This window comes from Ixodes scapularis, unplaced genomic scaffold (genome assembly GCF_016920785.2).
Source record: "Ixodes scapularis isolate PalLabHiFi unplaced genomic scaffold, ASM1692078v2 PGA_scaffold6__148_contigs__length_123643588, whole genome shotgun sequence".
NCBI lineage: Eukaryota > Metazoa > Arthropoda > Arachnida > Ixodida > Ixodidae > Ixodes > Ixodes scapularis.
Genome location: NW_024609881.1, coordinates 107,743,448 through 107,864,617, shown reverse-complemented (window position 1 = coordinate 107,864,617; position 121,170 = coordinate 107,743,448). Strand labels below are relative to the sequence as shown.

At 47.1% G+C, this 121,170-nt stretch overlaps 6 protein-coding genes and 1 long non-coding RNA gene across 8 annotated transcripts; 4 read left to right on the top strand and 3 right to left on the bottom strand.

Moving 5' to 3' along the window:
* Positions 1-2,385: 2,385 nt before the first annotated feature.
* On the bottom strand, positions 2,386-14,944 carry LOC8050880 (pseudouridine-5'-phosphatase). The gene is made up of 4 exons (XM_029987412.4): positions 14,871-14,944; positions 12,099-12,317; positions 10,605-10,837; positions 2,386-4,973 (listed from the first exon to the last, which is right to left on the bottom strand). Exons 1-4 carry the CDS (start codon positions 14,929-14,931, stop codon positions 4,794-4,796), a joined length of 693 nt encoding a protein of 230 aa, XP_029843272.2. The 5' UTR covers positions 14,932-14,944; the 3' UTR covers positions 2,386-4,793.
* Positions 14,945-16,034: 1,090 nt separating this feature from the next.
* On the bottom strand, positions 16,035-19,955 carry LOC8050881 (pleckstrin homology domain-containing family A member 8). 2 transcript variants are annotated; one of them, XM_042294451.1, is made up of 2 exons: positions 19,845-19,955; positions 16,035-19,719 (listed from the first exon to the last, which is right to left on the bottom strand). In XM_042294451.1, exon 2 carries the CDS (start codon positions 19,460-19,462, stop codon positions 18,056-18,058), a length of 1,407 nt encoding a protein of 468 aa, XP_042150385.1. In that variant the 5' UTR covers positions 19,463-19,719; positions 19,845-19,955; the 3' UTR covers positions 16,035-18,055. The 2 variants fall into 2 exon arrangements, with proteins under 2 accessions (XP_042150385.1, XP_029843270.3); XM_029987410.4 differs by having other exon boundaries at positions 19,813-19,875.
* Positions 19,956-20,225: 270 nt separating this feature from the next.
* LOC8050882 lies at positions 20,226-29,236 on the top strand. Its single transcript, XM_042286044.1, has 4 exons — positions 20,226-20,373; positions 24,847-25,122; positions 27,571-27,736; positions 29,026-29,236. Exons 1-4 carry the CDS (start codon positions 20,244-20,246, stop codon positions 29,234-29,236), a joined length of 783 nt encoding a protein of 260 aa, XP_042141978.1. The 5' UTR covers positions 20,226-20,243.
* Positions 29,237-30,119: 883 nt separating this feature from the next.
* On the top strand, positions 30,120-34,278 carry LOC121838357. The gene is made up of 3 exons (XR_006078472.1): positions 30,120-30,206; positions 32,160-32,289; positions 34,158-34,278. It is a non-coding gene; the product is annotated as an uncharacterized LOC121838357 (long non-coding RNA).
* A 4,215-nt stretch (positions 34,279-38,493) lies between these two features.
* On the top strand, positions 38,494-42,606 carry LOC121833009. Its single transcript, XM_042286043.1, has 4 exons — positions 38,494-38,642; positions 40,489-40,679; positions 42,025-42,466; positions 42,584-42,606. Exons 1-4 carry the CDS (start codon positions 38,573-38,575, stop codon positions 42,604-42,606), a joined length of 726 nt encoding a protein of 241 aa, XP_042141977.1. The 5' UTR covers positions 38,494-38,572.
* Positions 42,607-47,946: 5,340 nt separating this feature from the next.
* LOC121833008 (piggyBac transposable element-derived protein 2-like) lies at positions 47,947-49,722 on the bottom strand. The gene has a single exon (XM_042286042.1). The coding sequence runs from the start codon at positions 49,720-49,722 to the stop codon at positions 47,947-47,949; it is 1,776 nt and encodes a 591-aa protein (XP_042141976.1).
* A 57,866-nt stretch (positions 49,723-107,588) lies between these two features.
* LOC115326460 lies at positions 107,589-108,659 on the top strand. The gene has a single exon (XM_029987339.3). The coding sequence runs from the start codon at positions 107,589-107,591 to the stop codon at positions 108,657-108,659; it is 1,071 nt and encodes a 356-aa protein (XP_029843199.3).
* Positions 108,660-121,170: the final 12,511 nt, after the last annotated feature.

Genomic DNA, 121,170 nt, shown 5'->3' with positions numbered 1-121,170 from the left:
CCAAACAATTATAAAGAGGGGGAAAAAAAATCTCCCCCTCAAGGTGCTTGAAGATAACGTAAGAAGGCAGGCGACCTGGTTAATGTTAAACATTTTTAAAACCCAAGACGGAGGCTACAAAAAGGGGAAAAGCACGAGACATCTTGTGTTTGTCCCCCCTTTGTAGCCTCCGTCTTGGGTTAGAGAAATGTTTAATATCTCAAGCAGCTTGTTCAAAACTTCAACATTTCCAGCAATAATTAGGTTCCACAAGGCCTTGAAGACAAACAACTGTTTCGCTGAAAAAGAACAAGCACACATACCGACGACTGCTCCGAACAGCTTCAGCTTGAATGCCTGGCATAATAACCTTTCAGCAGCTGTGTTATCACCAACCTCGTTGGTTATCACGATCAATATGAGTGCGAACACCGCTCCGAGTGGCCCGCGTAAAGACCCATCCAGGCGGCGCTACGGCGCTACCGTCAATGCGCGAAAGTGCAAAAAAGCACACACACACACAAAAAAAAAAAAAATAAATAAAAGATTAAGGAGCGTGCATGTCCCCTTCAATCAATAATAATAATAATAATAACGCTGAAAGTGTAACGTCACGGCTTCCATCGTCTTTCTTCGAGCATATTCTTCGCGGTTCATCTACTTGAACGCAGAGGGTGTACCGTGACAGTGCTCTTTAGTCCGCGCATATGTTTTTATTAGCACTGGCCGCCCGCTATCTTGAAGCGATGCAAACGGCGCTACCGTCCATACGTGAGTGCGAACGTAAACAAAATTGTGCAAGTCAGAGGAGGAGGGTGATGATGTCGCTACCTTCTTTATAAGGGCCTTAGGCCCGTGAAGAGTTCCTGTATAGACCGTTTTATCGTGGGTAGTGCCATTTTGAGCGAGAGAAGAAGGGAAAGGGCCACCTGCGCTTTCCTCTTGCTGGTACGTTAGAAAGAGTGAAAGTCCCGGATAAGAGGCTTTCAGTAAAACGGTCCATAGGTTCCCTATGGGAGCCAGAGTTGCGTGTTCATCCCCATAGCACCGTCTTTCCTGCACGGCATACCTGCTCTTCACGTGACTGAATTCGGCGAATAGCGGTGCACTCAAAAGTAGGGGAACGTACGCTGGGGCGTGCGCAACATCTACTTTTCTGCACGGCATTTGAGCCTGCTCCTCACGTGATCGGATCTCTGCGAATAGTGGCGCGGCGGCACGCGGAGAACAGACGCGCAACCCTGGCTCCCACAGATTACTGACGGCAAAACCCACAGCCCAGTCGCTCAGTGGTTGCGCAACACTGACACACACTTTCAAAACCAGGGACGCGTACTGTAAATCGCTTCATTTGAGACCGCCGCTGGAAAGGTCTGTAGACTTTTCCAAAAAAAGGGGTGTGGCCAGTGCCATTTTGAGTGTTCGTGCGTATGGCACATGCTTTGCCAGCTTTCCAAAGCGACGAAAACGCATGTGCTGGGTTGTAAAGATCGTACGCTGGACCGTGAACTTGTAAACACCGGAAAGATGTATTAACTTTGTGTGAATTTTGCGAGAGCAAAGGACCACCAATGTGCACAGGCAAAAAGCTAGCGCGGTGCGAATATGGGCGATACCCTTCATCATAGAAAACAGCATGAAAAAAACTACGAGGACGTAGAGGAAACATACGGGATGTCCTTGTCATTTTTTTCGCGCTGTTTTCCATGAGGAAGGGTATCACCCACGCTCGCACCGTGCCAACTTCTTGCCTGTGCGCATTGGCGGTCTTTTTCACCCGCAAAATTCGCGCAAAGTAAAAAATACACAGTCGTAGTTGAATGTTCTGATGCCTTCGAGAACAATATGATGCATGCTTAAAGGCGTCGGCGAAGTATCGGGTATTGCTATCGGAGTCATTGGAATAATCTACTAAAACTTCCTCATCAGAATGATGACCCTAAAAATATTTATGCGAGTTATTTTTGCTGGCGCACATTGCTAGCAAAACATGCTCTTCGTCACTGGCGAACAGTTTCGTGGTTTCGTCAACCGTTTTTCGCTAGCAGACGACCCGGAAGTGCGGAGTGGTGCAGCGATCGATGGACACAATATGTCTCGACCGCAAGATGCACTTAGACTTCAGACAGCAATCGCCAGGGGGCACAGATAGTACCGCAGGTCACGCGGAGCGGTGTTCGCACTCATATTGATTGTGATAGTACCTAACTCCATAATACAGGAAATGCATTGGTGTACTCAGCTGACGAGACTCTTGGATAGGAGACGATTTCAGTAACTGTAGTCGTCATCTTTGATCCAAGCTCGTGCTTTATGTAGCATGTTTTCATGCTTAAGCACAGATGGCAACATGAAGTTGCCGGCCTTTCCAACCAGTGCAAATAAAGGAACGATTGCACACAAGCATACTGCCCATCCAATTGCACCTTTACTGTTGCAAGACAGCCATAGCTGATGTAAGACAAGGTATACAGACTGTTGCAAGGCAAAGCTGTAGACAGGTTGCACATGGTTGCACACAACTTAGCTGCCCACACGCAGCGTGTCCTGGCAACCTTTAATCAACGCAAAATTTCCGCCTTGGAACATCACTGGTTTGTTGCCTGTCGTGTGCGGTTGACGTGCACCACTCCCCCAAAAAAACTACAGGGTTGAAAACAAGATATTGTTCTATTTCCAATTGCTAAGGGCAGCCTGTGGCATTCCCAGTGGGGACAACCATTGCACTACACTCGCACATTAACAGAAACTTCAGAGTTGCCAAAAAAAACAAAAAAACAATAAAAACATGCATAGTCCAAAATTTTGCACGTCTTCAGCATCTAGGTAGGAAAATACTTTCCGGGCACAAAGCCGGACTGTACAAATTCACATTTCTCAACAAGCATACTCGACTAAAGAAGTCGGAGAGCCACAAGTAACCCAAAATCGCCTAAAGCAGTCGCAAAGTCGGTTCCTAAAATCATTGCAATTTACCTATACACAATGAGGATTTCGCAGCTTACCTACATACAACAGGCAAGGGCACGGGCGTGAAAGCGTGGCTCCACTAAACGCTTCGTCCGCACTAGCATTCAAGCGTAGAAAGCGCTTCTGCTAGCCGTGCACTCGCGCCTGTGCCCGCACTGAAGTTAACTCGCAAGATGGAGAAATACAGCTGACAAGACACTGAGGCGAAGGTCCTTCGGCGGCATAAAACTGACTGGCACAAAGGACAATTAATACCAACCTTAACGAGCCTATGAGAAAACACCGGTACATTGAGTGTAATAGAGACGACCAGTACAGGGACACCGTTGGCATGTCAGTGGTTGACTCCCAATGGTGAAGCGAAGAGTAAGAACAGGGAGTGCACACCAGAGCTGCCCTCGCCTAGCCAGGCACTTGGGAGGGGAGAAAAGGCCGGCAGGGAACAATTCGCCAAACAACTGGCCCCTTCCGATTTCCAACCTCTTACCTATTCTTTACATACATACATCCAGTATACACGCATATATTAAATTTATTATTACCACAACGGCTACCGGCAGGTAGCCATAAAATACTTTGACAGCCCGATGCGAGCTCTGCGGAAAGCTCGTAGAATATCCGGGCGACTATTGTCGTTCGTACACAAATAGTGCCTGTGCGTCTATAAGCAGTTTTATTGCTCGTGTACTTTTTAAAAATAGTCCTCCTTACTGCACTATCTAGAGGAAAAACAATCAGCCGAGTTTTTTGTGCACTTGAAGGTTTCTGCGAGCCACAAAGACCGCCTTACCGCCGGCAAAATGAAGCAAAAACAGGCGGGGGAATTAAGACGAAAGTGTCTCCTACAATCCCTGCCAAAAGGCTCCAATTTTAGCGAGTCTACAAGTAGCACCTGGGGCCCGAGTGTCGTCTCGGAACTCGGCCAAGATGGCTGAATGCAGTAAGGTGGCTTGTCATCCCCATTCAAGCGTGCAGCTTGCCGCGGCTAAATCGGGACACGAGAATCAGCAACGCCCCGTTGACCACAAAGATACTAAATGCTTCCGACCGCGTTGTTCAAGCAAGGAACTGTCGACGCCGGTCCGATATCACGGTCAATGCTGGCCCGATATTGCGGGCAACGCCGGTGGCCTAGACGTATCTCTGCGTGTCCAATGTCGAGCGCTCACTTCTCCCGAGACGGCCTCTGGGTGCTGAAGTTGCTTTGGTCACTCCCGCCACAGTCCGCACCTTCCCACTTCGGGCCACGACAAACGTGAACAGCGTCGGCTGTGCAACGGCGTCCCGCGGCATCTGCCGAGCTAGCCAATGAAACGGAAACTTTCTTGGAACGCGGAAAATTTCGAGACGAATTTGGCCCTTTGTACTCCACTACACTAGGTGATCCCAAAGGCAGAGATTGTCGCTCCAAACAAAGAAAAAAGCCTAGAGGTGCACCAAGGAGCTGAAAGCTCAGCCAAGAGGCGGGAGACCCTGTCATGGATCCCTGCATGGCCTGGACACTACCTCGAAAAAGGCCAACTAGGGCTGCTAACCCCTCAGACCAAATGTCCATGGGGTTCAGCAGGTATCTCATGGCTCCGTAGTCGTCCGAAGTGGGCTACAGAAGAACTGTTGCTTGCCTGCCACTGCGCCGGACTTCACTGTGGCGTGGAGTCTAGTTGGTCTATGTTCTTGGGAAGCTGGGGAGGGAATCACAAAACAACCATCGCAAGTCCCGCCATTTACGCCACTACCGTGCCGACCTGTCGCCGGCTTCCGGGCCGCAGCCGACCGCTGGGGCTCCCCGGCTGATACCCGTGTGAATAGTTTTTGTGGCCAGGGGTCTCTGCGGCTGCGGTTCTTCACCGGCTGTAGGGTGGCAGGCCGAACGCCTGCGGCTCAAAGTCGAGCAGGGAGGGCAGGCACAGGGTGGCCCGCTTGCGCGACGCCTCGTCTAGGCGGGGATCGGGCACCAGCACCACCTGCATGCCTGCGGCCAGGGCAGCCGCCACGCCGTTGGGGGAGTCCTCGAACACGAGCACCTGTGAACGGGTGGGGGAGGGGGGTGATTTGTTTGCAACCCTGCTTCGTACAAACTCACGAGCTTTTACACGCGTGTTGCAACTGACGGGGTAAGAACAACAGGGAGGAGCTTTTGTAGGCCCCACCCTTTGCTTGACAATAGGCTCAAAGCCTGTTTACTTACTGTGCCCGGAGCACCACTTGGTCCGATAAATAGCCTCCATGAAATTTACCACAATATGAAATTCAGAAATGTAATGAAGGCAAAATAATTAGATATGAGAACGCGGCATTCATGCGATTGTCGAATACGGAGCCTGTAGCATGCTGTGCCACCGATTGCTCGTTGCAAATGCAACAATGAACGCACCACTGATCTCCCTGATCTTTATAAAATGAATGAAGCATTGTGTTACCCGCTAGTCAGCTATGTGAAGAGCGAAATGTGGTGAAGCATGTTTCTGTCTTGTCTGTATTATTTATATCATTAATATTTATCAAAACCTAACAGATATTCATATATTTGTCACTATGTTTTTCTCTCATACTGTAGTGGTGTAGATTGTTTGTAGTGTGCCTTAGACTATTTTAGGTGACAACACGGGGCTCAACTCTACCAGTCGGGGGCATAAGCAACCGAAATCCAAGTGTGCTGGGCACAGCAAGTGGAGCTTCTAGCTTTGTTTTAATGCAATAGCACTTTTTAGCTGCCACCCCCTCAGAGTTTTTAAACTTCCTCGCCTTCTAATGCACAGTAGGTATGCGCAGTAGGCCATTTAAGCTCACATTCCTTCACATTCACACCTTCTTAAGGGGACACACCCCCTAGGGGGGTCAACTTTGGAACCCTTGTCTTAAAATTAATGAAATTTACAGGGTAGGCTGGTGGTCATGCTAGAGGGTGTACAAAAAAACAAAAAAATTCAGGTCTGTCGGTTAAATCAGAAGGAAATTAGAATAACTTCTATCAGCACACGCCTACATTCTTTAGTTAATCTATCGTCAGAAAACTATCACGATATTCAAGATTTTTATTTGCTAGGTATGTAGCAGAATGCCTAGTGGGTGCGGCTATGGAACGTTTTTTCTAGAAAGTAATTTATTTCTATAAATTTTCTCTTCTGCAAAATTGGTCAACTTTTTGGTCTTCTGCGTCTTTGGCAAAATGTCAACATTTTTTATAAAAGACATCCATAAAGTGACAAAAAAGTTCCATAGCCGCATTCCTTATTAAACTCCAGTCAGGATAAGGAAAGAATGAGCCTTCCCTGCATTGCCACTATCAAACGATAGATTGACTAAAATGGAATTTATGCCAAAAAGTGGAACGGAGAAAAATGCATTCAAAGTGCTCCAAACCCTACCTTTTCTTTAGCTTTGGTGGACAGAGAATAATTTATAAAAAAAGTAACTGTGCAGTGAAAATTAAACTTTTCGGGAATACTCTCTAGATGTTAGTGGATGCGAATATGTTTGTCATTTTTGAAAATCAACTTTTTTAGCAGAAAATATTTTCTCTGGGCAGTGTCTTCCCTTAAAAAAAAAAAAAACCTGACGACCTTGACGTTATCCTAGAGGTCGTCCTAAATGTAGCCTCTAGGTCATTGTCCTTGAGGTCATCCTAGACGTCATCTTGAGGTCATCCTTAAGATAACCCTAGAGGTTGCTCTTGACATTGTCCTAAAGGTTGTCCTTGAAATCGCCTTAGAGGTCGTCCTAGACTTAGAGGTTGTCCCAGACGAATGCCATCGCAATTTATAGACAACCAACAATAGTGGTTTCTGCAGCCAATTTTTACTTTTTATAGACCTTTCCCGTGGCAGTCTCGAACACAGTGATTTACAGTGCACGTCCCCGGTTTTGAGGGTGCGCGTCAGCGTTGCCCAAATACGCTGGGCTGTGGGTTTTCTCGTCAGTGGGCTGTGGCAGCCTGCGTAGGCGCAATTCCGGACGCTGGTGGCGGCTAAATTGATGCGTTTTATTTTTTCTTTGTGTTCTATGGCGAATAGAATTTCTTGAGGTTTCTAAGAAAGCATTGTACTATTTTTAGGAACAAAAACAAACAAATGACAGCTATTTTTGGTGAGTCCGTACAAATTCAACTGGAATGTTTGTTTCATTTTATGTTGATTTTGTAACGATGCCATACACTCAGGTTGTGTCAATCTTCAAAGGTCTTAACTGTCAAAACTATTCGACCATACAGGATAGCATGCGTATTCCCCGCTCACACATGAAATTCAATTAGTCTCACCAATCGAACAACATATTGTACAAACCCACTGTGCCGTGTTACCCAAAGAGGATTTATTTGAGAAAGGTTCAAATAACACAGTACGTCCAATCTACAGTCAAACCCGTTTATAACGAAGAGCTGAAAACACTACAATCAGTTCGATATAGCAAGTAGTTTGATATAGTGAAAACCATTTACAGCGAACTTCCACGATGCGTGCGTTGTAAGGCGAGAGCTTCTCTTTCTTTCTCATCTCTTCACTTCCGCCTTGTGACAAGGCACTAAAAAGTTTTTTTTTTTTTTTTGCATGCTTGCAGATTTTTTTTTTAGCTTTCTCCCCTTCTGAATCGCTTGTCTTCGCTCAATTTTAATAATAATAATAATAATCCTTTATTCCTTTAGTGCCCCAGAACAACCGTGAGGTTTTGATGTGGTGGCACATCAAAACCTTTGTTCGCGACCTGCAGTTTTTTTAATTTTCTTTCTTTCCTACTTGTTTGGGGGAAAGGACAGGCTAGAAGACGATTGTTTGCGTGTTTTTGGAAGTCTTCCAGGTGGAAAAAATTTGATACAGCCAATATGTTGTTTGCTATAAAAAGTACTTTTTACATGAATTTTTATTTAAATTTTCTGTGAATTCGATATCGACAATAATTCGCTGTACGTGGGTTTGTTCTAAACGGGTTTCACTGTACAGTGTCGGCGATATTGCTTCACGACGATCAGACAGAAACAGGCTTATTTTGGGACACAATCTGAAGAGAGGTACTTTTTTGGGCAGTTTGATACTTTAGACCCATGTTACAGATAAAAAAAACAGGAAGCGGGATGGCCAAAGAAACATGCTTCTCATTTAAGGCCGAAACGCACCTGGTGTCGCTGCAGCGCAGCGACACCAGGTGCATTCTAAGGCCCTTCCCGCATGCTTTTCAATGGGCGGAAGGCAAACAAAAAGAGTTCCAAATAAGGAATTAACGCAGAATGCTGCCTTTCTCCAGCGCCTCATAATTTGATGAGGCTTACACAAAAAGCGTGTTTTTTTGGCCATCCCACGTCCTGTTTTTTTTATCCGTAACATGGGTTCAAAGTATCAAACTGCCCTTTTTTGTACAGCACCAAAGCAAATGAATGAACGTGTCTATTCCGTCCTCACACCCTGGACCTGACCCTACTCGCTATTTTTGCGAAGACCGAGAACATAGCAGGGAAGGCTTTTCGGAGATTATCTCAAAGGAAATAATCCTCGAAGAATGTCGAACCGCTTGTGTCGCGGGCTGCTTGACATTCGCTCTCTTCATTCATTTCCCGCGAAGGCCGAGCATGCTACGAGCCCTGGTATTCCCTTGTTCTCACAGCGGAACATAACACAAAAACGGTAAGCATCTTGAACAAGTAAATAAAGTAAAAACTTTCAACAAAATCCAGCGAACTCCAAGTGCACAATGCAAGTGGGGAGTCGCACTAAACGGGTTTCCACAGCTCAGGAGGGTGGCAGAAATTTCTGGCCGATAGGGGTTGCTCAAGTCGCAAAATTGCGGCGGCCAGAAAGCGCTTTCTGCAAAGGTCTATCGGAGGCTATAGGGTTTGAAGAGCAAGACAATCAAGCTCGATAAAGAGTGGTGGTACGCATATCAGGCCACGCCCTGCCCTTCTCGCGCAGTCAGTGACTATAGAAGACAAATCACACAACGTTGTGCCACTGGCTGCTCGAGATGTCAAACAAACAACCCAAGTTTCGTTCAAGTTTGCTCGAGACGACAAATGTCACAAACTCTGAACTGAAGCAGCACTTGTCACTGGACAAGTCGGTACAAGACAGGACAATAAAACAGTGCAAAAATAGACAGCGGCAAGTAGAAGGCCAGTCAGAGCTGTGTATGTATGTATTCCTTGTCCCCGTCTTGTTTTAACTTTTTTATTTTCCTTGTAAAGGAGCACTGACATCTTGTCCGTTCTGACCACCTTCTCCCTGCCACAGTACTTTAAGAAAGATGTGGGTGTAGGAAATGAATTGCAAAACATTTCACTTGTATATTACCGACAGTGATTAGGAGCCTACCAGAAGAAATGCCTACTGTTTATACTACCATCAATAAAATAATAACTACTGGAGTTTTTATTGCGTGGCTGCTGGCCCAGCCACGCAAACGGCTGGGTCGCCACTGGCGAGTGCTCCACACAGAATGCTTCCTTTCACTGTCAATGCTAATTGGTAGCACTTGCTATCCCCATCCCCAGACAGATGGTAACGTAAACAAATGAGCACCAAAGGACACCCGGCCCAGTCATTGCGTGCTTATGTGTGCAAGACATGCGTGCATCCATTCAACCCAAGGATACTAAAGATTTCAGAAATTAATTTGTAGTGGAACACAGGAATCCAGACAAATGCCACCATGTATGGGATGCAAAACACACCAGTCGAAGATGCGTTTTAGGCACTGTAGTACAACGGCAACCCTGAGCAAAAAATCCTAAAAGGCCGGCAGACGTGAGTGTCAGCGAAAGCAGACGGAATAACAGGAATTGCAGATGAAGGCACTGTTTGAAGGAACAGAATCCCTCTAGTCCCCTATGCAGATTGAAATCTGCCAACTGCTCCCCCTTAAAATGCTGCCAAGACAATGCCTATTCTGACAGAAGAGTGGCCGGTGCTTGTGACAACCCCAGCACTCGAGCTTGCGCCAAGTGAGCCTGGGGAGGCCCACTTCCCAGAATTGCTATTATGCTAATTAGATATACAATTAACACCAGTTAGCTGATAACAACACCTCACCAGCATTATTAAAAATACTCATCATGCTCGTTTTCACCACAAGAAACATAGTAAAAAAAATTCCGGCTCCTCATAGAGCATTACTAATTCCCCCTTTTACACAAAGAATTAATATATATGCAGGTTTACTTTAGATATATGTCATCTTATCAAGACGTACATGTTTCAAACGCCAAAAACATTGCTCCTTCCTCCGACAACCAAATCTCATAAGAACTATTTCGCGTGGCGTATGAACAGTGCGAAAAAATGAAAGACGTTTACAACTGCCTGTAATGCCGAATTAGAGCGCAGCTCTTGAGGAGGAGGGGAGGGTACAGCATGCCTCTCCTCCTCATCCGTACCCTCTCTTCTTCCTTCCTCATCTACTTCTCCCAGGCTCCTCACCTCCGCCTCTTCCCTCCTCCCTCCCGTGCGGTGCATTATGGAAAACGTCCCATAATGCAACCCGCGCGTCACCGCGGAGCATTATGAGACGTTTCCCATAATGCACCGCGCAATGACGGCGACGGCGCTCAAGCCGGAAACGGGTGCCTAAAGGCTGCGCTTTAAAACTTTCCTTCCTTCTTGAAGTGAAAACAAATGTCACGATATACCACTTGATCAAAGGGTCTAGCCACGTGCATGCATCCATCTAACCTGAGAGGGTTCGGGGGCCGGTTCAAACTTGGAGGCTGCGACGAGGAAGATGTCCGGGAAGGGCTTGCCCCTCTGCACGTCCGGGTGGTTGCTGGCGCACACCACGTGATGGAACAAGCCGAAGAGCTCTCGATGGAGGCTCGTCTTGAGCATGTACGACTCCTGTTTGGAGCTGGTCGCTATAGCTATCGGGACGCCGTGCCGGTGCAAGTGTCGCACCAACTTCTCCGCTCCTGCAGAGTCGGCATTGTCAACCATCAGGGGACGGTGCATTTTCCCCCGTAGAGGTAGTGTAACGAATGTAGGGAAAACATTCTGCCGCCATTTCGTCCATTCACCTTTAAAGGGGCCATGAAATTATTTTCCAGCTCTTTACTAATGAAGACCCCGATTGATCGACAATGTTCATGAAGCCCACCAGGGCAGGAATCCGTCTTTGTTTTACTGCCTCCAGTTTTGCAGACAAAAAAAAGATGAAAACTCATGTCTGCTTTCCTCCCCGACCCGACCGGACTCGGCCACCAAAATGTGAAATAACGTGGCCGTGACGTAAAGTATGGCCTTCTACCGGAAATGAAAGTTGTTCCGGCCAAGCCAGGGAGCTGTGTCAGTCAAGTGTCGCGTTGCATCTAAACTATGCTTTTGCGTCGACGGTTTGACGCAAGGACGTTGAAATGACGTCACCTATCGAGGTTTCCATGAACGCTGATAGCTTTTTAGGACTCGCTGGTCCGCGGGGCTTGTGCGATCAACGCCACGGCTACGGATACGTTGCAGGTCAGTGAGCTTAAAATGTTTCGGTACGGTGAAAGTATGGGCCCTGTTCTTTTTGGAGGAGTGGCGATTACTCAGTACAGAATGGTAGGTTCATGTTGCGGCTGCGAACACAGAACGCTAGAAACAAAGTTATATAAATTCCTCGTGAAATTCCTCGTGGACAAACCTCTCGCGCTCTTGTTGACGCTGCGGCTTATGCAACCGGTTATTGAGCTCGACCACTCTCGTCGAGGGTATTCATTGACAATTTCATCGTTTGTGAGCACAGTTTGAGTGATACACTACTCGTATCCAATACGAAAGCTAAATTCAGCTGACGTGCTCGGAAATAAGGGGAAAAAATACTCGGACACTTTGGATGTTGCGGTTACTTTGCTGGTGGCTCAAGCTGCCGCCCATTACAGTTTTGACGCAACTCAATTATTAATCCATCCATACATGCACTCAGCTTCATTGTGAGCATTTGAGGAAGAGAGTGTAAGATATAGTCAGCTTTTAGTTGCCAAAAATCAGAATTTAGCCTTCCTAATGTCGCATGCTAGTTTTTTTTAAACTCTTATCCCATAAACAATATGCAGTCAGTAAAATTCTGTCTAAAATCATTTCATAGTCCTATTAAGGTTCTGCACATGTTGCCCAGCATTCGCCGTTAAGGGCGGACGCGCCTCCCGAGAGGTGGACACCGTCCAGCCCCAGAGGAACTCGCACGAGGCCGACCTGGCATCAACTGTGCAGTGGGGAACAGCCGGGCGTACAGGACATCGATCTCGTCCAGGTACTGCTCCGTGGTGAGAGGCAGCTGGAGCAGGTCGATGACCATGCGGGCAGAGTCCTTCCCCGTGGCACCCATCACGCGGACCTTCACGTCCCAGGTGTAGTCCTTGCCGAAGCGCTGGGCAATCGTCTGCGTCGCCTCCGTGTACAGCCTCTCCGTGTCTGGAGGAAGACACGCCGGGCTCGGTCACTGAGCCGTTGCAGCACAACATACCCTTAATAAAGCCGCGGTCGCCCTGCTTAGACATCATACAAAGGACAGCCTGCAGATAATGCCCGAGGCATGTTTGTTCCTTGTTTGTTGGTCATGTTGGTCACACGAAAACTGACTGCAGACGTGTTTGAGGCAAGCATATTTCGAAAGTGCTCCAAGCGTGTCCATAGAGAATTCTGTGGTGATGTCCGACGCGAACGCGGCGTCTTCCGTGCGACCGTACCTTGACACACGGTCAACGCAGTGGCCCCGAGCTCGACGCGTTCTCAGTCAACCTTTTTCCAAATAGGTGCTGTAACTTGGGTGTGGGACTGGGTTCGAGATCGACTGAGTAAAAAACAACGCGCTCGTAAAGTTTCTCCGACCCGTTCGACCAAGCCGATTTGGGAATGTTCGTACGTAAAATAGTTGGCTACGTCCTGTTTGCTCGTCGAGACAAACCGACCTAGATACGGCTCCCCTCAACGTCGCATTTCTTTTCCTATTGTGGGTTGTCTTTCTCACCCAAAGTTTATACAAAAAAAAAAACAAAAAAAACTTCCTTCTCGGCTTCGAGGGAGGGTACCAAATTCATTTATTCTCAAACCTATATTTCTGGAAAGGGTGGATTCGCCAAAATGGGCCTCTTCCGGGGTTGCCCATTTGCACGCGTAGTGGTAGCAGACAAGGCCATCTGCTATTTTTGGTGGCGCTCACGGGACGGAGTAGGTAGTGAGTAACGGCATGCCACCCGGCGTTTTAATTGCAACACTTCGCAAATTTGTCCCAGCCTCGTACGCAACATTACTAGAGGTGCAATAGTTTGCTAGATTTTTAAGGCCCTCAAACACGCTCTCTAATCTGCCAACAGATAGCACCAAACATTTTTATAAAAGGCCCGTTATGAATAATAAGTGTCCATACATAAAAAATCAGAAAGCCACTTCACTGTGAGCAATATCTACTATAGTTCGTTTCATTCAATCAGTGAAAACCACAGCCCCAGAGCCAATTAGAACGAGGCATGCGAAATTCTTTTGTTGAAATGCATCCATCTGGAGAGCTGTTGCATGCATTGCCCTTTGCCAAGTTATGCTGTGGAGCAGTGGTTCTCAACCATCGATGTTTCGCGGACCCCTTGTGGATCGGCGGAGATGATGGAGGACCCCGTTCGGGGGTGACGGGAGGGGGAAGGTATAGGGTAAATATAACAATAATTGAATAAATAGATTTAAGTAAGGGCTACTGTGAAGTAGACCTTTCTTATTGACATGCATACGAGGAAACTCGCCCAAAAACTGGAACATTTCTTCTCAACCTGGAAAAAAAAAAACTTTTATTGCCGGGCTTGACTAATGAACGCGGACCCCCATTTGAGAACCACTGCTATGGACTATAAAACGTAGTATGTGCAGTGTACACTTCAAAGCCTCTAATTACATATTTAGTAGATTAGGATCAGTCGTAGTCAATTGCAAAATACTTGACAAGGATTTTGTTGCTGATAAGCCACCGTCACACTTTTGCATTGGAGAGTGTGAGCTAAAGCAATGGCCACAAGGCAGCCTTCTCGCACACCACTGCTTCCTACTCCCTGAGAAAACTCCGAAACCTGAACAGTGGCTTGCACAATGCACCTGCCTAGATTAGTTTCGTTCGTGGTCCAGTAATGCGGTAATAGCACTACACAGTGGCATACCAACTTGTTTTAGTGGGGGGGGGGGGGGGGGGGGGGGGGCAAACCACACACCCCACCCTCGCCGGAGGGCGGCAGGGGCGGTCCCTTGGCATCCCTTGGGCGCCGCTGGCCAGTGTTTGCCCTGCCCAGTGGCGTCTGTTGCGGGGGAGGGGGGGGGGGAACACATGCCTTGCCCCCCCCCTCCCCCTTACACACACACACCGAGACCTTCCCGGGGGGGGGGGGGGGGGGAAGGAGCGCCCCCCTTACTCCCCCGGTTGGTACGCCCATGGCACTACAACACATAAATAGCAGCAGGTCCGTCGTTTTGAATGAACGTTAACTGTAAGGCCCCTCCACGTGATTACTGACGCGACACCACTACTTTTAAGTATCCAAAAGTTTTGAATTGTCTACCTTGAATATCGGAGCCTTTCGGTTCCATTTACATCAGGCAATAATTTTACCGACGAGTATTTTCCGGATTTTACAATGAAAAGAAGCTGAAAAGTTGCAGGTCAACGAGGGCATGTGTTGAGGTCCTGTGCCCGTAGTTCAAGAGACCCGTTTGGTATTAGGCCAGGGGACTGAACGTCACCCTGACAGGACTCGAGACGAAGGGTCCAGCCCCTCTACAGTCCCTTGACAGTCACTTGCAGTTTACAGACAGAAGGCCCGATCCTTTCCTTTCGGGGGGGCATTCGGCCCCAAACGTGAAAGCGGCTTGGAGACCACTTGAGGCCGAGAGTCGGTTCGCAGGGCCACTGAAGTAAGCTGGCCAACGAGTCCGGCTGACCCGCGGTTAGAGCGCAAGGCGCTCTACAAAGATCAAAGGCCAGTTTACCTAGGAGAAGGCCATCCATGTCGAAAAGCACATGGGTGACCGGCTTCAAGGTCGCCGCCATCGCTGCCTCTACGTCGACTGCTAGGTATAGATACACGCGGTTATTATACGGTTAAATCCATTGAATTGAGCGGCGTCTTACGCCACCTATCGAGGTGTGTTCCTTTTATCGTGATTTTTCGCGCTAGGATGGTGCTGGATGGTGGACTTTTCTTTCTGTACCAAGTTCATTAATCCCTGCAAGTCCGTACTCTTACCAGCCTTTTAGTGAATAGTCGTCTTGATCAAAACCAAGACCACTTTTCTTGTAAACATTATGCTGCTGACTTTCTTGTCAATCAAGAGAAACTAATATCTCAACCAGTCGTTTATAGTTATAATCAACAGTACAACTAAGAAACAACACATTAGTGTTGTCAGCTTTATCTCCATTCCCCTTAAATATTAATATTCTTGTATATTTCTTCTTTCGATGTCCCCTTCTGGATCTGACGTCACCCCCCATCACCCATACGCAGAGTGCAAGTTCATCTGCTTCTTTTGCAGTGGTTGTGGTGACGTCAGAACGCCGAGCTCCGATTGGTTCTGAATGGATAGTAGGTAGACCTCAAGGCAGCTTGCTCTGAAATCTACCCACTATCCTTCAGTCAGAGCCAATCAGAGCTCGGCCTCCTTCTGACGTCACTGCAACTCCTGCGCAAGAAGCAGACGACTTGCTCTCCGCATTGGAAAGCTGCTTTTGTATGAATTTTGAATGAAGGATTAATCTTCTAGAGGGAGAATAACGACGTCTGGGTAAATCTGGAACACAAAAAAGCGAGTCCTGGTGAGAGGCAAGTTCCTCCTTCCCCTCTTGTCAGGTGGTGGCCGGAGAGCTTACGAGATGACGGCAGGTGCAAGGCATGTATACCACCTCTCCATAGATGTTGTCTGCTATAATATTTTTCGATATGCCCAATTCCCTCATTTCCTTTCAAAACAAATCTCCAAAACATTTGTTCACCTACCAGTCACTTGCCCCTTAGGCCATAAATGGCCCATGCATTACTGCCTGGTCCCTTGCCAACTAGTACCAGTCAGAAAATTTCGGCACACACCTTTCCCGAACCTTGACCGATTCGGCCCATCACCAGTTCAAACTGTAAAAGAGATGACCATGCAAACGACTGTTGATCTGCTTTATTGGAAAGCACTCTCCCACGGAGAACCGAGCTGGCAGGGACAGACGCGACTTAACACACTGCATCTTGCCCGTCTTTTGGCTGTTTACGTGAGGCTAGACTAATCTCTCGGCAAGCAGAACCTTGAGGAGCTCACTGACAGCACCTCAAGAGTGGCCCACTAAGGTGAGTAGAGGTGCAGCGGTGCATTCCAAGATGCACCACTAGTCCCCAAAATATATCCTTCGAGCTATAAAATTCTTATCATACAAACAGTGCAGCCTGTCTACTGGACCAGGCACCGACAAAGTGTGTGTTCCATTTGCGGCATTCAAACCATTCAGACACCTTCCACTTTTGTCCCATCAGGGTTTCTACGGCCTCACAGAGCACACTAGACGTGTCAATCGGCTGTTTTAGGACTCAACTCCACAACTTGCCTAGCCCAAGGCTAAATTTAGTACAAGGTTCTAGAACAAAGCTGGAAGTTCTTGTGGTGACCACGGATGAACCGCTTAATATGCGCACTAAAAAAAAAAAAAATTAAAATATGAAAGATGGCGATCATAACTTGCTTTATCAAAATACTGGCACTTAAAATCATGCATTTATCAAAATAAAAAGAGAGGTTTGCTGTGCAGTTCTGCTGCATGAAGCATACTGAGCTGATGGTAATGAAACGAACAGCAACTGGATTGCAGTGGTTTGCACAGTACAAAGAAGGCACAGGTAATGTAAAAATTAAAATCGGTTTGAACTGGACTCTAATCAGCTCCTCTTAGTTGTGCCTATTTTCCCCAATGCTGCAAACCCAAATTGTCAAGAATAAAAGCAATGCGAAATTGGACGGATGAGCACCATTGCAATGACGTTATCTGGACCAGAGCAATGAACGCATCGTAGTGTAAAGCCGGCTTCAAGCTGAGCAACTTTTCCCAGCGTCTTGTCTAATGTGCAAAAAAAAACTTTTCGTTTTCATTTTATTTTTCTAGCATTGATAATACTATCTGATCTCCCTGATGCCTTTAGCCATAAAAGAATCCATAGCAAGCTAGAACTAAGCGAAACCTTGTCTTCACTTATCATCATTACCACCAGAGGGAGCCACTGGGAAGTATCACGCCACTGATTGACTGGTACTGCTTCAAACTTCTCAGAAAAGTTGTTTGCCAATTTGAATCAGGACCCAATCCCAGTAATTCGTGATGTGGCACAAGGATTTAGGCAACAGCTCGTTGGCAAGCACGGAATTGCTCAAAAAGTTATCCAGTCTGAAGCGGGCCTAAGGAATGTGTGGGACAGATGGATGCACAATTTGTAGAGGAGCATTGCAAAAACACCTAGAGTAATTAGCGCTCGCTACACAATAAATCAATCATTTATAATTCTTTAGGTGTGCTAGTCCATCCAACCTTGTTCTAGAAGCTCGGATTGCTCGTCCTCAGAGTGCAACAAGCGGTGCTCGGCCAATCGGTCAGGACAAAACGGCTCTTTCCAAGGGAACATACACACATGGACTATCATGCACACCGACAAAATAAATTACCCCCGGCCCCCGGCTCGGAAACTGCAATCATCTCTGGCGGTTATTGACATGCGGGCCCAGCCCTCCATTTGCTCTTACCAGAATACATTTTTGTAAAGTGACTGAGAACCGCTTGTTCACAACGAGCAACTTCCTGAATCCAACAATGTCCTGATCGGTTGAACTCAACTTGTCGTGACAACCTGCGAAACCTTGACTAGGAAAACAAGCAAATTCCACCTCCTTCTGCCTCACTACGATGCTTTAGCCATAAAAAAATGTTTGAGTGCACAGCAGGAAGGTTTCTGGCTCTCACATTTCGAGCGCGCCTGGAATGTCGTCAACTGCAATGTGACCCTTTCCTCGCACTGGCACCGGGTTTCATCAAAGAGCCTCGTCGGATGCGACGTCTAAAGGTTGTGTTTTCGTCACCGACTACGGAAGCTGTGTGTTGCTTATGGGGAGGGGCGTTTCCCAGGATGTCCCAGTTGACCGCGTCCCTAGGGTACCTCGAGCCCATGCCCCAGATAGAACGCGTCCAGGGCAATGAGGACGGCACGCAGCGCTTGCACGTACGTCGCACAGTCATCCATGAGCTGCCTACGGTACTCAGGATGGCAGGCGTCCTCGGGCGACGGTGCCAGGGCACGCACGAATGCATCCAGCTCGGGCAGAGCCCTGAGTGCAACGGCAAAGACGCTCCGCACCACCCAGCCGTGGTGGCACCGGAGCGTGTTCCCATACGCCACGCTGGCGCAGTCGGCAAGGTCCCCGTTGCCCGCCTGCACCTGTCCCAAGAAGGCGGCGATGAAGGCGAGGGCGCGCTTGAGCCACAGCAGGGCGTCGGTCGCCGAGCCGGCGGCCCCCGTCGTCCCGGCATCCACCTCCCGCTGGACGAGGGCCAGCAGACGATGCAGGCCCCCGGGGTCCGCCTGCCAGTGGGCATGCAGCTTGCCGATGTTCCCCTGGATATCCATCTTGACTGGCGCAAAGGCTGTAGAGCCGAGGACGTCGAAGACGGGCAGTACGGAGCGGCAGCAGCCCAGGAATTGCTCGGTTGGCGGGTCAGACGCCTCCAGGTCCGTGAAGCTGCGCTCCATGGTCGAGAAAAAGGTCCGCACTGACCGCGCCGGAGGCGCCGGTGGGGCCGGAGGCGCCAGTACTGCCGGTGGGGCTGGAGGCGCCAGTGCTGCCGGTGGGGCTGGAGGCGCCAGTGCTGCCGGTGGGACCGGTGGGGCCGGTGGCACCGGCGCTGCCAGCGGGTCGGTCCGGTAGTCCAGTGGCTGCTCGGGATGTGGCGTCACCACCGCGCCGGTGGCGCCGGTTGTCCGGCGCCGGCGTTCCGGCGCAGCGCGCGGGGGGCTCTCGTGCGGCAGCGCCGAGTCCCTGACCTGCTGGTGAGGCAGCTCGAAGGTGAAGTTGGCGTCGGCCAGCCGCATGCAGTCCTCCAGGGTGGCGATGAAGGTGTCGCACGTGGCGCTGAGCAGGTCGTTTGCTGCCTGCGCGTCCGGCGCGTTCTTGATGGTGTGCACCTGCTGCATAAGCAGGTCACAGTACAACCGCAGCTCGGACTTCTTCGCGCGGACGCTGGACTCGACACCCGCGGCGGCCGGTTCCGCCCGCTGGGCCGCCTTGGAGCTTCCCAGGGCCACGAGCCACTGCTGGCGTTCCTGCGCCGACGGGGCGCGGAGGTAGAAGTGCTGTTCGGACGGGATGACCAGGTCCATGCGTCTCGAGTCAGTCTGGTGTACCACGATCTCGCAGGCGGACACCTTGACGGAGCCCTTGCAACCCTGGTTCACCTCCTCCTGCGACTTGTAGTAGGTGAGGATGCCCTTGTCCAAGATGAACCAGCGCTGCTGCCAGCCGTTCCAGTAGTTGGTCCACTTCCAGAGGACCCCCTCCATGGTGCCACTCAAGCTCCGGTCGCCATGGTGTTGGAGTACACGGGACGACGCCGACGACGTTCGGGCCGCTCGGGAGCCGACAACGACGTCGGCCGTCTTGGCGACAACGTCCAGTTACGCACGCAGCCGGTTCGCACCGTGTCGGCTCTAACCGGATAAACTTGTAACGCTTGAATCCTAACCGCCCACCTCCGTGTCATCGAATGAAACACCTGTCCCAGATGGGTCTTGGAGATCTCGACATCTTCTCGGTTGGGCTGTGCGATCGGAACACAGAATAGAAGAAAAAGGCGTTGGTGCTACTGATATCTTATGCTGTCCAAGTTCAAAAAAGAAAAGGGTGCATAAACCTGTAAATTGAATCAAGTCCTCAGGTGCTCACCTGCTCACCACTCGACAGCCTGATTGCTCCTGTGGATTGCTCGTCTTGGAGAAACGATTTGTCCAGAGCCGTATATCGTTTGTCGTTTCGAGTAATTGAAATCAGGCAAACACTAGCGCCATCTATTTAATATGGTTTTTAATCTATTCGCCACGCCAGCTTGAGTTCAAAGTTAAATGCTTGGAAACTTAAAACGTGATCTTAAATTGTTACAAATACAAATTTATTAAAATAAAACGGTCTTAATTAAAACTGGATTGCCTCACGTGATCCTTTCTGACCAACCGTGGGCATGCAAGCCGTCGGCGGCTAGCATGGAGGGCCAGCGCTTGCTTCAAAAAAAAAGTCCGTCCTAGGATTTATAGGATATCGCGAATATCGTCGAATATCGTCGAAAAGATGCCGCCAGAGATAGGGCAGAAGTGGAGTTCGGTGATTGATGTGTTACTCTTCCAAAAGCTGAGAGACGACGTGGACGATACGCTCGTTCAGAAGCTCATCACTTTTCTCGATGCGACTGACGACCAAGGTACGAATTTTTCGTTTCATGCTTTGTGCTATTTATACCGCCCTCGTGCCTGCCTTTCTTCACCGTCGACTGTACAAAGACGGCCCTTTCTGGGACATCGAGTTAAGCCGGCTTTTAATAAAGTCATTGCAGGCATGCTGACCTAGAAGGTAAGTCTTCCCGTTGCTGTGGTGTGCGCAGCTGCAGCGAGAGGCGTTTGGAACGCGTCTTCGAGTGGTATGTTTTCCTACCTTGTTCACACATAAAAAAGACCCCGAGGTAGCCACAAATGACGTCACAGAAGCAGGTATGTCGTGCTGTTGGATGTCGCAATCCTGGCGATAGGCCCTGGGCAGGTTCCAGAGAGCGCCACCGTCGGTTGATCATCAGCGCCACCGTAGCAAAATGAGGCAACGCTGGGACGGCTAAAATCGGCAGTGCCGCAGCATACCCTTGCGAAATTACTTTATTACCATCTTTGAGCATTGTGCTATCGTGTGCTACACTACCGACTGTTTTAAGAATCTGGGCTGACAGGTGCTCCACGTAAGGGTTCTCACCTATTTGTTCAGCCCCGCACACCACCACCTGTGCCCTTGGAAGTGCAAATAAAATTCTTCTTCTTATTATTATTATATAAGAAAATATATAAATGTGCATTCGTGTGTGGTTGGGTCCAGTGGCGTAGCCAGGATTTTATTTCGGGAGGGGTTCAACGGCATCTCCCCCCCCCCCCCCCCCCCCCCGGTCAATGACGGAGGGTGAGCTCGCCGACACGGACGCTCAGGCAAAGATTAGGGAGACGCTGTTAAGATAATACGGGTAGCGCTGCATTGTCATTTTTAAAAACGGAGCAGGCTTCATTTACAGGAATACGGGCGGGGTGGCTCACTGTTCTATACTGTCGTCGTACTTGCGGCCCACCAACTTTAAACGCTTCCTCACAACACAAAACTCCCTTCGCTTTTTGAAGTAGCACCGCAATACCAACGCATAAAGGCCAGAGAAAACACAAAAATAGCTATACTTTCACACACATACAAAAAAAAAAATAAACAGCAAAAAAAAAAAAAGAAAAAAAATCTCGACACTGAAAAATGGGAGCAACCGACCACGCACAAACACTTTAATCTTTAGGGGCCCATATTTAGGCCGAATGTAATTCTGAACAATCACAAAACCAAAATCTATTATCTATTAAATGTTTAACGAATTCGTGCTACAGAACCAGATGCCGAAGGAAAGATAGTGTTATCTTTGCTAGGTCGTTTTATCTTGCAGCGTGATCCAAAGGCAGCAGCAGCATATCCTCGGGGTAAGAAGAAGTCATCAGTCCGAACTCGTCGTTCCGTCACTCGGAGAAATGACATGACGCACCACAAAGAAACTACACGCCGAACGTGGAAAGGAACTTGACTAGCCTTGCGCCTGTGCGTAGTGAGAATATGAAGGCTTGTCTCTTCAAGTTTCTGATGTTCCGTGCAGCGGAGAGATTAACCTAATAGTAATAAGGAATTGCATCGCATGCCACCTTGACATACAAAGCAGAAAGCAAGACGGACTTCATCGCATCCGTGAGCGACGACTTTCGCAATGTGAGGGAAACTTCGCCAAAAATAGGGGAAATTTTAGGCGTCCAATGCAAGAGGGAGAAATGTGAAGCGCCCGTCACATCTGCGGTATACAGGTGGTTGCCCTCTGTCCGGAGGCCCTTTTTCAGAACGTCCATCGTCTCCTCAAGATTCTAGTTGCTTTGCCCTTAACAACGGCGGAAGCTGAGCGCTCGTTCTCTTCACTACGACGGTTGGAAACATAGCTGAGAGCGTCCACTTCGAGTGAGCGACTGCTCGGTCTATGCTTCGTTTCAGCTTCAGTTCAAACGCAGTCGATGCTACAGGCGTGAACATGTGGCCCTGAACAATGCTTGCGCTGCACGAATGCGCGTGCTTGGCAGGGACGCTGAAAGCCCTGAACTCGTGCTTGTGGCATCGGCTGCACCTGGATTTAAGCTGAAACGAAGTATAGCGTTTTTTAATGTTCACCGCGACATTAAAGTTCAAGCTGAGGACGTCCGGGATATTTTTTTTCCGTCAACGCAAGCGGCTTCATTTTAATGTGTAGGCGCTTGGCATATATGAGATGATAAAGAGAACCTGTAAATTGCATTCTAATATCACTAGTCAGAGTTACCTATTTATTCGTAGTAATTTCTAGTCGAAAGCACGTAATTCTGATCACAAAAGGTGTGCGTGAGCGCAGCGCCACCCGTTGCTTTTTTTACAATTCATTTATTATTCCTTACATTACTGACATTGTTTTATATTATCACCGTGTGTTCGTTGTATTATGTTCACATTGGTTTGATTGCACTGTGTATTTAAGTGAGTATAGTTTGTCATATTTTGCGTTGAAATTGCCATCCTTCACCCGACAAATATCTTGAAATATCCATTCTCTATATATCTGAGACCAAGTTCTGCATCCCATCGAATTAACATGAATTAAGCAATATTGCATATTTTATTAATCTGAGCATTTTCTACCCCACCAAAAATTTTTCCGGAAGCCTGTAAGTTGGAGATGGTCCGTGCTCCCCCGTTGCTCCGTGCCTCGTGCAAAACCGGCTGCGTGAGCAGGGCAGCCAGCGGGCCCCGTTGGGGAGGGAAGGGGGGGGGGGGGGAGGGTAGCTTTGGTATTTCGGGAGGGGTTTCGACCCCCCAAACCCCCCCTCTGCCTACGCCACTGGTTGGGTCGTTCTAGCATTAGGGAGTTTTAGTAGGTGCCTTTCTCGATAGGTAGAGAACCCAAACGGGAGCTAGCAGAACAAAATTGAATGTCCTGATATTACGGCAAAATATAAGTGAAAACAAGTAGACAAAAACAGTTTTTATTTTTTCATTTTTTTTACGTTGCTTGCACTCGTTTTAAGATAACGATAACAAAAGCGAAGAATGTCGAGCTTCCCTCCTCTTCGTAAGCTAAACTAAAAGTGCCCCCCCGTCCCTCTTACCCTCACCCACCCTTTTTTGCCAAGTGAACTCTTCCAGCATGAATAGCTGACCTCGTTTTGGTGATCAGCTTGTTTGAAGTTGTTTCCAGTCCCCTCGTTGCCGTGTTGAAGACGATTATGGTGTCCGAGGAATGTGTTTCTCGTGCAAACTGGCTGTAGTTTGGATGGTGTCGTACGCAGTTGCTTGTCGCAAGCTGATACAAATAAACGCCGCAGGGATAACCTTTCCTCGTGCGGTAAATACATTTTTTTATTGTTATTTCTTGAGTAGACTGTTTACTCACAACGTGGACGAAGTTAGAATCTCATAGATACGAGTCGAAATGGAGCAACCATCTTGGGCAGCTACGCGATCTTGCTAAAGGCGCAAACGACATTCCGTTCTGCAATCGGGAAGCAGAGAAAATGCTCACTTTGGTTTTCGGTAACTACGATCAAACATCCACAAAATGTCGTTTGATCAAGATGTTTTCGCGGAGCAGAGAGCATTGAGAGTGTCAAGGGACTGATGTGACTCTATAGTCATTGCATTGAATCCAAAGACAATGCCGGGCTTCGAGTGCATTAATTCCAAATTTCGAGTCAAATAGCGCATTTAAAAATCCATCTCAAGTCAGCCAATATGAACGGAATGCTTATTTGACACGTTTTGCGGCATTTGATCCTCTCCGACGGCATTGTATTTTCACGGCCTCGGCGGAAACCTGCGGAGCTTCACGCCTGTTAAGCTTCCGGGGTTGCAAACTGTCCGGTACACAACAGTGCCCACAGCTTCGACGTTTGCTTTCCTGCGACATCCGACAGCAATGTTAAGAATAAAAGACCAAAAATGCACAAATCAACACCTTCATATTGATGTGTGAACAGCCCCACGAGCAAGCAGGCTGGCAAAAGGGCCTTCCCAGTGTTGCAAAGTTCTTGAGCTAGATGGCGCAACGTGTCACACCAGACTTGACTGCCCTGAGGATATTGGTGCTAGAAGTCCTGGTAAAAAGCATGAACAAACGCAAGTGTCGCTGTCTTCGCGGCCGGTGACAAGAAGACACTTCGGGGACGGCATTGGGCAAAAATCAGGGAACCCCTTTCTAGGATGCAGTAGACACATGAGTCGGAGGCACGTTCTAGGCACCATGTTTGACAGGCGATGCGGAGGCATGTTGACACGGGACACAGAAGCATTGTCTTGAAAAGACACACCTGGTGTTGGGCAGCGAATTTAACTTGGGAGCTGCCGTTTTGAGAGCGCTTTTGCTGAGACGACTACAAAAAGAAAGCACTTCGTGCTTTAAACATATTCACCGGTCTATTCATCTGCCGTCTTGGAACTCCGAGTGATCTTGACTTGCACGCGGTCTAGGCAAAGATCGCAGCGGCGTACCAGGTGCTTCGACACCCTTGATCGGTTCAAAACAACCTAAAATGAATGTCTTTTCGTCCATTTGTCATTATCTTGTCGCATAATGTGCCGGCCTCTCTGCCTTCAGAGTTCCTTGGATGCCTGTTAAACATCAGCAGCGAGAAGCTGGCCGCGACGCTGGAGAGTGCCAAGACGCCGTCGTCGCTAGCGTTTGGTCTGCACCTGACTGCTGCCCTGGGCAGGCGGGAAAAGCTCTTTGTGTCCCTGGGACAGAACGGCGTCCTTGCGGCCCTGGAGAAGCTGGAGATCTCCGGACAAGAGGCCAGCGTCCGGTCGGCCCTCCTGCACGCACTCACCGCCTTTCTGCAGCACGGGTCTGGAGTGGCGTGGGCTGCCCGCCAAGGTTTGTCAGTCGGATGCTTTCGGTGGAGCTCTTTGAATCGGGCGGCGGCTTGCGCCACCTAGTGGGCGTTCTTAATATTTGCAGCTGACCTCCACTAAGAGGCCGACCTACAGAATCGTCTTCTGCCGTGAAGAACACCGGTTCCCAGTTTCCTTCTCTCTATTCCCCTTCCCCACAGGAATGGGTATCTGAGCTACTCTCAGCAAGAAGGGAGGGTTTCCCTCTTTCTCGAATGTAAAGGATAAATTGAGGGAGCGTTTTTTTCTTTCTGGTTGCTCTCGTCAGCCTTTAACCACCTGCTATGCTGGCAACTGGGGAGAAGGGACACAATCTGCAAAAGCTTTCGTTGCTCTACATGCATTTGTGCATCTCAGTGATGCTGTACTTCGTTTTCTATATAGCAAACAACAATATCAGAGTTTCTGGCATGTGCCCAGGACTCGATCTAGCTTCTCATTTGCACTCGTGTAACTCTGACATTCGGGCGAGCCAGGCGCTCGTGTCAGGAGCTTTGACAATGTTTGCTACGTGTGAAACAAAATTTGCAAATGTGGCCACACCGTGCGTCCTCTGGGTTAGTCCTGCACCCCGAAGTCCTCGAATTTACTATTCGCTGAATGCCGACAAATGGTAAGCTCAAGGACGACGCTCCACACCAGACGAGACAGTCGTGCAGGAAGTGGTGGATCTCCCGTTGCCGCGAGATCCCTGTTGGGTTTGTTGCAGATCGTTTGCGGTACCATGTTTAAGAAGTTGTCGCGAGGGAAGCTCAGATGCGCCCACCGATGCCGAGGGGATCTGGGTGGTCAAGGACGAACGAGATGTTAGATGAGTTTAAGCTCTCTATGCTCCAGACTAGTCTGCCCCGTTTTTTTTTCTTTTTGTGCGAGACAAAACCTTTTATTTGGGCGTAGGAATAGTTTTGAAAATGTGCGAATGATAGGAAATGTAACCCAAACTTTTCGACTGTCTGGAAAGTTTTGTGAAAGGCGTTGCCTCGTCACATGCTTTTTAGAGTTTGTTTTGGTACGACTGGAAGAAAAAAAAAATTTAATGGGTCAGTAGTCGCACCAACTGGGCAAATTGTAGAAATATCAATGGAGGTGCCCAGTAGGAGCCTCGTCATTTCTGTGCGAACATGTGGGAGCCCATCACCTGCGACGGTGCAGCACCGTTTCTAGCACTGACGCTCCTATACAGTAAAACCTCGTTATAACAAAACGGGATATAACAAACTAATGGATAACAAAGCAATCATAATTCCCCTTGCTTGCTAATAGTGGGAAGAAATGGACATTGGCTATAACAAACTAATGGTTATAACGAAATAATTACGACCGCTCCTTCAACTTTGTTATAACGAGGCTTTACTGTGCATCGTTCTACCCAACGTTATTAGAACCAACTCACTTCTGGAACTCCACTTTGGAGGGGGGTCCCTTTGCATGGCACCTGTTAGAAGGCACGCGCTCCGTATTAATACTCGCTATCATCATCATTGACGGCGCGCTTGTGGCCGTTGCATCTGGCCTACTGAGCTTACGGATGTTCGTGGCGCTTTTTCTGACAGTAGCAGGCTACGAAAAAGCTCCAGGTAGGCAGAGAATCAGGCGTGCTGAACTTAGCTCGTCCATCAAATCAGCGTGCCCAAGATAATAACGGCGACAGAACGAAAGCAATGCCCCCAACGCAATCGAAGCGTTCGGACACTTACGCTCGTATTGGTGTGCTGCGATCACGGCCAGGAATGGAATTGCCTTGGTAAGACAGCACATCTACTATTACAGTATGTACAAACTTGCCCTGATTGTAGCCACCGGATTGTGGCTCCGACGAATTTGGGTTGTTCGAAATGCTTCGCGCTGTCAGCACAGCTAAGGCGGCGGAATTTTGAAATAATACAAAGCGTATGCCATCATGGTCCTACCGCTTATCATGCTCAAGTTGTATTTTTACTGGCGAAAGGGCAAAAACCAACCCTAAACCATGCTGGTCGCCGAGGAGGCGGGTTGGGACTTGCAAATCGTTGCAGCGGTTGGCAGCCGCGGAGCAGTAGCAGACGAAAATGCGCGGATTAATGTGCCGGCAGCACCACCTCGGCGCAAAAGAATCGGACACGGTTTCGGACTCCCTTCAATGTATGGCGTCTATGGAAAGTTCCACAACTGAGTTGATATAGTAACGTTGGTTCTACCAAGTTAGCCTTGGAACTTTAGCAGATGGCCGTAAAGGGCATCCCTTCCACGCAGTACTGAACCGAACGTTTCATCCAAGCTTTCCGCCCACAAGGATGGACGGGCAAATGGATGGACGAGGCCGAAGCCCTCATGTCGGGCGGCAGCTTGCACCACCTGGCCAGCGTTTTTTATTGGCGAGAGTTATCTCTGAAATTATGATCTGCGCGACGTGGGTTCGTGAATGCAATTGCCGCCCGTGTCTGCCCTCCAGGTGCCTTGGACAGGGTGTTGCCCAGCCTGCTGGATCCAAGCGTGTTTGTGCAGAACAAGGCGGAAGCCTTCTGCGTTGCCTACCTCTCTGGGAACATTGAAGCTCCAAAGGTTGGGCAGTTCCTGGACACGGCCCTGGGGGAAGCCCACCTCAAGCGGCGTAAGAGGTCGGTCGCCCGTTTGTTGACCGTCTCTCGTGTTGACCTGCACGGGTCAGGGCCCGTGCAGGGATGCTCAAGATGATTCGAGAAATTTATTTGAGATGTTCATTTTTGCTTCCTATTTTTCGCTTTCCTCAAATTCGGCGAGGAACGTCCTTTTGCGACGTACAGGATGCGAGAAACTAGTGGTAGCCCCAAAGGCTTGGATCGAAACCTACGTTGAAGATCCGAGAGACAGGAGGTGTGGCGTCATTATGGCCTTTCTTGCGTGACGCGACAATTAGTGAACGCAGTGCCACCGTCGAGGGCCCGTCATTAGTTTGCCGCACGGGGGCAAAGAATCGTCTGTTTAGTACGGAACTCAATCTGCCGTGGCTGCCCCTGGCGCACATACCAGAAGCGAGTGCTCAGTGTGCTCGACCCGCTCGCTTTCTCCGGGTCGGTCCACGCATTCGAGTGTGTTCGACTGCATTTGAAGTGCACCAGAACGAGAGAGCACGCCGGTGCCATTTTTTTTGGTAGCCCTAAAACTATTTCAATCTGCCTATGTACCGTATTTTCCGGATTATAGTCCGCACTTGGTGTATAGTCCGCAGAGGCAAATTTCGGGTCAAAAATGGAAAGTTTTTGCTTAGATAGTCCGCACCCGCTGCGTAGTCCGCACCCAGTGCATAGTCCGTACCTGGTGCTTAGTCGACACAAAATTCTTCTCATACGCGGCACACCTTGACATAGGTATGTTTTCTTAGCTCACAAAAAAAGCCTATAATATGCATAAATTATCAATAACATACTCTTTTATTCACTAAATCCGTCCCGTCTCGTCATAATCAACGATATTGAACAACATATTTCCTGTATAGTCCGCACGCGTAGATAGTCCGCACAGCCAGAAATGTCAACTTTTAAACATGTATAGTCCGCGGACTATAGCCCGGAAAATACTGTACATATTTCCTAACTTTTTACTCATCATTTTCTCATTGTGGGGCTCGGATGATCCCGAAAACATTACATAAGTGACCATTCCCCGTAGAAAGTGCATAGATCTGATCTTGCGCATACCGCAAAGATTTCGGCCCAGTTTAGCGCGGATCGGAAGCGTTTCCAGGGCAGCCCGGCAGACGGCGTTAGTGTGCCAGTATGTCTTGTCGTCATAACCGGCCAAAGGCCGTCGTAACGCCATCAGCCACACTCGGACGCAAATGTGCAAACCAACCCTTACGAGCAAGTGTGACAGATTTTTTTGATACGGCATTTACGCGGGTTTCCACGACGTTCCTCCTGCGACGCAGGTGCCTTCGGATCCTCTTGGCGGTGATGAAGCGGAGCAAGGAGGCCGTCTCTGCGCTGTGCCGCGACCACTCCCTGGACACCCGCCTGGCGTCCCTGGTGGGGCAGGCGAGCACGACCGAGGAGGAGCTGTGCCTGGCGGCCCAGTTGGCGGCGCTCCTCGGCCACGCAGGCAGGTGCGTTCGCGTGCTCGGGCCATCTCGATGCCCTTAGCGCGATGGGTTTCCAGACTTGGTTCCTGGTAGCCCGGGGGTTTCTCATAGAAACACTGAACCTAGGAAAAAAGAAATTTTTGTTTCTTGTATTTGGTTAAAATTTTAAAAATAAAAATTTGTTGAAAAAAAGAGAGTTTTTTGTTGCGCAATATTTAAAGGTACGGTAAGAATATTTTTATATGTGGGCGAAACCGAAACTGTACCCCTGTGGTGTGATGATGATAGCGTTTGTACCCGACTACTGTGCGCTCCAAGTTCGCTGGACCTCAGAGCGCACACTAATTGGGTACATACGCTATCATCATCATCCCACGGGGGTACAATTTCAGTTTTGCCCGTAAATCGAAAAATTCGCATTGTAGCATAAATATTGGGCAAAAAAGTTTTTTCTTTCGACAAACATTCGTTTTGAGACATCCTTGTCCTAACCAGTTAGAAAAGATATTTTTCCCCTTGGCTTAGTGTTTTTTTAAGGTAGCCTCAAGAGCCCTTTGATCTACCAAATTTTCTCGGTGTCCCCTGCACAGATATCCTAAAGTAGAGCTTAAACTTAAAAGACGGCGACGATCAAGAAGATTTGAGAGCTCTGGGGAATCCAAGAGTGTATACTCCGGGGAAGACCTGAATTCATACGAACTCAGCTTGGGGACCCATGGTATAAACTACATCTTCTATTTCAAATTTTGGAAAATATATCCCTGCTAAGGCGTGCTTACGGCGTCCGGGCTCTTGAACCCAACGCAGCGTGTTCCATCCACAGGCCAGACTAGGCCCTTAAGCCCAACTGTTTGCAAATGTATATAGGGTAGCTACGAGTACAAGTTAGCCTTAATAGTAAATGGCCCTCTAATTTGAACAGCATCTTCGTGTTCTTCTTTGATCAGGGGCCCAACGTTGACTGATTCACTGGCTCTGTTCAAGAGGAGCCCGTCTGCACGCGTGAAGTTTGCCGCCGCTTTTATAGAGAGGTGAGTGAATATCGTGACATTGTAGTCTCGTGACCAGACCTCATCGCCCTCGAAATACCGAGCATGTGCCCACGTTGCAAGAAGCACCCTCCCCTACCTTTGAAACGTCTGAAACTTAAGCATAGGCCATGTCGAGTGCCCACCCCGGTGAACTTCCGAGCCAACCAAAGTGTTTCTCCGCGTCGGCTGCTTCTCGGAAAAGCCGGTATAAGGCAGTGGAGCTTGATGCAAGAATGCCGGTGCGAAGCAGGCTCGACGAGACTGCCGTGGCCTCTTTAAAATTTAAAGGTTTCGCCGGACTCCAGTACTCCCATGCCCTTCCGTCGGATCAAACGAGGATCAAGACCTAACGTGCTTTTCTTTTTTTGGATCTAACAAGCGCTCTTCTCCGTTTCTTCGTGGTTATCACCGACTTCTGGGTGGGCGCTCACTCTGTATTTCACTGCAGTTGCAACGAGGTGCGTCGAAAAGGCGACAAGAAAATGGCTGGCAGTAGATTGAAAAAAAAATTTAGAGTTACTCGCTGAACTGCTTTAAAATTTATTTTCCCAGAAATATCAGATTCCCTCTTCTTTTTAAGAGCATGCGGCTGGTTTTTTTCAAGAGACCTAGGAGTAATGCACATTCACAGGGGCCATGGGATGTTGCGTCGGTTGTTACCGCAATTCATCATAGGCAGATGTCAGTCTTGGCGCTCGCACCTCAATTGCAGAAATGCAAAAAAAGAAAGGAGTGTGAATAGGCCTCCTGCGTTGCCCAGAAGGTGCTGCAAAAAGGGACTTGTTAGGACTTGTCTTGGGTAGTACAAACTTGAGCGTCTTAAACTGTTGCACTGTAAAAGCACGCCTGCTCCGGTGCACAACGCGAGCACGAGGAAAGTACAAAGAAACTACAAGAATTCGAAGGCCGTTGAAGCACAGGTCAAAGCTAGAATGCTAAAAGCATGAGCCAGAAGACGCTGTTTTACGCGTTCTGAGAAAAAAGAAGAATGCGGGTGGACGTCAGGTATTTCGACGTCACCACCCAGAAATAAGAGACGTGTACCTTAGCGGTGGTGGCATGAATTCGGCACTTTCGATTGTCTTGTGGTGTTGAATCTAGCCGAATTGCGAAGTCGAAGCGTGTTTTTCCGTTCTTCACCACTACACAGAAAGGAAAAAGCTCAGTGATGGCACCACAACTAGTGCGAGGTCCAATTGGGTGAGCTTGTACAACCCAAAATGAGGGCGCCACAGTTTGTTCATTGATTCAGCGCAGGAGGTGTTTACGGGCCACGTGTATATGCTGTGTTCACAGTTTCTGTCGTCTTGTAATCAGGGTTCTGTGTTTTGGGTACATGCTACCTATAAAGTCAAAGAAAAAACATACAACCTACTTTTATCAAAATGGGAGGAAAACCAAGAAACCCCGAATCGAAAGTGTCCCTGAGGAAGCAGATCAAAGCTTTTTGGGAAGGAATTTTTAAGTAAGGCTTTATTTTGTGTTGACCCAAATTACAACCCCCCTAAACTGTCCATAAGGCTTCCTTGAGAAACCAGACACCTTGTTTTTTTTTTTTCTTATCGGTACTGGGATGTTTTCCAAGTGTTCGGGCTATGCGCTTGTTTCCTCTGCGTTGGGTAGTCCCGTGCCAGTCCCCTGTTTTCTTCGACACAAACCCTGACGATTGCAGATCATTTTGTCCGACACCGAAAATCAACGCATAAAGACACAGAATCTGCTGAAAAAAATAACCCCCGAAAAGCATACCCGAATTCAAACAAAAGTAAATGCTGGAAACAGGAAACCCTACTTGTAATGTAGGAGATGCAGGCATTGAAGGGTTTAGTGTGCTAGAGCTACCAGTGTAATAGAAATTTCGTAGTGTAAATTAATGTGTAAACTGCGCGCGTTCAAGTTCCTTTCGGTACCGAGCGAAGGGCGTCTTGTCTGACACCCCACTTCGCGCGACAGCGGCGCAGACGTCGAGGAAGAGAAGCGATGCGCCGAGCTGCTTGTGAGCGGACTGGACGACCCCTCGAGGTCCGTGGTTTCCAGCTCCCTGGGCGAGCTCAGGCAGGTGATGCCACGTCTGGCACACCCGGTAAGCACCCCGTACCGTGCTGCACGCATGCATGTACTCTCCTGCGGTCTGCAGAAAGGTGCGACGGGGGAAACCGGAGAGGAGGACTGACTTGTACGTATAGTGCCCAGCAAAACGAATGGACCAGTAGAGTACGTAGCCCTGCTTAGATAGTGACTCTAGCGATCACCCCATCAACCAAATGGCCGAGCCATTACGTTATGCAAGTCTAGAGTAGCTTTATATCTTGGCTGCGTATATCGGAGTGACTGTACACACTTCTCGAGCGAGTTATATGCGGTTACTTGAATGAGGTCCCATGCTGCGCTAGTCCATTTCGTTTTGTCGAGCACCGTACGTTTTGTTTCGTGGTCCCTCGTGTGCTGCTTTGTCCGAGACGGGTTCGATGGCCTGGCTAGTTGTGGGAAAGTCTGGTTACGAATTGGGCGTCTGAGGAGAAAGGATTTAGATATCGCACTGGGTTGTGCTACGCTGCATGTAATGCATCTCTGACTGCTGTGTTTACTGCTTCTTCGTCTTTTGTCCCTCGACTTCCGCCCGACTTTTGTTGGCCGCAATAATCGCGTGGGCATAGCAGCGGATGTGGACGCGGGAGATGCCCGTTCCACTACAATCGGCTAGTTGACTGAAATTCGAGTAGCCATGGGTTGCGATGCTGCGACGACGGCGACCATTGCGTTCATTCGCCGTCTTTATCGGAACCCCCTTGATTAACTGCCAATGTCACACGAACAAGATACCGCCAATTGCAAAGAGATTCCACACCAAGGTTTGTGCAGCCCGAGCAGAAGCTTCCCCATCACCCAGGGATGTCTACATCAGCGCGGCTCCGCGCAAAAGCGTGACATTGTTGCCACGTGATGCACGTCTCGGGAAGCAAAGGAAGGGATTTTTCCCCCGTGCGAATACCCCCTAAAAAGTGCACTCAACGGAGTCATCCGCTCCTATCAACACTTGGAAAAGTATGACTATTGCAATTGCATGCTTGGGAGAAAAGCGCACTTTAAAAGTGGGATGACGCACGTGCCCGCCTGGTGTATTTAAAAAGAAACAGAAACTTTGTGAATGTTGATCTCTACGTTGCAGTAAAATTTTCAAGATTAAACTGGCTGCTATGCACGAGTACATGTTAGGCAGAGATGCCGTGACAACCTACGCTAAACCTTCTTGACTGAAGAAAAGATATTTGCAAATTGCTACAATATTTATAAATTCCCACTAGTAGGTACAGCTGGGCATCTCATAGGCTTAATTTTATGTCAAATGTATTGTTCACTTACCATCCCAATGTTGGCATTTAACTTTCTGATGCCGCATTTCATAAATATAGTTCCATTAAAAGCAACCTTGCTTAAAAATGTAAAAGTGGAAGCTTGGGGAGAACCTTCACGAGTCCAGCTGGATCTTCGTTCAAGCGTGGTGCGGTAGTGAAAGGCTTAGAGAAACGATTTGATATTCCGTTATAAATATCCGACCAAAATCAGTATTTGCTTCGAACTCAAAACCTACTCTCTGCGCATGTCTGTGGATGTCGCAGTCCTGCCGGTTGGTTGTGAAAACACCGCCTGTTACGCTGCATCACCGCGTCCTGACTCTCAACTGCGGAAGCCTCCATGAACTGTCAGGCTGAGGAACGACTTGCAGCGTAACAGGCGTCCGTCGCATTCATTCTCGCCGCCGTGCTGCCACCAGGATCGAGGCGCGCAACAGCCCCACGCTCCTGCGACGTCGTCGGGCGGAAATCGAGAGATCGGTCGCATTTGAGGACGCGATAAACGCGCCAGCCGAGAGCACGTTCGGGGCACCTTTGTCGCGCAAGAGTAAAGCGTCCCGGACGTGGGGCTCCGTTGACGTGGCTTTGCATGCAGGCAACGCTGGAGTGCGTGGCCGAGGGAACGTTCCGGTTCCTCTGTCACTCCCGGTGGGTCAGGCAGAGCCGGCTCCTCGCTGTCGCGCTGGAGTGCTTTGGGATGGCCCTGGCGGGAACAGGCAAGTGTGGCCTCTTAGGGCATCCCTGAGTTGCACGTGTGCTGCGTCATACTTGAGAGAATGGAAAGTTGGACACATTATTAAAAATCGTGGTGAGCCAGCGAAAACAGGTTTAGCATGCCCGCAAACCGCACAGACGTGGGGTTTGCGGGCATACTAAATCTATTTTCCATTTTTTGTCGTGCCTGAATGAGAAACAAAATACATGCCCCATGGGTTAAAGTTTTTTTATTTTTTTTATTTATTGGGATAGTACAAAGGAAAGGTCAATGCACAGGCTTGGAGCACGAAGATGCATAGAATGGAAATTTTGCGGGCGAAAGTTGTCGCCTTTCTTCCATTCGGTTTAATTTTGGCGCATCTCCTTTCCCAACATTCCGGCGATCTTGACTCTGAACCACAGGCACTTTACAGAACGTCGCCCTCGGATGATGAACTCTCGTCCTCTGGATTGGAAGATAAAAGCTGTCGCTTAAATTGCCACTACTGTCGAAGAAGCCGACATATGAAGGGCATGTAGCATCCAATTCCCGAACTATGAATATGGTCCCTCCAAAGTGAAACACCGTGTGAATAAAACGACTCCAGTTCTCTCACGATACAATGGTGGCAGCACCCCCTAGGGGTTCATGCAGTTTCCTGTTTAAATTGGAAGTTTCAAAAGCACTTGCAGTCGTACGTGCACAGCAACACCCCCGCTGGATGCTCTCGCGTTTGTACTTGACAAATGAGAGCTCAACTACCCAGAACACAATTTGCGGCTCGAAGTTAGTTTTCCTTCTACCCGAAAACTGCCGATGGAGAACTGGCCGGTTTAAGTCGCGCTCACTCTCTTCTCCGTGGTCACATGCCGTTTTCTGTGGTTTAGACACAACCACCTAAGACAGTCAAACTCGGGGGTCATCGAAGGCACACACTCAATACTAAAAATGAACAAAAAATATGATACCCATTTTTTGTGGCTTTTAAAAATTTGCAAATACGTTCATCAAAAAAAAAAAAAGAAAGTTGCACAGCCACGCGGCTTCCAGTGTCTTTCTCCCCCTTTATATTTCTTCTTCCTCCCCAGCCCAGTTTCGGTTTCGGTTTCAAGCATTTGATTTTTCAACTTTATTAAAAATATACGTGACACTGTAGCAAAATATTGATTGGGTAGTCTTCTGACAACCATAATAAATCGCCTGACAAAAAATCAAAAAAATTTTTTGGGGTGTATCAATGACTTTTTAAAGGGTCAAAGCATAGAGACCAGCTATTGGGGGAGAGATAGCTGAGGTGCACCGCACGGAAAATGAGGGATCCACCCGTGTAAGCCATCCTTCTCTAGCTCTGTTAGATGGCAAGGTGGCATTTTTCAATTTGGGCTACCAGCTTTCGTTCACTTCAACCGACGTTCGTTTTGCTTAGCGGGGGCCTTTGCTAGGAGACAAGAATTAAGGGTGTTAGTGTCGCTGTACCGTGTACTGGGCCTGCGCACACTCACCCAGCGTAGAAGTGCAGCTCCTGTTTCTGAACGAGCTTTCGGTCGCTAGTCGGCGCCCGGTCCTGTCTCTCCTCTCGTTTGGTCCTCGTCTGCCGTCTGCGTCGTTTTACGACGTTATCCTATAAGCCCAAACGAGCCTACGGACCAGGTGTGGTCGTGACATGCTGGGGGAGGCTCGTGAAGAACCTACAAGGTTTTATTGTTCGCAGCAGTTCTAATATAATTCCCTTTCTATCATTTTAAACGATGGAATGGGAATGTGTGTAACCTAGTTTGGTACAGCATGACCGAATGAAGCTTCTGTGCCACGAAACCCGTGGTCATCCTCGTCGTCGTGACAGAGGCTGGCGACGGCTGCCTCCGCTGCACCCTAATCCGTTGCCGGTCCACAGATCTGGCGGCAGCCGGATCCGAGAGGCTGGAAGCCTACCTGGTCGGGCTCATGTCCGTCCCCAGTGACGACAACCTCACCACTCACGTAAGTGGTGCCGTTGCAGCCGGATGCGCTCAGTCCGGTTTCGAATTACCGCTCAAATTAGGCGGTCTGCGGGAACGGCGGTGATGCATTTCGAAGTTTGCTGCGCATTGGGAAATAACAACTACCGTAATATACCGAGTCATCGCCCACCCCCCAACCGCCTGAAATACGTTAAAAAAGTGGGGTGGGCCATGTCTCGGTGGGTGAGCACAAACACTTGAAAAAAAGCGGAAAAAACCGCCTATTTTTCTCTGCGTATCTAGCGCTGATGCACAAGAGATACATCAAACTCAAAACTCGATTTAGTTTCATTGTTTTATAGAAAAAAATGCTCACGAAAGAATATTTTACTATAGCGAAGTCCGTTGCTCGCATACGCGCTAGAAACACCGCCGATCTGCATATAGCACAAACGTTTGTTCCGTGAAAGAATGTCACCATTATGTTCTCCCAGTTAGTAAAAAAAAAAAAAGTAAGAAAAGTCTACAAGAAAATAGAAAAAGCGACCAGGCGCAACGAGCGAGCGAGCGGACCAAGGAAGCGACCAAGAGCAATGCTGGGAAAGCGGGAACGCCGATGGTCGCGTTGGCAAATGCTTTGGCGTCGGGCCAAGTCGGGCGCCTTGTCAATTGCAAGCTCTTGCGCAACTTTCTTGTTTGGTGCGTACATACGTGCGTCCGTGCACGGCGGGCTATCAATGCACGGTTGGGACGCTCTGTAAACGTCTGTATAGGACGTTCCAGCAAAGCTTTATTTACGCTTTGGCTTTGCCTAAAATATTGCACAACAGCGGTCGCGACGGGCGGGAAGAAGGAGCGGGTTCGCGGTGACCTTACTTCGGCGGAGACAGACTTTGACCTAACACTCCGCGGTTACGTTAACAAACTTATTTTGTTATCTCCATCGTTTTCTTTTCGCACGGATACACGACCACTTTGGGGTCGCTCACGGAGGAAATGCGTATACAAAAAAAAGTGTCTTTCCCTCCTTCGTTTTACTTTGTCACGGACGTCCTCCAACTGTAAGGTCCGCGGCCGCGTCATTCGGGTAGGATGAGTGTTCGCGGATCCCAGAGTCCGCGCTGGGGTATTTGAAGGGGTGGGCGATGACTCGGTGTTTTTCCGGAAATCGATATTGGCCCAAAAAATGGGGTGGGCGATGGCTCGGGGATGGGCGATGACTCGGGATATTACGGTACCGTGTTTTTTGGACTCCGCGGACTATACATGTTTAAAAGTTGAAAGTTTGCCCAGATTATCTACAGGTACATGCACTATACAAGGATTTGTTTTTTTCTAGATCGTTCACTGTGATAAGACATGAGAGATTTTGTGAATAGCAGAGTATAATAATGTTGATTTATGTTTAATACAAGCTTTGTTCTGAGCCACTACAGCAGGCTTTTCTCAGGGTATGCCGTGCACAATAATTTTTACGTTCGGACTAGACGCCGAGTGCGAACTCTACGACAGGTGCAAACTAAAGTCAGGAAATTATGGTAATTCTTCTTAATAGTTTGCCCCTTTTCCACGCTCGTGGCAAAGGCAAATATTAAATGCACAATGTATTGCAACGTTGTGCAGAGAAACCCGGCAAGCACATTGTGCCTCGGAGATGCGAACGTCGCCACGTGCCAAAGCTAGCGCTCGAGCGGGAGTGAAGCGTGAAATTCGCATCTCTTGCTGTCGCACAGCCCTGTTTTGGCCCTGGTATTATTGGTCTCCCTGTTTTCCCCCGGAGCACTTGTTTTTCTTCCTCCTTACCTGTTGCTTACTCTCCCACCATATATGTAAGTGCACTTGCTCGACACCTAGATAACAAGGTCGCCGACGTCCCGTGTCATCATGATTTTACTTGACGTCGCATGACGCTATAGTGCCGTGGGACATGACGTTAGTGTTTGGTTCCAGGTTCAAGTAGTGTCAAAAGCGCAAGCCACTGAGCCTCGCCTGTACATGATTGGTTCAGCGATGATAGAACACGTACAGGAACGTGACTATAACATCATGTCGGTCGCTTTTATTGTTTACGATTGGTCCGATCAGTCGTAGTGTCAGCTGCGTCCGGACTTCAGGTGAAACAAAGCGTAACGGAGAAATTTCCCAGCCATCACCCACACGAAACAGTTTTCGAAATCCGTTGTGAAATCTCGCCGATTGTGGCTGTTGTTGTAAGACGTTGTGGGGGGGGCGTCACGTCTTGGACAGGCCCTGCAGGAGGTTCTCCGCTCTGGCGTGAGCCTTGCTGTGGCACTGGCTGGATGTGTAGCCTCGGACACGGAGTGGTCTTCGTCTGCCGGGCTGACCCGGCTGGGGGAGGCCCTGCGGCGCCACATGGTGTCGACGGAGCCACTTGCTACGGAGGCCGCGCTCGAGGCACTGGCCAGGCTGGCCAATGTCCAGGGTTGGTACCGTCATTGTTTTTTTGCCTAGTAGTGGCCAGGGTGTGCTCCTTTTGTACCTGGTAGAGGCTATAGTATGGCTTTTTGTACGCAGTAGTTATTAGAGTAAACCCTTTTGTACACTTTACTGTGGCAAGAGTATCATTATCTGCCTAATAGCTAGTGGCCAGAGTGTGTGCTCTTTTATTTAGGAGTGATCAGAGCATGCTCTTTTTTATATAGAAATGGCCGTGGTGTACCCCTCTTGTACCTGGTAGTGGCTGTAGTGTGTCTTTTTGTACCCAGTAGTTCCTGGAGTATAGCCTTTTGTACCCTTTTCCATGGCAAGAGTGTACCGTTTTGTGCCTAAAAGTGACCAGATTGTGTGCTTTTTTATCTAGGAATGACCAAGTCATGCTCTTTTGTACCTAGAAGTGGCCATTCCATGCCCCTTTCGTACCTGCTAGTGGCTATAGTGCCTTTTCCTACCCAGTATAGTTACCGAAGTGCACCCTTTTTTGTACCCTTTACTATGGCAAGAGTACCATTTTGTGCCTAATAGTGGCCAGAGTATGTGCTCTTTTATCTAAGAATGGCCAGAGCATGCTCTTTTGTACCTAGAAGTGGCCGGTGTGTGTCCCTTCGAGCGGCAGCTTTGAGATTCCCGACTGACACTGGTCACACGTGCCTCGTGTTTGGGGTCACGCAGTCGCCGCGCACGGTTTCATTGCAGTCAGAGCTTGGCTATCTTTTAATGCAGATTGTGCCAAGACTCCTAGCCACTTTAGGTGATTTGCCATTGTAACGGAAGAGTGGCGCACGTGTGCCGTGTCAGCGTTTGTCTGGAACTTTTGTCCTCACCAGCTGAACGAGAGTTTTAGTTAAGCGCTGACACGGCACTGCTGTCCATTCTGCGCCACGTGTTGGTCTAGGGTAGGTGGCATGTAAAATACAGCACTACGGCGTCGTTATCCATGATGGCGTTGGCTAGTTCAAAGACCTCGCCCCCCAGCTCTTTTGTTTGTCTCGTGCAGTGCTGGGTGAAGTATGTCTAAAAAGCACCTGAAGTATAAACTAAATGGAAGGTTGTGTACTTTGAGCAAAGTAGTAAGTAGATCGGGCGCAACGTACTTGAAGCAAAGTACTATAAATAGCACAGTGTACTTCCAAAGTACACTGTGCTACTTCAGCCCCATCAATCCTGACATGGCTACAACTGGGCTGCTGACCTCCAGCATTGTAGGGACCTCTCGCTGTTCCCAAGTGACCTAGATAATACAGTTAAGGGTTCCCCCTGCCCAAGAACTCTTTCCCTTTCCATCACAAGGAAGCGGGTATCTCCGTCATCCCCGCTGGTGTTCTCGTAGCTGCCACAGTGTGGTGAATATTTGCGGTGCTTTGGAGGGGGCGGGTGCTTAACATATGATCAGAATTCCAAAGTTTTGGAAATGTTAATAGTAGGTGCTTGTCTGAAAAGGGGCACTTCCCCAATATTCTACGGTATACAGTGTTTTTTTTTAAAGTTGTACATATTGCGTTTGGGGTAATCGGGGGTGCCTGGCTCATTTTTGGAAATGGCGGCAAATATTGGGATAATGTCAAGTGGCCACAGGGTAGTCGTTTTACTCTCGCCGACAAACTATTTAACGCAACACACTAAATATCCACTTATTTGTTGAAAAATTTTGTGATACAAATTTAATGACACCAAATTTTGGGATTGTGCCTCGAGGTCGGGAGTTGTACTTTCCTCGAAAAGTACCAGAAGTGCTTTAATTAAGTAAAGTACAAGTACATACTTGGAGAATGTACTTTAAGTAAATTAGTACAAGTTTTCTAATAGTACTTCCCAACGCCGGTCTCGTGCAGGCGAGCTGGGAGCGGTGCAGGCGGGCCGCGTGTGCCAGTGGCTGGAGCTCCACGCCCTCCCCCGCTTCCTCTGGGGCTGCCTGGACTGCACCGACGGAGGGGTGCGGGCAGCCGCCCTCTCGGCCCTGGCCAGGCTCTGCCTGCAGCCACAGCTCTGCCAGCTCCTGCTGTCTACCCTGCAGCTCAGCCAGGTGCCTGCTCTGGACTTCTCTGAACCCAACTGACCTCGCAGGGCGACGTTCATACTTTTTTTCATTGTACGACGGACTGCAGATGACGCTACGTTCGCAGCGCCGATCCGGCGCTGCGAACGCGTCACGTGACTACGTGACCCTCGTGTCACAGTGCCCCTCTGGAATGTCACGTGACACTCGCACGGAGCTGGAGTGGGTTCGATGGCTCTTGGACTCCTTGCAGTTCATTGCAGAATGAAGTGGATTACAACATTGGCCTCATTTTTCTTTATTATGTAGGGTGTTAGGAATGCAGGGGCCCGCCGTAAAACGATCCGGAAGAATTGGTACTTGCGAGTAATGTGCTGAAATGTTCACCGAAGGTGTATTTCCGTGGTGGAGTTTATCTTGGGAAATTTGAAGGAATAGCTTTGTTCCTGTGAGAATTTAGAACAGCACCCTTTATTAATGTCCAGTAAAAGGACACTTTTTTTTTCGAGACTTCTAAAGAAAAACTGGTTTACCGTGTGAGCCAGTTTTTTTTTGGTAAAAATGCAGCATAAACAGGCTTAAAAACGGTGGGCTTATAATTTGTAAAAGGGGACGTAAATGTTTTGCCTCTATTCCCTTTTTTTTTGTCATTTAAGCCTTCTCGGTGGCTTCTAGTCAAAGCGCCGGCTTCAAGTTCCCAGGTGGCGGGTTAGAATCCTGGCCAATGGGCCTGCAATCTGGTGGAGGCTCCTTGCGGAGAAGGCGCCGTGTAACTGCGCTTTTCGTTGCGCGTCAGAAGGTCCCCAGGGGGTCTAAATTAATACTCGGTCCTTCCGTAGGGCATGCCAGATGTCGTTTGTTGGTTGGGCACGTTAAAATTCCCAAATTTGACTCCTCTATTGCAGATTGGGTTTGATTGGTCGTTTTCTAAGAAAATTGTCATGAAGGAGCTTCCGGCTGGGAGCATTACGGAATCCAGTTTCCCCGATAAATTTATTGGACAAAGTGACGTCGTGACTCGACATAACGTGACTTATATCCCAACCAATTTTCCGACCTCATGTAATCTAATATCATGTGACCAATAAAATAATCCAGTTTCCCAGGTAAATTTAGTGGGAAAATTGTCACGTGACCTAAGCACCAATCCCATTGTTTCACTATAATAATCAAGGGAAATGGAAGTCACATGACCTGCCGGAGACCAGCACGGAGATGTCGGATGACCAATAAAAGAATTTAGTTTCTTTAGTAGGGTAAACAAGAAATATAAACAAGTAAGTCTGTGTGGGTTGTGCAGGACACATTCTGCGATCTCTGGTCTTTGTCAGCACGATGAAGCTTGGATACTTTTTTTTGTCGTTTGTCGCAGTCCGAAGTGGTGGAGCGCGTTGCCCAGACAGCCCACAACGACGCGGATGTGTTCGCGCGCCGCGCGGCGATGGCAGCACTCTCCTTGTGGGTCGGGTGGGACCGCCTCGCGCCAGACTGCTGCTCCGCCGCTCGACGGTCCGCCTCCCGAGCTCTGGCCCGGGACCTCGACTCGGAAGTCCAGCTGTCCGGATTGGCGACCTGGCGGACTTGCCTCGACACAAATCTCGACGGCCTAGCGGAGCGCACCGAGGCATCCGCGAGGCAGGTGCTGGGCAAAGCCGACGCCGACGGACTCGGGAGCGCCGTGGAGAGTGTGTTGTGCACCGACTCTGACGCCCGCGTCAGGAGCGAAACGGAACGTCTGCTGCGCGACCTGCACGACAGGCTGACCCGGGAGTTTGCTTTCACTGCTTCTGGAGCATTTCCCTATCGGAAGCGAGGTGAGTCGTCGTATTGTGGCAGCGCATTTCTTTTTTTTCATGGCAGTCATTATGACAGCGAGCATATCGTTGCGGATGAAAAGGCTGGACCAGTGAAAGTTAAGCCTTCACTTTCAGTGAAACTGAAAGTGAAGGCTTAATAGACAAACTTACGCCTGAAACGAAAGGATAGTGATAGTGATAGTAGTACTTTATTGCACTTAAAAGTTTGTGGTGCCGTTCGGTGTGCAGGTGAGGAGGGAAAGGCGTGCGCCCATACATATATTGTGCCCCTTTCACCAACCGGACGGCGCTATGAGGACTATTTTAGTTCTTATAAAAACTAGTCTAGACAAAAAAAAAAAACACGTTATTTTTACGCACACGCGCGCGCACACACACACACACACACACACACGCACACGCACACGCACACACACACACACACACAAACACCCACCCACCCACCCACCGGTGATTATGCTATTGTCCGAGTAACTGTTCTACACAACTCGCGGATGTCGTCTCGGTTGCAGGGGATTGACTCCGTGAGGTGGTGTGGGAGTGACCTCCAAATTTCTGCAGCACGCATTAGGCACGATGTCTTGTGGCGCAAAGTTCGCGACAGTGGAGGTTGTAGTCGGCCAGTTCGCTTGTTGAGGCGAGGTGGGGAAGGCACGTCAGGGTGGCCAGCACCCATCATTAGGCAGAAGAGCCTGATCGAGGCTACGTCTCTGCGGTGTTGCAGAGTCCGCCACTGGGCGTACTGCAGGAGTCTGGTAGTGGAAATATCTCTGGCGGCAGTGTGGTGCGACGAGGGCGAATCTCGTCGGTACAGCGTAAGGGCTGCCCTCCGCTGTATGGACTCGAGAGATTTCTTATGCTTTGTTGAGGGGGGGTCCCAGATAGCAGAACAGAATTCCAGCTGCGGGAGTACCAGCGACGTGTATAGGTGCCTGAGTGGTGCGGCTGGCATGCCGCGCGTAATTTGGGTGACGAAACCCAGTGTCCGCCTCGCACGTGAAGCAGTTCCCTGGATGTGGCGACTAAAATCGAGGCGCTCATCGAATGCGACTCCGAGCAGTTTTGTGTGAGTGACACGAGAGAGTTCGGTGCCACCTATTGCAAGGGGTGGGGAGTGTGAGGGCTTAGCCAAGGACAGGCTGACTGTCACGCTGAGGCATTTTGTAGGGTTTAGTGGGAGGCTGTGTGTTACGGACCACCTGTAACAGGTATCGAGGTCGTTTTGAAGGGAGGTGACTGCGTCCTTAGAGATTCCTGGTTGTATCAGAGAGAGGTCGTCTGCGTACAGTATTGCCTTAGATTTCAGTCCATCGGTGATGTCGTTTATGTACAGCGAGAACTGTACTGTGCTCGTCACCTTGTACTGTGCTCGCCGGTGTGCCTGCGGCACACCGGCGAGCACAGTACAGGGTGACGAGAGATGACCGTGGAAGGCAACTCGCTGGGTTCGATTCCTGACAAAGTCCATTAGCCAGTTGGCCAAGGAACCCTCAATCCCCACTTTCTGGAGTTTTTCAGGGAGAAGTGCGTGGTCGATACGATCGAATGCTTTTGAAAAATCCAATTGTACTAGTTGGCAAGGGATGTGCTGGTCTAGGTGTGAGCTGAGCATGTGAACTGCTACTGCCAAGGCAGTGTCGCAGCTGCGTCCCCTTCGAAATCCGTGTTGTGCCTGATTTAGCAGGCCATTGTCCTCCAGGTGGTTCAGGATTTTTGTATTTACTATTCTTTCCAGTGTGCGGCTCACAACTGAAGTGGAGGCGATGGGGCGATACGAATGAGCGTCGAAACAGCAGCGGCAAGCGTAGTGGCGTCGGCATGACGGCTGACTGGAGCGAGACTGCGAGAGAGAGTAGATAAGATGCTTGTCTTACCTACAACGCTCGTCTTATCTACTACTTTCTGCTCCTTATATACAAGCTAGAATGTACGAGAGTAAGCTAGGGCGAGACCGACTCGGCAAGGTCACGTTGGCCGCCTCGTCTTTTACACTCAGGGTAAGAGTAGACTCGAATCTTCTAGAAGTATGGAGAAGCATTTCTTCTCGGTCATGCATGGGGCAATATCCACGATCCAGCCACAGGTCATGTAGGGCAGTTCCACGTGTACTTCCGGCTCGAAATCTTGCCACGTCGATAGACTTTCGCTGTATGTCTTTTTACACGCGGAAGCATTTTTTTCCAGCTCGGTCGAGTTTTTCTCTGTCACGATCGACGGAGTCTGCCGGAGTAGTCGGCGACACGAAGGAGTGCCATCTGGTACTCATTGTGTATACGTACCGGTCTTTACTCAAACTTCAGACGAACCAGAGATTGGGAAGTCGTCCCGTCGGTGGCCATAAAGGCCCCAGAAGATGCCGCCTTGACCGCGAATGAAAAAACAAATCAAAATAAGATTGGGTTTATCTGTCCCAAATATGTCCCTGATCGTGCTTACCGAGTTGTGTCATCGACTGAGCCACTCTCCATGCTTCAGCGGTGACGGAACGCGACTTACCTGAAGGGAAAAAGACGCCTTATAGAACCGCCCTTTTGGTTGCATGCATGTTTGGGTGGCCGAAAATTTCTCTGCCCTGTATTTTTACAGAATGCCAGCGTTCGTTCAGGGTTGGCTCTTGGAAAGTTGCTGTCAGTTAAAGATAGGAATATTTTTTTCAAGTACAATCGGCACGGAATGAAACCCGAACGCCAGAACGCGTGGCCGTTGATACAGGCTGCTCCACCTGGAGGGCCCATGAGAACTAATGAAAATGCGCCGGGGTGCGAGGGTGCGGGTCCTACTAAGGTGAGCTCGACCCTCGCGCGGCGCGTCTGGGAGTTCCGTGTTTCGCCGGTGGCGCGCTGTAAGCGCCGTCACATCCGATACAAAAAGCACTGTCACTCGCTTTGTGTATTGAATGCCCAGCGATATCCCTTCAGAGCTGTCACTCATTACCGCTTTGTGTATCGCAAGGGCGAAATGAAAGGTGAAACATTTCGTGCACGGAAGACCCGTAGTGCTTGATGACGTGTCACCGGAACATCGGGCCACGCGCGGTTTCTGAGAAATAGTGAAACGTCATAAACGCGAAATAAAAATTCGTTTGTTCGCATGACCATACTCTTTATGAAAAAAATACTACAACAGACTGACGTGGATGCCTCGGTTTTTATGAGCAATGCGCATGTTTTCGTGCGAGGTTATCAGTCGATTCTTAAAAAGCGAGGAATTGCTTGTTGACGCTCTCTTCGGTAACCACCGATATGCCAGGCGTATCCATTCCAGAGCGGAATAACTTCACCACCCTGTCTGGGCAAAACCTATCGCAAAGAGCTATAGCCAGGTTAAGCGGCCGCCCAGTGTCGAACGGGCGACATGAGGCGACAGTGCGGCGACACGAAAACACCCTGAGTGACGGCGCTCACAGCGCGCCACCGGCGAAACGCGGAAGTCCCAGACGCGCCGCGCGAAGGTCGAGCACATCTTAGCAGGACCCGCACCCTCGAACCCCGGGCGCATTTTCATTAGTTCTCAGGGGCCCACCAGGTGGAGCAGCCTGTGTCGATGGCGACGTGTTCCGGCGTTCGGGTTTCATTCCGTGCCGATTGTACATTAGAAATTAATTTTTCACATTGCCATTAAAAAAAAAAAAAGTGAGGGAAGAAATTGAAGTTTGCAATCTGCTCAAGGATTGCAGCATCCTGATTTTTCTTACATCCTACAGAAGTGTTTTGTTCCCTCCCTCCGTCTTTTTCTTCTTTTGTTTTAGCCCCTGTGGATTACCAAGGTTTTTACAGTTTTAGAAGAAGAGGGGTATATATTTCTTTCAAGGTTTTTGAAACTTTTTTTTCAGAAAGCAAGCAAATTTTTGCAGGCTTTTTTAAAGGAAGAAACTTCTCTGTGGGCATTCTCCTTTTAGTGCTGGGACTAGTAGTCTGTGCCCTAGCAGCAGTAATTGCCCTTTCATATTAGTGGCTCTGCTTTTGAAAGCCTATGCTTTGACTATCACTAGACAGTAGTTACAAGTCTCTTTCTGCTGTTCACCGATTGGCTGCTGAAATATAAGTTATAAGGGACTGAATATTTCAATCTATTTTCCAAATGTATTTTCGTCTTTGAGGATCCGGTTGAGGAAGAGAATGACAGTAGATAAGAGGCAGTGTTTGACAGGAGGTAAGGTCTTGCTCGTTGAAACTGGTTTATGCATATGAGAACACACTTCTATACCTGAGACAAACTGTAAATTTTTGTGCCAGTTTTTTTTTTATGCACTATTGCAGCGGTTTTTTAATGGGGTTCCGCGGAGCTGTTGGGGTTCGCCAAGCCATTGCCTTAACCTTCAAACCTTTGAACCTTAACCTTCGAGCCTTAACCCTGGCTAAGGTTAGCTACCGCTTGTCATACAGGGTACAGCCGTTACCCTATCCATTCATTTATTCTTTTACTTGATGATTCTCACTTCTGTCTATAACAGTGAAGGATGCCCTTTTTACACTGCAATTGGTTGTCTTATTTTATAACCCCCCCCTCCCCCCTTCCCTTTCCCCCGCTGGCATAGGGTCCCTCATCACTTTGGCAGTTTCCCAACACCTCCATGCTTGAGAACCACTGCACCATTGTATAGTTTTTCTCCTTGGTATTCCAATCTGCATATAGCTAAACTGAAGGTTTTTCACTATTTACCAGGTCACGTTTATGCACTATCTATACATCCACTTGTAACGTTGTCAGGATTAGTTTTAACCCACAGTAAAAGAATGACGCTTAAAAAGTTATACAAATATACATACTGTAAAACTTTATTTTCGCGGCCCCCATTTTTCGCGAACTGGACACAGAGGTCATAATCGCAGCCACTGAATATCGCGAATTCCAGACGCCCGCATTGAAACTCTTAAAGATCAAAATTTTCGCGTGCCCTTACATTTCGCGAATTTCGGAATACGCAAAAATTAAGGGCTTGCAAACTTATAGGGTTTTGCAGTATATGCAGTTTGGAAGTGTTCCAAGGCTATCGGATGCATGGTGCAAGTGTGCCAGTGTGCACGGTTGCCAGGTTGGGCTATAAATAGCCCAGTTGGGCTACTTTTTTTGTTGTTTGTGGTAAAATCTGCAGGTTGGCTATCTGGCTATTTGGCTATTATTGGGCTATTTCATACTCGAGATTCAAGCAATCTTAACCCTTTAACGCCGACTTTATTTTTCAGTCGACTAAAAAAATATGTTTTTGCGGGAATGTGGTGCTTAAGGTGCTCTTAAAAAGATACAAACATTGTGAATTGTGACGGGTACCCTATTTGGCTAAAAGAGGTATGTCGCGAATTCGCGACAGCAGGCCACGAAGTCAATAATTTCACCACGCCATCTGAATAAAATTTATTTTTTTTCACCGATAATATTAGCGTAGTAAAAAAAAAGTCTCGAAAGGAGTGGAACAAAATTTTGCTTATTGCGTTCCCAGAACAAACAAGCCGCGCAGAAAGCACCTGGCTTTTACTTTATGGCTGATGGAAATCAAAGAAGCAGTTAGTGTTCTTGTTGAGGCAAAGATGTGCGTTGCATTTGCTGCACATTACGTTGGTATGTCCCCTGCAACCAGGTTTCTTGCACTGCTGTCTCGTGTCTTTGACAACCGGCCAATGTCCTGTGCTGTCCGTGCGGACGTCCTCGTTGGGGATGTGGCTCGTGGGTCCTCGTCGCTTCTTCATTTCGAGTTGAGCTTGAAGAGAGCCGGACGGTCGTCCCCGCTTCCTTGAGGAGAGGTCCTTTCCTTGTTTGCAGAGGGCTTCCGCAATTCCAAGCCGGAATTTCAGCAGGTCTCTCTGCTTATTCTTTGGAACGCCCAGTGACTGACAGTCTCGTCGGTAGAGGAGCCAGCTCACAACAATCACCATGTCCAAAAAGTGAAAAAAAAGCTTGAGGTAAAATTTTTTTGACCTCAACTGGATCCGATAATATGCTATCAGTGCATCAAGGAGATCAACACCTCCCATGTACTTGTTGTACGTAACCACTGCGCTAGGACACTCAACCTGGACAGACTTCTTTTCACGCCTATCCCACCTCATGACAGTGGAGACGGGCTGTGCACCGGCAAAGGTACTTGCGGTGGTCACCGATCGGTTGTTGTACCACTTGACAACGATCACCTTCTGGTTATCCACCACTGCCTCGTACTCTTCTGCACTTCCTTGTCCTCTCTTGCGGAGTTCTGTGTCCGAGGCCATTTTGCAACCCTGTAGTCGATTTGCACGCACAGTACCAAGGGCATATATGCCTCTTTGTGCCAAAGTCACGAGAAGCTTCAGAGACGTGAACCAGTTGTCAAAGTACAGAAGGTGGCCCAGTTGAGGCTGCACGCACTGAGCCAGTTTTATGACGATGTTACCACTTGCCCCGATGTCAGGAAAACCCGGCACTTGATCAATGTGGCCAGTGTACACGTCAAAAGAGTGTACAACACCCCTGGAGTCACAAAGAATGAATATTTTGTAACCCCACTTGTGAGGCTTCTTGGGGAGGTATTGCTTTATGCTGGAGTGCCCTTTGAAGGGAACCATCTGTTCGTCCACACAGAGGCATTGTTCCTGAGGAATCTCCTCGAATTTCGGGAGCAGCATCTCGAGAAGCGGGCGAATCTTGAACAGTCTATCCTTCGGGGAGCTGTCGGCTGGTGGCATGCTGAGGTTGTCGTTGAAGTGCAGCGATGATTTGATCTCCTCCCACCTGTCGCGCGTCATAATATCGGCCACAACTGGTAGTCTGCATTCAGCTGACCAGTACAAACGAGATCGTGGTAGCTGGAAGATCGACATGTAGACAGTGCAGCCTAGAAACTGCTCAAGTTCCACCCGGGACAAGGCTAGAGGCTTATTCGGGTTTTGCTGTACGGCATAAAGATTGCTCTGCTGCACAATTAGATTGAACACGTTGTCGTCGAAGAATCCCTGGAAGTACTCGATTGGGGACCTGACGGCCTCGCTCTCATGCGCAGCGCCTTTCCACTGAGGAACATCATTACTCAGAGATGAAGATGTTTTTGACCAGTGCACTGGCCGATTCACTCCTTTCGAGGAAGCTGGCACCGATTCTTCTTCTTCTTCACTTTCTTCGCTTGTGTCATGATCGGGGGGTGCGTTGAACTGTTGGGGAGGGTTGTAGTCCGCATCCTCATTGTCAGTGTCACTTAGGCAGCTGTCGTCGCTTCCGTCTTCGGGTGGTAAACGCGTCCTACACGGAATTTTCTTCTTCCCATAGAAGAAGCGAGCTTCCATGACCTACAATATACAAAGTATGGCTCATTGAAACTAAGTGGTAAGCCAGAAATATTTTTTTGTTTTAGATTAGCCAAACTGCGAATTGCAAATCACTGAATGCCGAGTGTCGCGAATTCGCGACAAAGCGAACAGAACATCTTATTTTCTGAAAGACCTCAGTATTAAAAGGATGCGTGCTTTGTACAGTTAGTTGGGACCACATTTAAGCTAGAAACAATTTTAAAACGACAACTTACCTCTCGATTACGCTAGAAGGACAGCTGGGAATTCGAAAACCACGTGCTCTGAAATCTTGTCCACCGGCAAAAGTTGTTTACGGCGCAAAGTACACCGGGCGGCCGACAGATGGCGCAAGCATACCATGGCGCTTCGGTAGGTACGTCGCGATTTCGCGACAGTCGGCGCGGGGCTCATAGATGACGGAAAGATTTTATACAGTGGACTAAGTGGTATGTCGCGAATTCGCGACATACGTCCTTAAAGGGTTAAAGCAGTTGGTTTCAAAGTCGCATTAAACAGGATTTTTTCAAGCCAGGTAGAAAACGGAGATCAACTCAAAAGGGCAGGAAAAGAGGCCATCCAAATCACAAGCGTGAAAACACAAGAGGTAGGACCCCAGTGGTGTCGGTCGCGGAGACATAATGACTTTTACCTAAAATAAAATGTCCCCCCCCCCAAAAAAAAAAAAAAAAATTACTAGGTTTTTTTTATTGCAAAAATAAACAATGCATTGCCAAATGCTCATTTCTGCCAAATAACTAGGGTTCCGTGTTTTCGAATAAATCCGAAAAAATCGGAAAAACACTCGCCGGTAAATTTTCCGTCAATATGGATTCTTCCAAAAAAAAAACTCGAAATTCTGAGGTCACAACGACAAAATGGAAAGCAAAAAATTCGGTGTTTTACAGCTAGGCTTTGAAAGAGCATAGGGTCAGTGGCCCTGAGGAGATCCGACTTGGATTTCCTTTGAAATCTAGAACTGCTGACAAGAGCGGTTTGCCTTTTAGCACGTCGAGGTTCCGTCAGGACAAGGGGTCGTGATACCCGGACTTGATCATTTTGTTTTTGAATTCTTAATATATAAGAGCTCTGTATCATAAACTCAGAATTTGAAAGAATTGGGAATCTAGCAAAAATAAAAACTCGGATAAACACCTTCCGAATTTCACGACAAATAGGTAAACTCGGAAAACACAAATTCCAAGTTATAAGTGATTTTCTATAAAATTTAATGGGAAAATGGCGGCAGGTTTTTGAATACATGTAGATCTATGGCGTTAGAAATTGAGAACGGGTGAAAATGGGCCCCATTTTTCTATTGAAATTTTCAGAGTGTCACTTAAAAGTTTTGAATACAATATCGGTTTGTGCTGAAACTTTGGCACCTGGTTCGGACCTTTAGCGCTAGCTTTGGGCGGAGAATCAGTGTTCAGCGATGCATAGCTTTTTTCGCAATGAAAAACACCCTGTAAACATTTCTTAGGGGACATGCTGTACCACCCTCTGGGTGCGTTTTAATTCTGCAGTGTTGTACCCATGCCCCGCCATTGGTCCTGGAAACTAGCAATGTTTGGTATTTTTGCATACTTCGGTAAATACCTGTATTATGTCATGTATTCTATGTCATCAGTGTTCCAAGGGGGTGTTTCTAATACCATGTATGAAGTTGTATATTTTGGGCTATTTGTATAGCCCGGATTAAGCTATTTATGAACTATATTTCACAAAAATTTGCCGGGTAAATCTGCGAGCACCTGGCAACCCTGCCAGCGTCTTCTTTCCCTGTAAGGGGCTATGTACAAGCGGTGGCGAAACAGCCGATCACGAAGGTGAATGTGTGATCCAGCCTTTATGGTCAGAGTTTATCCTTCCCGTCATAGTTTTATTAGTGAAAATAATTACCTTTAAAGTAGGCCCTCTTAATTTTGCTTTTACAGGTAACGGAGAGAGCAGAACGTACGGTGGCTCCGGAGATGAACCTGCGTTGGATCGCGGCAAGGTCATGGACCAAGTCTTGGACCTCGGACTGTCAGAGTGCCTGCTGAGGAAACTGAGGCCTTCTGAGGACATTCTCACTTCCGAAGAAACTCCTGGTTGTGGTCTGACTCCCGCAACGCTCGTGACAACAGAGTCGATGCTTGGATACGTGTCCGAAAGGCTGCCTCGCGAACCCTGCGGGGCCATCCTTTTTGACGAGACGCAATCCCTTTTAGACGATTTACTCGCTGCAGCTGATTCCACGCATCGTGACATGGACTGTTACTAAATACATCTTTCTCCCGTCGTCTTTTAATCGGGTTTTTTTTTTTTTTTTTTTTACCAAAAGATGTTTCCCCATGGTCAGGTTTTGTTTTCGAAGGAGTAGTATGAAGGAAGGGTCACTGTACGGGTGTTTTCTTAAATACCTTGCTAGCCCGTGGAGTGCTCGCAAACTATTCAGGTTTCGAAGCATCAAACAGAAACATTGAAGAGGAAAGGCGATCCCATTTCTTTCATTTGATTTCGTTTTAGCACGTCCGCTTCCACAATGTTCCAGCGGTTTCGGATTCCGAACCGAAGGTATTTTACAGAGCTTCCCCATTGAATTGTAAGCTCTCACGTTCTGAATGCAATTTTGATAGTTCCAGTTGCTACTACCGTCAAGGCGGCCGACCTGTGAATTGACCATCTCGCATGCATCACGTGCACGGGGGGTCTTAATTTCAATGCCATAAATAGCCCGAGCAAAGTGAAACACCTTGCAAATGTAACGCCTGTGCTTTGCCACAGAGATAACAAATAGCAACAGCTCCCGTGGTACGTGCGGTTTCGAGTCTAGGCGGGCACCTCCAAATCTATAATCGCTGCCACACAACTTGCCCTTTGCTGGGACAAAATATACACCAGGACACACAAGGGAACAACCAGAAAAGGATGAAGGGATTCCCTTTTCAACAAACGAAAAAGGTAACAGCTTGTATCTGTAGCTGCTATCTTTTCTTGTTGGTTGGGGGGGGGGCGTCCTTTTTTTTCCTGGTTGTTCCTTTGTGTCCTGGTGTATTGTGTTCTACCTAAGGACAAGTTGTCTGGTTGACAGTGATAACCCCCACACTCCCCTTGTTTTTTTTTTTAAGGCACCCCCTTAATTCGCAATGACCACGCTATTCTCAATCCCCCCCCCCTAAAAATTTAGACACCCCACCCCTAATTTAAATTCCTGGGGAAACGCCTGGTGGTTGGTGACCTTGTGGCTTTGTGTATATAAGGAGGTGGGACTGAATAAATCTTTCAGCTGCGTTTGAGACGTCTCTTCCCTGTTTTTATCACTTTCATGTTTAAGTTTTTATTTCATACTTCAGTCTCGGGTTAAGTCACAACATGGTAAACATCTACTAGCTCTCCTGTCTTTAGCCATTTTTTCAATACTGTAATATTCTGAGTCATTGCCCGCCCCCCTGACGCCTGAAATTCATAAAAAAAAAAAAAAAAAGTAGGGTGGGTCATGTTTCGGTGGGTAAAAGACACATACACGACTTGATTATTTAATTGTCTTCATTTAATTCTTAGTGACTGAAGTGATCGTTGCCCTATGGTCACTTATGGGCAAGTTTTAAACCCAATTTTTTGCGGCATACCTCGAGGACAGTTTATTTCGACTGAGTCCAGTATCCTTATCCGCATCGCGGAAGCGAAAGAAGGTTAGATCGGCGCGTTCTGCCCTCAGCCTCGTCATAGCGCACTCATAGCTAAGTCGGTGACCGTAGATAAGAAGGCATCAGGACCTCACTATCTAATAATGCCAAGAAAGACTGCTTACGCGGATGAGCAGAAGGGCCAATCAAACAGCGCAAAAAGCGAAACGTCATGGCGTGCTCTCTGCAGTTGATAGGACCATAGAGTTATTATAATGTACGCTAGAGGTTCAACTGGCGCTAGTGTCTATGCGACTTCCGTGACGCAAATTGAAGCAGACAGCAACCAGTCTACTTTTCCAGTCTTCCCGTGTATTCCTATGGGAAAGCGCGCGTGCATTTTGTCTCCGCCAGAAAATAACACGGAACACTTTGGTTATTTGGGTCGTACCGAATAGCATGTACCTTGATTAACACTGTAAAAGTGTAATTGCTTTAGTTAGCGCATTTTTCTTCATCAGTGACCGATGTTTAACTTCGCTACATTTCAGTCCCAAACGTGTGTTCCGCAGCAGGCGTGTAAAAACAAGCGACGATTCGAAGCAAAATTACAATCGAAAGGAATGTAGAGTGTGTTCAAGGCTCGCCAGCAATCCGGTGACGCTTATATATTGATAATATGCCAGTCCTGTCACTATATAAAAATGACCCCGTCGTGCATGAGCGGATAAAAACGTTCAAAACGTAGAGAATAAAGTCCGTGGACTATAAAAGTTGTCTCTTCGTATTGTTTTCTCTGCCGGGCAGCTTTTATCGGGCAATTGTTCTCAAAGATTTCGAGCGTGCGAGTGATATTTTGAACGTAGAAAAAGCAGCTTCGCTCAGAGCAGAAAGAATAAAACGGTACTTACTTATTTAAAATAGGAATATATTACGTGGCCTTCAATTAATTGTGATCGTATATGCACGTGTAGTATACTGATCCGGTGTTACTGCGTAGTTCTTGCCGTCTTTCTTAAGTTCCAGATGTTCTTCGTTCGTTTGGCACGTATGTCCCCCACGCTGAAAAGCGCCGACGTCGTGTTCGCGCTAACAGTGTCCGACAGTGCACATAAATACACGTACGAAGCTGTTTTAGCACCGTTTTTAATGCGATGAATTTGAAAGAAAAACACCGTAACTGACCAATTATTTCGTCGGCCTGACTGAGAAATGTTCCAAGCTACCTAGTACGTACGAATTATTCGGGATATTTGCTTTTATGATCGAGCGCAGAGAGAAAATGCACTCACTTTTTCCCATAGAAATGCATTACCGGAAGTCAATTTTAGACTGGTTGCTGTCTGCTTCAATTTGCGTCAGCACACTAGCGCCACTTGAACCTCTAGCGTACATTATAATAACTCTATGGATAGGACCAGCCGGTATTAGCAGTGTCTCTGTGCGCTCCTCCGGCGGCGGAAACATGTAGGCACCCTAGTCCTATCAAGAGCAGAGAGCACGCCATGACGCTGCGCTTTTTGCGCTTTTCGATTCGGCCGCGCTCGGACCGAAGCTGAAGCGAAGTATAGAGAAACGAGAAAATAGAAAAACCATGCAAGCGGAACGAGCGGGTGAGCCTGCGAAAGAAGCGACGAAGAGCGATGCAGGGAAATCGGGAAAGGCCCGGCCAAAATATTTGGCCCGACGCCAAATACTTTGGCGTCGGGCCAAGTTGAGCGCCTTGTCAATCACAAGGAGCAGGCAGGCTCTTGCGCAACTTTCTTGTTTTGTGCATACATGCGTGCGTTTGTGCGCGACGTGCTATCAATGCGGGTTGAGGCGTGTGTGTTGCTGCGTGACGTGGGACGGCACCACGCACACGGAGCTCGAAATGGGACGTTTTATAAACGTCTATGTGCGGCGTTCCAGCAAATCTTTATTTACACGTTGGCTTTGTCTCAAACATGCACCTTACCACACGCGGTCGCTGTGTTTTCGGGAGAATGAGCGAGTTCGCGGCGATTTCGGTGGAGTCGGAATTTGACCTTGCACGCCGCGGTTACATTCCAGGATATGGAACGTTCGCTGACCTCGCGATATTCATCGTATTCATCGTATTCACGCTCGCCGAGGTTTTTAGTTGTACATGACATACGAGAGTCCAACCACCTAGAACACAGTTTGAGGATCGAAATTCGATTTCTTTCCCCCCGAAAACCGCCGATCGAGAGCTGGCCCGCTGGCCGGTTTGAGTCGCGCTCACTCTCTTCGTGGTCAACCAAATTTAATCAAAGTCATCGGTCATCGAAGGCACACACACAATATTAGAAATAGAAAAGAAATACAATACTCATTTTTTTTTTTTTTTTTTTTTGTGGCTTCTAAAAAACTGCACATGTGTTGTTTGGGAAGAAAAAAAGTATCCCAGGCCACGTGACTTCCGCCACGACGTTGCAAAGGAGCAGACCACTGTGGAGCAGACGACGCTCAGATAGGGGGTCGCGATCAGCCAATCAGTGCTCGGTGTTCTGACGTCACCGCTACTTCCTTTCTCATGCGCAGAACACGATAATGAGCCCACTTGCGAGGCGTATATTTCTTCTTCCTCCCCAGTCCAGTTTCGGTTTCGAGCTGTTGTGTTTTTTGACTTTATTAAAAATATACATGACGCTGTGGCAAAATATTGATTGGGTAGCCTTCTGACACTTTAATGAATCGCCTGGCAAAGAATAAAAAATAAATTTTGGGGGTGTGTCGGTGTTCCTTCCCGATCTTTTTTTAATGCGAAAGCATTAACTGTTCCCTGGAGGAGCGAACCGGCGTTTTCAGCTCTTGAAGCAGCGCCAAACTGCACCTAAAGTACAGAGGCTAGAAAGGGTTTCCTAGTGTCGTCAACGCGGCCGAGGAGCGGCAATATTTTGCGATGACGCGGGCAGGTGGCGCTGCTGCCTGCAGGCGCGCTGTCGCTTGGCGGTAGACGCGCAATTTTCAACGGGAGACGCGTCTCCGGATGTAAATGTGTGGCTGTTGTAGCGCTCGCTGTCGTTTAATCTTCACGCACGCATATATACATATATATATATATATAGAGAGAGAGATATATAAAGACCACATCTCTACGAGTCTTGCAAAACCTCTCTGCTTCGGCGGGCGTTCTCCGCAGCGCGCTTGAGACAGACCGCGCGGAGCGGTACGGTCAAAAGAGAAGCGCTTGAGTGGTTTCATCTGCTGCACGCGCTCGCCTTTTATGTAAGAAAGGTTGGAAGTAAATCGCTAAAATGAGATGATGACGAGAGTGTGTGCAACATGACATTTATTTTACTAATCGACCGTTGCAGACGCCAGCAAGCGCAGCGCGTGTAACAAACAACCCCTTCATCTCCTCATTGCTCGGGAAACGAATTAAAGGTATATTCTCGCAAGCAAAGGAAAAGAGCATACAAACTTGCGAATTATCCACAAAAAACATCACAAAGCTAAATGTCTATTCCAGGTCTTTGTTCGCAAAAAATTTATTTGGTGTGCTCTGCCTCTCCAGTACCGCAGTCCGATCCTCACCGGCATCACCTCATTTTGAGCAATTTTTGCTTCTCCCTTTGGGAATCTCGATCCTTGTTAACAGCCTTAGCAAAGAAATGCATCCTGGTCAGAGCATAGAATTTGATGACATTTGCTGTGACCAAGCGCCCATGCTCACTGCAGCCAACCTCCTGCAGTGCATGCCCCTGAAGGAAGCGCAGGAAACAGATCATGCTCTTAGCATGGAGCTTGTTTCTGGTAAAGAAAACAGTGAAGGCGTTTTCCAGTCTGGTTACCAGTGCCTCCAGTGGTTTCGAAGGGTACAGCAAACCCCCATGATCGAATTCTCTCGTCAATGAGGCGTTGCCATTGCACTCAGCCTGCAGGGGCAGGACACTCAAGCAAGATGCACATTCTGGGCACGGGAATTTTTTGAGAAACTTGCGGACAACGTAACCCGCTACGTAATATATCAGCCGACTGTCACTTCTTTTCTCGACACAGACGTGGTGGTCAATCAGGCTACTGTGCACTTTTAGCACAACTGCGGCATGAGCCAGACTTCCCTCGTCCAACAGTTCATCGACGAGTGCTGTTACACGAGCAGCCTTTTCTTTTCCAGCATCAGATGGCTGCAAAAGTGCAGTTACAAGCTCAGCTGGCGAGTTTCCATTCTTTGGTGGTCTTGCAAGGCTGTAGAAAGTTAGGTTGTTAATAATGACCAAAAACTGCTCAGGGGAGGGGTGGTCATTACATCCAAAGGATTGTCGCACAATCCCAAAGATGTTTTCTAGTTTATCTTGACTAAGGTTTGCAGTCAACAAGTACTTGTAGTGCACTGAGGTAATCAGATAGTCCAGAAGTGACAGTGTGCTCTGTAGAGTCACACGGAGTCCAAGGGCAGTCCCTGCGCTTAGGAATCCACCACCGTGTTGGGCAGCATACTCTTCCCATTCACTTAAGAAGGCAATGAACTTTTTCAAAAACTGGGCACTTCCTGACTGGGCTCGAAGGCCCTTAGACGGGACCCTGGATGACATCACGAAAATCAACATCTCCATCAGCTTCACAAACTGCTCTGTTGGCTCCGTTGTTCTGAACCTTCTTTCCAAGTCACCTCTATAAAAGAAAAGCCCTTTCAACACCTCTTGACTGAACAGTTGAAAAGCCAAATTCACACGCATTTTTTCAAACGCGTTCGGTTGTACATGTGCCTGTGTTATGTGTGGCATCACTTTCAGTGTCAATGCTTCCTTGTCCCTTTTCCATGCCTCTTTGATGACATCAACATGAGCATGACCACATGGAATCTGTACGCCTTTTGAGACAAAAGTATTCCGCACGCATTTGATCAGATGAGGAAAATCAGATGAGGAAAATCAGAGATGAAGTGTAGGCTCCTTGCTGTGTCGACAGGATGGGGAACCTTGCAGGTGATTTCCTTAGACGAAGCTGCACAAGTAAGGAATATCTGTGAATAACAGGAGATAAGCAAGAAAAGCCTTTCACTGTGATTCTGGGATGGAAATTATCCACCTTTGATGCCGAGCAGCTTCCAGAGACAGCGATTCCAGGGAGCACCATCACTTGTCCAGAAATCGACGAAGAGGCCGGAATTTTCAGCCAGTATCGTAGCCTCCAGGAGAATCTTCGAGAGGACAGGCGCCTTTACATTGCCTCTGGAAGCAAAGACTCCGAGGATTTGTGTCCACTTTCCTGCAAAAATAAGATGTTTCACTGTGAGAAATATAAAAATGTAAATCACGGCTTAGGCATCACTGAAGTAAATATGTTGTAAATGACATCACAAACTTCACTAGGTGGACTAGGCTCTAGGATGTACAACAACCAAAAAAGGCGTACAATTGTATTGCCGTCACGACATACTTATTTAAATTAACTTGCCTTTAAAGGGTTGAAATACTACGACGAGGCCGTGGTCACTCAGTGCTGTCTCGTTGCTATCCTCCATGAAAGGACCGAGGTCAACGAAGCCACTCAGTTCGCCAGATGCCGTCACATTGATGTTCTCGGAGAGCTTAATCTCGTCATACACAAGACCACCATGGCGGCTGAACTCGTCCATGTCTCGTGTTTTCTTTTCCAAAGCTGAAAACACACTAGTGTTGAAACCAAACGCGCTTTTAAATCCCTGCATGTGTTTGTCCAGGCATGATTTGCTCGGCAAGGCAAGAATCTTGTGTCTTCTAACATACTCGTAGAGTTGGGGGCTTCTCATGCGCATCAAAATGCACTCCAGGACCCACTGCATGTCGTACGCCATGCCTCGGCTTGATTTTCTGGATGCCGCATCAAAACAGGTTCTTACAGCAAGACGCTGCTTTGGTGGGAGGCTCCTGATTTTCTCCTCCAAAACTGAGCTGGAAATTGTTTCTGTGACTGTTCGAAGCTTTGCAACACTTTCTTGGGCTTTTTCTAGCCTTTTTTTCGCCCGGAACAGCTGAAGGGACTTCCTGGCAATCCGTTGCTGAAATGTCGTTCGACGTTTCTTCTTGAGCCTGTACGTCTGGTTTTGGATGAGCTTTTTTGTGTATTTGCATCGTAAACAAGCTCTCCCGTCAGGTGTTGTCACACAGCAGTTTTTTGCGAAGTGCATGGAACCAAACTGGACACACTGACCAGCTGCCACTGGCTCAAGTTCACAGCCTGGGCAAAGAAGCAATTGTTCGGCCTTTTTCAATGCCCCAAGGGCGTCATCTCGTCTACTTACACAAATTTCTTCGACTTTGATGCCTCGGCAATATATGGCGCAAAGGTATGCGCTCCCCTGTGCAGCGGTGGCTTCGGCACATGCCGAGAACGTAACGTGCTTTATGACACGCACATCGTCTGATTCCATCCTGGCGTGCCATCCAAAGCACAGTGCCGTTGGATCGTTCGATAAAATGATTCTGCTGCAATACATCGAGGGTGGCAGAATGTCGCTGAACGGGTGCGTCTCCGGCGCTGGTTCTGTACAGGCATTTCCAGGATCACAGTCATGCGTGGATCCGCTTGCAGCCCTGCGTTTCACTGGTGGGGTACCACGGTCAGCGAGGTTCCTTTCTTTCCTCTTTTTGGGGACAGGCCTTGTCAGATACGAGGGGGCGTCGGGGAATATCGTAGGGACGGCGTCGTCGGTGAGCACTGGCCGTTCGCGGTCCAGCTCGACGAGCTCGCCATTGATGACGTGCTTGAAAGTTTTTTCTATGTAGCGTTCATCAAAGTGACGGGAACACACGACACAGGTTTCGTCGAGAACTTTGTCTTCTCGCTTGATGTTCCTCGCCCATTCTTGCCGACGAAGGGGGTCGACTGGAGCCCGGAACAACGATACTTTTTCTGCAGCCGATTTGTAGCCGCCTTTGCACAACGGCACGAAGCAGGTCCTACCTTTCTTCGCCGGCATGATCAGATGCATCCAACACACTGACGCATGACACACCGTTGGTCTTTCGTTGTGCACCGCGATGTAATCCACAGATCCGCACAAACAACAAAGGAAGACCCTCGGACGGCTCGGTTCAGTCACACGGAAAAATGTGCTTCCGCCATTTTCGCCCGGGCCGCCTACGGGGAGAATAGCGCGCCTGCTGGACGCAGCGCCACCTGCGCGCGTCATCCAAACCGGTTTCTCCGTGGCCGCTTGAAAGAGCGTACGCTCGGGACACTAGGAAACCCTTTCTAGCAGTGCTTTCTAGCCTCTGTACCTAAAGTCCTTGGAGCGAAGCCTGCAGTCTGTGCTAGCGAAAGGAAGAATAAACCCCCCCGAGCCGTATGAACCCCCCCAGAGCTCTGAACCCCCCCAGAGCCGTGAACCCCCCTTGCTTGGCGCGCACCCTAGTTTTAAAGGACACATGCAAAGGAAAAAAAAAAAAAAACATTTTTTTTAAACAGCTTGGATGGAAAAAGGATATCATAAAACAATTTTACAACCAAACAAAAATTTTTAGAACTATATTTACGGCGCTATACGAAGTTGTAGTTGGCGCCGGCGGGCGCCGCGGAAAAGTGGCCCTTGTTGCCCTTGACGGCCTTGACGGGCCCATATTTCTCACGTGGTGCGTGCGCTCTTCTAGAAGCTTCCTATGGCCTCTGAAAGTAACTTATTCATCTTTGTTTGAAGTATAACAAAAAAACTAAAATGAATAAGTAACTTTTAGAGCCCAAAGGCAACTCCTGAAAAACCGCAAGCAGACGTGATAGACCTGTATGCCGGTCAGACGACGGCGGCGGCGCCCCGAAGCAGACGAATTTGTGCGGCGGCGGCGACGGCGGCGTAGAGAAACGCGTTGAAGTGGCGTTCGCACAACACTCAGCGTGCGGCGGCGGCGCAGCGCGGCGGCGCGCGGACCTACCACGTGACCAGCGGCGGCTCCCGCGAGCGCCAACTACAAATTCGTATAGCACCGTAAATATAGCTCTAAAATTTTTTTTCATCGTTGTATAATCGTTTTATGACATCCTTTTTCCATCTAAGCTGTCTAAAAAAATGTTTTTTTCTTAAGGCACGCCACTCCATGGCGCCGCCTCATGCATCTACCTCGTCGGCGGCTGCAAAAACCCGCGGAACACTGCGACGTTCAATTGGACATTGAGGCTTTCGCATTCACAGCTAATACGAAGTGCTAGGGTGTCCTCAGACTTTTTAGGGACGAAGCTCCTTAGGGTCTAGCCTTGTCCGTCCGTCCGTCCGGCCGGCCGGCGGGACTCACAAGAAAGAAAAAAAAAAAAATGTTTGCGCAGTCGACAGGGTTCAAACCTGTGCGGGGAGACCCCATTGGATTTCTAGTCCATCGCCTTAACCACTCGGCCACAACCGCGGGACCAGTAGGGAGCTTTGAGATGTGGTAGTAACTCAAGAGCTGGGGTTTCTGTCATGGATGAAACGTTGCATGTAGCCGCTCAACGTCTATACATGAGAGGGCGCTGCGGTCAAATGCGTATATAATCGCGTTAAACCTTGCATGCATTGGCTCAACGTTTATAGACGAAAGGGCGCTGCGGTCAAATGCTCAAGTGCGTATATAACCACATTCCATACCACACATTCATACCAACGCAACCCGGAACTCAGCACTACCTATGAACAAAAAAAAAAAAAAAAACGGTTTTATTAGCATTATTTATGAACAATAAATTCAGTATCATCAGCACCACCAGAGCTTCGCCCCAATCAACATCATTCACCACGTGGAGATGCGGTCATTTTTATTCAGCGTTCGAACGAGCATTCAATATAAGCAAAACAAAGTTTCATTTTGTTACCTCCATCGTTTTCCTTTCGCACGCATGTACACCGACTTCGGGGTCGCGGAAACCAGGGTGGAAATGCATGAACAAAGTAGTGTCTTTTCCTCCTTCGTTTTACTTTGTCACGGACCAGGGCCGTACCCAGAAAAAATTTCGGGGGGGGGGGGGTCAGAACCCCCTAACCTCCCCCCCCCCCCCCCCCCCTGGTTACGGCCCTGTCACGGACTTCCTGCAACCGCAAGGTCCGCGGCCGCGTCATTCGGGTAGGATGAATTTTCGCGGATCGCAAGGTCCGCTTTGGGGTGTTTGTAGGGGTGGGCGATCTCTCGGTGTTATTTTGGAAATCGATATTCGCCGAAAAAGTGGGTTGGGCGATGTCTCAAAATATTACGGTAAAGGTTTTGCTTTTTTTTTTTCTGTTTTGCTGGCGTGAGTTTTTCTAGCATTCATTTCACACCATCAAATTCCTTGTACCCAGCTTGTGTTCCGTCTTGTCCATAGTGACCAGCCGAATACTTTCGTTGCCGTGGAAAATGTGGCACTGCCAATGAACAAACCTCACTGCAACTTGTTTATAAAGACTTAGATTTGTCTATAGTGTTTTTTAGTGGAACCAAAACTGGTTAATTAGTTGGCTAATGAACTAAACAATTTCACTTCAGTTTTATTTTTGGTCTTTGGGGGCATAATGCAGTTGGAAAATTAACGCTCAACGGCAATACAGTCTAGCCGTAATGTGATATCTTGATTAAAAAGATTTGTAGTGGGCGCTGTGGGGAGAGAAACATATGCCCTTCACGTACACGACTGCAAGCCGAAACCCCTCCGCTCTGCGCTTGCGCCGGACTGGTAATGTTACTGGCGGCTTGGACATGCGAGTTCCACAGCCGGCGCAGAACGCGACGCGGGGGTGCGTTTTTACATTGCAAGCCTTGCGGCCGTCGCATGAGGGGAAGCTTTAGCGCACCACTGCTCCATGTGCGGCCAAACCTTTCTGAAATGTACTTATTTAGTGGTTTTTGATAACACTCAGGAAAGTTATCATCGGAACCATATCTTTATCCACTAATTCAAATGCTAATGAACAAATCTTAGTTAATTAGCCGACTTATTGGGACGATTATCCTCGTGTATATTACATCCCCTCGGTTGAATCTCGCATGCACAGACCACGACAAAAAAAATGACGTGGGCGCCTGCAGCATCTATTTCAGGGAAATTTGTCAACAAGAAAACATTTTTCTCTTTTTTTTTTTTTGCTTACACGTGTCTCTTCCGTTCACAATATCATTTCTTGTTTTGGCGATATTAGGCTAAGGTGGATGTCGGCTCATAGTGAAATTTTGTTTTTTCTCGATTATCTTTTAATCCAGGCAACGTCACCTTCTCAAGCTTTCGCCGTCTATCCCAATTGATAGCTTCACACTCTCACGGAGTTCGAGCTTTCTGCAATACATGTATCGGGACAACCTAGGTTTCTGCGATATATGCGTTTCGCTATCGGAGGTCCCATTTTGTTGATATTACATATGTAAAATTTTCTGTTTCTTTCTTCTTTTTCAATGCATGTTTTTGTTTTTGCATCCTGTATTTTGTATTGCTTGAACCCTTGCATCTGTGCACTGGTGCACCCTCCTGTAGGACCACGTGATGTTTAGGGGCACCGCAAAAGTACCAAATAAATAAAATAAAAAATAGTTTATTTATACGGGTGGCAAAACACAGGAAACCTCGGAAACTCCCTGTACATTATAAACTAAAAACAGACAGCCCCGCCGTTTATTTTAACCAAAATCAATGAAAAGGAGAAAGGCATTTTTCTTGAATAATAAAATTTTCAAAATACACGTGAATATATTTTTCATCTACAGCTTCTTTTTGTGCCGACCCGGTACACAACGGTCCCATCGTTTTGCGATACTGTTTCCTTTTTTCTGTTTTCTTTGTTCCTTCGGGACTTGCGTTATCTTTCTTGTCCGCATCGGGAAAGGTTTTCATTTATTCGGGTTACGCCTGCCTTTCCGGAGATTAGAGGATCCCGCTGTGGTAACTCGGACAAAGAGGCAGAAGACGAGATCTCGCGAAAAGACCGCGAGCGAGCTCGAGACAGAACACTGAGCGCGATTGACTGGACTGAGCCGACATGAAGCAAGCCCTAGGTTAGCCAGCGGCATACGTTTTTTTAATCATGTAAATAAAACCCCAGTTACTACAATTGGCGACGAGGGTGTTCCAGCCATCATCCGTGTGCATCAACGGCATAGGTAAAGCCCCTTCAACCCGAACGTCCACTGCTCTAGCACCCTGGCGGAAGCTACGACTGCTAGGACTTCAGGAAGGGACCCCGCCGACGCTGACACAAACCGGGTGAGGATGACCTACATCGGTAACGTTCCTGATTTCAACAAGTCAGAGCGATTCGATCTTTACATTGAGAGATTCGAACGCTGGCTCGCGGCTAATGAGGTTCCGGAAGGCAAGAAGGCAGACATTTTGCTTGCAACACTTCCTGCATTGACTTATGAGCTGCTTCGAGACCTCGTATCTCCAAGAACAACAACTGAATGTTCTTACGAGGACCTCAAACAAGTACTCATTCAACATTTTATGCCCAACCCCATCACGATTGCAGAACGATTTCGCTTCTACCGACGCAGTCAAGAGGAGGGCGAAACTCTCGCTGAGTTCATAGCCGCGCTAAAGAAGCTTGCTCATACTTGCGATTTCAAGGACTTCCTGAATGATGCCTTGAGAGACCGGTTCGTTTGTGGGCTGAGAGACGAGTATTACATCAACTGCCTGCTCATCGAGAGGACGCTGACTTTCAAGTCAGCATGCGATATCGCCTTAGGGTTAGAGCTCGCCAGAAGAGACGCTCGTCAGCTCACCCAGACGGCAGTTCCTCAAATTCAAGGAATTCAAAAAGTTCAAGTTCAAACGCGTTCAACAAAAAAAAAAAAAAGCTGGCGGCGCCAGGAGCGTCAAGTGCCTCTACGTCTAGCACCTGCTACCGTTGTGGCTACCATCACCTTCATCAGGACTGTCCTTTTAAGAAGGAAGTGTGCCATAACTGCGGGAAGAAGGGACACATTGCGCGAGTTTGCAAAAGCAAGACACGTGCGCAACACCAGATATCCAGCCAAGAAAGTCCCCAAGACGACTACGTCACACTGTATCCAGTTGATGGAGACACCAACAGTGTCGGCGACGGCATCGAAGTCCTGCTGCAAATTGCAGGAAATGCTGTAAAAATGCTGCTTGACACTGGGGCGGCTCTAACCATCATCTCCGAGAGGCAATACAACGAGTCGCTGCGCGGTTTGCCACTAGAACCCTCGACTCTTCGCCTCCGCTCGTACACCGGTGACGCCATTCCTGTCCTTGGAGAGGCACAAGTCCCGGTAACCTACGAAGATCAGACATTGACGCTTCCATTGGTGGTCGTCCACGGAGATCGACCACCTTTGCTGGGAAGAAACTGGCTGCGGCACATCCGCATCAACTGGTCCAACATCTTCTCACTGACAGAGTCTGCTGCTCGGAACGGACTAGACAGTCTGCTAGCCAAGCACAAGATGCTTTTCAGCGACCAACTGGGAACGGTGAAAGGAATCAAAGTAGCGATTCACGTCAAGCCCGAATGTGCCCCGATTTTCTTCAAACCTCGCCCCCTCCCATACGCCCTGCGTGAGGTGGTGGAGAAAGAGTTGGAGGCCCTTGAAAAACGCGGCACAATCACCAAAGTTGATAGAAGCAGCTGGGCGGCACCGATCGTGGTGGTCCCAAAAAAGGACAAGTCCGTTCGACTTTGTGGAGATTACAAGGTCACCGTGAACCGTTGCATTCAGCCGGAGACCTATCCACTACCAAGTGCGGAAGACTTGTTCGCGACGCTTGCGGGTGGCAAGTACTTCAGCAAGATAGACTTGACCAGTGCCTACCAACAGTTGGAACTAGAACCCAACTCGAAGGTTACACTACCATCACCACACACAAGGGTCTTTACCGGTACAATCGCCTACCTTTCGGAATATCCACAGCGCCGTCGATTTTCCAACGGTCCATGGATCAGATCCTGCAAGGACTGGAGCACGTAGTTTGCTATCTTGACGACATCTTGGTCACGTCAAGTACTCTGGAGGATCATCTTCAATTGTTGGACCGAGTTCTGGCTCGACTGACAGCAAACGGAATTCGGGCCAATCTTCGAAAATGCGAGTTCCTCAAGAGCAGCGTGGAATATCTCGGCTACAGAATCGACGCCCAAGGATTGCACCCAACCGAAAGTAAGGTGCAAGCCATCCAGAACGCGCCGTCGCCTTCCAACGTGATGGAACTGCGTTCATTTTTAGGCCTGTTAAACTATTACGGACGATTTTTGACGGGCCTTTCCACGATTTTGAAACCACTACGCCAACTTCTAGAGAAGGACAGCCGCTGGAAGTGGACGTCAGAATGTGAAAAAGCCTTCAAAGAGGCAAAAGAGAGCTTGCTGCGAAGCAAGTGGCTCATACATTACGACCCTAGCAAGCCGCTTTGCCTCGCCTGCGATGCATCTCCAAGCGGAGTGGGAGCAGTCATATCTCACATCATGCCAAACGGTGACGAAGTGCCAATTGCTTGCGCCTCTAGGACGCTCTCACCGAGTGAGCGCAACTACCCACAGATCGAACGAGAAGCACTTGGTATTGTGTTCGGTGTGAAGAAGTTCCATATGTACCTATACGGTCGGAAATTCACCCTTATTACAGATCATAAGCCTTTGACTGCGATCTTCAACACACAAACAGCAATTCCAAGCTTAGCCGCTCTACGAATGCAACGTTGGGCACTTACTCTCCTATCATACAACTATGACATCGTGTACCGGAAGTCCAAAGAACACGGCAATGCAGATGCACTGTCACGTTTGCCTTTAGACCTTGCTTCCAGTGACCCGGACGAAGACACGTCGGTACTTCAGGTCTCCAATGTGGAACTTCTCCCAGTCACGAGGCATCAAATCGCGGTGGAAACAAGGAGAGACCCGATCTTATCCAAAGTCCTGAACTTTACCCTAAATGGTTGGCCCACCTCCCTTCAAGATAAAAACCTGCGTACTTCGAAAAACGGGAGCAGCTCTCTACGGACCAAGGCTGTCTTCTATGGGGAAGCCGAGTCGTCGTACCATCGAATCTTAGAAAACGACTACTACATGAGCTGCACGAGAATCACCCAGGCGTCAGTCGCATGAAGGCCAAGGCACGAAACTATCTCTGGTGGCCAATTTTGGACCAAGACATTGAAGATTTCATTAAGCAGTGCTACGCCTGTGCATCCATGCAGAACCAACCAGCTGCTGCACCTCTACACCCGTGGTCTTGGGCGAGAAATCCGTGGGAGAGGATACATATAGATTACGCCGAGCTCGACAAGCAGCACTACCTGGTAGTAATGGACAGCTCCTCCAAGTGAATCGAAGTCCTGCCCACAAAAACGACTACAGCAGCACGCACCATTGAATTGTTGCGGAACCTCTTCGCGTCATATGGAGTGCCCTCTGAAGTTGTCTCGGATAACGGACCGCAGTTCATTTCTGCAGACTTCGGGAACTTCTTGCGAATGAACGGCGTGAAGCACATCCGTACACCCTTATACCATCCCGCTTCAAACGGCGCGGCTGAGCGAGCGGTGCAGACATTTAAGCGAGCATGGAAGAAAGACGCAGCTGCTGGAAACACACTCACAGAAACAGAGCACCAAAGGCTGGCCAGGTTTCTCCTGAACTATCGGAGCACTCCTCATAAAATCACAGAGAGAACACCGGCGGAACTGTTCCTCAAGCGGCCGCTTCGTACTCGCCTGGATTTAATCAAGCCAAGTGTGGAGCGGACTGTGACCAAGCACCAACGCCAGCAACAGTTGGCACACGACAAGTCACGACGATCACTTCGTTATTTTGATGTAGGAGATAAGGTCCTCGTGCGAGACGTGAGAGGGAACCAACCCTCTTGGTCTCCTGGAGTTATTGTTTCCCGAAGAGGGCCACTATGGTATCTAGTGGAGGTACGGGAACGTACAGTCTCCGTTCACTTGGACCATCTTTTGCGACTGGATGCTCAGTTACCAAGTCGTGAAACAACCTGCCCACCACCATAGATGCTCTTAGGCCCGGCTGCCACTCCTAGAGTGTCGACGGACTCAGCTGGAGACTTGCAGAGTTCATCGGGAAGAGCCCCACCTACAGTGGTACAGCCAGGCCCGGCAGGAGACGCAGCCACGCCTCCGACTGAACACTCAAACCGTTACCCTCAACGGATCCGGCGTCCCCCAGACAGACTTGGCGTGCCACCGAGCCTACCTGATGCTGGAGCTCCCGCTGGCACCTAAACGATTAAAGCGGGAGGAGTGTGGTAACCCGGACAAAGAGGTAGAAGACGAGATCTCGCGAAAAGACCGCGAGCGAGCTCGAGACAGAACACTGAGCGCGATTGACTGGACTGAGCCGACATGAAGCAAGCCCTAGGTTAGCCAGCGGCATACGTTTTTTTAATCATGTAAATAAAACCCCAGTTACTACACCCGCGACCACGTACCCTGTTTTCCTTCAACATAATCCCCCCCCCCCCCCCCTTTTTTTGTGTGTGTGATTTTGGTAAATACCGATTAACCCCGAAAACTGACCCCCGAACCCGTCTTATTCATTTCCGGGAAAACCTACAACACCCCGAACTGGAGCTGTCCTCGAATAACAAAAGAACCAAACTTCGCAGAAGAAAGTCTTCATCTGCAGAGCTTTTTTTTGTTCTGATCCAAAACACAGACCCATTGAACTGCCCACGAGTCTGCTTCAAATTTCACGGGAACCACGTCTCCATTGTCCTATTTCCTTCTGGGAACGTTTTTCGGGTGTTAGGGTCACGCACATGTTGTCTGGAAGTTGGAGGAATCCCATGTGCTCGTGAAAAGCCTAAAATTGGCACCAAAAATCACTCTATCCGTAGAAAAAAATACCCCCCCTCTCAAAATTGCACTTCCGAATTAAAAAAAAATAAATAAATAAAAAGCCTTTAAACCCAAAATTTTACCCATAAAACACAAACCTTTTTTGATCAACATTAAAATTAGAAAAAGAGACAGAAAAAAAAAAAAACCCGAATAGGTAAGCAGTAAATCCCGCAAAAAAACATAAACAAGAAGAACTGAACTTTTGAAGTCTAGAATTTATAGCCAAATTATTGGAATATATAGATTCCGGGAGTTCAAAAGTAGGGGAAAACATTGACCGCTCCATTGCACCGTAAGGTCAAAAGATGTTGGAAATCGATTTATGAGTGGTTTGGATTACTTTTTCACAATGACTCGTCCACCTCGAACTCGGAATGACGTGGGCTCGTAGCCATGAACTGCTGGCATAGCAGAATAAATCATTAATTGTTTACATGAAGCCGAACTTGGGGCCCTAAGAAGGTTTTGCTCGAAGGCGTTCGTGCCAGTGCACTTTTCTTCGGCGAACCACATAACTGTCAAAGTGCCAGACGTGAACCAAAGATGCTACGTATGAACCAACGAACCAACAGTGAAGCGTAAATCTGGCACTGGTTTGGCAATCTATAGGCCCAAAGTGGCCAGATGAAATCTGAGCAACCAGACCTGAACTCTCGGCACTGGTTCGGTCATATAGGTCCAGAGCAGACTTGTGCCTATCTCAAATATTCTACTCAAAATACTGTATTTCAAATACTTTTTGAAGTATCTCGGTATCTTGCAAGTATTTCTGATTGAGACTATTTGATACTGTATTTTAATTACATTTCAGAGTATCTTGTACTCATTATCTCAAATACATTTTTGACATTCCGCCATTTCTCGAGTTTTTCGCTATATGAAGTGACGTGGGCGTGGCACGAGCAAACTTGAACGTTCTTTCGAGCAACTAAATCCTGCTGCTAGCTTCGATAAGCTACGATGACTTAGATTAAGCTCGTGAAAACATTGCTTTTGTGCCGAGTGTGACTCACATTTCACCCCAAGTTCGTACGACGAAGGTTTTTCCTCTCGCCTTCCCATAGGCGCCTTTTCTTCCCAGGAGTTTCCCCCCGAAAATTCTCACACAAAAGGGGTGGTTTTACGGAATGATTGCCACACTGAGGCGCAAAGCAGAACGGGAAACGATCCAAGACAACAAGGCAGACTTCAGCGTCAAGAAAATAACAAATAGAAGAAAATTTAGGAGTGGACACAAAAAGAAGACTCCTTATTTGCTTGTTGTATATTTGACCCCGCTACGGCAAAACATCGAGGTTTCTTTTCTTTTTGTCGGCAGTCCGGCACTTACTGCACTCGCGAACACAGTCTGTAAGCGAACATCGATAACCATAGGACAGAACAGGAAACCAACTACGAGCTGGATGACCTCTCAAAATGCCAACAAAGCATCTCCCAACGTTGAGTGCCTTTCTGAACGCCAAATACTTAAAGAAGGCGCGACGAGTGCCGTGGCTATCAATGTGGACTCTCTTTGTTATCCATTCACTCATTTCCGTATCCCCAGCTCGTTTATAGATAGTGAACTCCCCTAATAGGGAATATGAATTGTAGTTAAACGATGCGTCTAAGGTCCGCCGCAGGACCTAATATTCAATGATGTCACTATTTGTAACTTTCAGCGATGGTGGTGGCGCGGTGTGAGAATCACGCTCCCTAGCTCCTGGATGATCGGCTTCCCAAGAAAGGTGCTTGCCTACACCTTCCTGGCGGGAGAAAAATGAAGTAAGGCTCTAATACTGCTCGTATAAAGGAAAACTAGAATTGATTACGCGTTGCAGACCCGCCTCTTCCTGCTGCTCTACGACGATAATTTTTTTTTTAGGCACCAGAGCTCCCCTTATAGGTAGAGTGTCTACTTTCCGGTGTTTATTTGTGAGAAAAATCGGCGGATGTTTTTCGGTGTTTATTTATTTTCGAAACACCGGTGCATTTCGGTGGAACGTCTCACGACGAGGCTAAAATCGGTGATTATTGGTGAAAAAAACATGCGATTGATCACAGACAGAGAGTTCCAATTTTATTCACATATTTCATACACTTCTTCTCGAGGAAGCATCTATTTCTCACACTTGGTCATTATAGTAGATGCAAGCATACTTCGAGAGGCTTGCATCCCTTCATCGCGGCACGTTCCTTGTGGTTCACAATCCGCAATTTTGAAAACGCACGCTCCACATTTGCGCTGGACACGGGAAATCCCAAAATGTCCAGCGAGGCTTGGGACAATAGTCGCCAGCCATGTAAATGAAGTTTCCAAAATAACACTGGATGAACGGTGCTAGTCACAGCATACTGGCAATAACAAAGAAACTCTGATTCTAGGTCACTCAGCTTGCGCTCGTCTCGGAGGACCAGCCGATAGATACTTCCATAAGGCACAAATCCCACTGGCAGCTCCAATTTTATGCACGGATTAACAATTTGCACGCGGAACCAGAACGATGATTAATCCATGAAATCTGTAGCGTAGTCATCCGGAGCTTTCCGCTTGCTTCCCATTCTGGTGGCCTTCTACTCCGCGTGACGACGATACTTGAGGTGTTCGACGAAGGGAAGCAAGTCTCACGTTGAGAAAACCCGCAGACGCGGGACAGACGCGCCTTCTCAAACACGTCTGCATATTTTTTTTACAGAACGGTCCTTTTATATACAGCGAAAAACCCCCACGCCAACAAAACCCTTTTTCCTTTTCCCCAAAAGCCCATGGAAACTAAACGGATAACAAGGAACGCATCTCGATTTTGAAAGGTCAGTAGCCCTGTACGACACGGATGCTGGTAGTGTCTTCCAGGAACCACAGCAACCTCTGAATACATGGCTTACACCGACATTACTCGGCCAGACACAATGGGGAAAGGGCACGTGAGAGCGTACCCTCCACTGCGCTAATTTTTCCGCAAAAGGGGGCCATGGGAGACACAATGGGGAAAGGCGTGTGCGAGATTAGCTTTCACTGCGTTAACTAGACGCTTTTGACCCCCAGAAAGGAGGGCGGCCTAACGCCACGTGCAAGCCATGTATAGACACTGGAATAACGCAGGATCCACGAGATAACGGGTTTGACGAGCCTCTACGGGAAAGGGTTTTTCTAGGTCGGAAACGTGCAACGACCGGTGTTTTTCGGTTTTAACCAGGGGGAAAATATCCAACCACCGGTGTTTTTCGGTTTTAACCGATTTTTTATTTTCGTCACCGACGGATGTTTATCGGTGTTTTTCGGTTAAAACCGGAAAATACACACCCTACTTATAGGTTGTGAAAATTGCAAATAGCTAAAGCGACCTCTTTTTTTTTTGCCCACAAATGTTTTGTAACGTGTATTAGTGATATTTTGCTTCTTATGGTTGGACTGCATAAAATAGCCCTACGATTTTTTCTCGTTTCCTGCTGTTGCGTGCTAATATACCATTCTGGTAACCCAATTTGCGCAACAGTACAATTGTGTTTGTCAGTGACGTCGATGCAAATTACGAAATGCGGCGGAAGTATCTTCAAAAGTAATTGAATTACATTTCCAAGTATTTCTACTCTACTCAAGATACTTCACACTTGAGTAGTATTTTAAATACTTTGTGAGGCAGGTATTTAGTAACTTAACTTAAATACTTTTGTCGAGTATTTTGTCCAATACTGGTCCAGAGATGCCAGGTAGCAGCCAAACCATCAGCAGTGAAGCCTAACCTTAGCACTTTTTCAGCGAATTATAGCCAAGGTACACGAACTCTGGCCAAATTGAAAGGTCAAGTTTGACTCTATATACTTGGCTGCTTGCCCTAAATTCCCAGAGAAAACATAAATTTTCATCCGAAGAAGGGTTCTATTTAATTGACTGCGCGCGCGGCTCAACATCTAGACGGGATGGAGAGTCGCATTGTTCATATAGTCGAGCAGCTGTGTATCCTGTAGCATTCCGACATGCAATTTTGTTGAAACCAGGGTTTTTACACCACCTGGCAATGTTTTTTTTTAATTTTAACTCTAATTTCAAAGTAGCAGGTGCAGTGTGATCGGTCTTTGTTTTTGTATTGTTGAGGAGTGACACGTGGTGGCAAAGGGGCCAAGCTTTCGACGCGTTCAGTTAAATCACAATAATCAACAGCTCGGTCATGATGCATTTCGCGTCTTTAGTCATCGGCGCGGTTTTCTTCCTGACCGCTCGTGCGTCACCGATAGACAGTGAGCCATTTCTAACTCTTTACACCATTCGCACATTTTCTTTTTTGCCTCGATTAGGAACATTTGAGACTCTGCATTTTGCGTGTTCTTGGCGTTGTATCTAAAGTTCCGCGTTTTCGGTGAATACCGATAAACACCAGAATAATAACCCCGGAATCAGTTTTAACAAAATCAGGGAAACCGAAGAAAAGCAACAATGAATTTAAAGGGAATATGAGAGGATTTTTAGACAAATCACGTCGTCGTGACGTAGGAGTCTACCGGATGCGATGACTCCAAGCTTTCACCGTGCTGTTTAAGCACACCGTAGAAGTTGTCATCCGCCGAGTGATGGTGTTTGTCGTCACGGCACTCCTTGGCCAAGAACACGAATCCAAGTATTCGTCGACGGATGTATTGTTGACGAGCGCATACGTCCGAGTGACGCGGTGCTTGTGTCCATAGCGGGAGCTGGGTTCGGCTGACGTACTTGGGAACGTCAGCCGAAAAGGCGGAGGGCTTTCGAAGGAAAGGAGGCAAGAAAGAGTCCACTACAAATTGTCAAATATTCGTACCGAACATCGGGCTTTTGGATCTCTAACCCTCGTGCACCAGTTCTCTTTTGGCCCACGAAACGATACGCGACTATAGTGTGGTGCAGGTTAAGAGGGTAGTTCGAGGGAAAGGAAGGTGGGGAGAGGAGGAAGCGGACGCAACGCTGGCGAGTGGAGGGGGTTTGCTCCTCCCCTCGCCAGCGTTGTGTCCATTTCCTCTTCTCCCGCCTTCCCTTCCTGAGTTGTCACCAACTATAATAAAATCCCAGTCTAAAAGCATTTATCCCAGCTCAAAATTAATTTCATGGTCCCTTTACGTTCCTAAATGAGAAAATTCCAATGTATGCGTGCCTTGCACGTGACGTCACGGACGGCAAGGTCGGGGCCTTGCACCATGCTGTTGCTTGACTTCATTCACACCGCGCGGATGCGCAATTGCTAAGGTGTATAGGATGCCGCTAACGGCGCGGGAATACGCTGACATGCACCATATTTGCAGCAAAAGTAGACCTAGTTTTTTACGTGTGAACTTGGAAAAAACGTGCCGAGCTTTCGATGATGACGTTCAGCCAGTATACGTGCGGAATTTTACGGTGTTGGTACGATTGCGTTCCAAGCAGAACGTTTAGATATGCAGCCGACGAAGTTTTGACGCGTGCACGAATTCGTAAACAACGATAGAAACGTGCCGTCACTGGACGCTATAACATGCGTCCTGCAAACTAATGCCCGGCAGCATCCCTTCGCTGCCACTATAATACTTTCATTAACTTGACGGCTACTCTGTCGCGGGACATGCCGACGAAAGGGATCGTGTGTGTGTAAATGTTGCTTTTATTATAAATTAAAGAATAAATAACATAGAAAGAGGGATGCAAGACGCATTGTTAGTCACCCATGGAGGGGTCTGGTTCGTCGTCTTGCGGGGATCGGGAGAAAAAGAGGATAGGGTAGGAGGTGACAATGGGGATGGGCGTATTTACAAAAATGAGGGGTATAGCCGCTGATGCGATGGAAGGACAGGTCGCATCCCACCGCCGCCCCAAACGCAGCCGGAGCACGCGCTTCCCTGCTGGGCGCTGACTTCAAGAAGCCGAAGCGCCACAGGGGCACGAGCGCCCCCGCCACGATCAGGGCGACGGAACGAAGCACCCGCCGCTTCGACCCATCGGCGACCATAGGATGAAGGCATGTTGTATGCTAGTTCACAGTCTGGATGACAGGTTTGTTGTTTCTGAAAAGTCAATAAGGGCTTTCAGTATATTTGTTCTTCTCGTCCGGGATCCTGATGGGAAGAGGAGAGCGTTGGAATCCCCCGGCGAAACATGGAGAGCCTTCAGTGTTGGCGTTAGTATGGTTCGCTCTGTCTCTAGCGACTGACACTCCCAAATAATCTGGCTTCTGTCTTCGATGATGTTGTATGTGGTGCAGTTGGGAGACTTAATGCGCTTGATGAGATGAAGTCTCTTGTTGGTTGAAGCGCAGTCGGCTCGCAACCTGTATAGGAGTGATTGTTGAGGCCTAGAGAACGTTTTCCGCGGAATCAAAGCTGGGATGGGTGTTGAATTGGTTTCAATGTACGGGTGCATGCTTTCTATTGCCGTTGTTATAACAGATTTTGCTGCGTTGTACGGGTGGACAAAGATAGTGGGACTTTGGTCTGAGTGGGCCTCTGCTGCCAGCGAATCTGCTCTTTCATTTCCCGGTATACCTACATGTGATGGGATGCATTGAAACCAGATAATTGTTTCCTGTTTTGCAGCGCGCCTGGTCAAATTTGCGATGGATCTGGCTAGTGGGCACGCTTTTTCCAGGCATGTTAGTTGTTGTAAGGCGCCTCGAGAGTCTGAGAAGATGGCGATGTTGGATAGGTTGGTGTGTAGTAGGGTTTGGGTAATTGCTAACCAAATGGCAGCAAGCTCTGCAGTGGTGGAATCAACGCAGATATCTATTCGTCCTTTACCGTGGTGTCCATCTTCAGGCGAGACATAGGCTGCAGTGCACGAGCTGTCTTTTATGCTTCCATCGGTATAAATGTGCGTCATGCCGGAGTAGGTATGTTGTATTGTCTCAACGGCGATGCTCCGCGCTACCACCTCAGAAACGTGCTTGCGTCGGGGGAGGTCGGCTATCTCTGTTGAGACGTGGAGTTGACAGTCGTCCCGATAAGGGGAAGGTATCGGGCATACATCCGTTGGGTAGCCGATAGTCTCGCGGAATGTTTTTACAGCCTTTCCAACCTGAGAGTGGTGTCGTGTCATGAGGCGTTGAAGAAGTGGGTCCGAGGATGAAGCATCTGATAGAAGGCTGACATATCTTTATCCTTTCTCCTGTGCTTGGAGCTGCAGCGGAGAATCTCCCGCCTCGGTCAAAGTTGGAGTGTTCTGTGCGGATTTAGGTAGCCCAAGGCAGAAACGGAGGGCCTTCCTGTGAAAGGTTTCTAAATATTTCCATTGCGTATGATTTATATTTAAGAACGGCAAGGCGTAGAGTATACGACTTATTATTAGTCCTCGGTAGAGTATCGTCATTGTTATCTGTCTGGCACCCAGTTTTTTCCAGATATTTGATGGAGAGCGCCGAGGAGCTTATGGGACTCATTGAGGACACCTTTTACCGCGGGGCGCCAAGTGACGCGGTCGTAATGATTACGCCTAAGTATCGAACTTGTGGTTCACGTCGAATGACCTTGCCTCCAATTTTAAGTGCAGAGTATTTTCCTTTCATTCTGCCTTTAGGGCGATAGATGAGAGCTTGTGTCTTAGATGTAGAAAGTGTTAGACCGGCAGGGTGGAGGAAGGAGGCCGTGCGATCTAGAGCTCTTTGTAGCACTGCGCGGACGGTAGTGGACAGTCGGGTAGGCCCAGCGCACCATAGCGCTACGTCATCCGCGTATATGGCACAGTGTATGGGATAAGGTCCACCCACAGGAAGAGCAGTCGGTAGTCCAGCCATTACGATGTTAAACAGCAGAGGACTCAAAACGCTGCCCTGTGGTACCCCCTGAGTGCTGCTTCGTATCGTGCTCAGGTGGCCAGCCAGTCGGACAGCGAATGTTCTGTTGTAAAGAAAAGAAGTAATGAAGTGAAGGGCGCGCCCTTCTATTTCTATGTTTTGTAGTCGTTCTAGGATTACAGAGTGTGGCAGAGCATGAAATGCTCGATGGATGTCGAGAAAAACGGTGTGGATAACCCTTCCTTCTGCCTTTGCTTGCTCTAACGACGATACGATGTCGCCGATGGCATCTGGTGTTGACCGGCCTCTTCGGAATCCTGACAGCTGAGAAGAAAAGGCTTGAGCTCGTTCCAATCGCCAATTTAAACGGCTGTGGATCAGGCGCTCAGTCAGTTTGCATAAGCACGAAGTCAAAGAAATCGGACGGTACGAAGATATGTCAGCTGCAGGCTTGTTAGTTTTTTTTTTATTGGTAATATTATTGAGTGTCGCCAGGTGTCAGGGACATCCCCAGATTGCCAAATATTGTTTATAAGCTGTAACAGTCCGGGTAGGAATGACTCGTCTAGGTTTTTTAGAGCCTGGTTTGTGATGCGGTCAGGACCCGGAGCTCCACGTCGAGGGCATCGGGATAGGGCATATCGGAGCTCGGACAAGGTAAAGTCATCGTCTATGTTGATTGTTGAATAGGTTGGAAGGCGGAGCCTTTTGGAAGGCGGATTTCCTTGGGGAGGGCTTATGGGGCATGAGAACTCGTCTGCAAAGTGTTCAGCCAGTTCTTGGAGCGATGTTTGATTTCCCATTGCAATTGCTGCATAGGGGCATTGGGGAGTCACTGGTTCTAAGAGGCATTGCACAGTGGTCCAAGGCCGCCTTGACCCAGTATCTGTCGATAGACTTTCACTGCGTTGGTCCCATTGTAGTCTCCCCAGCCTTATGGTATATCAACGAAGTGCTGCGTCGATGAGTCGAGATTTTATCAAGTCTTCATCTTGGTGTGTGCGTCGGGCGATTCGATGTGCTTGTGTGGCATTGGCGCGTATTTGAAGATACGTAAGATCGGGTACGGGCTTGCTTATCGGGAGGGTGATTTTTGTTGTAGCTATATTTAAGGACGTTAGTATAGCTTCTTCTAAGCAAGGGGCCTTTGCGCTTTTCATCAAATTTGAGAATACTTCTCTGTACCTGTCCCAGTTGGTAACGTTGTGAACCCTGGTTTTTGGTTGGGTGCCATAACGTGGGGTGAGTCGGATTGGTAGGTGGTCGCTCCCCCAGGTGTCTGGTTCGATGTCCCATAGGAAGCTTATTTCTTTTGATACAAAAGTGAGGTCAAGAAGAGTGGTTGTTTGGGCGAGTTGGTTTGACATCTTATACAATCTTGTGCGCAACAAAGACGAGGACAAAAGCAGAGAAGAGGACACAACAAGGCGCAACTTTCAACTGAATTTTATTGAAAACGTGTTCCGGTATATATATATCTCAACCATCATTACAATGACAACAAAAAGACAAAAGTAAAGGAAAAAAAAAACACCATGACAGAGCATAACTGGAAAACAACACTATCTCGTTCTCAGGAAAAAGAATTCCTTCTCCGATAATGCAATCGACGGCATAGCAACACACATGTCTCCTAAATAATCAATGTGCTCGGCTTCTATGATTTCGCGTGTTACCGCTGACTTGCATTTCCCAATTTTTACGCATTCATCCAACAGTGGGGTACAACCGTATGTCCTGCTATGCAAGTCAAGAAAGCCACCGTTCTTTTTTTGCACGTTGTTATTGTGCTCGCGAAGCCGATCATTTAGGCAGCGCCCCGTCTGCCCGAAGTAGTGGCTGCCACAGGACAACGGAATGCGATAAACCACGCCATCTGTACAGTCGACAAATTGCGTTCTGTGCTTCTTTTCACATCCGTGTTTGGCAAGCACGCCAGGCTTTGATATTTTGCACAGGTCCATGAGCTTATTGGGCGCAGAAAACACTACCTTTACTTTTGATCGCATTTCTATTTTCTTTAGATTGTGCGACACTCGGTGTATATACGGAATCACAACAACTTTTCCTTTTTGTCTTACCGGCTGGCTCCCATTGTTTTCTACGAGACAGCGCTTTTTTAGAAGGCCTTTCGCGACCGCAACAAGAATGTGTTTTGGATACCCAGCTGCGAGCAAGCGCAAAACTTGCTGATTAAAACCTTGGGGGATCAATTGCTCACAGGACTTTTTTAGTACATTGGTGAAACACAGGTTAACAATACTCCTTTTGACTAGCTTGGAGTGGGCTGAATGAAAGGGAAGTAACGGCTTATTCGCACGTGGCTCATAGCGCCAACAGATGTGGTCGTTGAGAAGTAAAAATCTGATGTCAAGGAAGCGAATAGTGTTGTCCACAGGTATCTCATGCGTGACCTCGAGTGGGCCAAAACATTCCTTAAAAGTGGTCAGGGTTTTGACAGCCTCTGCTTCAAAAGCGTTTGTGTCAGATGCGATGAAAACTAAGAAATCATCTACGTACCTAAAAACTGTTTACCTTTGATCCCTGAAGCCGGCTGTTAAGAGTACTGTCAAGTTGTGCTAAATCTATATCGCTTAGAACAGGCGCGATACACGAGCCGATGCATATGCCCTGTTTTTGCAAGTAAGGCTTGCCTCCCCACTGAATAAAAGTTGTTCGAAGATAAAAAAACTAAGTAATTCTAAAAAACCGCTGCTTGACATCCCTAGCTCATTTTGAAAGGCTACCACTCCAAACTTGTCGATGCACTCCTCTACACACGACAGCAAGCCGGAATATGGGAGGGAGTAATAAAGATCTTTTACATCGACCGAAAACGCCCTCAGAGCGTTTCCTTCTTGAGTTCTTACGAAGTCTAGGACTTCTGAGCTTCTGACGAGAAAAGGGTCGTCAACGTGTAGCATGTTAAGTTTCTCTTGAAGATATAGTGCAATTGATTTTTGCCACGTGCCTCTTTCGGAAATTATTACGCGTAAGGGCATTTCTAGTTTGTGGGTTTTGGCACTGAAGAAAACATCTTAACACTCGCGCGTACTTTTTTCGATGCTCCTTACAACACTACTGAGTTCAAGTTTTTTGCACAGATTTTTGGCTTCTGACTTTAGTTTTGGCAGCGACACACTTTTATGACAATTAAACACCTTCTCAACAGCTTCCAGGGCTTTCTCATTGTATATACCATGTGAAAGAACCGCAAAGCCTCCCTCCTTTTCAGCAGGTAAGACGCAAAGGGAATTGTCTTTCAGGTATGTCAACACTCGCTTTACGGGAACCTTGGTAGCAGCCGGCTTGCAGGAACGGACGACGTCAACACCCTCAGACACGCAGCGGGCAGAGTCCCGTTCAGGGACGCGCCTCGACACCTCTCGAACCAGAAACAGCAGCTAGGGTGGAGACTTTTTTGGCTCCACAGCAAACTTGGGTCCAAGACGTAGAGCTTGCTGGACGTCTTCTGGTAGATGGAGTCCTTTGGGCATGTGAAGCGCAGTCGACTGTGCAGGAGGCTTTTTCGGCAGGCGCTCACGGAGCTGACGTAGTTGCAACTGCCAGATGAACTCTGTGGTTTGATCCGCAAGTGTGAGGTACTCACGGAGCTGACGCCTCGCTGTCGAAGGATCCGCCCTGCTTTGAAGTTGCATGGGCAGGTACTGCCTCAAGATGCGGGCTTGCCGAAACCATTCGGCTTTTAGAATTTTGCACACCCTGGTCCCATGTCCCAAGGAAGGTAGAAGACCGCCAAATAGCGTACGTACGTCGTCAGGTAGAACAGGTAGAATGCCCGAGGGACTCCATCTACCAGAAGACGTCCAGCAAGTTCTACGTCTTGGACCCAAGTTTGCTGTGGAGCCAAAAAAGTCGCCACCCGAGCTGCTGTCTATGGTTCGAGAGGCGTCGAGGCGTGTCTCTGAACAGGACTCTGCCCGCTGCGTGTCTGAGGGTGTTGACGTCGTCCGTTCCTGCAAGCCGGCTGCTACCAAGGTACCCGTAAAGCGAGTGTTGACATACCTGAAAGACAATTCCCTTTGCGTCTTACCTGCTGATAAGGAGGGAGGCTTTGCGGTTCTTTCATATGGTATGTACAATGAGAAAGCCCTGGAAGCTGTTGAGAAGGTGTTTAATTGTCATAGGAGTGTGGCGCTGCCAAAACTAAAGTCAGAAGCCAAAAATCTGTGCAAAAAACTTGAACTCAGTAGTGTTGTAAGGAGCATTGAAAAAAGTACGCGCGAGTGTTTAGATGTTTTCTTCAGTGCCAAAACCCACAAACTAGAAATGCCCTTACGCGTAATAATTTCCGAAAGAGGCACGTGGCAAAAATCAATTGCACTATATCTTCAAGAGAAACTTAACATGCTACACGTTGACGACCCTTTTCTCGTCAGAAGCTCAGAAATAGTCCTGACCTCGTAAGAACTCAAGAAGGAAACGCTCTGAGGGCGTTTTCGGTCGATGTGAAATATCTTTATTACTCCCTCCCACATTCCGGCTTGCTGTCATGTGTAGAGGAGTGCATCGACAAGTTTGGAGTGGTAGCCTTTCAAAATGAGCTAGGGATGTCAAGCAGCGGTTTTTTAGAATTACTTAGTTTCTATCTTCGAACAACTTTTATTCAGTGGGGAGGCAAGCCTTACTTGCAAAAACAGGGCATATGCATCGGCTCGTGTATCGCGCCTGTTCTAAGCGATATATATTTAGCACAACTTGATAGTACTCTTAACAGCCGGCTTCAGGGATCAAAGGTAAAAAAAGTTTTTAGGTACGTAGATGATTTCTTAGTTTTCATCGCATCTGACACAAACGCTTTTGAAGCAGAGGCTGTCAAAACCCTGACCACTTTTAAGGAATGTTTTGGCCCACTCGAGGTCACGCATGAGATACCTGTAGACAACACTATTCGCTTCCTTGACATCAGATTTTTATTTCTCAACGACCACATCTGTTGGCGCTATGAGCCACGTTCGAATAAGCCGTTACTTCCCTTTCATTCAGCCCACTCCAAGCTAGTCAAAAGGAGTATTGTTAACCTGTGTTTCACCAATGTACTAAAAAAGTCCTGTGAGCATTTGATCCCCCAGGGTTTTAATCAGCAAGTTTTGCGCTTGCTCGCAGCTGGGTATCCAAAACACATTCTTGTTGCGGTCGCGGAAGGCCTTCTAAGAAAGCGCTGTCTCGTAGAAAACAATGGGAGCCAGCCGGTAAGACAAAAAGGAAAAGTTGTTGTGATTTCGTATATACACAGAGTGTCGCACAATCTAAAGAAAATATAAATGCGATCAAATGTAAAGGTAGTGTTTTCTGCGCCCAATAAGCTCATGGACATGTGAAAAATAACAAAGCCTGGCGTGCTTGCCAAACACGGATGTGAAAAGAAGCACAGAACGCAATTTGTCGACTGTACGGATGGCGTGGTTTATCGCATTCCGTTGTCCTGTGGCAGCCACTACGTCGGGCAGACGGGGCGCTGCCTAAATGATCGGCTTCGCGAGCACAATAACAACGTGCAAAAAAAGAACGGTGGCTTTCTTGACTTGCATTGCAGGACATGCGGTTGTACCCCACTGTTGAATGCTTAAAAATTGGGAAATGCAAGTCAGCGGTAACACGCGAAATCATAGAAGCCGAGCACATTGATTATTTAGGAGACATGTGTGTTGCTATGCCGTCGATTGCATTATCGGAGAAGGAATTGTTTTTCCTGAGAACGAGATAGTGTTGTTTCCCAGTTATGCTCTGTCATGGTGTTTTTTTTCCCTTTACTTTTGTCTTTTTGTTGTCATTGTAACGATGGTTGAGATATATATATATATACCGGAACACGTTTTCAATAAAATTCAGTTGAAAGTTGCGCCTTGTTGTGTCCTCTTCTCTGCTTTTGTCCTCGTCTTTGTTGCGCACAAGATGGTATAAGAGGTCAAGAACACTTGCCTTTTGTAGATTCGCGCGAACGAATGTTGGAGCTCCGGATTTGAGACAACGCAGTCCAAGGTCTCTGGTGACTTCAAGCAGTGCGGCTCCTCGTTCCGTCGTTGTGTCACTTCCCCAGGCGTAATGATTGGCATTAAAATCTCCGCACCAGACTATAGGCCCTGGTCATCGGTCTCGTATTACTCTCAGCAGGTCATGGGTCCCACGATTGGGCTGGTCGGATGTAGGATGATATAATTACAATTGTTTGATCAGCAATCTATAATTTGACGGCAACATGTTCGGCAACAGTGGTGTTCAGGTCAGACAGATATATTTCTCCATGCAGGAAGAGTCGCTTGACTAAAAGGGAAACCCTTGATTTTCCATCGGGGTGAGCAGTGACGCTGTGGTACTCCACGTAAGGGGAGATTCGCTGGGAACCCTTCTGGGTGTATGTCTCCTGCAGAGCAAGCACGTCTGTTTTAAGTTCAATGAGTCTGCGACGAAGCTCTGGCAGGCGACGGTGTAACGAATTGGTATTTCATTGGATGATAGATGGAAGTTTTTTAAGGCGTTTTGAGGTTTGTGATTGTTGTTTGGGGATCGTTCGTGTATCAAGCGTGGTGTTGGTATTAATATCTGTTAAGGCTCTGGCAGTTGCCCGAGTCTACTTGATCCAAGAGTGGACGAGAGGTAATGTGAAGTCAATTAGGGTAATGCCTGCTCGTGCGAGCGGGTGCTCCAGTGTGGCCAGAAAGGTACGAAGTAGCGTCGCAAGGGTGTACACCGCGGATCCTTGAGATTCAGTTTTGTTGTCGGAGCCTTGGGTACGAGATCGGTACGTTGTGTCGCTAGCCCTTTGAGCAGACGTGTTTATCACCCTTGTGAAGTTGTCCTGGCGTTGCCGCGGTGATGTTTCGGGTCCAACGCTAGCTGATGCGGATGTGGACGCAGCTGGCTGACGTGGAAGAGCAGGAAAGTGATCGTCGTCTAGTGGCGGCATCATAGCATCCTCCACTTTCTCGTTTTGGCTGTTCCTGGAAGATGGATTCAGAGTTCCAGCAGTTTTGTTCTTGTTGTCGGAGAGGACAGCTGATTTCGCTAGTGGGTAGCTGACCTTGTGGGTTTGACGATAGCTCGACACAGCTGCTTCTATTTTATAAAAGGGACAGCTTCGAGAGGTCGCCTCATGCTTTCTTTTGCAGTTAACGCACCTAGGTTGGTCGGCTTGGCAGTCGATGCGGTCGTGAGTGCCGCCACAGCGGCTGCAACGTTGCACATGGGGGCATGCGGTCTGAATGTGCCCGAACCGCCGACATTTGTGGCACTGTCGTGGTTTGTCGGTGTACTGCAGTACTCTGAAGCGTATATGCCCCACAACGACGTGTTCTGGCAGGGTCTCGGTTGCAAAGACAAGTTTCAACGTTTCTGAAGCGCCTAGCCTTTTGACTAAAATGACTGGCGTAGTTGCGCTTATAGCCTTTTTGAGGTCGCTTTCTGTAGTGTCCTTGTCTACGTCACGAATGATTCCTACGGCCGAAGATCGTCGGTGAGCTTCGTAGGTCTGGACTTTGATCCCTAATAGGATTGTTAAAGTAAGGATCGTTTGCATGGAGCTGTTGTCCCGCATGTCAATTGCAAGAAGGTTCAGTCTGTAGTTCGGTCGAATTTGAATCACTGCATGGGGTGTGATGGAATCCAGCTCTTGAGATAGGGTTAGGGGGTTAAGCTTCGCGATGAGCTTTGTCGGGTCTTGGGGTTTGACGATGACCGTCCGGTTCTCGCGATGGGCATCAATGATAGTGGCTTGACTTGAAGCAGAGCCCCCGGAGAGGTGGCGTCGCTTCCTACAGTTGAGGGTCCAGCCGGAACCCTCTTTTTCTGCGTTCTCTATATCGTTGTCATCGAAGCTCTCAGAGCCGGGGGTGGATTCGCTCATGGTTGCGTCGCTCGGAGTACGGGCTTCGTTCAGGGTGACTGCCCAAGAGGTTTTGCGAACGCTCCCAGGGGGGTTGTAGTTTAAATTACCAAAATAATAGTAAAAAATTGATTTACTTGCAGAGGTGAGGAATCAAGCATCCGTTTAGGTGCGTCGTCGTCGTCGTCTCAAAAGGGATCGTTGGAATACGTAGCAATTGCTACAACCTAGCGCGGGGCAGTTTGCCGTGGTTCTGGCTGCGAATGGTCGTCGACTCAACCACCAGCATGGTACAGGTTACCGGTGTTCGACGTCAACATATGTGACGTACGTGTAATGCATGTATACGGAAAGAACTCTTTATATCTGCAGCTTTATTTGGGGTTCACCATTGGAAACCACGCCCGAGGGTGAACTGATATTTGGGAAATTTTTGTTACAGCTGGACTGTTTTTTTTTTCTTCGAAACCCTCCTCTTTTAGACGAACTTTTAGTTTTTTGTGAGATTGTCTTCACCGATAATCACCGTTTTTAGCGTCCGTCCGATTCAGATCACGAATATTTAGAAATAATAAACAAATAAACTGATCAAAATCCAAATTCGACGATTTCCCCTTTAAATAAACACCGAAAAATCTACGGTCTAGTCATATAAAAATAAATCGTCCAAAAAAACACATACGGATTAAAAAAAAAAAAAAAAGAAGCCCCGAAAACGTCCCGGAACTTTATACTTCGTCTCACCTTAGTATGGACTATTGTTAGCCGCGCGAGCTAATTACTTCGAATGAAGCCTCGGCGGCTGCATAAGCGCTCGTGCAGCGAGTGCTCTAGCCAAAGCTGTTAAGTCTAGCCGCTCGCGCTAGCACAGCATTCGAGGTTAGTCCATGCTAAGGTGAGACGAAGTATAGTTATATTTTTTCCAGAAATAAAAAGCTTTTGGGAAGTCAGGAATGTGATAAAGGGTATCAAAGGGTTAGAGTGCAACATTCGAGAAAAACTTTCCTCCCGATGCGCAAATTCGAAATTTCGATGCCTCACTTAGCGGCCTTTTGTTTTCCACTCTAAAATAATTGGCCAGTGAAAACAAAGACACAAAGGAAACGCTACGGCCTATGCAAAGGTGTGAATTTAATCGGTGAAGGCGCTTCTACGAGTAAGTTATTTTTGAAAAATGAGAACGTTATTTATGAACTCCCAAAACTGACGCAGATATTTAAATGCGAAATTCTCTTCACCAACTTCGTAACATTTGTTAAAACAATAGGTAAATATAAAAAAAGAAGTATATGTGCGCGAGTAATAAATGTTTCACTGCGAATCAAATACCAAAACAACAACAAAAAAAGTACTTGAATCAAACTCAAATATTTTCGAATACCATTTTTTTTTATTTAGTGTGAATTGAGTATAAGTACTTTAATATATCGCTGTTGGGATAGTTTTTTTTTTAAACATGCACACGAGAAGGAAACGTTTTAAAGAACGTTTCACATTTATTAAGAAACAAAGGCCCTGACCAAGAAAGCTGGGTTAAATATAATAATGTATCATGACAAGCAAATTAAGTGGTGACAAATTTTTCCAGCACAGACCTTTAAATTTACGGGGTCAACTATAATCATCACCGAATGAGGCTGACCTAGAATAGAGCCACTAAATAAGCTGCGCTTAGAGTATCGGCACTCCGTTCCCCGACATTGTTGTGGGCGCCGCCATTTTGGCTCGTATGCAGAACAGACGCAACGGCCGATCGTCATGATTCAAAAGCGCGACTTCCTCAGCATTAGATTCGGTGTTAGGAAGGTCATGTAATACTGCTTTGCTCTGTCGCGAACGGTTTAAACATTTGTGGAGGGCAGAAAAGCATTTCCTGTGATTTCAGATAAAGCTTCAGATAACTGGCAAGCATGATTTTAAGCCACAATATGGCCAAGTGTCGTTACTCTGAAGCGTAGCTTATTTAGTGGCACTAACCTAGAATAATGATCGAGCTTTCTGAGCTCATCGAGTTAATCGAGATGCTCCGGCACGTTGGCTGTTTCTCCAAGCACGCTGGTGCATTACAGTGAAGCTTGAGGGAGGCTCGCCGGCTCGGAACGCGAGAAGTGGAAGTATCGCAATAATAGATAAGAATAATATTGTTTATTTTTTATTAGTTCGAATGGAGGGGAACGAACAAGAAACGCTTCGAAATGAAGCCTGACTAGTCTTCTAAGGATATGATTCGACATTTTTGAATATTCGAAAAGGAAAAATCTAATACCTTCTGCAGCAAGATACTGAGTGTTCAGAAAAGTATAGAATATCAAATGCTACTTGCAAATCATGTTAAATTCCAAATGCTCGTACACATAATCAATCAATCAATCAATCAATCAAAAAAAAAGTTTCGGAGAGTTATGGAACGGTTTTCTTGGTCAACACCAAGGTAGATCGTGTATTATTGTATGTCTTCCAAGCTTGCGTATTTTCCAAGCACCACAAAGGATCCATGAGCACAGATGCCTAGAAGTGGGTCAGTCAGCAAATACTCTGATGCAGTGATCTGCAATCCAGCCACTAGACTGTTATGTAAAACCGACACGTGCTGGTTTCGTCACCTAACTTCGCGCCAGCTTTCGGGCTTCACAATTTATTTCGGCATTTTTCTTTGCTGTGTACGGCCAAAGTTTGATGCTTTAGACTGGTTCACACATTTGCGTTTGATTGTGATCGACAGTGCTACCACCGCTTGTGACGGTTTACGACAAGAGTAGAGCAACTATGGGTTGCAGTGACGTCACATCGCATACTTTTGACCACCAAGTAAGAGGAGGAGAGGGAAGTTGCTTTCGTAAGAATTTTGAGTGACGGGTTACTCTTCTATAATCTTCCGGGAGGAGAATAGCCACGTCTGTGCAGCTCCGGGAGGCAAACAAGAGGATCCTGATAAGAGGGGAGCTCCTTCTTGCCCTCTTCTCTGGTGGTCATCGGAGCGCTCTTTGAATGACGTCACGTGCAACCCATGTATATGCGAGACAAAAGAACACATTATCGCCATCTATCGGACATCCATGGAAACACTTCCGTACTGCGCATATGTTAGGCATTATTCGTCATTCTAGTAATGTTATAAGAGAAAGGTAGCGAGCAAATTTGATTTCGCAAATTCTGCAAAACTTTCAATCTAATTATTCGCAGATATAGGTTTCCAGCGCTACTTGACAGATGGCGCCAGTTAGATTAACGCTTATTGCGAACTGTTTTATTAATTAAGTTTAAATATCTTTTTTTTTTCATCTAGCGAGCTGCATCAACATTACGATTGGTAACATCCTAAACCTCGGAAAGGTTGGTATATTTTAAAATATATAGTTAATCCTTAGTAATAAGCAAACTTCGAATTATAATGCAAGCATCTCCCTTTCGTGGTGGTGAACCCCTGCAACATTAATATTCCTGGAGAGTTAACACATATTGTAACATGTTCTCAATTCTTTCGCATGGCACGATCATCATGACAGGTGCAACACCTTCGATACCATGCTGGTAGACACCGTTTGCGAATTCAGTTTTTAAATCAACACAATAAGAAAACTCGATCTTGATGATTGTGGCTGTGTGGCGTTTCGTTTGCACAGTCATGATGCTCATGAACGTATTTGATAAAACCTCCTTGTGGTCACGTCCTTTGTCACGATCCATAAAATAAAATTTGCTTCGGCATGTTCAATTCTTGAAGCACCTTAAAATGCTCAAACGTCTGCATCTTCGCCTGCTTGTCTAAAAAAAACAAAAACAAAAAACAAAAAACAATGACCTATATTGACTCTAACAAAAAAAAAATCAAGCAGCTCATTATCATATAATAAATCTGACAGTTATTTAGCATTCATAACTTGCATTTTTTTACTTTCAATTCGATAACCCCTCTATTGACGCGTTGCTAAAATTTGTAGTTTTATTCGTTGGCCTTTAAATACTCTGACAAGCAACCAGTAAATTGGACATGAAGCATCACATACAAAGTGTTAAAGTTTCGCCATTGATGTCACCGTTCGGTTTGTGTGACGCATGCGACAGCTGTTTTCATCTATAACGTTTTCTTTTGTTTGGGTAGTTTGTAAAATGAGGTTAGTATATGTCCTACAAGCAGACATTCTAGGTCTAGTGCCTGGAACAGGTACTGTAAAACAAGCTGGTCATAGGCGCATTCCAGGCATCGTACGATAATTGTTGGGGTTTCATGGGTGTATTCGAGTTTCAGCGACACTAACCATTACTGTTTCTTCACCGTACCAAAGTGCCTGGGCACAACTGGCGACCTCTGCACCGCTAACAGCGTAAGAACTTCAGCGTCTTTTTGTTTACAAAAATAGGGTTTAATCACTTGCCTCAAATTCATTAAGAACTGGCCATTCATTCGGTCAAATCACTCTTTCGTACGTTCACCTAAAGCGATCCAAAAGAAACAGACTATCGTTTTCCTCAACGCGCTTGTGTTTAACACTAAACCACGTTAGTAAATTTTTAGTAAATGGTTCCGATGAGACTCCGATAATGATGCCCGATGCTCCGTCGCCGCCTTTGCGCGTGTATCTTATCGTTATCGGGTATCGTTAGAGAGTTTTAGGGAACCGTTTCTGAGCATCCGATACCGTATACGATGGGCCCCCCGGTACCACGGGAGACTCGCATATGCACAGTTCTTACCCGAGGGCACATCGTATACACCTTTTCTGTGTACTCTCGTCCCCAGCCACCTAATAGGCGTATCCGGTATTGGCGACGAAAATATACTAAAACGTTTCAACCTGCAAATAGTAAGAAAATAAAGGGGAGGCAAAACGAGAAAGTGTGACGGTTACGCTTATATCCTGAAAGCCTCCTATTGGCGTGGCAAAGGCAAAACAATGTTTTCGCCCATACTGGAAGTGACGTCAATTCAAGATGGTGGCACACTTGCAGAAAAGGTCTATACCGTATCGGGTGTGCAGAAACAGGTTCCTAAAACACTATTTTCGGGTATCGTTACCGGAGGTATCGCAGCGATCTACCAGAACTCCCCAATAACTAGTACACTACCTGTATACGGTTAGTGATGCCGGCGTGGACAATTAGTAATGTTTTAATCGGGATAGTAAAAAAAAAAAAGTGAGCCTGCCTGCGCATAAAGAAAATTAACCCTCTGTTTTTCTGTTAGGAGGACGGTGCAATATACTTTCTTATTCGCTTAGTAGAGGTGAGTGCAACTTTGGGCTTTTCTTTTTACTGTGATAGCCCTTAATGGCGATGTATCTCATCGAACCCCTTGTGTTTGTCGTGTACGGCTGTGACGTCACATTGCGTGACGTCACGTGACCTTGCGAAATAATCTGACACGTCACGGTGTAACGTGGTGTCACGATGTCAGAGGTGATTTAACGGTGTTGCCTGAGGTCACAGTGTCGCCCGAACACTGTTCACTAAGCTTGGCGGGACGTAAAGTCGTGAGGTCACGCTGCAAAGACGTCATACTTTAGACAGAATTAGGGAACCGTTTTTGCCTATCGTTGGGGAAAAGCGGTTCCTTAAAACTCTCTACCGTCTGAGGCGTGTTTTTGCCCCTTAGGACGGTTCTGCAACATTGGTCGTACAAAAACTGTCTGCACACATGCTGGAAGCGTAGGTTTGCCTGTGTGCGGGTGCGTGCGTGCGTGTAGGTTTGTTTTTGGTGTGTGTCTGCGTGCGCGTACATCTGTGGTTGTATGTGCGTGCCGGTATCTATATGTGCGTGCCTGTGCGTGCGTGCGTGTGTTTATGTATACATGTGTGAATGTGGGGGCTGTATATCCTTTTATGCCTGTATACATTATAGTTATTACATATTTTAATCTACTCGGTGGCGGGCTGGCAGGCGCACCTGCGTAAGGATCCCAAGCTTTCTGGCTAGTCTCGTACACTGCCGAGCGGATGCTAAAAAATGTTCGAATAAAAATTGCTATTATTACATTTTTGTTATTAACGAAGCGATAACAAGTGAATTCGCTTCGCCGGATCCTCTCGCTCAGTGTTCGTTTGCCGGATTGACGGACCTGGACATCGGCTCACAGTTCTTCATAATCGAAAACACGTTTGCGCAGACGTTGACGCAGATTGGACTCGGTACGTGACAAACTTCCGTGTTTTTTTGTTTTTGTTTTGCTTTCGAATTTTGGAGGAAAGACAGCCTGGAGACGCAACTTGAGGCGTCATGTTGGTCATACAGAAACCTTCTACAGACGTATGTTTCGAGGCGTACAAATGTATGAAGCGCAATCAATATTTAGCTACAGAGCAACATATATTTTTAATAAAGCGAAAACAAAAAAATTAACTGCTCGAAACGGGAATCGAAAGGTGAGCACGGAAGCTCATGGCCGCGACTAGAGTCACTGAATGTTCCCTAGCCGCGACATGGGAACGATGTGTACCGACGTGGAGGAGAGAATCGCCGGAAGTCACGTGGCTACACCCATACCGCGTTTCTGTTGTTTTTTCCTCCACTTTTCCGTCGTGTGAAGCAGACGACGATGACGACGAAGTTGCGTGCACCGTTTGTCGTGCGACTGTTTCGCACTTATGCCCCTTCCGCTCGATGTTCTACGCTTGAAGATCGATTGGCCGGTACCACGAACGACAGTTTCGAAGCCCCACGTCCGTCGCAACGTTAGTTCATTGTGCGCCACCGTCGCGTCGTCCAGCCCGCGGTACGTCGCCATATTGAAAACGACGCAGTGCACGTACTTCCTCTGATCTGTGCAACATTTTTTTTCTCTCTCAATATTGCGTTAATTATTTGATTATTATTATCGTTATTCTTGTCCAGCTCGCTGAGACCCTTGCATTAATTGCATTATTATCATAACCTTAAAATGCAGCCCGTGCATCCTTGTTGGTGTTATACTGATGGCAGCTGTCACAACCCGTTTGCTCTACTGACGTCTAACTTTGAATTAGCTGAGTTGATAGAGTGCTCCAATGGATATGGAGAGGTCCCTGGTTGGATACTATAGGACCAGGCAGATTTTTGCAGTCACGCACCAGTGACCTAGCTGTGTTTGCAGGTTTGTGTTTGTCCTAATTGTCCTCCTTGTTTACTTTCTCCAGGGATTAATATCGTTAACCAATCTTTATATAGTATATGAATTATGAAAGTAGATATGTCTATACCTCTAAGGCTTCAATTAGTTTGTTAGCGTCAACAAACGCGGCACCTTTTTCGGCTAAGTGGCGTCAGCTCGTTTTCAAATTTTTGCGCATGCGCAGCAAAGTCGAATTTTCGACGAACCTTTGTCGACCTTCGAATTAAAAGTTCGGAAAAGTTGAACCTACTTGGATTCGAACTTCAGCAGGTTCGCGAGTAAATGATGGCCAATGAAGCTTAAGTATATATGGAGTCTAACGGCGTCAGTTACAGGAAATGAACCTTGTACAACCAAATAAAAAAAAAAATCACATAACTTTTGAATAAGAGAATGGTTATTTCTGAAACTTCGGCATCTGGTTAATTCAAACCGCTAGCGCTACATTTGGGAGCACACTGAGCCGCGATGCGCGTTTTAATTTTACGGTAAAAGAAAAAAAAAATGAAAACCTGCTACTAAAATTTTATTTTGGGAAGGGCGGACGGCGCACGTGGCACTTTTTGCTTCTTAGCTTGATGGAAATGCTGAGATACTCGACTTACTGACACAGCAGGAATACACGTGCTGGCAGCAGTTGCTTTACTTCTACGGCTTTGTTCTTCGCAGGATTTATACCGAAGGCTATTTACGGCCTTTGTCACGGTATCTTTAAAAGCTTCGACTGTTCCCGTCTCTACATTGACGACACGTATCTTTGCGAAGATGAGATCGTGCTGAATTGGCCGAGTGCTTTAGGGATTGGACAGGTAACCGTCTCTTGCCTTTTTATTTTATTATTTCTCGCTGTATTTTTTACGCATCCTTTTCCTTTTGAATAAAGTATACTGTGCAAGCGCCGGAAACATCGGTGTTTGCATATAGAAAGCTCGAACGTTCACCGAATGTGCATTGAGGTGTTGGAGTTGAGCCGATGAAGTGTTAAGGTGTAGCTCTCTTTCTGTAAAAGAATTATTCCAACAAACCTGCCAGGGTCGACGACGGATGTGTCCGCAGACGACTACGTTAGCGATGGTTGTATAATTTGTGGAGCCATATGTCAATGAGGGCGGCGAGCAGACGACGGATTTTGTCGTCTGCTCGCCGCGCCTATCAGGAAATGGGGCCACAAGTTGCAACCTTCGCTAGCTCGGACGTCTGCGAACGCATCCGACGTTGACCCTGGCACGTTCGTTGCTCTCATTTTTTTTTATAGGAAGGGAGCCACGCCTTGAAATCTCAACAGTTAAAGTACAGCGCCTCAATGTACATTTGGTGAGCGTTAGAGCTTCCTACTTGCAGACGCCGATTTTTCCGGTTTGTTTTACTGCGCTAGGATTCGCTCCGAACACCCTATATACTTAAGCAAGTTTATATGACAGGTTTGAATACATAGGCGCATAGTAGATGCGTCTACACCACAATACGAAACTTTTAAGTTGCCTTTGTAACAAAACTTATACTATACAAGACACACACACAAAAAAACTGATTCTGAGTTTACTTTTTAGCACAACACAGAGGCAACCAACTACGGCGAACAACGAAATCCTCCCAGAGAATGCCAAAGCTGAAGTTCATTCATTTATTCATTTAGTTCGCTTTGAGGGCCCGTTAAGGTTATTACATAACGGCTAGATCTAAAAAAGAAATGTGGTGTCCACGCAGACAATAAGTAATTGAAACATCATGATCGGTGTCTTTGTGCACGTGGTACTTTATATGGCCTAATCATATTCTGAAATTCGTTCATCGCTGGAATGCTTCTTCTGTTCGCCGTGATTGGAAATACGCGTTGTAATCTGTGACACCGGTAAGAGGTCTGGTAACGGGCAGGGTTCAACTTAAGACGCTAAAAAAAACGGGTCGACGTTCAATGCAGCGAAATACGTTAAATAGCGAGTTAAAATTAAACGCATTCAATTGAAGAGAACCTTGATTGTGGAAGAGTTATTTTTATATTTTTTGAAAATTTTAACCACGGGTCTTTTTAAACCTCGGAGCATCCTTTTGAATGCTTGGTTGTTCCGGTGGACACATTTACTTTCGAATGTGACACACATGATGCTTTGTGATTTTGATATTTTTGCATGAAAACGTCGCACATTTACATGATTCACTAGATCAGAAACCTCACGGCCGAAATTGGTAACCGACGTTTCCCTAAGATAACATTGAAACTTAAATAAAACATTTCTGCATTGTGAAAAAAAAAAAAAAAAAAAAAAGCGCGAAGACGAAGGAAGGACGAGCAGACGCATACAGACAGTTTCCCTGAGGATTGTACCTTGGTTTACCCAAGGTACTAGTAGTTATTGACACCTTAAGAAACGTGGGTTCTGGCTCATTATGCTAATTCACTCTCTTGCTTTGTGATTGGTTTCTCGACTTCGTTGTTGGCAAATGCTGCAATCTCGTTGGTTGCCGAGCGATAATGAGATACATGCTTGGTACTTGCCACGCGCTAAATTTCTGAAGCTCTGTGCATTTTTAATAATATATTTTTATGAGTTCTTCAAATCAGTTTCGGGTACGTTCGTGCTGCGTTGAAACTAAGCCAAATACAGATCGATCACTGCTGCCATAAGGTAAAACAGAAGACAACATAAGTGAAAGTTCCACAATCTTTGTTTATAGTGCATCGACCAGGAAGCTGAAGCTTGCCCAAATGGAACAGCCACGTCGGTAAGTTTAAGTCACTAAGCATGACGTCGTTTTCACAAATAATTGTATTTTTCTTCTTGAAATTGTCAGGAGAGTATCATCGTGGGCGGCTTTAAGTGGACAGCGGTAAGCATGACGCTATTTTTGCCGAGGTATGGCGTTTCTAAATCCACAAAGTTGGCAAGCATCCAGCGAGACACGGACCCCGCGTCCCCCTCCCTAACGTTCGTCACAAGATGATTTGAAGCGCCAATGATTCTGCCTGCTGCGGCGGACCTCAGCAACGGGAGTTCCCAGAGTTACCGCAGCGCGCAAGGAACGTGGCGCTTCGGTCGTCTGGTGACGGACAGTGGGGGGACCGCGGGGAAGTTGAGCTCCGGCAAGAGAGTGTCTACGGGTGTGTGCCAACTGACAATATCTAATGAAGCTGCTGACGCTTATTAGGTCGGTTTCCAAAGCACGGGCGTTTGCACATGACCTCAATCTGCCATTTGTTGTTAGTTTGTTTTTTCAAACAAGTTTACTAATATGAAGGGTTGCATCGCAACTTGTTGAGAAGATGTCAGCGTAGTTAGAACGCTCGCCTTCGGCACGCGCTAAACAGCTCACAACAACAAAATGGGGGACAAAATTATCAGTGAAAACAACCTATGGAGGGTCCAGCGTCAGCAACCCGCCGCTTTTTGGTGCATGAAACCGACGCAAGTCGATCCACGGCGCTCAAGCTCCGGCCACTTTGTGACCGGAAGCGTCAAGCACTCCGATGTACAGTCTTTCGAATCCACTCGGTTTCTTAGTTTATTCTTAGGTTCAGTTAGTCCCAGTCCCTCAAGACAGAATCAAGGAGCGAGACGCCCTTCTTTGTTAAAAGGCGCAGCGGTATATTGCTCCCTTTTGAGCCTCCTGAAGAACCCGCGTTTGCAGTCGCCACTTCAAGAAAGGTTCATGTTTTTGTTCCTTTATTTTGTTATTTGTGTGCAAATGCACATCAGCAGATTGATTAGGTATATGCTGTCATGTTGCTTATTTGTATGTTCCGTGTTTTCAAATAAATAATAATAATAATAATAAAAAAAAAAAACCTCCGAGAAACACGTGCTTGTAGAAATTTTCGTCAATTCGGATTTATCCGAGAAACTCAGAATTTCCAGGTCACAACAATACAATAAAAAGCAAAAAAAAAAAAAAAGCGGTATTTTCAAATAGATTGCGCGAGAGCCAGAGAGGGGGGGGGGGGGGGGGGGGGTGGAGGCGTCATCTTTCAGCCCCCAAGGTCAACGTTTTTTGATGATAGAATGTATATACAGCACTTTAAAGGTATTTTTTTGGTGATAAAATAGTAATAAAAATATCTGACTTTACAGTTTACAGGTCCTCCATCCAGACCATCGAAGAGATTTGTTCGTACTGCAAAGCTAAACAGATTGACGTATAGTTCTGACTTTGTCAAAATGTAGCTCCATGGGTTGGTATTTGACAAAAGTGCAAACCTTTAATTGCGCTGTAGAATATTATGGCAGTCACCATAAAAACAAAATATTGCTCACAGAAAAAAATAAAGCACCAATCCATTTTCGTTCAAAAAAAAAAAAAATCCTCTATAAGCTTTTAGACAGAACACTATATATGTGTTTGATAATTTTTGGCATTTCACACAAACGATAGAGCTCACGTCCGAGGTTGAAGCGGTGCGTTTCCTGCACTCAAAGGCCGAAAAGTGATCAGTTTTTGTCGGCCGATTCCCGGTGCAGTATACAGATGCTAAGGCAACCAAATGCGGCACTGCCTGCCGATCCCTTTTATCGTAATCATGCCCCCCCCCCCCCCCCCCCCCCCCCCAAAACCGCTTCTGGTCAAGAGATCCAACGAGTCAAAAGATCCAACGAGTCGAAAGGTCCAATAATGGATCTTATGACTCGTTGGATCTTTAGACTCGCCAGACACGAGTCAAAAGATCCAATGTGGGTCAGAAGGTCCAACGAGTCAAGAGATCCAACGAGTCAAAAGATCCACGGCGAGTCAAGAGGTCCAACGAGTCAAAAGGTCCAACGAGTCAGAAGGTCCAATAATGGATCCTTTGACCCGGCAGACGCGAGTCAAGAGATCGCATGCGGGTCAAAAGGTCCAATTACTCGAAAACTGCCGCGTCATATGGCAAGGAGGTTAGGAAAGAACCCCTCAAATCTCCAGCCCTAGACGCGGCCCTCGGGGAGGCATTGTGCTATAAAATTCAGAAAACAATTTTGACTAAAACCCGTTTTCACCTCAAGTAAAAAAAAAAAAAGTCCGGCTTCTCGCGGAACACTGCTGACTTCCGCATTCATGTAGGGAATTAAGATATACGTGAGTGAATTGTAGGTTACATATATGTTATCTTATTAAGACGTTCACGTTCCAAACGTCAAAAGCATCGCTTTTCCCTCCGACAACCAAATCTCGTAAAAACTACTTCGCGCCGCGTATGAATAATGCGCAAAGCTTGCTTTTTCTTGGAGTGAAAATGGGTATAGGTGCCTTAATTTTTGTTACCAAAAAAAAAAAGTTAAAGGCATTTAAATTTGACGCGCCGTTTAACTCCTCACCATTTCCCGGTTTGCGGACGGAAAACGTTCCCGAGCCAGGGGGCAGAGTGTAGGTTGTGATAGGGTGTGTTTTTGTTTGCTAACTAGTTCGTACAAGAAGGCCGATACAGAGTGCGTGTATATTTTTTAATGAAAAATGATTTGGTCGATTTTGTCTGTTCGTTACAAAAAAAAGGCCCCACCACGACCATGGAAGATGACGCCCTTCGTACGTTTTTGAAACGCGATTGTGTCGCGTTCACGCTCGCTAGAAATATGTGCTAAAGAGCACCTTGTAGGTGATGTATGACTTGCTCGAAATGTGTTTCTCTTGTGCGAAAAACTAGTTAAATGAGCGAAGCAAAAAAAAAAAAAAGAAAAAAAAGGAAAAAAAATGACGGTCGTGCGTGTTTGAGGTCTGAATCTATTCTCTCAGACACTTCATTTGACAGACATGTTCGTCGCTGTTAAGGTTTCATTGTACAACCAACTACGAGATTCCCTGCTTGGAATTTTATCATTACACAAGAAAAATGACAGAAACAAACTGAAGATGATGAACCGTACGCAGTCAACGCAAATCTCAGTGGTGTTTGTGGATATTGATGCATCGCGATGCTAGTCAGCCATCCAAAGGGCGACATATTTCTAAACCGCAAATGAGCAATTTAGCCGGGGCCGTACGACGTTGTACTCTCACCTTGAAGGCTGGTTCACACTGTTGCGACCGACTACGACCAAGTCTGACGGAACAAGTTTTGAAGCCCCCCTTACGACCACACCGCGCAGCAGCAATGGCGGCCGTAAGCGGCCTAAAACTTCGTTGCCATAGCAACCCGTAAAAGAGATTAACGACGCGAACCGTTGCAGGCGCACACGGTCGGACTCATGCATGTGAGTGAACCAGACAACGCATCCGATCCTTCGCCAACAGTGTGTCACGTGACCTTCCGGTTCGGCGCGGCGTCGCGCGGAGCGAGATGTCCCATGACGCTCTCGACTTCTAGCATAGGCTGCGGTCAATCCTTCGGTGAAACGGAGTATAGCCTTGGGTCTTTATGTGCCCCACGCAGTAGTGGTAACTAGGGAGCCTTCATGTGCGCACATGAAGGCACCCTAGTGGTTACCATGAACGCACGCCGATGATGGTTCTCCGTACAGCGTGGTGCCAGTTAGCAGTCATGCTGCACTGGCCCTTTTGGCCAGACTGTGACCCTCTGGATGGCTGTCAAACATTATGCTGTCCAAATATAAAGCCATAAATGTTCTGCTTGTTCCGCTCATGCTGCGTATACACGTCTTGTAATTAAGTCACCGACCAACTGTTCGTTGTTTTCTAAATTCAAGAAACAACCTGCGTCCCCGCGACCTTACAGCAGGCGCAACTCTCTGGAAATTTCTCCGATAATCAAGCATTGCCGACGAAGAAATGGCTTGGTTACTAGCCCATTGAAATGGAAAACGCACAAACGCCGTGACACAGCCAGCCATTCAGGATCCCGAAACCTCTCCTCCCCGAGGCCACTGCATCATCTTCTCCCATCTGCCTCTTTTTTGTTGCTTTGTTATTAGACGCGGGATCCCACCCCGCTGCAGTGCAGTGACCGTCACGCCCCTCCTTGTCACCAGAAAACCTTCATCAATCGTAGTTTTGCTTTTCTTTTTTTCCTATACTCTTCCAAAAAAATACTTCCTCCTCTTTCCCGTCAAGAGTCAAGAGGTCCAACGAGTCAAAAGGTCCAATAATGGATCTTTTGACTCGTTGGATCTTTTGACTCGCCAGATACGAGTCAAAAGATCCAATGTGGGTTAAAAGGTCCAACGAGTCAAGAGATCCAACGAGTCAAAAGATCCACGGCGAGTCAAGAGGTCCAACGAGTCAAAAGGTCCAACGAGTCAAAAGGTCCAATAATGGATCTTTTGACCCGTTGGATCTTTTGACTCGATGGACCTCTTGACTCGGAATCCCCCAAAACACCTGATGTATGTATTGTTGCTTTTTTCATTAATAACAGGCTGCCTCTATGGCATCACTGAATTCTATCCCATAGGAACTGAACTATTACATCGTTTCAATTGAAGTCCAGACGCAGCCGACGCTACGAGGTGTAATAGGGAGTCTTCGTAGATTGTTTCCGCCGTCCCGCAATGCTCTGCGCAACCCGCTACGACACACGAAACTCTACGGTCAAGGCCATCGGCGCGCAGGCGCAGTAGCGGCTTCTTCGTTGCGGAGGGCTTAGCGGACGGAGAACTACGAAAACTCCCTAATAAGACCAAACAGAAAAGTCACTAGGCCTTTTCCGTCTAGGATTGGTTCAGCGATGATAGAACACGTGCAGAAACACAACAAACACCATGATGGTGCGCTTTTGGCGTTGTCCGATGGAAGTATATAGTATGCAACGTAGAAACCACTGGATTCCTTAGGCAGCTGAAGAAACTCACTTACTTTCGTTTGCGTTTCGTCGAGTATAGTGCGCCCTACGGAACGCCGCCGACAAGAGTCAGGGTCCTCTCGGCGAACGCTTGGTCTGCAGCATGGCCAACGTGATTCTCAAGATGGTCGGATCCAAGAACCCAATATTTCGACCATTCACTTTCATCATCCAGAATTTCCTCGGATCAAGATGTACGCATGCGCGTGTTTTATATCTTAATCTAGTTTGAGTAAACCATACACACATTAACCGACTTCACCTCAGGCAATAAATGCACCTAAAGCCAAGACCATAGCCTCAAGCCTCGGGCAGACAACTAATTCATCGTACGGAAGGCAGCCTGCAGACGTTAGGGAGTTTTAGGGAACCGTTCTTCCACATCCTGAGTCGTTACGATGGGCCTTCCGGTACGAACTGCGCATGCGCTGCCGCAGAAGAGTCGCGCATGCGCAGTGCGTACCGGAACGCCCATCGTATCGTATCGGATGTGCAAAAACGGTTCCCTAAAACTGCCTATTATCAGAGGCGTGCTTCTCTCTTGTATGCTGTTCATGTCACACTGGTCATGCTAACACTTGCTTGCAGAAATGTTCTAAACAAACGCAAGTATAAAGCAAACATGGGGGGAACATGGTCGAGGCATGTATACGCAGATGATTCTATCATGTCTGCAACGAAACACCGCGTCTTTTGTATACGATGTGCGAGGAGTGTGGACGAGGCCTAATTAGTTAACGGACGGAGATGGTAGTATCAGTGTCTGAAATTCCGACTAATTGGTTACTGTCAGACCGACCGACTAAAATGTTTACGCAGGCACGGTTGAGGTCAATATCTACGACTTATTAGAAAAAAAAACAAAAAAACAATAAGTGTACGAGTTTTTTCTTCTTCTTTATATATCGCAAAAGCTAACTGCGTATCGTCGAACCTCTCAGTTTCCGCCCAAATGTGTAGCTTTATCGGTCTTTTTTTAGTTGAAATAGGGTGGCCGGCAAAAGCCCGTGAATGCATAGGGGTGAATGGCACGAGCCAACCGGGAACGTGTCCCGCTTTCCAGTTGAAAGGTACTGAAAATGACATAACTTCTGAATAAGACCACGGTTCGTTCTGAAACTTCTGTGTTCGGACCGCGATAACGCTACATTTGTGCGAAGACTTAGTGTTTGGCGCACATTGTTTTCTTTTTTTCTTTTTTTTTTTTTGGGGGGGGGGGGGGGGGGGGAGCATGCTGCAATATTGTAAAGTTTGACAAAAAAAAAAAAAAAAAAAGGAGGTTCACGGTCGTGAGCACTGGTTTTCGTTTTGAAATATTCAGGGTCATAACTTGTTTTATTTTTTAGTTCGTTTTAGGATCGTGAACAAACTGTCCTCCCGCACAAGGAGTTGACTTTTAATTAAAAAAAAAAAAATTCTGACGAGAAGGTAAAAAAAAGAGTGCTCTTCCCTGGTTAATGAATATTGGATGGTGCTAACATTCAGAGTTCATTCCCTAGAAAGAAGTAAATAAGCCCGATAGATCTCAGGTGTCACTAGCCGCTGGTGACATTGTCTGTCCTGTGTCGATGTAAAAGCGATTCCAATCTGTGGATGCTTCTTAAATAATAACAAGGAGCTCAATCACTTCCCTAGTGACAGATATCAATTCTCGGTATCATTATGCGCTATGCCTGGCTTCAACTTTTCCCGCAGGCTGATTGCTTGGAGTCTCCAACTGCTTGCGTGCTAAGACGTACACTTTCATCGATGCACCGCCAGATGCAAAGTCGTCGGCTTTTCCAGGAGAATGTGCGAGGACGAAGAGCACTCAACCACCGTTGCCAATCTAGCGGTTTTTCTGCCAGATTTAGTGGCTTTTACTTTTAGGGAATTCTCTAGCAAGATAAATTGCCCTCTTCCGGGTGGTGGGATTTCTAACGATCCTTAATTCGTTCGCGTTCTTTTGGAGATGTTGCAGTTTTCAGTTTTCAGTCATAAATAAGGGTCGTCATCTTTGCTTTCGCTCAGCAAACTATTGTTGTGGTTAATAAGAGTATAACGCTTGCGACGCTATCGACATACTGTAGTAGCAGACATGGGAACACGCTTTGACATGATTTGTGCGTGAATGAGTGGACGTTTTTATGTGTTCCAAGTTGAAATGAGCCCACTAAAGGACTCGCGCAACCTAAGATAAAAGGGGTCTGTAGGATATTGAAATGTTATCGAGAAGTTAGAGATGTTGCTATTGCACAAAAGATCGGAATAATCAAAGTGCAGGTCCGCAAGTGTGCGGCGTACCAATTAGCGAAAACAAGATAAAGCAGTGGATATCGTTTTGAACACGGAAGCACTCCAAGAAGAAAGTGGAGAGTCCACTTTTATGGGTTCTTTTTCATACCAAACTAGTTCCAAACTAATTACAGCAAGAAGAAAGCGTATTAAACACGTAACTCTTTCTTTGAGTTTATGTTTGGCTGCTTTTAGTAGTGTTTTTTGTTTCTTTTGCGGGTTTTAGATCTTTGCTTTGGCCACACTGTGCGCAATGTGGAGAGAAACAAAATAAAATTTGGCACATCAGAACCCCAACAAGAAGCTCAGAAACGGGAAGGTAAGTGTAGCCTAAATGAAACTTAGTTACAGGAAGTATCCAGAAAGAATGAGAACAAAGCATTTAAACAATCAGATAGAGAAGGGGCGTATGAGGAACTAGTAGGGATTTTTAGGAGAAAATTTTAGGGATGTCGATTTGAACAAAAAGAAAAGCTAAAACCAAATCACAAACCAAAAAAAGTTGGCGGGATAAGCAGGTCAAGGCAGCCATAGCACAACGCCAAGAGGCATCTTGGGAGCACAGGTGGGCAAAGAAAAGAGCCATTCCGACAGAAGTATCGTCAAAATGGGAGTACTTCTGGGAGAGGAAAAGTGAGACGTCCGCTTTATACAGGCCAAAATTGGAAGTGTAGAGTGGATGATGGAGATAAATAAAAAATGAAAGACGTAATGCCGAATTAGAGCGCAGCTCTTGAGGAGGAGGTGGGGATGGTACTGAGAGGAGGGCATGCCCTCATCCTCCTCCGTACCCTCTCCTCCTCCCCTTCCATCCTCCTCTCCTCCTCCCCTCCATCTTCCTCCTCCTTTCACACTCCTCCCTTCCTCCTCCCCTCCCTACTTCCCCCTCCCAGCTTCCTTCCTCGTGACGTCACTCATGACCCTTGTGACGTCACTAGTGAAGGTCACGACTCTCACGAGTGAAGGTCGTAACCTTCGTCGTGACCTTCACGAGTAAATTTCGTGACGTCACTCGTGACCCTAGTGATCCTCGTGACGTCACGTGCGACGTCATTATGGGAAACGTCCCATAATGTAACGCGCGGTTACAAGGCACGTCACTCGTGACCCTAGTGACGTCATTATGAAAAACGTCCCATAATGCAAGGCGCCGTTACGCCGACGTCGACGGCGACGCCGCTCAAGCCAGAAACGGGCGCCTAAGAGTTGCGCTCTAAAACAATTGTATAGCAAATTGCTGGGCAATTGTGTTACACGTGAAACATTCCGACATCGCTCCGGTGTCGGTCCGAAACGTTACCGAGCCCGGCGCCTATGCTCACTGCGCTCTTCATCAGGTAACTTAACACGTGATATATAAACTTGATAGTGGTTCCTGGAATGAAGAGGCTGGCGTTAGTCAAATTTTACAGCCTGCCAGTTTTCGAGAACCTTCCACACTGACCGAAATCAGTCAATAACCGTTGATCACGTGACCTTTTCACCAGCCAGGCAGCTTCGAGCCCCCCTTCGCGGTAGATTTTTAAACTTCACTAAACCTGACGGGCAAGTAAAACTACATGGTTCATGTGAATCATACTTGTAACTATATCAGCTTGAACTTTAGAATTAAACTTGAACACGAAGAAAGGAAAGAAGAGGACACACAGCTGACTACCAACGATGTTTTAGTACAGTGAACTAGAATGTATTTTAATTCGCTCTAGTTTTAGTCTGAACTTTTTTCTTGCGCGTTTGCTCCTTCATTAAGAGTCCCCAAGTAGAGCACGATAAACCTTTTACATAAATAAACTTATTCCACTAATAAAGATCACTACCCCTATTTACATTTATACAAGCTATACAAAGCATTTACACAAAATACCGTAAAATCATTGTTTTTTAAACAAACCCGCCACAAGCTCGTGCTGTTGTTGTTTGGGGCGTCACATTTCGTAGGTATTTTCTTTCTTTTTTGTGAACGGTGATTGATGGGGTGCTGACACAATCTTCCGCGTGCTCATCGATAGCGAGCGCCTCTAGCATCTCACCTGCGTCAGGATTTTTGTTGCTTTCAAGAATGGTTGTGCTGTTAAAAGCTGCACTGCACTGGCACGTCCTCCAATGAGCTGCCAGATGTCCTGCCTCTGTTCCCTTAATGGACGCTGCACACCCTCTAAAAAAAGGGTGTAGCCCTTACAACCTTTGTCTCATATACGACACCCCAAAACTTCAGTTCGCCGTACATCAAGCTGACAAGCTGACACTGACATCAAGCTCACGGCCCTAACTTTTACGAGACGCTTGATGACGGTGAGATATAAGATGTTAAACAGCTAAAGTACACATCAAAGAGTACAGAAAAAAAAATCACCGAGGTTTACAGTAGGGCCAAGGAAACCCCGATAACTTTTTTCACAGTCAGCTACACTTACGTAAGCTATTTTTATAAGTTGAACAACTGGGCTATCAAGCCGCTCGTGAAAATTGGTAGCGTCGGTTGAACGTAAGTGTGCTGTACCCCCACCTAAAGTTTAGGATTTATGTGACAATGGGTGCAAGGGCTACACCCTCTTTTTTTTAGTGCGTACTCGCGGGCTCTGTCGTTGATACATCGGCCCGTTTAGCCGATGTCGCATTTCCTGCTTGAAAGAAGAATGTGGTACACCACTCCTGTTGTGCATGGGACACAATGCTTTATGTGAGCCGTGTTTCAGGATTTTTCCTTCGTTCTTCGATTAACTTGACTGCACATGGAGTAGGCTTTGTTGGGCGCGGAGCATACTACTTGAACCTGCTTTCTTGCGGCAATAGTTTTCAACTTGTGCATAATGTCATGAATGTAGGGTAGCACCCCGATCTTCCTTCCAGTTTTGTCTGCGTTTTCGTTCTCCGGCTTGTACGCTTCAAGTTTTTGCATATGTTCTCACACACGGGTATACCCTGAGACTTGTCGGATATCTTGAATCTCGTAGTCGTGACATCTGTTTTTCGAAGCTTTGCTCTAATTGATCTCACACGATTTGTGTAGGGCAGATATTAGAGCCGTGCTTGCGACATTTCTCTTGATGGTTCTTGAGTGTCCAGATGTGAACGGCAGAAAGCCTTTTGCTGACCGGGGTTCGTACTTTCAGCACACGTGTCCTTGATTGAAAATCAGAGTAAGGCCTAGAAATTGTACACCATCAACAATCAAGAACCATCAAGAACCATCAAAGAAGAGTCGCAAGCACGGCTCGAGCCTGCGCGTTCTTTATGTTGCTTTTTGATTAGGGTTTTCCTACTCGCGCTCCGATGCGCCAAAGAGGCATTTTGGAACACTTGCTCGCAGTTGTGCCAGCGCGCTTTGAAAGGTGATCAAGGCAGTGCACGCGAACGCTTCACTTCCGAAATTCAACGCGCTAGAGACATCAACTGAATTCTTTTAATTTAGCTTGTTCACACACTCTTTTGCGCGTATCCGCAGATGTGACGTTAAAGACCCCAGTCTAGCGGTTGTGCTGCACTGGCTAAATTCCTTCTCTACAGCTGGGAGACAAGTCGCCTGTTGAGGCAGTCTAAGTTCTAGGCTGTATAAACATACACAATCCAATTTGGTTTTTCCCACATATGCTATACTTCGTTTCAGCTTAAGTTTAGATGCAGTCGATGCTACAGGCGCGAGCATGTGGCCCCGAACAGTGACTTGCGCTGCACAAGAGCGTGTTTCGCAGGTACGCTGAAAGCCCGGAGCTCGGGCTTGTAGCATTGGCTGCGCCTAAACTTTAGCTGAAACGAAGTATAGCGTGCCGCTTAGCACAACTTGGAAAAATACAAAAGCTTCGGCTCTCGCGATGTGACAATAGAATCGGGTAGCGAAGCACCGGACATCACGTGGCCTACTCCGATGCTTCGATTGGCTCGCTGGGACTGTAGCTTTTCCTGCGTGCCAAGTTCTTTTGAAAAGGACTGGTTCTGACTGGCTTGCTCGCTCCCCTCGTGAAACGATTTCCTGATTCAAGTTCATTCGATTGAAAACCGTTCTAGGCCTCCAGCTTCGTTGAACTCTCAATTCGCCTTGTGAAACATAGGTAAGAGGTGTTCTGAATGTTCCAACTATCTACTAGTAGCAGTAAAAGTTAAGTGTAGGCTATTGTATGGAAGTCCGTAGTTTTGTGCATGGACGTGTTACTAGAGAGCGCACTTTAGGCTTAGTTGTACCGTTTCTGGCTCAGCTGCAAGGTACGTGCTTTGTGAGATACAATACAGAGTTGGATCATAAACAGAGAATCAATAGTGTCGCTGAATTTCATTTGTTTGGGCTGAGGTTCCGGCTGATGATAACATTTACGAACATGTTCGGTGAAGGCAGAGTGTAACCCAAGGCAAAAGCTTATGAGCACGATGTGTTGCGAACAACTCAGCCCACACGAGCGCACGCCCTCGTTATGCAGTGTTATGCAATGGCCATGCGTTTTCGCTTCTCTTCGGTCATGAGGTGTCAATGACTATGTAGTAGACAATGATAACTGCATCGAAGCAGGGATACAATACACTTTTATACTCGGTGTCAACTACTTTGTGATACGTTGCCAAGGTTAACCTAGCTTCCAAGGTGCTGTAGCCCCGCTCCGCTGCGATAGCAGGTGTTTTTGCCTTGCGTCACATTCACACGCGCTCTCGTGAGAAGGAAACGTCAAACGAAGCCTCGGGCTCGCGCAACTATTGGCAACGTGCGCGATCGAAAGCGCCGCTGTCGTCGGCCTTCCATGATTGGCCGAATGCTGACTATGACGCCAGCAAAGGATTTCTCAATGACGGAAATAAGAGTAATGTAACAGTTTCAAGTTTGACGGTGTTGGCAGTGTTCGTTTCAGAGGTCTATCATTTCAAGCTTCCACCATGCTCATTACAAACGCCATCGAACTTGCTGTTCGCAAGGCAATGACGTCACGAGAGGGAACCATAGGAGGGCGCAACGAAAACATCTCGCCACTAATAGCTCTGAAATTGTTTTAGCACCGTAGAAGCTATGCTACCTTTGACGACGTAGTACAAAGTATAGTTGAGCAGAGTAAAAATAGCTCGCTCGTACGTATCGTCGTCGCAGCGTATAAATGGTAATTCACTCGACAGAAAAACAAATTCTGTGGTGTAAAATATATTCTGCAGAAGGTACAAGCTCAGTTGCAAGGTGCTTCATACGATTGCCGCGTATGCGACTTCAGTACACACCGTGCGCCAGTGCAAGTACGGTGCCTGGAGCACGACTTCGACTGGTCTGTTTAGCGTCCTATTTTGCCCATGTTTCGGAAGTGGTCCCGAAGTGGCAACAAATGACGCAATGAACGCCGGATTGTCACGCTGTTGGTTGTCGCGATCCTGGAAGTCGTTCGTGGAAATGCTGGTGAAAAGAACGATCAAACGCGAGTGTCGCCGTCGTCACAGCGTCCCAACTCGTGGCTGCCGAAGCTTCCGTGGACTGATATGCTGAAGAGCGATCTGCAGCAGAACAGGCGTCTGTCACATCCACCATTGGTGCTGTGACGCCACCAGGATCGTTGCCGGCGACAGCATGACACTTCTATGATTCCATCGAGCGGAAATCGTGGGACCACTGTTTTCGGCATGGTAAACAAAGCAGTCGGTGACGCGTTCCAGGCACCATAGTGCCAGTCAAGTAAAAAGCCTAAACTAGGCGGACAGTCAGTCGCTTGGCCACGAATAAAGCTAAGTTTAAAACTGCGGCTTGTCCTGGTCCGCTCCTTCGGTGTCCGTTGTCTCTGTTTGCGCATGCAAGTTTACCCAGTCACCTAAAGCGTACATTTTGCCGTTTATACAGAAACAACAACAAAAGAAGCCTGTCATCGGCCAACAACTCGACGATAAAACGACCTCCGAATAAAATCATGTGACAATCAGAACACCCGGGAAGTTTCCAAAATGAAAAGACTAAAATGCCTCTCGCGGATGGAAGCAGTCCCCAAACTGGGTCATCGTGTATCATCGTGGGCGCAACACCACCATTTCATTCTCGTCATCTCTGTAACTGCAATGATGTTCATTGGTACCTTCTGCGTCGCTTCCATGCTAGCGTTCGAACTCGACCTTCAGCTGGACACGCAGTGGGACGGAAAAGTGGAAGATTTCCAGTACTCCGAAGATGGGACGTACATTGTTCCAAACATCGTGCACTTCATCAGACTCGGCAGTGCATCCTTGCAGTTCGTGGAAGTCGTGTGCGTGCGGGCGGCGTGGTTACAGCAACGGCCCGACCACCTCATGATTCATTGCGACGAGTGCAACGCAACCGTGAACAGTCCCTTGTGGTACCTCATTCGGGACATTCCGGATCTTGTTCTTGAACCTGCCAAGAGACCTACAGAGATCTTCGACGTCAAGTTCAGCTCTCTGCAGCATGCTTCTGACGTAGTCAGGGCTCAGGTGCTGATGAAGTACGGTGGAATATATCTAGATAGTGATGCCTACCTTGTTAGGAACCTGAATCCTTACCGCCGATACGAACTGTCCATGGGATGGTCTCCAGGGGAGTTTGTTGGCACGCAAGTGATTGTAGCCCATAAGAACGCTCGGTACCTGAGACTCTGGTACGAGTCCTACCGTCTCTATCGACCGAGCATATGGTACTGGAACGCCGGAGAGCTTCCCACGAGGAAATTTTTGGCTTTGAGGCCGGATCTCGTGAACCGTGTTGAAGCGGACTTTGGAGTAAGCGAAGACGTGGCGATTACGCTTTACTTGGAATGTAACGACAAGTGGAGGAACTTTTCGGCCTTTCACCTCTTCTTTCGGCATAGGCGTAGGATGGTGCCATCGGATTTTAAGAGGCACAAGGCGGTGACGCTTCAAACTTTGCCCAATTACGACAGAAACTTTGGTCAGATGGCGCGTCTGGTGCTCTCTGGTAGCACGCGGCTTGGCGCGAGCGCGATAAGATGTGTTGAGTGGTTTTCCAAGAACCAACTGGACTATTCTGATCGCAACTGTTTTTGATATTTTGATAAAGAGAAATAGTTGAAAAGAAATACTCTTGCAATATACGAAAGCCATAGTACTTCCGTCTCTCTTCTTTGTATAGTCTCCGGGTTTTCTTTTTGCCTTCCCCTGTCGCCCCCAGTGCTATCATGTTTTATGATTTTTTGTGATCTAAGTCAATACATTTTTTATAGAGCATCTGTTTCTGTCCGGCTATACCCGTAGGGAAATATTAGATATATGTCGGATACGGTTTCGTCTAGCATCAATGAGGCGCCTATGACTTCAACTTGCGCTCGATCAGAGGCACCCACTTTCCAAATGGGCCGGATCTAATCAACTGCTTTGATGGTTCCGGTCGATCCAAAACCATTCCGGCGATTTCAGTCACCATTCTTTTTTGTTTAAAGTTTTTGACACAACGAGTCGCAGGACGGTAATTATAGTCAAACATGACGATTGCAGATTACACCAGGTTCGAGTTATAATCTACTTTATCGCCCAACATAGGCGAACGCCTATTTTTAGACAATGTACCAGCTCTGCTCTACCTGTCGACTTCTCGTCGTCTGCTGGTATACGCCTTCCTATGCTCTGGTGGCCGATTTCGTCTTATATATTGCGTTACAAGTTGTTTATGACTACGATGGACGAAACACATTTAGGTGATGACTCTCCGTCCGACGCGGCGGCTACATTCTGTTCGTTACACCGAGCGCGCTTTACCCGCACAGGGATAGATGGCGCCCAAGTATGGGTTCTCTCCCAAACCCCTGATTTGCAAGGTGTAATTTTTTTTCTCGTTATTGTGCGTAGTTTTAAAGATATCGACGCCTGGATGTTTTGTTTGGGGCGCGGCCAACAAAACCGAAACTGAAACTAGCCGCTCGAGGCCCCGGCAACACTGGAAATCAGCCGCCATGTGAACGTGACGTCATGATCGTTCTCGTTCAACGAGTACGCAGGCCGAGCGCCACTTACCTCTGTTGCGCTAGCTGTCTAAAGATAGGGGGTAAGCTGATTTTGTTTTAATTCTGTATACGTGGTAGTTATCGACCATATGTAGAAAGAGTTAGCGCGTATAACCAAAAGCTAGCGACTGGAAAACCCGTAAACTCGTACGGTGCCGTACTCGGCGACCACCGTCGTGCGTGCGCTATGCCGTACTCGTCGCTTGTATACCCAAAAGCTAGCGACTGGAAAACGAGTGAACTCGTTCGGTGCCGTACTCGGCGGCTGTCGCCGTGTGTGTGGCCTTCCGTACTCGTCGCTAGGCCTAAATTGTCATCTGGGGTCCGTGGATGGAGCGGCGTTGCTTTACGCCGCGCTGCCAGTGACGTACAGTACTGGGGGCCGTCTCGCTTTCGCGCTGCGGGTCAGTCCCAGACACGAAGGTTTGAGGCTCCGGCGCGGGCCGCGGCGCCCGAACCCGACTGCTTTTCGTTCTTTTTTCCTCGGGTGCGTAAAAGCCGAAGTCCAAAGTCCACTCGTGGAACAGCGTTCACCCACACCTTCTCCAATTTCCGGTCCGTCGGACACTTGTGAAAAAGCACCTCCGTGTTGCGCAGAGGGTTGTTTGAGCAGCCCACAGCGCTACACGTTGCACTCGGCATCTTTCGAGGAAAAGCTGGGCAGTCTTGGGCGCACCGAGTTGCTCGCTAAAACGAGTCTTAAAGTCCACACAAGCAAATAAACAAAAGGCTATACCGATATACACGGGCTACAGATAAAAGCAACGGCTAAACACGCCAATCACAAGCCGAAGTAGCGGTGGTAGCGGCTCAAAGAAGCGCACTCCGCGCAACGCCCACACCGGAGGAAAAAAAAGAGAACGATATTGACGTCACGGTCCAATGTTGCTTTAGCGATCGGCAACCCACTGGCCGCTGCTAAGGAGCAGCGGCTCGCGGCGGGTCGCATTTTTGTTATCGGCATTAGTTGAGAATGCGGCGTCCTACGGACGTAGTATTTTGGCCGGAGTCGTATTTTGTGTCACTACAGCGATACCAGTAATTTATTTCATTTTGAGTTTTGGCCGGAGTTGCCATTTAATATATATTAAAAAATATATATCCCATTTTTCGCGAACCAGATGGCGTAGTGTTTTTTTTTTTGTAGGGCTTTTTAATGCGAAATCACTCATTATTCCAAAATCTTCGGAATTGAGCGGAGTTGCCCTTAAAGTGTCTCTGGCGAATTTTTAAACTGTCAGTAGCTATATCGGGCTGAAAAGTCTTGTGGAAAGGAGTGTCTAACTTGGTAAGAAGCGCCAAACATATCGTTTTCAAATCTGTGCCATTGATAGTTTTCCGATTATATTGAAACGATTAGTTGTAGGCTAAAAAAACGGTTTTATTTTTTACACTCGGACGAACGAAGTACCTTGTTTATTTTTTTCTGATTTTTTGGTCGAATAGCCAGAATTTGGGGACAATTATTTTATATATACGGTTCGCAAAAAATAATCCAAAATAAACAGTCGCTTCGCTATGTACCAAGTTGCCGCCGAGACCGACTGTGCAGAGTAAGCCATGTGGTCTCGCTGGTGAAGGGGCGGAAGAGCCTGGGCTGAGTCACCTTGTGCTGGTCCCTTCCCGGTTGCTGCACGGGTAGGCTAGGCGGCAACTCCTCAGCAGCATCGGCAGGAGCGGAAGCACCAGCCTCAGCTGCAGTGAAGCATGTTGTTGGCGGCGACAGCTCGCACGATTCTCTTGAGGGAAGCTGCCGGGACACGGCTGCAGGGGTGTCAAACCAGGGGAACGTCTTTGTATGTGGTCCACGTGCCTGCGTATTTCTCGAACGTTTGTTTCGATCAGCGAGTATCGAAGACATAGCCGCTTGCGTAGAAGTCCTTCTAGCCACGTTGGCTTCCCGCGGACACAAAAGGCAAATATTGGTTCTGGGTTAACCATTGGCGTCTAAAAAGTTTTATATTCACTCCGTGTGGAAATAATAAGTGGCAGAATTGAGAATGATCAGCTAAACAAAATGAAATATTGTCTGCAGTACGAAAATTACGTACGTTTATATCTGTGAGAATGGGCATGCAAGTATTGACACCAAAAAACGCTAGAAACGCAAAGTGGAAAGGTTATTTATTGGTTACAGCTGTGTAGTCCACTGACTGCAGTGGTCTACCCGTATTTAACGATAAAGTCGTATGCAAAGGCAGCATCATTGTCGAAATCTTCGAGTGTAAAATTCTCTGCTGCAGGAAGACGTATAGCACAGGCCTGAAATTATGATAAAAATGAACAAAAATCAAGAACACCAAAGAAACATGGTACGCTTCACTTATAATATCACAGATTCCGTGAGAACAAAGAGTACAATAATCATTTATTTAACTGGATAAATAATCTTTTATTTATTTAATTAACTAAATAAGAATTATTTAGTAATCGATAACGCCAGCAATCAATTATTCAACAACTCAATCGGTCAATCAATCAATCGACGAATTTCCTGACTTCAGGAACGGAACGACCCGAGCCACTTTGCATGTTACTGGAAACATTTAAGATAATAAAGAGTTGTCGAGTACATTGCACTGTATAGGTGTGTGTACCTCGTGGTAAGTTTCATGAATATCAGAGGGTGTTCCATCATGTCCTGCAGACAGTGTTGTTTTCAGTTCTCTAATACACTGCTCAACGCATACCTTATCGGCATCAAGATTACTGAGCAGGTAAAAAAATCAAGTGAGGCAAGTTAGGTACCGCGCAATAATGTCTATATAAACGGGCAGAAGGGGGGTACCGAACAAATTAGATACGCTTTTCGCGCCTCCTTCCTGATGATTCAGAACAATTTAATCCTAATATTCTCCCGAAGGCGCGACTAACATATATCCAGAGTTTCTTAGGATTTTTAACAAGATCCTATTCAAGTAAATCTGGTGGTGGTGTTAGTGGTGGTAATAATAATAATGATAATATTATTTTTGTATTTACACAACACTTGCGGTACATTAACAGACGGGTTCGTCAAAGTCTATAATGGCTTGTATGATTGAACCCAACGAGTCAGCTGAGGTCTCGGAACACATCCCTGGACTAAATAACGAAACGGCGCCGTGTTGTTTGCAGACCGGTGGTGTCGCTGCGTTTCCATAGGAGCTAAGCCTTTTTCTCTCTTTACTTTTTCCTCAGGTAAGTTGGCTCTTCGCAAATTTTACAAAAAAAAAAAAAAAAAATGCACCATCTGTGGGCAACGCTGCACAAAGTCGTAGCGCGATAGGTTAAGAAATCGAATTTTCCGGTCGATTTAAAGAGCCTGGCGTCTCCTTGTTTCACCTTGCAGTTGTGTGCCGGATTGCTTGTGGGTTCTATGTGCCTATGGGTTGGAATGTACGACACATGCTCCTACTCGGGAAGAATTGGTAAATAACAGATGGTAAAATCCTGTTTAGACCCTGGTGCTGTGCGTGCACGTAATAGTCCTTTGAGCTCCTGCGTTATCACTCAACGATTAGCTGATCACTATTTTGTGGCCTGTCGTTTTGCAACCACTTCATCCCATTCTGCTTCACGACCTTAATACAGCGAGGGAAAAAGACATAAAATAAAAGTTGGGATACTCAATCATCGCACATTCGATGATTTAATCACTGGGTTTGTTTGGTTAACGCTTATTCAATGCAATCCTTCTGTTGAAAAAAGTGTTGTGAACAGTTAAATATGTTTGAAAATCTCAGCCAACGAGTTTTTATAAAAAAAAACGTAAAAAAATTACGACTGGTTAAATTCGGACGTTATTCACGCCATGGCATATCGAGACTGGCTGTGGATGCACCACAAAGTGCTTCAATAAACCAGGCCTTAGCTTTAGATTACAAAAATGAAATAAATAGAGTGGCGCTCTTATCCGTGTCACGACGCGAAGGTATTTTTTTACAACAGTTCAATCAGTTGGCGAGAAACGCGGCAAAAACATGTTCTGCGACAGACTTGTATACGTTACTAAAAGAGTAAGGAATTACATTTACAATTACACGTGACCAAATGTAACTAATCACAGTTACAATTACTCTTCCATAAAAGTAAATGACTGTTACTTTAAAAAGTAATCCGTTGCTTTCGTGGCGTTTCTTTTAACCTTACAGTCTTAGGGTAAGAAACGAAACACAGGTGTTATGGACGCGTTTATTGTTTCCGCAATTCACACTTGTGTGACCTTGAGCAGCGTCTGGCTCTCAAAAAGTTTAATCGGGCATCTTGCCTCGTTTCTATGTGAAGTTGTCGTCCGCTACACTAACAATTTTTCAGTCCACCTTTTTTTAAATAGGTGCTGCCACCTGGACGCGCAACTGAGTGGCTGGAAAACAACGCGTTCGCAAGATGCCTACCCGCTCGACACCTGAAACACCAGCTAGGAGCTGTTGGCCCATTGAGACGCTGTGTCCTAACTACGGCTCCACCGAACTGCGCTTTTCTACTCAGCGTATGGTTATCTTGGTCCCTGAAGTTGATAAAAGGAAGTCATCCTCTCTCTCTCTGTCTTTCTCTTGGCCAGAATGAATCAAAGAAGGAGCGAAGAAACAAAAAGAGAAGGCGCGCAGATCCGCTACACCAGCTCGCGTAAACAATGAATTTTCTTTTTTTTTTTTACTGCGGAGTTGTTAAGAGTTAGTTTCCTCAGTTTTGTGTCCGATGTCAAACAAATGTCGACACAAAGCTCTGGACAGCTACCGCCATCTAGGAGCGACGGCGGCAACCAGACAAGTAATCTGGTTGCCGCCGTTGCTTATAGATGGCGGCAACCTTTCCAGCCTTTTCGTCAAGGTGCACGATAGTCCGGTGGTCGCCGTCTGAAGGTGCAGCCGACCAGCGAAAGAAAGCAGACGACACGCAGACGAAATCCGTTGGCAGCCTAAGCGCCGCTGTTGTGCAAACGCGTTCTTTTTTACTTTAAGTTTTGCTTTTATTGTCCGCATTTATTTCTTAACCGAAGGAACATTTCAAAAGGATTATGTTCATTTTAATAAACTACGGTGGTCGCGAGCCGTCGTGATAAGGCGGTAGCGCCATCTATCAGTACGAACGCCAAACACACCCGCTGCTGGATTCCTGTCGTCTGCGTCGCTGCCCGCCGTAGACCCTGGCAAGTTTCTTGGCCTTATTTTTTACCGACAGAAAGCTACGCTTTGTAATTTTACAAGAAAAAACCGACCTGGGAAATACACCTTTGACGAAAAGTTTAGATTGCTACGTGCAGGCGTCGATTTTTACGGTCCATTCTAGATCGAGCCTGGTGACTTGAACCACCCTATATGTTTTTTTTTCTCTACATAGGGTTCTTTAGGTGTTGCAATGATTGCACTTTCTTCAACGTAATTTTTGTCGCTGTAGCCGATGTTGCCGGGCCAAGTCATACAAGTCTGTTACAGACTTCGGCGGGCCCATTTTGGATTGTATTGAACATTGTTTGACATTATTATTATCATTATTATTAATAGCGGGGCACGATGGTATATTATCTGCAAATCTCAAAACTTTCCATGGTATACTCACACCTACACTATGTGCAATGTTTAACAACTCATTGAGGTCAGGAGTATTCCCCGAAATGTGGAAGATTGCCGCGGTCGTTCCGGTTCTGAAGTCGGGAAAGAAAGGTGATGTTCTCAACTATAGAGCGATTTCCCTTCTCTCGTCATTTTCCAAACTCTTTGAAGCAGTCATTCATCAATTCTTGTCTTTCGAATTTCGTTAACATACATATGAAAAATCGTTAACATACACATGAAAAAGAACAAGTCCTAGCACCGATCCCCGCGGTAGGTTAGGTGTACACAGGCACTCACACTTCCACCTAGATTGGCACTGCGTTCGGTTTATCGAGTAATATGTAAATAATCTCAAAGAAACGGTAAAAAACGAATGTGCGTCGTGCTGAACCATTGTAGTGATCGTAATTTTTGCTTTCTAGTAAAATACTTGAACGTTGTCAATATGATCTCAGTACTCACTCCAAGCTCTCTTCCAGCCTGGAGGACCTCGGGCTTTTCGTGAAATTCAACAAACATTGGACTTGACTGAAAAAAAACAAAAACAAAAAAACACACGTTGTGCAATGCATGAACAAATGAGAAAATTCAGTTTATGCTTCCTTTTAGTTAAAAAAAAAGAAAAAGAAAAGATGGTGTTTATACCGTATTTGTTGCTTCATTTGTCATGCACTCGGCCAGCTGAAACAAACAAGTCTTATTACAAGCGAATGATTCGAGTCTGAAATATTGATTGAGATGCTTGAACAAATGGGCACGGTCTCGAGAAAACAATTAAAGCGGCTCTGCAACGGTTTTTTTTTAATTGCTGAGACTTTGCATAATCTGCACTTGAGATATTTTAACTGAAAATATAAAAGACACCGGGAGTGGGCAGCCCTAAGCATCTAATTATCTTTCAGAAGCCATTGATGTCGCCTCATTATCCAATAGATTCGCCGAAAAACAAACTACAAGACAAGAACATTCTTAAGCTGTCTCCGTCAGTGACTAATGTAACACACTTTGTTGTTTATAGTTCTTATCACCTAATGACTTAATCTCATTAGCTGGGAAGTTATTACAAGGTGATCGGAACTCGTCGCCGCGTGCCTTTTTGAAACTCTCAGAGATCGTATAATGCACCGTCGGAGAGGTATTCGGGTTCTTATTGGTAAAGTGTAGGATCCAGCGCGAGTAAATGTCGTTACAGATTACAGTTGTCAATTCCTTCCCTTCCACCCCCCTTCGTCTCCTGGTCATCTGGGATCGTGTACATAACTTGCATATTTAAGATAGAAGGGTTGTCCTTTCTGCAGTTCACTGTATACGTCAGCCATAATATATCATCCAGGAAAAAAAGAAAATAAAACGAAAGAAAATAATGAATGACATGCCCCACTGCTTCAAAAACGAGAGACCGCCCATCTATAGAACCTATTCGGTTAAAAGGGAGAATAATGTTTGTTACAATACTTACACCACGCGTTGTGTTCACCATACTCCTGCATTTCAGAAATTCATCGCAGTAAAATGACATTCGCTGGAAAATATGAAGAAAAAAAAAATCCTATGAAGCTGAATCAATTCAGGCAGGAGCAATATTCATTCATGTATAGCTCTATCACAGAAAGTAAACCCAAGATGCGAACTGCATTTGTGGATGTTAATGTTAATGCGCGAGAACCTGGGGGAGATGAGGATTCGAGAGCGCACAGGGGCTTGAGACCGCCTAGCTGTGGTCGGAATGATGAGTGGGTAGGCCTAAACAGAGCTGCCATTGTCTCTCTGCACTCGTCGAACACCTTCTATTGCGAAAGTCAAACTCCGGATACCGGAGTTCCGCGTTCTACCGCGTTAGACGAGTGCAGTGGGGACAAAGGCTGCTCGCTTTAGCTCTACCCACTAATTCCACCAACCAGAGCTCGCCGTTCTGGAATCCCCGGGTGCTCTCGCCCTCCTATTCTTTCTCAGTTTTACGGCGCATACGTAATAAGAGAATTGAACAAAAATACAAGCCGCTTCTGTTAGATAACGAAGGTTTCATTTACAATCTCATTACAGAACAAAAAAACGACACACAGAAGGAAGATGAAGGCTGGGAAGTATTCGTAAATACTACATTTCGTTGCGCTTCAAGATGTAGCCACAGAAAACGTTACCATCAGCCATCAAACAGTGCCAAATGTGTAACGTCATGGCGATCGTCGTCTTTGTGCGTTTCATATAACCGACTACAAATAACCTCCCAAAGTCAATGCGGCCTCATCCTACCCTTTTAATGCGCCTGATTTGTTTAACTTGTGATATAGGGAGCGCAGAAAGATGAGGATCGCCATGACGTTGAACTTTTTACTCTGCTTCACTGGCTCTGTAAGATCGTTGAGGGGAAATTTTAAAATGGAGGGAAATCATATATTGGGCGAAAACCGATTCAGAGAACGGGAGTTTTTTTATTGTTGGGTAGTTTGTAGGGTTGGATATGAAAGAAAAAAAATTGCCGGTGCAAAAACGCGTTCCATAAAAAAAAAAGCGGCATGAAAAAACGCCATTCGTGTGACGTCATCAGCTTGACGTGCCCACGGTGGTCATGTGAACATTATCATTTCACGTGTTTACATCGCCAGGTAAAGTATCCACGTTATGGACGACGGTGGTCACAGGGTGAAGCAAATCCCGGGAATAAGGTCCGCTATATTGAGGGGGTGAACTCTTGACCACCAAATATGGAGGAATTCGCTAAAGGTTCATCTCAATCTTTTGTGACCATCGAAGTGCGTCACAGCCCCAGCAGGGTTGTGACTCCCCTCCATTGGCTGGCGTAAGCGATCGTGTTACCACAGCGACAACGAATGGCGTTCTCGTCGGAAGTCGCAGTACGAGTCACAGCGCATCAGGGCTTGCACCAAATTTAGTGACTTACCCAAGGATACCCACTACGTGTGCAACCTTTGTCAGATACTACCAGAATACTAGCACCATTTTTGCAGCAATTCATGTATTTTCTTAAAGTCTGGATGCTTCCATATTTGTGACCCTTCAAAATGTTCCATGTTTGAAACACGTCAATGATAAGAAGATACTTACTTTTTGAAGATCATTCGTCGGCATGACTCGAAATAGCTGCTGAATCTCTCGTTTACACCCACGCATAGCGATACCAAAATGGGCCTTAGCACGAAACAAATCCTTTCCACGCACTGTAATAGAAAACAAATTTAGGAGTCCTTACTGAGTTTCTTAAAAACAAAATAGAAAACTACTCGAAGATCATATTAATTCAAGGGTCGGGTCTGAAGAATCTCGAACACCATGGTCAAACTGCATAGACGTAAATGGCATCATTTAGTCGTCTACCTTTATGTCATGATTAGATTGATGTCCACGTTTTAGCTGCAGTAAGTAATTTGCTCTATAAAAGCTAAGAAAGCAAAAATTCGTCCCTCTCCACTGTTGATAAGAAAAGCCTGGGTTTTAAGGACGAATCTAGGATCTCAGCCTGAAACGGTTGACGATTACGTGCTCACATTCATAGAAATCGCGATTGCACGAAATGCTAGGTTTCGCTGACGACGCCTGAGCTGGGGTGCCCGGCACCGACGTCACGGCAATCTCTCAGCAAGTAGCACACGATTAAACTTGAGGAAGAAAACGAGAAGGGACGGAAGTTTGTGTTTGTCCGTCCCTTCTTGTTTTCTTTCTCAAGTTTAATTATCCCTACCAACCCGCTCGTTCTGTCCTCAGCCCACGAACTTAGCCAAGTTTCGCGTCTATCCATTATCACCTTCCAATGAGAGCTTGGAGCTGGGAAGTTGAACCTTTGTGTAAACCAAATACATCGTTGCAGTAGGAACGCGGCCTTTTGACGCTAGCAGCGCCCATTGAGAACGTCTCAGACGAACTTCCTTGCAGTACACTATAAGTATTTAGGCTCCGAGTTGTGAGGCATTAATAAAGAAAAAGATGACGGAGAGAGGGTACGATACGGAGGGAAACCGACAACGGGTTATAATGGGGGGTCGCTTATAATTATATGTCTTCCTTTGGATAAGTGGCAATCCAGAACACCACACAAGCTCTCCACCCCAACGACGTCGCTCAACCAACCGCGTCGTATATTCTTAGGGCGTCCGCATCAACCAGATATGCACATCGACTCGATACTGGCTCCTTATTGGTTGGTGGTGGCAAAGCCAGCTTTGGTTGTCGTTTATCGCAGGATGAAGCCCTCGATGGAACGTATATACATCTTTCCTATGGAGAAGACGCAGAAAAATATGCCGAGTCGCTCTTTTGGAAACGTACGTAGATTGCAGTACCGAGAAGGTGATTATTGTTTTTAACACATTCACTCGACCATTTCAGTGTTTCGACTTTCTCTTAGAGTACAGATCAAGCCCAAGCCCTGCGACATGATTTGAACTTTCAGAAAATAAAGCGCAAAAGCTCGTTTCACTCAAAAGCTCTTGTGTGCATGGTAAATGAGGTACGAGACGTTAGTGTTGATAGCGTTTCTTGGATCGAAGCAAAGCGTTTAATGGTGCTTCTGATCCCAACACCTTTCAGATAGGAAGATGCCGCGAAGTTTGTGAATAGCCTCAACCTTCAATTCATAGCTTGCAAGGGCCGCCATTGTTGAGTACTGACATTTATTTATACTTGCTGGTTCCTTCGAACTACAGCTTCTGCTGTAGTAAAGAGAACCCAACTCTCGCGGCCCCTCAAATGCTGGCATGGCCGTGAATGACCTTACATGCAAGCAACGTATAGGCGTGCTTCCTTTGTCCCGGGGGCGCCTGTATGACTCCTAAGACAGGCCCATGTAGCGCTTGCATTCAGCATAAAGCGCCCTGCAGCGTTCGATTACGCACCAGCCACGGCCGTTTACAAGCGTGAGTCGGCATTTGTTCACGCGCGGTAAGAAAGCGCCTAAGCGTCTAAAAAAACTAAAAAAAGTTTGAATGAACAATAAAATGCAACTCGCGCTGTTTTCTACGGACTATCGACCAACACACTGTTTACAAACAACCCCGCGTTTGCCCACCGGGTGAGGGCACTGCGCGCGCGCAGAAACCAGATTCGCCCGAGGCGAAGCATCTGCGCATGCGCAGTGCCGACAGCAGCACCACCGCATCGGCGTGACGTCGGAGAGTTGAGTTGGTCTATAAAAGACCTTTTTTGAGTTATATTGCTCCTGCTGTTATTTTTTCGATATAAAGTTTATTCACAGATGAAACTCTGGCAGCTTAACTTCCGCGAGCAACATCAGAATGCCCAATGACGCGGAACCGAAACGTGCCCCATAAATATTCTATTATGCTCGCCAGAGGCGCTGCCCAAACCTGACAGCTACAGCCCAATACCCCGCGAGATCCACACCTAACGAATTTGCCTTACATTCGTTAATATTCAAAATGCACATATATGGGCTGGGGTGATTTATGAAACACGTTAGGTGATGTTAAGCTGATGTGCGATATGAAAGGAAGCTTACGAGACGCCAGTGTGGGCGGTAACAAGATACAAGTAGCGGCGTTACCAGCAACGCGTAATGTACAAGTTACATTTTCAAAACATTAGGGGGTAACGTACTTGCGTTACTTATTTCGAGAAACAAGTAACGTAGCTACGTTATTTCTTACATATTCTTTCCAAGACTTAAAGGAGCTGTGCAACAGTTTCAGTGCTTTGCTTATATAATTTTGGAGTTGGTGCAGGGTGTAAGATACGCAGGTGGGGAAACGAGAGCCAAATGAGCGACCGGATTGTGTCCCCCTCAGTTATCTCTTTTTCTATGGCGCCATCTATGTGGAGCACCGCGAACTCTCATTCCGGGTGGGCGAACGGTGGCGACCGGCTAAACTGACGGAGAAGGTTTCTCGTGGATTTTCAATGGAGGGCTGTCGTGCTCTCGGTTTATTTTGCGCACGCTCCCATAGAGTTCCATGCAAATTCGATTCCATTTTTTTTTCTTCTCGCCGCAGCGCCATCTGTCGCAATCGGGGGTACCCGCAAGCAGACGAGTACACAATCCGGTCACGG

What these genes read in the sequence shown, in the direction of transcription:
- LOC8050880 (XM_029987412.4), bottom strand. Translation starts at nt 14,931, where the DNA reads ATGGCGGCGACCTTGAAGCCGGTCACCCATGTGCTTTTCGACATGGAT. An exon ending in CATGGATGGCCTTCTCCTAG is followed by an intron (nt 12,318 to 14,870) that starts GTAAACTGGCCT and finishes GTCTTCCTCCAG; the next exon opens with ACACGGAGAGGCTGTACACG. An exon ending in CACTGCACAGTTGATGCCAG is followed by an intron (nt 10,838 to 12,098) that starts GTCGGCCTCGTG and finishes CCGACTCTGCAG; the next exon opens with GAGCGGAGAAGTTGGTGCGA.
- LOC8050881 (XM_042294451.1), bottom strand. Translation starts at nt 19,462, where the DNA reads ATGGAGGGGGTCCTCTGGAAGTGGACCAACTACTGGAACGGCTGGCAG.
- LOC8050882 (XM_042286044.1), top strand. Translation starts at nt 20,244, where the DNA reads ATGCCGCCAGAGATAGGGCAGAAGTGGAGTTCGGTGATTGATGTGTTA. An exon ending in CGATGCGACTGACGACCAAG is followed by an intron (nt 20,374 to 24,846) that starts GTACGAATTTTT and finishes CTCTGCCTTCAG; the next exon opens with AGTTCCTTGGATGCCTGTTA. An exon ending in CACCTCAAGCGGCGTAAGAG is followed by an intron (nt 27,737 to 29,025) that starts GTCGGTCGCCCG and finishes CCTGCGACGCAG; the next exon opens with GTGCCTTCGGATCCTCTTGG.
- LOC121833009 (XM_042286043.1), top strand. Translation starts at nt 38,573, where the DNA reads ATGGTGTCGACGGAGCCACTTGCTACGGAGGCCGCGCTCGAGGCACTG. An exon ending in CAGGCTGGCCAATGTCCAGG is followed by an intron (nt 38,643 to 40,488) that starts GTTGGTACCGTC and finishes GGTCTCGTGCAG; the next exon opens with GCGAGCTGGGAGCGGTGCAG. An exon ending in ATTTCCCTATCGGAAGCGAG is followed by an intron (nt 42,467 to 42,583) that starts GTGAGTCGTCGT and finishes CTTCACTTTCAG; the next exon opens with TGAAACTGAAAGTGAAGGCT.
- LOC121833008 (XM_042286042.1), bottom strand. Translation starts at nt 49,722, where the DNA reads ATGGAAGCTCGCTTCTTCTATGGGAAGAAGAAAATTCCGTGTAGGACG.
- LOC115326460 (XM_029987339.3), top strand. Translation starts at nt 107,589, where the DNA reads ATGAAAAGACTAAAATGCCTCTCGCGGATGGAAGCAGTCCCCAAACTG.